Below are 126077 nucleotides of genomic sequence, written 5' to 3'. Positions count from 1 at the left end.
ACGAGGAAGCACCTGGACTAGGAGACATGACCTAGACGAGGAGGCAGAATCTCGGTGAGGAGGTAGAGCCTGGACGGAAGGTGGAGTCTGGACGGAAGGTGGAGTCTGGACGGGAGGTGGCTTGGACGAGGTGCCCAAGAGTTGGAGGCCAAGATGCTGAGAACGAGGCTGAAGGTGCGGATGCTGGCTGATCGGACGATAAGCTCAGAAGTGCTGGAGGAACTCGGAAGTTAGGAGGAGCTTGGAGAACGGCGCGGTTGACCTAGAAGACGATGGTGCAGCTGGCCAGGAGAAGCTCGACTAGGAGGAGTTCGGTAGCTGGAGCTCGATGCCAGGAGGAGCTTGGTGGACAAGAGAGCTCGGGTGGCAGATGGCGGTTTGAAGGTTATGTGATGAGGAGGAGTGTTGGAAAGCAGGTACATCACACAGCCTGCAGTGGAGATGTCGATGGATAAGAATTGTAGAGGTACCGTAAAATCGGGTTGTAATTGATCAGAAGGGTGAAATTGATCATCGTATCACACGATTTTATTTATTCGTAATGGAGCACAAATATCAATGTAAGCTGCAGTAAGTGAACGTTGTTTGGCGTAACTATTGTCGAATTGTGTGTTGTGAAGTTTTTTTGCGTTAGAGAATGTTTATTACTATGAAAATAAAGTAAAACTTCAAAATCATGCACGGTGAAGTATTGACAAACACCTATGAACTTCTATTTCTAAGCAAAGATTTGAACATGGTATTGCGGCGCTCATTTTAAATCCACATCCAGCGGCGGCGGTAACGCGCAGAAGATATGCGCGAAATTCAAACGCAACGTCAAAACTCAAGTAGGCTTGGATTTGTTCGTTCTTCAAGGACGCAAATGTTTCAAATTTGCAAAATCTGAAACATTTGGTGATTTTTATTATCACTGCGACGGTATATCGACATTTTCAGATAATCGCATTACGTGGATTTATCTTGCAGAGCACAATATAAACCTGAAAGTTTGTGAGGATGCTTGAGATATATCCCCAAACCAGATTTCATCACCAAAACTCGTACCAATTAGCTCAAATGGTTGAAATAATTGAATTTCTGTTAGATATCATTGAATTCCTAAGGAAATTGCATACATTTAGGCGTTTTCCGCGTAATTATTGAAATTTAACTATTCGTTATTTATATGAATATTGCATTGTTAAGAATTCGACAAGCATATTCGGATTCACGGATTTTATCATGTAGAGTTGTTTTGAAAACTAACACTAAAATGACGTTTGTTAGAAAATATCGGTACATGAGTCGATGAGGCTCACCTTCGTACTTGTTTTCCTGCATTTAGTTGTTTTGCTTTGTTAACATTATAGAAAACAGACTAGAAAAAACGTGAAAAATGATGAATTTCACCCGAAATTACGGTAGTATTTTAAGCGAATGAATTGTAGATATCTTTACCCAGACATGAAATAAATGAGAGGAGCTGGCTGGTAGCGATATCACTCAGTAGCCTGCGGTATGGAGGAATAGCCTTGTGTTTTGTAGTCGTTTTATTTTCAACATAATTGGGCTCCCGTTAGGTGGGCTACAGCCCACTTAAAACGAAGACAAACGTCACTTTTTGACATGAAGCTCGATTTATCAATGTTGGTAGCCCTGAATTTCTTTTGTATGCAATATTTTGACAGCTAAAAACTCAGCCCGATTAGTGAAAGTCTTTCACTAGGTGGGCTACAGGTTTAGTGCAACGAACGAAAGTTGACTGTAGATAGATGTTACGGAAGAAATTCTGTGAGGTGTCAAGGACGAATCTCTTATAGAAGCATCTGCAAATAATTCAAATATATTTTGACATTCCTTGAACGTATTTTTCAACCGAAGCTGTTTTTTAACTAGGAATTTCTTCATAAATTCTATGTAAAACTTCTACAGAGATTCGAGCCGAAGTGGTAAGCGCGTAGCTATTCACCAAGACCAAGCTGAGGGTCGTGGGTTCGAATCCAATCGGTCGAGGATCTTTTAAGTTGAAAATTTTCTTAAATCCCGGAGCATATAGTATCTTCGTATCTGCCACACGATATACAAAAGCAAAATGGGAAATCGGCAAAAATAAAGCTCTCAGTTAATGATTGTGGAAGTGCTCATAAGAACATTAAACTGAGAAGTAGGCTCTGTCCCAGTTGAGACACAACGTCAGAAAGAAGAAGAAGTAGAAGAAGAGAAGAAATTAATATCAACTAGATACCCTCAAAGGATTTCATCAATAATTTCTTCAAGGAATCCACCAGGATATTTTTCAGAGACTTTTTTTTGGGGAACACACCATGAACTACCTTAGGCATACCAACAGGAATTCCTGTAGGGATAGGCATTACCTTATGATCATGGATTCCAAAAAGATTTTCTCCAAGCATTCCATATCAAACAGAATCCCACCAGAAATCCTTCCTAGTATTCCAAGAGGAATTGTGTAAATGTGGAACTCCTACATAGATTCCATATATAACTCCTATAGAAATTTCATCACGATTTCTACCAGAATATACTCATAGAACTCTCCCGAGGATTTCTCTAGAATTTTGTTCAGTAATTCCTTCAAAAATTCTTACATGGACTTCTTCTGGAATTTTTCCAATGATTTTTGCGAAGTTTTGGTTTTATTTATCAGTTTTGGTTTGATTTATTTCTTTGGTGTGAACGCTAGACAAATTATTGGTGAAATCTCTAGGGACGCTTCTAATGGAATTCCTAGTTGAATCTCAGTAGGCTTCCTGGTGGATTCCATGAACAATTTTTGCTAGAATCCAAGGAGAAATTTCAGGTAGGCTTTTTGGAAAAGTCCTGGTGAAATCCTTGGGATACCTTTGGGGAAGTTCTTTACGAAATTCTTGGAAGAATTCCTAGAAGTATACCTGACGGAATTCTTGATAAAGCTTTAAAACAATGTTCACCATTTGCCGGTAATATCACAAGGGTAATTTTGAAGGGATTCTCGGAGCAATTTTTTGAAGTAATCCCTGGAAAATTGGTGGTATGTATGGATAAACTCCTGAAGAATCTCTGGAGGAAATCCTGGAAGAATGCCTGGAAGTAATCTTGGAAGCATCCATCGACGAATCTCTAAAAAGACTGCTGAAAGAATCTCTATAGCGTAATTAGCAAATTAGCGATGGAGTATCTGGAGAAATTCCTGTGGAAATTCTGGGATAAACTTATGGGAGAATTTCTGGAAAATTTCGTGGAAAAAATCCTGGTAAGAATTTCTAAAAAAAAAACATATGGATGAGTCACTAAAGAAATTGCTGATGAAAACTCTCAAGGATTACTGATGGAATACTCATGGAATGGAGGAATTCCCGAAAAAAAAAATCAACACAAATTTCTAGTTTGATCCCTAGAAAAAAAATCCTGGTTTAACCTCTGAAGTAGTTCCTGGAGGAATTTCAGAAGAATATTTTAGAGAACCCCTGAAGATTTTTTTGGTAATCCCTGTTGAAACTAAAATAATACTATCGATAGGAATTCATGTAGAATTCCTTGTAGAAATTTTTGTAAGGACTCCTGGAAGAACCTCTGAAAGTATTCTTGGTGAAATTCTTGGAGGAAACCTTGTAGAAATATCGTTGGAGAAATTCGGAAAGGAATTAAAGGTACCTGGCAGAATTTCATGAGAAATTTCGAGTATTCAAAGGATTTGTTGATGGAAGCTAGGAAATATTCCTAGTAAAATTCATGAAGGTATATCTGAAGAAATGTTTGAAGGCACTGAAGAATTACTGGAACCATTCCTTGAACAATTTGTAAAAAAATACCTGGAATAACACTTCACCATAATTTTTGGATTAATACCTGGATGAATTGCATGCAAAATCCCAACAGGAGGAATTTCCGTAAATTTCTTTGAAAGAATTATTGAAGGATTTCCTGGATGAATGCCGGGAAAATTCGGAATTCTGTTTAATCTTTGCTTATGATATATTGGCGATATTCAAAATCTATATGTATGTACAGAAAAAATTCCTGTACAAATTTATTATGAGAATACTGATAAAAAACTCCGTGAAATTTCAAGATTCTTTGCAGGATATTCTGCAGAAATCCCTACCCCTCTACCTGAAAATTCCCCATTTTTTATCCGGTAGATATCAGGCGCAATTTCTATCTTCAGTCAATTGAAATGTCAATGGTCGAAAATATTCTCCATCCCGGTCACATTAATGTTGCTGCAACAAGATTTGACAGTTCGTCAAGCGGTCGAACGAACATAAATTGGTTTGACTAACTTGGGGGGCGGAGCCAATGTTGGTCAAACAGATTGAGCGTCTGTGGGCTGCATTACGGTTGTAAAACGGCTAAAAATATTTACACTAATTTAGACAAATTGATCCAGTTGCAACATTGTTTGTTCAAGCACCTTTGATAAAAACTGTTTTTTTTTTGTGAAAAAACAATCGATCAAAGACAGTACCGTTTTTACTACCCGAACAAGCTGTCCCGTCGTATTATTTAAAATGCTTTAATTGTCCCGTATTTATGGAGATGGATAATAGGGACAGCATATTAAACAACAATTGAGAAAAAACAGAAATCTAGCAAACAGCGCTTAATTAATTTTGAAAATATTATATCTTAATGATTTGTTTTCTAGTAGTTATCAGTTTCTCATTCAGAATTAAACTTGATGCTTAGAAAGCATTTGCTTGTGATTATTTTTTTGGGTTTGTGCTCAAAATTATGAAAATTTTCGAATAATTTTCCAAAATTTGGGCCTTTTTTAAATATTTTTATAAGGATGGTGATTGAAATACGACGAGGACCTGGGATCGAATACCAAAACCGTTGATTCCAAGATAAACTAGCCCAGGGTTATGAATCTCGTTAGTAAAGATAGAAAAACATATCATATAAGACCAAAAAAAAAACTATTGACAAAAAATAAACTAACTATTGATTCTCAATACACATAAAAAAAATGGTTTTGAATAATGAAGATAATTAGCAACAAGCCGTTTTGACAGCTTGGAAATGTCAATAAAAGCTGTGGGAAAGATAGGGTTAAGTAGACCAATTTAGAAGATGAGGATAATAATCTAACCTATTTACAATCTTCTTTCAAATTTTCTTTGACTAAACTTAGAATGAAACTGAACAAACACTTTTTAAAGGCTCGTTAATATTATTGACCAAAATTGGAGGCCATCGATATCGTGTATTAGATATATATTTAAAATAATCCCATGAAAATTGTTATTGAGAAAAAAATTATCTACAATTTACTTTTGCTATAATTTGAATTCATTTTTCAAATCAATAATCTATCTTCTAAAACCTAAAGATCTTGTCATGGATACACTATCTAATAATCATTTTGAAGTATATTAAAGGACGATTTCACTATTGCTATTAATTAGATTGACTTTTGAAAGAGGGTATTTTTTCAGAAAAAAATAGAACAATTTACATATGGTTTGGTCGTTTTAATGAACACATTTCCATCTTAGTTACCTAAAAACCAAAAAACATCTCGCATTGAAAGTTATAAATAATTTTCTTGAAAATGAAATTTCTTAACCCGTATAGGCCTGAGTGAAAGAAACAATATTAAAAGCCTCACAGCTCAGCGAATTCTAAATGGATTCAAATAATTTTACTAGCACACATATCTTTTTTTTTTTTTTTTTTTTTTTTTTTTTTTTTTTTTTTTTTTTTTTTTTTTTTTTTTTTTATTAGTATCATTCCAAACATTACATTCATTTCTTATATCTAGGTGTTCTGTGTTATTAGACAACACTATCATCCTAATTTGGTAAAACAAATTTATGATTTTATTAACATTTTGTTAACAATATATTACATTTCATTTGCCGTAGCAGTTCAGATTTTTACAGGTGAGTTGATTTCACCTGCTTATAAGAGAATAAAACGCTTTGAATATACTTAACCTAACTTAATCTAAACATATAACGCATTAATCGTGGCAATAGAAGATTGTAACGATTTTTGCCTGAAATTATTTATTATTTTATTTGACATTTGTTCCAATGTTTCAACATTGGATATTCTATGTAACTCATTGGTACTATACCAGGGAGGAAGTCTCAGAATCATTTTCAAAATTTTATTTTGAATTCTCTGCAGAGCTTTCTTCCTGGTATTACAACAGCTAGTCCATATTGGTACAGCATACAACATGGCTGGCCTGAAAATTTGTTTGAATATCAAAAGCTTGTTCTTAAGACAAAGTTTTGATTTTCTATTAATAAGGGGATAGAGACATTTTACATATTTATTACATTTGGCTTGAATACCCTCAATGTGATTTTTGAAAGTTAAATTCTTATTTAGCATGAGTCCTAGATACTTAACTTCATCTGACCAATTTATTGGAACCCCTCTCATAGTGACAACATGTCTACTTGAAGGTTTCAAATAAAGAGCTTTTGGTTTATGTGGGAATATTATTAGTTGAGTTTTGGAAGCATTAGGAGAAATCTTCCATTTTTGCAAGTATGAAGAAAAAATATCCAAACTTTTTTGCAATCGACTACAGATGACACGCAGGCTTCGACCTTTGGCGGAGAGGCCTGTGTCATCCGCAAACAAAGATTTTTGACATCCCTGAGGTAACTCAGGTAAGTCAGATGTGAAAATATTGTATAATATTGGTCCCAAAATGCTGCCTTGAGGAACTCCAGCTCTTACAGGAAGTCTTTCAGATCTGGAGTTCTGATAATTAACCTGAAGTGTACGATTTGACAGATAACTTTGAATTATTCTAACAATGTATGTTGGAAAATTAAAGTTTTTTAATTTTACAATCAAACCTTCATGCCAAACACTGTCGAATGCTTTTTCTATGTCTAGAAGAGCAAGACCAGTAGAATAGCCTTCAGATTTGTTGGAACGGATCAAATTTGTTACACGTAAAAGTTGATGAGTGGTCGAATGTCCATGGCGGAATCCGAACTGTTCATTGGCAAAAATTGAATTTTCGTTGATGTGGGCCATCATTCTGTTCAAAATAACCTTTTCAAAAAGTTTACTGATGGAGGAAAGCAAACTGATTGGACGATAGCTAGAAGCTTCTGCAGGATTTTTGTCTGGTTTTAAAATTGGAACAACCTTAGCATTTTTCCATTTGTCAGGAAAATATGCTAATTGAAAACATTTGTTAAATATATCAACTAAAAATGATAAGCTACTTTCTGGAAGTTTCTTGATGAGGATGTAGAAAATTCCATCATCGCCAGGAGCTTTCATGTTTTTGAATTTTTAGCACACATATCTAGTTTCTAGAAGTGGACAGAGGAACGCGGAAATATTCCTGTGGTCGGAGTTATTCCGGTGGATCACTGGGTCAGGTCGGTGAGAAAGGTGCTGTGCGTTCGTGCCCCTGGAAGTAGGCAAATTTCAAGTCACAGGTTATTTCCGGAATCGATTATATTGTGGCCACTACATGACAGAATTTTAAGAAAATTGCATCAGTGTAAACTCTTTTAGAAACGATTGAATTGGATAACTTAGAGTTTTGCTTTTGATAAATCCTACAAATGATAATTTTCGGGTTCCGAGACGTCTCCAACTTACGATAAAGTGGTCAATTTGTATCTGCTTATGGAACGCATTTTAGGTTTCAATTATGTTTGATTTCTACTTTTCGAGATTTGAAGCGGTTTTGTATCCATCAAATCTATAGCCGGTTCTTCCTGGCATTACGACCGAATGGCCACATCCGGTATATTTTAAACGGTGCAAAACCCTTCATTTATAATATTGAATACTAGATCTTAATGATTTATGCAAATTAAAATGATTGTCATTGCAAATAAATAAAGGTAACTTGGCATGTCCCAAAAAATAACCCTTTTTAACCCGACCCGGCCACAGGAATATTTCCGAGTTCCTCTGGCCACTTCTAGAAACTAGATATGTGGGCCAGTGAACTGACAAAAAATCTTTTGAATCCGTTAAGAATTCTCTGAGCGGTGAGGGTTTCAGTATTTTTGCTTTCACTCAGGCCTATACGGGTTAAGAACGCTATTTCTCAGAAATCATCAAATGAATTTCTAGTATTCCGAAATATTTCTAAGTGAAACATAAAAAGATGAAGTCTTAATATTGTTTTTCCTTTTCATGGGCATTACGTCCCTAATGGCACAGAGCCTGAACAATTATTAACTGAGAGCTTGTTTACGTTTTTTAAGAATATTTATTTACGTTTTTTTTAAGGATGTCCCGTATTTGCTCCTCATTTGTACCGTTTTTATCTGGTTAGCTTTTTTTTTAAAGACACAACACGTTAATGCTTCCAGTGGGCTATTCGCCCTTTGAAGGAAGCACCACACTAGACAACGGACTAGCATGCAACGCCCAGTGGCACAGTCGGAAAACATTCCTCTCGATAAGTTTTTCGGTCTGAGGCGGGAATCGAACCCACACTCCTTAGCACGATGCGGCTAAATGCCTCGGTGACACTAACCGCACGGCTATGAAGCCCACAACGTTAGCTTATGGTCAGCCTATCCAAGGCACACCTAAGGGACCGTTCAAATATTACGTAGTGCAACAGGGGAAGGGAGGGGATCTTCAGTAGTGTTACGCTGAGACGAGACTCGCGGAGACGGTCTTCTTTTTCTGTGATTGCTGAGTTTTTTTCTTATTCCACTTTGTGTTTATACCAATTATGCGCATGCTGTTCAATTCCACACATGAATCTCTCAGCAAAAAATGATTGAGTTTGCATCACATCGAATCATAAATAGCCGTTTGTGTGAAGTTTCATGCCAGCAAACGTAGCAGACATTATAAATAATTGATCTTCTGCTAAGATTTATCAGCAACTTTGGAAGAAACTGCTCCGTCGACTGTGGTTTTTAATAACAGTTTACTTTGAACACAATACGTTTCACTTTTTCAGCCATAAAAACGGTGAGCTGCATTTGACGTTTCGTGAGAGGGGAATCTGGGCTGCATATGACGTTGATATTTTTCCTCTTCGCGAGTCTCTCTCAGGTGTTACGGTAAATATAAAACATTTAAATTTTCCATATGAAAGCTGTTATGTGGGAGTAGGGTTACCAGACGTACTCTTTCCAGAGTACAAGTACTCTTTTTTGAGTTGAAAATTTGTGTACTATTCTTTTTTGCTAACCAGGGTCAAATGTACTCTTTTCCAGGTATTACTGAAAATTTCTTACAAATCAGGTTTTGACCCGATTTTGTAGCCCTGTCACGGAAGACTTTTCGTTACCACCTTACCACCGTTTCACTATCATATTTTCTTTAAGTCTTAATTAATCTTGTTCAAGGTACTATGAATAGGCATTACATAGGGTAGAACGCCCAGATAGCCGTAGCGGTAAACGCGCAGCTATTCAGCATGACCATGCTGAGGGTCGTGGGTTCGAATCCCGCTGGTCGAGGATCTTTTCGTTAAGGAAGTTTTCTCGATTCCCAGGGCATAGAGTATCTTCGTACCTGCCACACGATATACACATGCAAAAATGGTCAATCGGCAAAGAAAGCTCTCAGTTAATAACTGTGGAAGTGCTCATAAGAACACTAATCTGGGAAGCAGGCTTTGTCCCAGTTGGGACGTAACGCCAGAAGGAAGGAAGGAAGGAAGGGTAGAACGAATTCTAGTAGATTTATTATATTTCAAAGTGAAGCCCAAAATAATTTTGAACATGGGGCTGACAAAATCGGGCCGTCTATGTAACCTATTGATGAAATCATATGAACCTTTTCCGCACGAATCCACAGATTTTTGAATACTGGCTGAATTGAATTGGTTTTATTAGCTATGATTAGAATAAATATATCCATCCGGATGTAAAACTATGTATCAACTGTCTACAATTATTTTAAGTTGAAATGATTTTGAATTGCCTGCTTGCAACACTTTTCGTTCAAGCGCTTTTCCTAGAGACGTCGTGTGTACTCTTTAGTACTCTTTTACAGAATTGATAAAATGTACTCTTCCCAGTGAGAGCAAATATGGTAACCCTATGTGGGAGAGGGAAGGGGTCTAAAATTGGTCAATTTTGCGTTATGTAATATTTGAATCATCCCTAAATGCTTCAAGAGCACAAATCTCGCATATCCCATGATCTCTCCCTAAAAACCAATAGTAACCGAGTATGTTGCTCGTTGTTTTTAAGCAAATGAGCGGACCAAAATAAAAATGATTACCAACGTAAGTTGGAGAAGAATCATCTCATCATCGTATAGGCCTATTCACATGACGTCTCAAGTCAGCTGATCGGGAAGCACTTTGACAGTTCTTCTATGAAAATGACAGACCCGTGTTAGCACCGTTCCTCCACCGATGTAAACAAATGCATAGACGGATCTGTCACATGAAAAGGCCTATATAGCATAATTGAATAACTTGTAAATCCTTTCGTCTGTTCATTGGCAACAAGCTAAACACTACCTAATGGTTACCAAAGATCGAGATCATAAATTAAGCGAGAAATTTAGTGATCGATAAAGGCTGAAAACCTAATCGATTGGTCATCACCTGGGAGGGAGAAACCGATACAAAATTTATGTACGTCATAGTGAGCCGAGATTTTGCTGTCACGAACTGTCACTGTGAGTCCAGATCTTAAAGAATGGACAAACATGAAAAAAGCGCGTAATTGATCAAAATATATTTCTCCATTTCAACAAAGTTGACAACAATCGGTTGAAAATTAATTCCTGCACAACCAAAATCAATGCCACGATAACACCTTCTGTTCCGTACGGAACGTACGGAAAAGGAGCAATCGACGATCTGTTCGCAAACCCAATCCAAATGTAATGAAACGCTCACCGAATAGAGCCCCCAGCGTAACCAAGCCTAGCTACGTCACTGAGATCGCGAGTTACCTCGATTGATGTGAGTTCCACCCGTGAGTGCCCGTGAGAGATTCCCGCCATCATTGTCATCGTCATCGAGGTACTCACTGGGCCGTATGAATAAAATGTAGTAAAGTTGAGTTTACTACATTCTCGGTAGTAAACGCTATATGTGGAACACGAGTGGAACATGTTTGTGTCATTTTCCTTTCTACACCTTTCGAACATACTACAAACAACGCATTGCTATGAATAAAGGTAGCATTTACTACAAAGCTACTGGTAGTTAGCTTCAGAGGTTGCTACACATGCTTTGAGATTGCGGAATTGAATGGAATAATTTACTTTTGAGTAAAAATCATGGGAAAACGATATGAGTTTTGATATTTCGGAAGGTATTTTGAGTTTTGCTTAGGAATTCTGAGTTTTGCTTAGGAATTTGAGTTTTGTTTAGGAATTCGCCCCGACAATGCTGAGATTCCGGTAATATTACCGGCAGTAGCAATTTGTAATATCCGTGTGAATTCTGGCATTACGATAATTATGTTATTTTCTAGGAATTTTAGGATGTCGGTAGGAATTGAGATATTTATAATGTAATTTGGAATTTTACTTGTAAACTCTGACATCTCAGATTTCCTTTTGAATTCCGGAATTCCTGTAGGAACTTTGGGATTCCGATAGGGATGTCGGATTTTTTATGATAATTCTGGAAGTTTAAATACCATTCTAGGAATATTGCGGAAATATTAGGAATCTGGTAAAAACTCTAGAATTGGGGTGGGAATGGGATTCCGAATATTAATCTCTTGGAATTCTGTGGGTATCTTTGAGACGGTATTTCTGTAAGAATCTATGAGATTGCGGTGGGATTCCTGCGAATTATTGTGTGAATATTTGTAATTCTGAAAATTAATCGTAATTATTGATAAACCCTTTAAGATTCCGTTGATCTCCAGTTCCGTTGGAATTTCAAAGCAAAGCTTTAATATAAACGATTTGAATGTCGGTAAATATTTTATAGATTTCAATGGGATTTTTTGTGAAATCGACAAGAATTTTGATAATTTCAAAGGGAACCCTGGTGTTTTAGGGGAGATCCTCATTGAATTCTAACGACTACCAATGGAATCACTACAATTCCCATAAAAATCTCGACATTTTAAGTTCTAGACATTACAAGGATACTATCAGAAACCCCACCAAAATAACGAGAACATCGCAGAAACACTTAGAACTTCCGGAATTCAACATGCTGTTAAGAAAACACACGGGGAGCATCAAAATTCTACCGCAATTTCACCAGAATCTCAGTACTGGTGCTAGAAAATATGTGGTTCCAAATTTGATAGCTGTAATCTCAAGATCTCTTCATAGATGTTAAGCTAGTATTTAAAAAATCATCAATCACTGGCGTTGGCGAAGGCCGAAAACCACCCAGAAAATTCTTTGATGTACCATCATCATAAAATCATAGACATAAAGAGAATACCAGACTAATCGCAAAATTACACTACAAATTTTGTCAAATAACAGCACCTTCATGATTTGTGCAAATTGTCGCGTAATCGATTAGATTCCATGCATTTTCTTCATATGCATGATTGTATTAATTTTAGGCGTCACTCTGAATAAGCCATTTTATGAGACGTTTCGAATCATATGGTTTCTGTTTGTTTACCAGCTTTGAAAGTTTCTGGCGGGCCTTTTTGTTTACGTTTCTTCTAGCGCTACATTTGGAAGGAGGTTATTCAATAATGGCGCTGGTGGCAATGCAACAAAGTTTTTTTTATTTTTGCCTGTAAAATTGAAATCAGCAGGCAGGGAAGATATTTTTCATCTAATGGTAACATAATACATGTAAACCGGGTAGTAATTTGCGCTAAAAGAGACGAGACGTAATCGCCAACAAAAATGTGATCAGCGCCATTCAGATATCATGCTAGTTTTTTGAACAACAACAATGAGCGGCCCGCCAGAAAACGTCATTCGAACGTCTCGTAAAATGGCTTATAGATTGCTCTTTACGTGCAGAATCACTCTGCACTCTGAATGGAAATTTCTTAACGTGCATCTTTAGTCACTGCTCATTAGACCTATTCATATTTTCAAGAATGTCGGGAAATCAACCAGTCAACCAATATTTAGATGTTTCATGTTAAAATGAACTTCTGGTCAAAATTTCAATCAATTTGGAGAAAAATTAGGTGTGCTTCAAATCAATTATGTATTTTTAGTATAATTTCAAGCTATAAAAAATCATAACTACCGAACGGAACACCAAAAATTATTGGAAATACCTCTACACAGTAGTTGATTCAATTCTACGAACTTTTGTCGAACATGATTTTAAGATTGGAGCAAGTTTTAACACAGTTTGGTTGAGGTTTGTGCTTCGAGGTTCTTGAAAATCACTATTTTTAGGAAGTGTTCTCTCTAGAAAACATACCTGTATGAAAATTTAGGATTATTATCTTCTAGAACATGATGACTACACATATCTATAACTCAATCCCGTTGAAAGTTACAAGTTATCTTACGAAAATAAATTGTAAAAAATAGTAACTTAGGAAGCACATATGTGAATCCGCTGTGGGGGAGAAAAGAGCACCACCGTGAGCTTTGTGGAATGTAAAAAATGAACACGTTAGCACTGCTTTTTCTTAGTCGATGATGATGATTGTTTTCAAATCGTTCTGAATCGTCAGTGAAATGCGATCAAAACAATCATCAATCGGAAAGAAAAAGCAATGCTAACTTGTTCAATTCATTCATTCGTCGGTACATGTGTCATGCGTGATTTAACTATCATCAGGTTGCGATGCAGTGCTCGATCTTTGGGCATTTTTTGTAATTTATTGCCTTAGGTAACATGTGAGCTGTTAATGGTTAATGAATTCATAGCTTTACAATGTTCTATTCCCGTTGACTATGGTCTGAAAAAATAATGTCAATGTGTGTTTTTTGTACCATATATATTCAAAAAACTGTGATTTCAGGGTACTGCGGAAAACAAATCTCGATCAAACAATGTTAAAACTCAATTTGATCTTATTAACGTGTTCGACAAACTTTAACAGAATAGAATTAGCTTTCAAGTAGTGGTAATAGCAAATGGTTTTGATTTTCCAAATGCTAGTTATGATTTTTCAAACCTTGATATAAGCTTAAAAACACATTTTCAACTTGAAGCATATTGAAATCTTTATCAAATGAGCTGAAAATTTGACCACACATTGTTCTTAGCATGATAATTCGGAATACTGCTTGACCGGTAGATTTCCAGACATTTTTTCAAATATGAACAGGTCTACTGCTCATGTTCGAAAGTAGTAAGTACTACATGTTCGAAAAGTTTTTTATTCATACCAAAGGTGTAGTAAACTTTGTGGATTTTGTTTTTGAGTAGATGCTACATGTAGTAAAGTTCAAAGTTTTTTATTCATATCACCCACTGGCTCTCACTACAACAGTAACGAAACGATGAGTGCAGACGCGTCGCGAATGTTCCACGCGCATGGAACACGTGCATGGTGAGAGCGCGAACATTCTGGAACGCGTGCGCGTGCATATAAATACGCGACCGTTCCGCCAGTGCAGTCAGTATTGTTTAACCTTCGCGCGCGTATAATCGAGTGTAACAAGTGAAAAGTGATTCTAGTGATAAGTAAGTGCAGAGTAGTGTAATAAAGTAGTGTAGTGATATCAGTAGTGGTGTTATCCTTTCATTCCGAAATCCCGACCCGAGTGATACAGTCCACCCGACCCGACCGGAGTTGGCCACGGTGAACAGCGCCAACACCTTCTAATTTGATCGAATATAAAGTATTCTTTTTACTCTTTTCCAATCGAAATTAAAATTAAATGCACATCAAACTATTGATTGTTTAACGATAAACTTGCGACGATCGACGCGCCACCATATTTCAAATAACGGAGGGTATTAGAACTAACTTGGAGGTGATGATTTGGAGGTTATTTGGCAAGTTGGAGGTTAAAATCACCTCCAAACACTTGCGATTTTGCGGTGGGATGTTGACGTTTGATCACGAATGGCCCTTTTTCCAAATTTGTCCAGAAAGAATCGAAGGTACACAACAAAAGAAAACTAGCGATTTTTCCCAAGCCTGCCTTGATTGTCGTTTGTGAGCTGGAGTTATCTTGCAATTTGGAAGTGTTTTTCAATATTTCGTGCGTAGTATCTGTGCCTCCCTCCCAGGTCACCACCAGCGATTTATCAATCAACTATTCAGTTTGAATGGTCAGCTGGTTCTCAAGATTAGGCTTTCGAAGATATTAGATGTGGTTTCGATTCACCTTCACCCTAATGAGGAATCCAGGTTTTTAAAAGCGTTAATGGCTGCCGCAAACAGGCTCGCTTTCTGGTAGGGACATGTCGATTTGACGTTTGGCTTGGGTCATTTTCTATTGAACGGACCCAAGCTAAACGTCAAATCGACATGTCCCTACCAAAAAGGGAGCCTGTTTGCGGCAGCCATTAGCGCTCGTAAAAAGCTGGATAGACTGATAGCCCCGGCGTGGAGAATGGCAATTTCCAAGCGTGCGTGCCGATCATATCTAGACAAGTTTGAAACAGACCACCTTGTTTGGAAGGAACAACCGATGCGCCTCGCAGCCTCGCATGACCCGCATGACATCAGCAGACAAAAAATCGCGTCTGTCAAAAGTTTCCGATTTTCCGCACGACGGCGAGAGAACCATCATCGGATTGCGGTCATCGCCATAGGAACTTCCCGAGTGTTTTTCATTTTTCGGTGCACCTAGAGTTCACATCCCCAAAAGCCCACAGACACAAAATGGACAAGGAAACGATTGTTCTGCAGCGCAAGTTGGAATCCGAGCTGAAGAACTACAAAGATGCCCAAAAAGGTAAGATTTTGAGAATCGTTCGCCTGACTAATTATGGATAACCAAGTTTTGGTCGATTTCCATTTGCAGAATTTAACAAGCTAGTTCAGCAACAGCAGCTTCTGGATGGCCAGTATAATGAAAACAAGAACGTTTTGGAGGAACTGCAGCTGCTGAAACCAACCAACACGGTAATCGATTGGTTATATCGGTATTTTAATCTTATGTTCTGACATGTGTGTTGTCTTACAATTTCCACTTCAGGTGTACAAATTGTATGGACCGGTTCTGGTTAAGCAAGAGCTGGAAGAAAGCAAGCAGAATGTGGCCAAGCGTATTGAGTATATCAATAAGGAGCTGAAAAAGTGTACGGAAAACATTGCCAGCCTTGAGCAGAAGCAGGACAAGTACAGGGCCAATCTGCAAAAGCTTCAGCGCCAGTACCAAAGCCAGATTGCGCTGACGAAGCCCTAGGGAACCGGATATCGTGGCCTTTGCATTTCTAAGTCCATCTACTAGAGCGCTTCGCACCGTCATCGTTTTACGCATAGCAACCTTCTTAATATACTACCAGTTAAGTTAAATACAATAACTCACATGTCACACTAAGGAAAGCTAATACATACAGCCGTTTATCATTTCGGAACAAAGCACCCGTTTTTTGAATGGGGTCAGTCAGGAATATCGATTAAACATTGGAGCGATTGAGCGTTACCGTTAGTTAACACTCAGGATGCTCGCCGATATGCCAGGCGTAAGAACAGCGATAAACAGATGAAGATTTCTCAAGGTTGGTCGATTGCCTATATTAATCAATCCAAGATCTTCTGATTCTTGGCATTACGTCCTCACTGGGACAGAGTCTGCTTCTCAGCTTAGTGTTCTTCTGAGCACTTCCACAGTTATGAACTGAGAGCTTTCTTTGCCAAAGTTGCCATTTTCGCATCGATGTCTCGTATGGCAGGTACGATGGTACTCTATGCCCAAGGAAGTCAAGAAAATTGTCAGTACGAAAAGCTCCTGGACCGACCGGGAATTGAGCCCAAACACCTTCATTGGATCTCATTTTGACGAATTACCTATCTAATGTTCTTCGTTTCAATCAGATTGATGCACCCACCTTTTCTAATCATGATACTACATTTGCGTCGTTGAATTTTTCTAAATGCCAGTCTACGGATACTGTCCAATATCGTAACTATAATCAAATAAACTCGTATAATTTAAATGAGGCGTTCCACACGATTGATTGGGATAATATTATCGTGTTGATGATCCTGATTTATTGATTGAGTATTTCAATGACACAATTATTAGTTTACATGATTCTTTTGTACCTTTAAAAACAGCTCGTTGTAAACGTAAGTTTAATCCTTGGTTCACCGATACGATAGCTAGAGCTATGGACCAATGCACGTGTTCACTAATTTGACGTTTGAGCGGTGCCGAATTCACTGGTTTCCATGGTCACATAAATAACACGGCACCGCTCAAACGTCAAATAGTGAACCCGTGCATAGGTCCATAGTAAACCGTGACGAAATCAACTAAAAATACTGAACACTAAAGCTAAGTATGCTGTTTCGCTCAAGAAAAGTAAAGAAATTCCTTGACTGAAAGGGTCAAGAAATTTCCTACAGAGAGCCCCCTTTGAAGTGACATTTCTTCTCAACTGCGTACTGCGATCAGAAAAAAGTGATTTTCTTGACCATTTCTTGGGAGAAATTTTCCACGCATCGAGATAGGCGATTCCTTTTCTTGTCAGTAGCAAACCGGCCTTAACTTATTGTTCGGGTGTACGCGATTGGATTTTCCAAATCCCAATGAGCAAACGCTGTTGTGTGGTGCTGTTAGCTTTAAGCTATAATAATTCAATTAGTTTATTATAAGTTTCAATATAAGGTAACTACACTTACAATTTTGGTAAACCGCTAGTGTTACGGCTGATGAGTCGACAGGTTTTTTAATGTACGTTGTATGTGTAAGCTAAATTTAGGTTAAGATATGATTAATTCATTCTTTTAAGCTAGTATTTAAGCAAACATCTTACTCTTACTATAGTAGCTAAGCCAATCCAATATAATTCATCAATCCAACTGAAACTATTTTTTTAAGTGCAAACGTAAAGAATTTTTATAACAATTTGATTTTAACTTTAGACGATTAACTTCCATTAGGTGTTGTTGTCTCAAAATGCAGGCGTCATCGTCGTTGACAGGTGCCATCATCAACGTTCTGCAGCGAAGCATTCTACACGCGCCGCCGCAACGAGGGGTCCGTCGCCACATACCCCCGCCCGTAAACCTTGGTTATCTTCAGGGCTTCCTGAAGGCCTCGAACTAAGTTTACTACCACTCGCGACGTCCAAGACAGCTAATTTAACAGCTGGTCTTCGAAGAACTCCCGTTGCTGTACGGACCAATGCTTGGCGTACTCTCCCGTCCTTGCCGGGGAATACTTGCTCTATTCGGCCCCGTAACCATTGGTTCCTCGCCGATCCGCTGACCACCATCACAAGATCACCTACAGCGATATCCTTGGTTTCATCGAACCATTTGCATCTACGTCTGATCACCGGCAGGTATTCTTTAATCCATCGACGCCAGAACTCCTCCGTGATGAATTGTGCCAATTTCCAACTATTTCGTAGTATTGTCCATCCGAGTAATCGCTGCAACGTCGCTCAACTGTCGCGTCGCTGGACTGTTGAGCGCTTTGCAGTTTAGTGCTCCAGCGACGCATTGAAATAGCCTGTTTCGCTCGAGCACTAACATGAAAAGGTCGCCAGCGACCAGCGACGTTCTGGTCGCGCGAAAAAGTTGAGCGAAGTTAGTGTTCGTTCTTGAATATGTCTGCACTAACAATACTGCTCTTCTATCTACCGGAGCAGTTGGTAGAATTTTTACTCCGGAGGAACTGCCCAGTAAAAAGTGATTCGGCGTCAATGCCTCTTGATCAGCCGATTCAAGTGGTATGAAGGTGAGCGGCCTGCAGTTGATCATCGCCTCTGCTTCTAGAAGAACAGTCTCCAAAGTCTCATCATCTGGTTTTCGAGCTGCATCCAGAACTGCATCAGTTGCTACTTTGACCGACCGGACAAGCCTCTCCCATACGCCACCCATATGTGGAGCAGCGGGCGGAATGAACTTCCAGCTAGTCTCCGCACTCGTGAAGGTCGAAGCTAAAATTTCGTTTCTCCGCTTGATTTCTTCTTTCAACTCCCGACTTGCACTTTGGAAACAGGTACCGTTGTCCGTGTAGAATTCCTTTGGAGGGCCACGACGGGCTACGAAACGACGCACGACCATGATGCAAGATTCTGTGTTTAGAGAGTGTACTACTTCCAAATGCACTGCCCTAATCGTAAGGCAAGTGAAAACGGCGACCCACCTCTTGGCGAGGCTTCTACCAATCCTTACAAAGACTGGTCCGAAGTAATCAAGACCGACGAAAGTGAATGCACGGACGAAGGGTGTGAGGCGTATTTCTGGTAGCGAGGCCATGGCTGGTGGTCGTGGAGCGGTTTTAATGATGCGACACCAGATGCATTGCTTAGTGACCTTCTCAACCAACGATCTCAGCTTTGGGATTTCGAATTTTTGCCTGATTTCATTGACGATAGTCTCTCTATTAGCGTGATTGTATCGACGGTGAAACCAATCTACAACTAGAAACGTTATTGAATGATTCCTTGGCAAAATAACTGGAAATCTTGCATCATTTGGTGCGTAAATAGCTGCACCAATTCTACCGCGCATTCTCAGAATCCCACTATCATCCATAAACGGCCATAATTTGTAGATGGGGCTTGATTTGTGAACGATACGGTGGCGATTGTCCGGCGATCCCTGTGTCTGTACTAGAATGGATATTTCTTCAGTAAAGGCTTCCTTCTGAGCGATTTTCCATAACAGTTCTTCTGCTTGCTTCAGTTCCTCTTGGGTGAGGACTCCCAGTTGTAGACTTTCCTTTTTCATTTTTTGGTGGCAGTTGCCCAGATAGCGGAACACGAATGCCAACGTTCGCTGGAGTTTCAACCACGAGCTGAATTGAGAAAGAACGATTGGGATATCCAACCGCGGCTTGAGATGGCACAGGATGACATTTGAACGAAGTTCCTCCTTCGTCGTTGTAATTGGGCACTGTACTGGCCAGGAAACTTCTGGTGCACGCAAAAAACTCGGTCCACGAAACCAAGGGTTATCCACCGAAAGTTGTGGCCCATTATTCCACTTTGTGGCTTGATCAGCGACGTTTGATTTAGTGGGCACCCATCTCCATTCCGCAGGATTGGTTATCGTCAGAATTTCACCAATGCGAAAGGCGACAAACTTATTGTATCGGCGATGGTCCGAACGAATCCAGGAGATAACGGTACTCGAATCGCTCCAAAGGACTCTTCGAGAAAGTGGTAGATTATGATAAGATTGAAGTGTTTCCAGCAGACGAGACCCAAGAACGGCAGCTTTTAGTTCGAGTCTAGGGATGGATATTGTCTTCAACGGGGCTACTTTCGTTTTTGAACCAATTAGAGCAACTTCTACTACTCCATTTATCTCCAGACGCAAGTAGGCTACACAGGAATATGCTGCTTCACTAGAGTCGCAGAAGACGTGGATTTGTAGGTAGTCGGGGTTTAGAGGGATAGCGGATCGGAAGTAACATCTTGGAATGCGAAGTTGATTTAGTTCCGGGAATAGACTCGTCCACTGCAACCATCGGTCGTACAAATCGTCAGGAATAACATCATCCCAATCTGTACCTCTGGCCCAGATGTCCTGAATCAGGATCTTGCCATGGACCAGGAAGAACGAGATTAGTCCTAGTGGATCAAATAATGACATGACGACCTTAACGACCTCACGCTTCGTTGGCGTATGATCGTGTTCCAGAAATTTCCGAACATCCTCTCTCAGCACTAAGGAATAAGTGAAAACGTCTTCCCTAGGCAGCCATTTCATCCCCAAGACCGATTCAAGCTTCTCTCCCCTTTCAAGTGATAGGTTTTTACTTTCCTCTTCTGCTATTTCTCCGATAGCGTTCAGGAACTCACGTGAGTTGGACAGGAACTGCCGCAACGTAAATCCACCTTTAGCATGTACCATTCTAACTTCATTCACGGTTTCTACCGCCTCGTCGATGGTTCTGAAGCTATCCAAGTAGTCATCCACGTAGTGCCTTTTGACGATAGCTTCGGCAGCACGGGGATACTCGGCTGAGAATTCGTGGGCGTTTCGATTTTTCACGTATTTGGCCGTTGCTGGAGAACATGTCGACCCAAACGTGGCCACGTCCATGACGTAGACTTGAGGGTAATCTGTGGGTTTTTCTCGGAACACGAACCGTTGCGATCGGCAGTCAGGGAACCGGATTTTTATCTGGTGAAACATTTCCATCAGATCACCACTGACAGCGATGGGGAACTGACGGAACTGACATAGGACTTTCGGCAGTGGAATAAGAAGATCTGGTCCCTTCAGTAGTTTCGAGTTGAACGAAGTCTCACCCACTTTGGCAGCCGCATCCCAGATAAGCCTGACTTTATTCGGTTTCTTTGGGCTGGTTACAGCTCCAAGGGGCAGATACCGAACGCGACTTGCTTCCACTGAAGTTAACTCGATAGGGGTGGCTTTGTGAGCGTAGCCTTTACGCTCGTAGTCCGCAATCTGATTTTTGACATTTTCAGCCAACACTGGATTCATCTGGAATCTCCGCTCTAGTGATTCGAGCCGTCGTACCGCCATGGGGTAGCTGTCAGGAAAGTTCGGGTTATCCATCTTCCACAGCAGCCCAGTTTCGAACCAGGGTCCGTCTTCAGTTCGCCGTGTCGTTTCTAGCAGAATTCGATTCGCACGCTTCTCCTCTTCAGACTCGAGGATCACGTTTAGAGAATTGACACCAGCGTTCTCCAACGCGAAATAGTCGCGCATTTGCTCGTTCATCTCGGTGTCATGGTTCGATGCCGCCGCAACGTGAAAATTTACTACAGATTTGATAACTGTAGAATCTGGAACACATCCGTAAATAGTCCACCCTAAGCGGCATTTGGCGCCAATCGGGTCGTTTTGACCTCCTTCCCGAAGCTTCAGTGGAACGGTTAGTCTGAGATTATCCAGCCCAATCAGCAACTTCGACTGAACAAGTTCATATTCTTCTACAGGGAGGCCGCGCAGATGGGGGAACTTTCTGGCGAGTTCTCGGTACCTCAGCGTTTGCGAAGGAAGCACCAAGCTACTAACGGTCCGGGCGTGAACCAGTTTGTACTTGGTGGAATCGGTTTTCGCACTAATTTCGGCTTGAACTATTCTCGATTTTTGTTCGGTTCGCGTTACGTTACTCGTCCACTGAAGTGTGAGCGCTTCCGTAGGTCCCGAAACACCAATTTTGTCGGCAATGGAGTCCTCCAGAAGCGTGTATGATGAGCCTTCATCAACGAATGCGAACACCAACTGTGAACTTTGATTTCCAAAAAGAACCACAGGCAAAATTCGGAAGAGTGGTGCGGGAAACTCGTCAAGCGATACATGATTTGCTACAATGCTTATGTTTTCAGAGCTTCCAGACGTGTGAAGGAGCGTGTGATAGGCACCTGTCAACGACGATGACGCCTGCATTTTGAGACAACAACACCTAATGGAAGTTAATCGTCTAAAGTTAAAATCAAATTGTTATAAAAATTCTTTACGTTTGCACTTAAAAAAATAGTTTCAGTTGGATTGATGAATTATTTTGGATTGGCTTAGCTACTATAGTAAGAGTAAGATGTTTGCTTAAATACTAGCTTAAAAGAATGAATTAATCATATCTTAACCTAAATTTAGCCTACACATACAACGTACATTAAAAAACCTGTCGACTCATCAGCCGTAACACTAGCGGTTCTCAAGAGGAGCATCTTGAGGCAGCGTTGCCGGATGAGGGCGAGCATGATAGGGCTCCTCTTGAGGACTGCTGGAGGACAGTCAAAACAGCCAGTAACGACGCTTTCGAAAGCATTGTCGGATATGTGGAACGAAGATCAAGAAACGACTGGTTCGACGAGGAGGTTTTGGAGGAGAAGAATGCAGCGCGGGCTGTAATCCTGCAGCATGGTACGTGGCAAAACATGGAACGATACAGACTGAAGCGGAAACAACAAACCCGCCTATTTCCGGGACAAAAAGCGCCGCCTGGAAGAGTACCGTTCTCAAGAAACGTCAAGTTCCATCAGAAGCTCAACCCATCCCGCAAAGGCTTCGTGCCGCGAGCTGAAATGTGCCCGGATAAGGATGCATCTTGAAGGACGGACGCGAGATGATCGAAAGGTGGAAGCAGCACTACAATGAACACCTGAATGGCGAAAGAGAACACAGACACGTCATCTATTACCCAAAGCTAACGAGTTCGTGGGAAGTTATCAAGCAGGTTTCATCGACAGCCGATCGACAACACAAGATTGATTAGAGCAACGGTGGACGATGTGCAAAACTGCGTGAAGATCTCGTCAAGAGAGCATTGATTCATAGGATAACATTTAAACAATGTTTCTTACTTACCACAGGTACCGCGACTGGAGTCGGAGAGGATTTCTCTATATCAAATCAAGCACTCCCGGGATTTGGAGAGACCTGTTTTATTACAGCTATATACCACATGATCTACTGTGGTACGGTATACAAGCTGGCAATGGCGGGATCTTCCGTTTCGTAGATAATGAGAACGTCCCGGAACTTGTCCACCAGCTGAAGCAACTGTGATCGCCGGAGATTCTCGAAGTACATTATTTCTTCGAGGTGATGTTCACCCTTGAAGTACCCGGCCTGCCAGAGCCGCGCCATCAGTGCCAGGTCCTCTGGATTGGTGGCGGCCGGAATCTTCGATATCGCCTTGCGGTCACACTCGGGAAAAGCGCCAAGCAGCCGCTTGATCTTGTCGTCGTCATCCATCGATGCGATGCTTTCGTCATTATCCGTGCTGGACGCGGTCTGGCCAACGCTCGAGTGACTGATGTTCGAGCGGTGACTGGCCGAGGAAGGCCGCGTGTGGGAGGTGGCCAACGTTAGACTATCCGGGAACAGATCTTCCGAGAGGGAATGTTTGCGATGTGCTGGAACGGCCAGCGGTTGACTAGTAGTGGCCGGGAGCGAGCAGCCCCCAGAACTGGAATTGAAAGATAAGAGAAGGATTTCACTTCTAGTAGATTTTGAGTTCCAATGAAACTATATCGCTGTAAAAGAGAACATAACAGATACTAACAGAACTTGATTCTCGAAAAAGTAACTCACGTACTTCAACAACAACTAGAAAGTACAGAACAAGTTCGAGTCGAACTATTTCTCTACTGTATGGAAAAACGTCATTCGATTGAAGCAAGTTAAATGAACTTTTTGAGAACGGAAGTTCGGTTAATTGCATCGTGACTAAAGTTATGATCATACCCATGATTGGTGATTGGTTGTCTTTCATCATGATCGTTCTTCATGTAATCGTGGTTTCCGTTCTGCATCGGAACGCAATCTTCTTCGTCGTACGAAGCGATGAATTGAACGTAAGTGTGCAGCTGCATCAGGAGATGATGCTGCAGCATCCACAGAACCATTTGGGCCAGCCTTCCCTGGCGAGCTGGATGCTGCAATGGCGTTGTAAGATGTCCGATCGAGGTCGGTAGGGAAAAGTCACTGATGACCTCAAATAGGGACATGCCCGGAAACTTGGTGGAGAACTTTTCCGAAAGATTCGAGTGTATGTTCAACTGAGCATCTGGTGCTATTACATATACGTTGGTCTCACAAAGCGGGTAGATAATGGTGGCCTTGGCCCAGTAAACCAAATGTCCTACTAGTTGATAGACGTGATCAATCATCAGATCTGCATCGGATGCCATATTCTGAAGGCTTTTCAGTGGATTGTAAGCTTCGATCAGCTGCAAAAGCATACGAGCACCAGAAGGAGGTACGCAATCCAACAGTTCCGAAGGATCGACCAACAGCAACATACCATGATAAGGCTTCAAAGCATGCAAGCACCGATCGATGGTTTCTGGCTCGATCACCACTCCCTTCTTGTGAAACTGGTGCGCTTTCTGTGGCAAGCAGAAACTCAACGTAACTGACTGGTTCAACGTTACATTCAGCAGCCCGGTTGTGCTCAGATCCTGATAGATAGTTTTGATAAACTGTGCCAAGGTACAGTCCCTCAGAATGGTATCGAAAACGTTTCCACATGGACCGCTAGTGGTGCCGTGATCATGTTCTTGTGCTGCGGCCGCTACCTCATCCATGCACGATACCATCATTTTCATTTCGTTCGAAAGATATCCCGCTCGCTTTTCCTCGTACAGCAAGGCCACTCCTATCCTCTTGCTCAACTCGTAGTAGCACTTCACCACAGAGTAGCTGGCCTGGGCATGCAATGCGAAAACCACATTGATTCGAAAGTAGGATGAGCTTTTCTGGTCATCTCCGTCCAGCTTGACGAGCGTCGGATGGGACACGAACCGGACATCGTTGACCTTCAATTCGAATTTCTGATTGCACAGTTCGGACTTGACGGCAAACAGTGTGGCGAGGACTTCATCCGAAATTCCGTACAGCTGATCTGGAATTATAGAAATATGAAATTTGCGGAGAATAAGAATAGTTTCAAATCTACTTGTACTAAACTGCCCATAAAAGCATAACTGTCCCATATTGACTTTCGAGCTAACACCTTTTTACGTTGCAATACCCATGTTTTAATGTATATTTTACTATGCATCTAAAAATTAACACACTTTGTTTGAAAATGTTGTGGAAAAACATGAAGTTGATGCAGTGCCATATTGAAAAATAAAGGCATAACAGTCTCTATATGAACTATCAACCCAAATAACAACTGCAAGATGGGAATTGATTTCAAGTTTATATTTTTCGCTGATCAATAGAAGCAATATGAGTTATCTGAACGATTGTGTGCAATAAATATGGTATGAAGAAATGTACTAGAAAGTTATAAATATTTGTATGAGAAGGCAAACTTCAAACTTTGAGTGCCATTTTCTCAATGCCTACTAATTCCATATGGGACAGTTATGCCTTTATGGGCAGTAAATCTGTTGAGATTTTGGCTGGAGTTCTTCTAAATTCGTCTTCACAAATTACATTTTTCAATGTTTCGCAAATCAATGTTCAATGTTTCAGAAATCAACATCACCTAATAGAATTTTTTAGAGATTTACACAGAATTAATCCTTCTACTGGAATGTTGAATTAATTTAATCATCGTTCTACAGAGCTTGTACAGCGACTAAGTTCTGCTAATCTGCTAATCTGCTAATATCAACGCACCCCATAGCCATGGCCAATCTGCGTTGTTTACACAAACATCCCTATAAACCCCCACGCTGGGAAATACGTTTACCGAAAAAGGCGTTATGAGGTTCTGCACTGCATTCTTGTATTGGATTTACTTTAATGGCATTGTTGTTAGCAAATTCACAAAAAAGTGAAACATGATTTGTGCAGGCAGAGCCCCATAGGCCATGCTATACCAGTTAGCACGCCTGACGCCCACCGATGACAGAGTGGGTAGGCTCGCACCATCGTCCCGCCTTTCTAGGGGAATGTGGGGCAAGATGAGCACCCGGGGCAAGATGGGCACCCCTAGTTTGTGTCGTTTCTACCGATTTTTTTCAAAAAATTATTTGGGGTTCTGATGAATATCATTAAATTGATATGATGGCCATAAATTTCAGCTAAAAAATCAACAGCGCAACGTAAATATTGTCAAAAATACATAGAAGTCCAAAAATTTACCTTTTCATATAAGGTTTGTTCATTTAAAAGTGATATTTTTGTTGCGTAAACAAATTAATTCATGCGTTTTTGGCCGTATAGTTATAGAATAATCTTCTGTAGATAATCAGGAGCAAAACTTTTATCAAATTTAAAAAATATTTCATTTGTTTTGATTATATTAATAAATTTGCACTCTTGGGGCAAGATGAGCACCATGTTCAAAATTAAGTAAAAGTGTGAAATTATAGAACCACATTTTGCTGTGGGCTTGACTTACGGTATCTTCTTTGCACAAAACATTTTTTTCTAAAAAATATATAAAAAACAACAAATTAAATCGTTTTTTAAGTAAAATCTTAACAATTTATGAAAAGTTATTTATTTTCCGATAAAAGTTTTAAAAACTAAGCTAGTTGAAGATAAATATTATCAGATATTAAAGATAATATCTTGGGATATTGCAAGCATTGAAAAATAATAGTTTTCTCTAGTAAATTGCATCTTTTTATGGGGGTGCCCATCTTGCCCCGCAGTTTTTTTGACCGATGATAAAAAAGCTATTTTTTAACGTGTTATTTGGAAAACTATTTATAACTTTTTAAAACTTTTAATGGTTGTAGGTCAAAGTAATAATGTAAAAGCTAAGGATGGTTACCAATTTTGCCCAAATAAGAACGTTTAAGTAGGCTTAAATCGCGCTTATCCTTAGGGTGCTCATCATGCCCCGCCTGACCCTACCTATTTTTGAGATAGGCAGTTCTGTCAGGGTGTAAATAGTTATTATTATCCATGTAATTAAAATGTAATGCACCGATTTACGACCTTCTACGTGTTAACGACCTTAAGGTGGGAATATTTGCGTGCCAGGTATGCTCATCTTCCTGTTGTGACATCACTTCTCCACAATGGCTTGGAGGTTTTCTTCTTCATTTCGGTTGTTCTGGAAAAATAAGAAAACAAGGAAAGGAAGGGGCCACACCACTCCACAGAATGGCGGCCCATCTGATATTAGTTTTGTGTTAAATAATTATTATTGTGAGTAGAGATCCTGAAAGGGAGAAATGCGAGTAGGCGGTAAGCCGCCAATCGAACCGTCAAAATCCCTATTAGCTTTCAATATTATTTAATGTGGTTCTCATTTGCCTTCAAATACCTAAGTAACATGTGAACTCTGCCTTTATCAGAAAATTCTAATAAATCATAATTTATTCTCCTACACTTTCCCTAACACAAAGTATTCCTATTAATAAGACAAGTGCAAAAGCACAAATAAAAGTGTGGGACCGCATCGAATCATGTTGATGCCCTCAGAGCACTAATTTTTCGATTTACGAAATATGGGTCCGCTGAAAACACCAACCCGACTCGACGCAATCGCGCACCTCTACCGGCACCTCCGCACATGTAAAAACTTCTGCGATAATCCTGTGGTGTGAAAGAAATGCACAATATTATTTGATGTCAATCCTAATTTCATGACTAATTTCATGTCTATCAATTCCGAACTCTATTGCATACTACAATACCAATCAGACCCTATTCCTGACAAGACACAGAGTCACAACCCCAATGTGATGGATTTACCCACAACCTTGTCGTAACTCCTTTTACGTTTCGCTATCCTCGGAAGTCACCCATATTGATGCTTGGCAAAAAAATATCAGTATTCAATCCACAAATCCCAGATTACACCACATTACGTTGGTCCGTTTGGCGTCGCCGGTGGATACCTGTTCTGACATTCTTTTCTTTCAAACCTCATTTCAAGCCTGTCCCCCCACTTTATCAATAAGAATGTTGCAAATCACGATAATCTGAAGATCGTGACCAGAACGGAGGTAGGATTTATCACCAAGCATGGGAAAATTCACTCACTCACCCGAACGCTATCGATAAGATATAGGCCAGGGGAAGTGGTTCACCCAGAGTGAATTTATGTCAAAGAAAAAGTAGATTTTGTATGAAAATTGACAGCAAAATGAATGACAAGTTCATCCACTTCTCCTGGCCTATTGAAACACTCAGCTTGGTCGGAGAAACAGCAATCTCGCTCTTGACCGCTTGTGGATGTGAGCGAGAGAAATGCAATATTCGAGTGAATGTTTCCCATGCTTGTTTATCACTAGGGACCAACCACCACCACAGAGCTTGTACAGCGACTAAGTGTCATAAAAATAGGGAGAGCTCGTACGTAACAAGGAGACCAAACAGGAACGCATAGAAATATTTCTTCATGAATAACTCCAGAGATTGAGTTCTTTTCAGCCTTTCAAATCTGCCGGGAAAGATAATATTTTCCCAGGCTTACTGCAACAAGGAAAAGAGACGCTTTGTCCGCTCTTAACCGAAATATTCAAAGCAAGTGTAGCGCTTTCATATATTCCAAAAGCGTGACAAAAGGTTCGAGTTGTTTTCATTCCAAAAGCTGGAAGAAAGGACAACTCCCAAAGCCTTTAGACCTATAAGCCTTTCCTCTGTTCTTTTAAAGACAATGGAAAAAATAATTGATGACTTCATCAAGTCAACAAGTTTAATAGAAATGCCTCTTTGTAAATACCAATTTGCGTATCAATCAGGTAAATCTACCATTACGGCGCTGCATTCGCTGAAATCGAGAAATCTCTTGAAGCCAAAGAAATAGCCGTGGTTGCTTTTCTCGATATTGAAGGAGTATTCGATAATGCATCCTATAGCTCTATGAGTTCAGCCATGGAAGCAAGGGGCTTGGATAAATGTGTTATCGAATAAGTTATGACTATGCTCAAGGATCGCACAATTTCTGCTGATCTAGGAGGTGCGCAAATATCTATAAGATCTACGAAGGGATGTCCTCAAGGAGGAGTGTTATCGCCCTTACTGTGGTCTCTTGTAGTAGACGAACTCCTTAGAAATTTAATAGATCATGGTTTTGAGGTAATTGGATATGCCGATGATGTGGCCATCTTGGTCCGTGGAAAGTTTGATAACACGATTTCCGATCGGTTGCAAACTGCGTTAAACATTACTCTCAAATGGTGTAGGAAAGAGGGGTTAAACGTTAACCCTTCAAAAACTATTATCGTGCCTTTTACCAGAAGGAAAAAGGTAAAGCTTATACAGCCTTCTTTGATGGGAGTTCAAATTCAATTTTCGAAAGAATTTAAACACCTTGGAATTACTTTGGATAAGAAATTGAACTGGAACTCTCATCTGAGCAAGGTCATAAGTAATGCCCTATGGGTCTGCAATGAAGCCCTAGGAAAAACTTGGGGACTGCGACCTAATATGGTAAATTGGATTTATTCAGTCCGACCAAAAATTAGTTATGCTCTACTGGTATGGTGGCCCAAGACAAATGAGGTAACCGCTCAGAAGAAGCTGGCTAAGTTGCAAAGACTTGCTTGTATATATCAATGACAGGGGCAATGAAAAGTACACCATCGGTTGCCTTGGATGCCCTTCTTAATATACTGCCTTTGCATCAATTCATTAAACTGCAAGCTGCAAAAAATGCCTTGCAATTTATTCGTTTTAATAAAATGCTAGATGGTGATTTCATTGGTCACATGAAGATCAAGGAATTCAATTTAAATTCAGATATGAAAACAATAGAAGATTGGATGACAACGAAGACCAATTATGATGTTCCCTTTAAAGTGGTTAAACCAAGCCGCTATACTTGGGATTCTGGTGGGCCAAGTACGTCCAGGGTCTATTGTATTTTATACCGACGGGTCAAAGTTGGGCGACAATACTGGAGCTGGAGTTTTCGGCCCTGGTGTCAGCAAAATAATCGCTATGGGGTGTAGTCCCACTGTGTTCCAAGCTGAAATACAAGCCATCATTGACTGTACAAATGTTTGTCTCAAAAGAAACTATAGATTTGCAAAGATCTGTATTTTCTCGGACAGTCAAGCAGCTATGAATGCTCACACTTAATTCAGAATGCCGAATCTCGGCTAATTTTAACCGAGATCCGCACAGCCGAGTAGTCGGCAAACAAATTTCCTGGGATCTCAGCCAATAAACGCTGAGTATCAGTAAATCTTGCTTCGTTGCTAAGCAACCGGACAATTTGTTAGCTGAGTCTCGGTTAAAATCGGGAAACCGAGATTCACACAGCCGAGCTCGTGAAATAAATCTAAGTGTGCTCTAAAGGTATTCACATGTAGATCAAAGTTAGTGTGGGAATGCATTCTTTCTCTGAAGCAATTGGCCAGTAGGAACGAAGTAACATTGTACTGGGTGCCCGGCCATTGTGGAATTGAGGGGAATGAAATCGCCGACAATCTAGCAAGACAGGGTGCAGCTTCGAGCTTTGTCGGCCCTGAACCGTTCTGTGGTGTTCCTGAGTGCACTCTCAGGATGAAACTGAAAAATTGGGAAATGTCCATGGTAGAATCCAATTGGAACGCCACGGATACATCCAAGCAAGCAAAAAGATTCTTAAAACCCAGTCTAGCTAAGGCCCGGGCTATACTGAATCTTAATAAAGGAAATCTTAAATAGGAAAAATTCAATCCTCTGAGTGTCGTTTTTGCAAAGCTGAAAACGAAACTGCTGAGCATTTACTCTGCAACTGCGGAACATTGCTTGATCAAAGAATGTTAGCATTTGGAAAAGGGTTATTAGAGCCCTTGGAAATTTGGCAAGGTAGTCCTAATAGGGTAATAGACTTTATAAAACGAGTTGTGCCCAGTTGGGACAGTGTGACACATCAACCAATATCTATCACATCTCAATTGTGAAAGGATATTTGATGAGCACCAAATAAAATATGGGTCATACCACAATATTCCTAAATAATGGAAGCAGTGGTTAAAAGGCTCTACAGATGAGGAAAAAAAACTCCAGAGAGTGCTCTTAAAATTCATGCAGGAACTACTAAGGAAATTCTTCAAGCAATTTTCCAAGGAGGTCCTCTAATATGCACGTTTTATTCCATAGTCCAATCTACTGGTACATTACAACCATTGGCACCGGCTCCCTAATACATATTCAGAGATCTATCGACTGATTTATACAAAATATTTTCTCTTTGGGTGACGAATAATGGTACAGCTACCCTTCAATGTTTCCAAAAAAAATGTTAAAGAAGTTTCGTGACTTTTCGCGAAATGATTTCAAAAGGAAATTCCCTCTTTCAACATTTTTCCATCAATAAATAAGTGAATAAGAATGATTTCAGAATTCAATCTTACCGAAACAGATGTTCGACACGGTCGGTGGCGCATTCTGCAGGATATCATCGGCGCTATTCACGATCGAGTAGGGAGTTTTCCGCGCCGGAAGCACACTGGCCTGAAACTGCTGCGGGACATTGTACGGATAGCGGAACAGCAGCCGGTCGCCTTTGCTGTCCGATTTCACCAGGATGATGCTGAGTGGATTGACCTCCATAGGGGTGAGTGGTTCATCGGAGAATTTGCTGTTATCAGGAACCGAATTTGTAAATCTGCGACCGTTTGTTTTCGTGACTGCGCGGCCAAAACTGTTATCATCAGCTGATGTGTTGACAAGCAAAGGTCAACAAGACTGGGCGCATGGGTGAAGAATCAGTTGTTGTCTTCTTCAGTACAGTAACTTTTCGATTTTATGGAACACTGTACTGGAAGCACTGGCTTTTATAGACTGTTTAACGATAAACTTGCGACGATCGGCGCGCCACCATATTTCATATAACGGAGGTTATTAGAACTCTTGAAGGAGATGGTAGGGAAACTCCAAATAATAGGCACAGTTTAACAGAAACGAAAAGCTTAGGTTTATTAGGTGTTGACTGAACGGAGTTTGATTATGGAATAAACCAGTTCATTAATTTTCACCAACAGGTAACTGGTTGTTGCTAGGGGATCCTAACAACTCAATTTAGGGAGGCGACGTCCGATTGCCAACTACGCCAACACCCCCTCTCAATCGGCCAATCCTAGGCCCTGGCACAGCTTCTCCAAGTACCACGTCCACCGGTTTAGTGAACAAATCCGCCAATTAGTTTCCGGTACTTATATACTTCACTGCTACTCGTCCGTTTGCAATGTGGTCTCTGATGAAATGGCGCTTGATATCTATATCACAGACAAACAGACGTAACACTTAGAACATATCCCGATCAAAATCATAGTCACGATGACATGTACGCCCAATGCTAAAATCGTTGTGTTTGGCCGATGGACCAACAGATGGCGGTAGTGTGTAAACGTCAAACGCGAACAAAAACGATGCGAGCGCTGCGGGTGGTGGATTGGCCACCTACCATATATTCGAATCGGCCGTTAAAAAGGTGGTCGATGGACATCGGGGAGAGTGTGACGTCTGTTTGTCTGTGTCTATATGCTTTGATCTCTTGCTTTCACAATTTTTCGCCATACCTATAGCGCCTTGGTTATCTTCAAAGATCACGACCGGATCCGATGGACGCTTCAGCTGAAGATCTGCCATTACTCCTGACAACCAGATGGCTTCCGAAACAGCAGAACTCAAGGACACGTACTCCGCTTCGCTTGAAGATGTAGCAACAGTTACCTGTTTTTTTTTACTCGACCACGATACAGCATTTCCGAATACAGTGAACACGTGGCCACTGTGGTGTATAGAGTCTGCGTTACGAGATTTGGATAAAACGTATCTTGCCGTACATTTCTGAAAAGGTAAAAATGATTGTTTCAGTGTTTTTCGAATTCTAATAGCTCATGATGAGCTTTACATCTGGCAAAAGCTTTTCGGTTTGAATCGACGTAGCCTTCGTTTGTATTGGTAAAAACGAGAATGAGCTGCGCGTTCAGTCAAACGCTGTACCTGTATAGGCCTTTTCACATGACGTTTCAAATCAGCTGATCCGGAAGTTCTTTGACAGTTCTTCTATGAAAATGACAGGCCCGTGTTAGCACCGGTCCTCCACCGATGTAAACAAATGCATAGACGGACCTGTCACATGAAAAGGCCTATGCATCGCCGTGAATGATAAAGTGAGAAAAAATGAAAGATGTTCGGCAGATGGGTGCGAATGAAACAGCGCTGATGGTTGGTGCGGGATGAATATGTATGAGTGTCTTTTTCGAAGCTGATGTGAGGATGAATAATGTTCGGCTGGAGGTTCAGTTTGTTAACGGATTTTGCGACGAACGCACGCGAAAAAAATAAATCTCCCGAAATTGAGCCGGCGAGTATCGGTTACCACAGCCACTAACTGATTTCCTATCTTCTGCATCCGACGCCCAATCTGCATCAGCATATCCGACCAACGGGTCCGCTGATTCGTTGCGTACGAACTTCAAGTGCTTTGCTTTTGTTCCTTTTAAATATCGTACCACACGTTTGAGGCACTGCCAATGGTTGGTTGTTGGCTTCTGTTGATAACGGCCGAGGAATCCGACGGGAAAGCACAGGTCAGGCCTAGTACACAGCATCAAATACACTGAGAAAAATCTACACGTCAAGGTCGTGTGTTTTACTTATAGATTTGCGCAATGAGGAAAACCACATGATTTGAGTGTGGTAGCCATATGGATTTCATCATTGATTTCACTGTATAATATCATGTGTATCAACATTAGGTTGTCATGTGAAACAAACATGAATTTCCAAATATTAAATCATGAAAACCAACTGATTTGCTTATTGAATTCGAAATGTAATAGCTTTAGATAGCCATGTGTGGTAGAACATAAATGTCATGAGACTGAAAGAAGAAATTTGGTAGAATAACTTTTGCTCCCCAAAATATGGATCCGAGGCTCCTCTGCTTGTCGCAAGCTCTCTTGATTTTTTTTTTCAAATCCGTGAGCCAGCAACAAGCGGGGCGCCGCAAATCCATAATTTGGGAAGCCAGGGATAAGCATATTCCATTTTTTCGAAACTGAAAGCCAGGAAAATCTGTTAGTGGAATCCGATTTTTCTACTAAACTATACAATATAATCAATGTTTTCTTATAGAAAGGTAGAATTCTCGTACATCGGTCAACTTCACTAATAAAAGAAAAATCGAATTCACAAATTTTCATCTAACACTTTCAGCTTCAAAATTTGCTTCTTCTCTTTGGAAGCATGATGATGACTGTCGTTCGACACGAGGTCCAACCTCAATTCAATTCACTATGCATCCCATGGGCTGATCACAAACAATTTAGAAACTTTGAACATGGAAATCGATAGCATAGCTCATGGATTTCATCATAACAATCTCATTGCGCATATCAATGAATCGACCAACTTGAACATGATGATTATGACACAAGATAACCATAAGCAAAACACACTGAATCCGTGTTGGAGTGATGATCTATGCGTCCATAGGTTGACACATACGAATCTGAAGAGAAAGCTTCGGGAACTTATGTGGAAAAAATATGGAATACTTGTTGTCGGTTGATGAATCAATCCATGAAGCAAAACAAAGGAATTTAATGTGTAACATACACGAAGTTTGCAAGAAAATCATAGCAAATCGATATGGACGTTCATGAATCGATCCATAATTTTAAACACACAGATCGAGCGTGTGGATTTTTATCAGTGTACATAATTTTCCCCAGAAGCTCACGATACGGTTCCTGAGTCGCCTCACCTTCGCGGGAAACAGTCAGATTTTTCTCCATAGGTGTCTTGTTAGGGTTACAATCCGTCATCTTGAAGCGTGTCAATAATTTGTCGATATTCATTTCTTGAGAAAGCTTCATAGAACAGTTTTCACGATCGTACTCTAGCTTCATACCTAGGAAACGACTGATTTTTCCGCAGTCCGTCATCTTGAAACTTGAACTTAAAGCTTTCTTCAAGTTTTCGATTGTTTCAATCTTCCTTCCAGCGATGAGTAAATCGTCCACATACAGAATTATGTAAATTTCGTCTCCTGGTACTACCCGGACATAGAGGCAGTAGTCATGTAGCGATCGTCGGAAGCCCAAGCTCAGCAACCGATCGTTGAATTTTTCGTTCCAGCACCTTGGGGATTGCTTGAGTCCATACAGTGACTTGAGCAAACGGCACACTGTATTGGGAGGTGCTGTTACGCCATCAGGAATCGCCATATATAATTCTTTCTTCAGGTCGCCGTGCAAGAACGCCGTCTTGACGTCCATTTGATGGAAGTGGAATCCTTGTTGGACACCCGCAGCGAGAACCGTTCTGATAGTGGCAAGTCTTGCTACTGGAGCGAATGTCTCCTCGTAATCGACCACAGCCTTCTGCAGGAATCCTTTCACCACCAGTCTCGCCTTATGTTTGAACGCGTTGCCAGCCGCATCATCTTTCAACCGAAACACCCACTTCGATTTCAGGGGCCTAACTCCTTGTAGGCAGCTTGACAAACGCCAGACCTTGTTCTCTTCCATGGAACGTAGTTCGTCTCTCACAGCAGCCATCCACATGGCTCGATCAGCATGCTCTGTCAGCTCATCAAACGACTCTGGAATATCTGCGGAAATCGATTCGCCAGAAAGAGCTCTATAACCGGTAAAATAGTCGAATAACTTACCGGGGAGCCTGCGCTTCCGTCCGCTAGACCTCGACGACAATTCTCTCGGAATTTCGCGTCTTTCTGTGGGCGAAGGGAGCGCGTTTTCCGGTGCTTCAATCGAGTCTTCATCATTTACATCCTTTTCTTCATTTGCTTGATCGATTTCATCTATGGTGGCCAAATGGTTATTTTCCCCCTCTTGCTCGAGCGGGAAGTGGACGACCAACGGAACATCATCTTCTTGATTCATTACAGCGTACGGAAAACACGACTCATCAAACTTGACGTCTCGAGCAATTGTTACATGTCGTGCCACCGGGTCCCACATGCGGTAACCGTTGGGTGCGTACCCAACCATGACCATTTCTCGCATACTCTGAGATAACGCCCTAAAAGCCATTGGTAGCCACCTGTGTAGCTTGTTGTTTCTGAGCAAAAGAAGGAATAAGCATCCAAACCACCCGGATAAAAACGTATCATTCAGTGAATGGAATAAACCATTAATGTACAATATAACGTATTGGATACAATACAGCGTATTGTAATTGAATGTCGAAGCAATATTATTCTTGTTTGGATAAACAATTCAAAAACAATATAATATATTGTAACAGAACATTGTATTGTTTTTAATTGGTTTTATACCTTACAATTTTGGTCAAATTCCTATTTTCGAGTAAAACAACTGTTGCTTTTTTCTATGTAGCTTTGCTGAAAGAAATAAACAAAACAAGTTCAGAAAGCAAGAAATGTTGGGTGAAAAATATTCAAAAAGTAAAAATAAGTAGTTTTTTAGAAGTCACTTGACATTAGCTGTAACGACGAATGCAATCATGATACAGTTCGTTGAATTGTTTTTGTATTGTACAACAATACACGAATTGCTAATCAAGACAATACATGAACAATATATCGTATTGTATTTTCAAAATGTTTGTATGAGAAAATATCTATATTTGTATTGTTACGATACTTAACCACCCATACATTATATTGCCAAAATCTCATATACAATACAGTGAACTGTTCAAAACAATATATTGTACTGTAATTGTATTGTCATTGTACAATATACTGTATTGTATTTCCAATATATTGAATGGTACTGTTGCAATACGCTATATTGTTTTTGTATTGTATTTTTTATCCGGGCAACATCACGGGCAGGTAGATAATGATCCTTTCTTCCCCATAACGTTGTTAAATAGCAATAAAATCCATTCAAATGCTCAGAAACAACGAGCTACACACATGGTTACCAATGGCTTTTAGGGCGAGATCAGAAGTTATGCGAGATTTCTTTACTTTTGGCATCTAACTTACGTCTTTGCTGCTTCGGAATCCAAACGAAACTCTTGCATCCGAAAACTCGAAATTTTTCCAAATCCGGTCTGACACCGAACCACAGTTCTGCAGGTACACCAGAGGGAAGTGCGCTTGTTGGACTTCGATTCATCAAGTAAACGCACGCAAGGGCAGCTTCGGACCATTAACGCTTCGGAACTTTAGATTGAATGAGCACGGAACGAATTTTCTCTACCAAGGTCCGGTTGAACCTCTCCGCTACACCATTCTGCTGAGGAGTGTACGCAACCGTTGTCTCTAGTTGGATTCCTTTCGTTCTGTAATACTGCAACTGATTCGTCGAACAGTATTCCCTGCCTTGATCACTCGTAATTCTTGAAATGGATTTTCCCATCATGGCCGTTACTTTTGCTTCGTAGTCTTGAAACTTCTCAAATACACCAGATTTGCGCTTCAGCATGTAAATCATTGAGAAATGGGTATGGTCATCGATGAAGCTCACTATGTATCGTGAACCATCCCATGCCGGCGGATCGATCGGCCCACAAACATCAGAATGTATCCGCTCCAAAGGCCGGCTGGTCCTAACACACGTTCCTTTAAACGGTTCTCGGCATTGCTTTGCTTGTACACATGCATCACAAAAATCAATTTGACTTGCCTTTTCATCCATACCTTTCAGCATTCCTTTCCGGGCCATGGTCTCCAATCCGCGTTGGCCGATATGTCCGAGTCGACGATGCCAAAGGTTTCCGATAGCTACCTCGCAATGATTGACTTTCACTTCTTCTAGCAACAGCTCGAGCTCGTACAGGTTGCCTCGAAGATGTCCAGTTGCCAACAACTTGCCGTTCTTCTTCAAGACAGCTACGCTTCCAGAGAACAAAACGCCGATCCCAGCACTGGCCATTTTTCTGACGGACATCAGATTTTCACGTAGCTCCGGGACATACAGCACTTTCTTCAAGTTTAAGTGCACTCCTTTGTTGCTTGTCGCGTTGATTTCGCCTATCTGTTCAGCAAGCATAGCTTCACCTTCCTTAGCGACCTTTATCTCCACACTATTGGTCATCTTCTCCAGCACGGCAAAAACGTTCTTCTCGCCAACCAGGTGGTCACTGTACCCGGAATCAAGCTTGAACATTACTCGTCCAGGCCTTTTCTCCGCAACGTTTGCATCGGCCATGAAACTTACAGCATCCTTCTTCGCTGAATTTGCTTCCCGCTGGCGACAATCCTTCTTCATGTGGCCACGGCGTCCACATTTGTGGCATTTACCCTGCAATTTCTGGAACTTCTTCTTCGAATCGCTTGTGGACGCTGCCGACTTGTCTTCAACTGAATCACCTGTCCGTCGAATTCCAATAAATGCGTCCGCATATCGACTCCTTCCTTCATCCGCAAACGGGCCAACTGCTTCCTGACGATCGTTTGACTCGCCACGGACTTCTTCGCATAAGCCGATTCCAGACTAGTCCACATCTCCTTCGTGGTCGTCTTCTATCGAACGATTTCAAGGCATTCGTCCGATAGACAACTCACCAGCAATGCCTTGGAGATCCGGTCCATTTCTTCAAACTTCGCCTTTTCTGCTTCTCCTGTCGGTGCCGTTCTGATCAACACATCCGCAACGCCTTTTGCTTCGAGAAACAGGCGTACACGGTAGCTCCAGTTTTGAAAGTCTGCTTCACTCCCACGCAGCAACGGGATGTTGCACGTAACGTCCTTAGCGGTGGTGCCCATAACCTCTTGAAGGGAATGGTAGGGAAACTCCAAATAATAGGCACAGTTTAACAGAAACGAAAAACTTAGGTTTATTAGGTGTTGACTGAACGGAGTTTGATTATGGAATAAACCAGTTTAGCGAAGTATGCACTTCAACAGAAAAGTAATCGCCTATCTCGATGCGTGGGAAATTTCTTGCGAGAAATGCTCAAGAAAAGCTGTTTTCTTTGATCGCAGTACGCAGTTCAAAAGAAATGTCAATTCATATGTAGCTCACTGTAGAAAATTCCTTGACCATTTCTTGCGCAGAATTTTTTACTTTTCTTGAGCGGAACAGCATACTTAGCTTTTGTTAATTTTCACCAACAGGTAACTGGTTGTTGCTAGGGGATCCTAACAACTCAATTTAGGGAGGCGACGTCCGATTGCCTACTACGCCAACAAGAACTAACTTGGAGGTGATGATTTGGAGGTTATTTGCCTATTTGGAGGTTAAAATCACCTCCAAACACTAGCGATTATGCGGTGGGTTGTTGACGTTTGATCACGAATATCGTCAAGATTATCGACTGAAAAAAAAAACTGTGCAGTTTTAGTTGAGCTGTCGCGTCCTGTCCTAGGTTCTAACGGGAGTCACTGTAGAAGATTTCTGCATGGAATTGGCGAGAATTTTCTTTAGCGGTTCCTGTTTAGCAGCAAATCAGGCGTTATCCAGTAACGAGATATGTTTACCTTATCGACCAAGGTTTATTGATGCAAGGTATCACAGAGCATTATTGTAATTTTTCAAAACATCGAATAATTATTTTTATTTATTTTATCTTTATTATGGAGACTTTCAGCCAGTGTCTGGTTCGTCTCCGTCGTCGACTCGAATAAAATTAACCAACATATGTTCGATCAAAACCATTTAGTAACCATAGAACATATCAGTTCTGAATGTATCGTATAAGTATGATCAGAAAAATATTTCTCCCATAATTTATGTTCTCACCCTAAAAACTATTAGTAACCGAGTGTGTAGCTCGATGTTACTGAACAAACAAATGGATTTACACGTTATTCAACAATGTTACGATGAAGAGAAGATCCTCCTCTATCTTCCAGCAGTAATACCTAGTTTTTATCTTGGTCCATTCATTTACTTTAAGCTTCACACTTGCTTACCAATGGCTTTTAAAGCGATATCATAAGTTATGCGAGATTAAGAATAATCTAACTTCTAAGATTGCACTAAAACTTCAAAGGCAACAAACTCGCGAAGGTGAACAACAATGCACTTTTTATGTTGGCCTTGTGCACTAACAGAAAGCCTAAAATAAAAAAAAATAGGAACGTTTAGCTACTATTTCTCCAATTTAGTGCCTTTGAAAACGCGAGTAGGGTCATTAGTCGGCCATCTTTGGATTCCTAGATTTTTCACCTTAGAGTCGTATCTACGGTGTATTTACAACCTTTTCTAATTATTTAATTTCAAAATAAAGTTAACTCTTCCTTACTCGATATTTGATATTTCGATATCAAGTTAGAGAACCATATTAAAAGTTGGTTTCCTTGGCTTACTCTATGGTCCCTTGAATCGCAGTTGTACTGGTTTTGTATTCTGTAACTCGATACCTCCCTAACTCGATGGTCCCTTCAATATCAAGTTATGGAGAGTTGACTGTAATATACTATCAGATTCGTACAAATTTTGTATATTCTACTAATAAGGTCATCGAACAATAAATAAGCTTGAATTGACAACAATAAAATATTTATTCGAAATTTTAAGCAGCTGTGGTACACCGGACTAGAGAAAATCCTCTAAAACGTAAAAAATGGGGGAAGGTTTTGTTTCTTCTAGCACTTATTCACAATGTGATATCACCCTTAAGGTCACCAAGTGCCGGGCGTCGGTTCTATGCCTCGAAATCGGGCACCCCCTCGAAGGTACAACCAGATCTTTGGATGATTTTACGTGCGGCCCAAATGCCACACTCGATACACGTGTCAAAGTTTCGCTTCTGGACCAGCTGGGCCAGAAAACCCCCTACGAAGGCATCTCCTGCGCCGTTGGTGTCCACAATTTGATCCGCAGCGAGTTTCTCGACGGGGAACTCCGTAATGGTGCCGTCCCGGATCAGCAGCACTGGATCGCTGCCCTGGGTAATGATTGCGACTCGTTTGCGCGATTCGTTCTGCTTTGGTAACGCGGAAATCTTCAGACCGATTTCCTTCAGATCTTCGGTGCCAAACTTTTGTGCCTCGGCAAAGGCGAGAGCTTCCTAAAATTGCAGATTGTTGCATTAGTTTGAACTATGATAAGAAATGTATTTGGCATGTCTGGTAGCGATCTTCTTCTTCTTCTTGGCATTACGTCCAGCTTGGTGTTCAATAAGCACTTCCACAGTTATTAAAGCTAAGTATGCTGTTTCGCTCAAGAAAAGTAAAGAAATTCCTTGATTGAATTTTCCACGCATCTAGATAGGCGATTCCTTTTCTTGTCAGTAGCAAACCAGGCTTAACTGAGAACTTTCTTTGCCAAAGTTGCCATTATTGCATTCGTGTATCGTGTGGCAGGTACGACGATACTCTATGCCCAGTCAAGGAAATTGCCATTACGAAAAGATCGTGGACCGACCAGGAATCGAACTCAGAAACCTTCAGCATGGCTTTGCTTTGTAGTTGCGGACTCTAACCACTCGGCTAAGGAAGGCCCCTGTTCTTGGCTACAATTCTCTTCAAAAAACATGACGCAATTCCTTGTTTTTAAAAGAAATTTCTGAAGGTGTATTGAAAAAAAAGTGTTGTTAAATGTTTGTGCCCAGATTAAAAAAAAATCTTGATTGAATTTATGGATGAACTTCTAAAGAGAATATTAGAAGCATTCCCAAAAATATCTTGAGATACTGCTGAAAAATTCGAAATATTCCCAGGATTGATTTGTGGAATAACCCTGAAGTGATCATTGAAAAAAAAGTGTTGTTAAATGTTTGTGCCCAGATTAAAAAAAAATCTTGATTGAATTTATGGATGAACTTCTAAAGAGAATATTAGAAGCATTCCCAAAAATATCTTGAGATACTGCTGAAAACTTCGAAATATTCCCAGGATTGATTTGTGGAATAACCCTGAAGTGATCATTGAAAATAATCCTTGAAAAATCTAACAAAATTCCTTGACAAAATCTACAATGAATTCATTTTAAGAAAACTTGGCATGACCTTTTGTAAATTCAAAAAGTTCTTTAAGAAATCTATCGAGACGAAGCAATTTTATATATGTAAATGCTAAAAACATTTTAGAGTAAAAACAAACAAAATATTAATTGGGGACGGCCCTGGTGTAGTGATTAGAACACAGCCCTTTGTTGCCGAGGATCTGGGGTCGAATCCCATCCCAGAGTCCCAGATAGTCACGGAGATTAATCCCTGGGAGAATTGGTTGTAAATCTATAAAGGAATTTCTGAAGGAATGCCTGGAATAGTACCTAAAAGTATTCCAGAAGAAATCTCTGAAGAAATCAGTACAAGTTTCTCCTCGAGGATTCTGGGAAGAAATTCCTGAAGAACCAGTGGAAAACCCGCGTAAGAGTCTCTCAAGTCTACAGAATATTGCATCAGAATTCACTGCAAGGAGAAAAAGAAGTAGAGATCATTTTGGTGAAAGAACAAAGTCTCTTCTTTTGGTGAAAGAACAAAGTCCTTCCATTTAGAATAGAGATTTTGAAGCATGGAAATAGAGATCATCTCTCTTAAACGAGTCCTGCTACCAGCCTCAGTATGATAAATACTTACAGTTTCATTGCCAAACAAAATATCAATATATGGCATCACTTGGTCCAAATTATCTTTGAAAAACTGTGGAATGAATGGTGCACTCAGGTTCATCATGAATAACCGATCCTTAGAGAGAGCATGCTTGGCCACGGTCAGAATACTCTCCAAGCTAACCGTCAGGAAGAACCCAGAGATGTAGAAGTACTCCGCGTTCTGAAGGTACTTTTCATTTTCCGCACTTTTCAGGTGGTCAACTGTGAAGCTGTTGGCCGCGGCCAAGTTGGCACACAAGCTCCGTTGCGTTCCTGTGATCAGCACAGCACACGTCCCCGTGGGTGTGTCCTTGCAGAACTGATACTGCACATTGACGCCATCCTGGGTGGCCTTCTCCAGAAGAATGTCCGAATACTTGTCCTCTCCGACACATCCGAAGAAAACCGCCACGTTCGGCCTTTGGAGCACCCACTGGGCCACGCGAAACGAATTCTGGACGCTTCCGCCTGCAATGTATTCAGCGTTGCATTCCTCAACCAGTTCCTTATAGCTGCATTAAAAATTTCGTTAATTGAGGGGAATACCATTAAATGTGATTTATCTACAACTACTTACATTGGCATGTGCTTCTCTTCGGCGAGAATGGCGTTATTTGGCAGCATTTCATACTTGGCAAGGAATTGCTCATCCACAGCCGCTGAGATGTCCAGCAGTGGGTTGCCACATCCTAGCAAGAGTCCGTCCCTGAAATTGAACATCCGGAAGAATAATCACCCAAGGCCACGAACACTATTGCTAAGCTAATCCTAATTCAGCTGACGATTTTCGATTCAAATGGATGATCTTTTGACCCACTCGTCCACTTATCAGCTTCCCCACAATCAAGCCCCAGTGATATTCTCTTCGCAAACAGCGACTATCTTTGACTCGCAGACAATACCCATTAGGGTGTCCCAGGGAAAAAATCTATTCATAAATAAATAGTCATGGTGTTTAATCCTAGAATGAGAGATGTGCTCGTTTATAGTATTTTAGAACAATTCAACATTCTTTAACATCGTTTAGAGATTTCCATCACATAGATTCAATGAAAAATAATATTTTACTAATGAAATAGCTATATTTTGATGTTTTTAAAACTTGCTATTTTTTGTAAGTATTTTGGAGGACTCATGCGGTATGCGTTTTTGAAAATATTTATTTTTCTTGTCTACATAAATTATTAAAAATTCTAAAGAACGATATTTTAGGTATTTTTTGGTAAATGTTTGAACAAAAATGTCTATACAACTTTTTTTCAAAATTTAGAAATCCAACCCGATAGCATTATTTACAGTGGTGTACAGAATAATTGCAGTGGAAGCCGATCTTCGTACAAAATGCTTTACTTTGACAGGGTGTCTTTTCAATTACAGATATACTTACTTACTTATTTGGCTTTACATCAATTATCTTGATAAAGCCGCGCCAACAATATTTCGCCAATTCCCTCGGTTCATGGCCGCTTCTCTCCATCCACGACTGCGACCCACGCTCTCCAGGTCCTGGTGTACCTGGTCAATCCACCTAGCTCGCTGCCCCCACGCCTTCTTGTTCCGACCGGATTCGTGGCGAACACCATCTTTACAGGGTTGTTGTCCGGCATTCTTGCAACATGCCCTGCCCAGCGTATCCTTCCAGCTTTAGCTACCTTCACGATACTGGCTTCGTCGTAGAGTTGAGCGAGCTCGTGGTTCATCCTTCGCCGCCACACGCCGTTCTCCTGCACGCCGCCGAAGATCGTCCTTAGCACTCGGCGTTCGAAAACACCAAGAGCTTGCAAGTCCTCCTCGAGCATAGTCCACGCCTCATGCCCATAGAGGACTACCGGTCTTATGAGCGTTTTGTACATCGTGCATTTGGTGCGGGGGTGAATCTTTCTTGACCGCAGTTTCTTCTGGAGCCCATAGTAGGCACGACTTCCGCTGATGATGCGCCTTCGTATTTCCCGACTAACATTGTTGTCAGCCGTCAACAAGGATCCGAGGTAGACGAACTCGTCCACCACCTCGAAGGTATCCCCGTCTATCGTAACACTGCTTCCTAGGCGGGCCCTGTCGCGCTCAGTTCCGCCAACCAGCATGTACTTTGTTTTCGACGCATTCACCATTAGCCCGACTCTTGTTGCTTCGCGTTTCAGGCGGGTGAACAAATCTGCCACCGTTTCAAATTTTCTCCCAATAATATCCATGTCGTCCGCGAAGCAAACAAATTGTCCGGATCTCGTGAAAATCGTGCCTCAACTGTTAAGTCCGGCTCTCCGCATGACACCTTCAAGCGCAATATTGAACAACTATTGGGATATGCCGTAGATCGGATTATTAATTAAGAACAACTGTTCTGTTCAAAGGTTGGGAACGATCTAATTCATAAATTTATTTAACGTCAAATTACAACTATTTCATGGCTTGCTGGTTCATCAAGCGCCTACTCTTCAACACTCCTTCTCGATTGGTGAACTCCTACTGCGTCACGAAATCTTGCCAGCTTCTGTGGTGCCAGCGGCTTGGTCAGCATATCCGCTACCATTTGATTAGTGGGGCAGTAGCGGACGTCGATGAGATTGTCTTCGTGCAGCTTGCGGACAAAGTGGTATTTTGTGTCCACATGCTTCGAACGGTTGTTGACCTTCGTTGACTCCAACTGTTTGATACAGGACTGGTTATCTTCGTGTACCAGCACCGGGGTTGGGACATCAACGGAGAAATCTTGGAGCATCCGGACGATCCACGTGAGCTCCTGACAGCACTCGGCGAGCGCCACGAATTCGGCTTCCGTACTGCTGAGCACCACGCACGTCTGCTTGCGCGAACCCCAGTATATTGATCCGCCGCCGAACAGGAACACGTATCCGGAGTTTGATTTGCGACTGGCTGCATCGCTTGCCCAGTCTGCGTCCACATAGACCTCCAAACCGGAATCCTCGGCCTTCAGCGTGAGCTTGTGGTCCATCGTCGACTTCAGATAGCGTAGGACACGCTTGGCCTCCGTCCAATCGACTTGAGATGGTGCACTTACTGAACGTCCCAGAATAGCTACGGGTGCAGCGATGTCCGGTCGAGTGTTTACCGCCACGTACAACAGACTTCCTACCAAACTTGCGTATTGGTCGTTGTTCGGTAACATCTTCTTCTCCTCCTTCTGTTTTAGGTGGCCAGGATCCAGGGGATACTTCGATGGCTTCGCTTCATCCATTCCGAACCTCTGCAGCACCTTTTGGATGTAGGCCTTCTGGTTGAGTGTGAAAGCCTTACCATCACGTTGCACTTGGATTCCGAGAAAATGCCGGATGTTGCCCAACGAAGAAACGGTGAAGTGCTTGTTCAGGTCCCGCATCAAGTCCTCGTACTCCTCCTCGCTGTGGCACGCGATAACGATGTCGTCCACGTAGATCACGAGGTACGTGTTGCCTTGACTACCGCTCCGAACGTAGAGACACGGGTCGTGGGCGGACTGCCGGAAACCCATCTGCTTCAACACACCGTCGATCTTCTTGTTCCAGATACATCCGGCTTGCCTGAGTCCGTACAGGCCTTTCTTGATCAAGCAAACTGCATCCCTGTCTTGCGCTTCATATCCGGTCGGTTGCTTCATGTAAACTGCCTCCTCTAGTTCTCCATGAAGATAGGCAGTTTTGACGTCGGCGTGTTTCACCAGCATGCCCCGCTGGCCGGCAACTGTCAGCAACGTCCTGAAGGTGACTTGGCGGACTACGGGCGCGAATACTTCAACGAAGTCCGTCCCGTACTTCTGAGAAAATCCTTGGGCTACTAATCGGGCTTTGTAGCGCACGATGTTTCCGTCCTCGTCCAGTTTTCGCTTGAAAATCCATTTCGACCCGACGACTTTGCGATTGGTGGGCAAAGTGGTCAGCGTCCAGGTGCGGTTCTCGGCGTGTGACTTGATCTCGTCGTCCATTGCTGCAATCCACTGTTCCGCTTCAGGACCCTCGATTGCTTGCTTGATTTGCCGCACGGAAAAGATCTGGTCCGTTGTCGAGCGGCCGTCGATGAAACCTGCTTGATAACTTCCTACGAACTCGTTTGCTATAGGTGATAGACGACGGAAGAGAATCTGGGATAGCACTTTATAGGCGGCGTTTAGGATGGTGATTGCACGACAATTTTCACACTCCAGTTTGTCGCCCTTTTTGTAGATAGGGCATATAACGCCTTGCTTCCATTCCTCCGGTAGCTGTTCCGTTTCCCAGATTCTGACTATCAGCCGATGCAGACAAGCGGCCAACCTGTCCGGGCCCATCTTGATGAGTTCGGCTCCGATACCATCCTTGCCAGCGGCTTTGTTGTTCTTGAGCTGTTGAATGGCATCCTTAACTTCCCCCATCGTGGGAGCTGGTTGATTTCCGCTGTCCGCTGTGCTGACGTAGCCATCGCCTTCGCTGTCCTGACCTTCTGTGCCTGTGTTCTCTGCGCCATTCAGGTGTTCATCGTAGTGCTGCTTCCACCTTTCGATCACCTCGCGTCCGTCCGTCAAGATGCTCCCATCCTTATCCCGGCACATCTCAGCTCGCGGCACGAAGCCTTTGCGGGATGTGTTGAGCTTCTGATAGAACTTCCGCGTTTCTTGAGAACGGTACAGCAACTCCATCTCTTGGCATTCTACCTCTTCCAGGCGGCGCTTTTTGTCCCTGAATAGGCGGGTTTGCTGTTTCCGCTTCAGTCTGTATCGTTCCACGTTTTGCCGCGTACCATGCTGCAGCATTGCAGCCCGCGCTGCATTCTTCTCCTCTAAAACCTCCTGGCACTCCTCGTCGAACCAATCGTTTCTTGAGCTCCGTTCCACATATCCGACAACGCTTTCGGCAGCGTCGTTAATGGCTGCTTTGACTGTCCTCCAGCAGTCCTCAAGAGGGGCCCTATCGAGCTCGCCCTCATCCGGCAACGCTGCCTCAAGATGCTACGCGTACGCATTGGCGACATCCGATTGTTTCAGCCGCTCGAGATTGTACCGGGGCGGGCATCGGTACCGTACATTGTTGATGACGGATAGTTTTGGGCGCAGTTTCACCATCACCAGGTAGTGGTCGGAGTCAATGTTGGCGCCACGATAGGTTCTGACGTCGGTTATGTCGGAGAAGTGCCGTCCATCGATCAAAACGTGGTCGATTTGCGATTCTGTCTGCTGAGGTGATCTCCAGGTGTACCGATACGGGAGGCTGTGCTGGAAATAGGTGCTACGAATGGCCATGTTCTTGGAGGCGGCAAAATCTATCAGTCGTAGGCCGTTCTCGTTCGTCAGCCGGTGGGCGCTGAACTTTCCAATCGTCGGTCTGAACCGAGGAGGAGGACCTCCTGGCCAACCTGAGCGTTCAAATCTCCTATGATGATCTTGACGTCGTGGCTTGGGCAGCGGTCGTACTCGCGTTCGAGCTGCGCGTAAAATGCGTCCTTGTCATCATCAGTGCTTCCGGAGTGTGGGCTATGCACGTTGATTATGCTGAAGTTAAAGAATCGGCCTTTGATTCTTAACTTGCACATTCGTTCATTGATCGGCCACCACCCGATCACGCGCCTTTGCATATCACCCATCACTATGAAAGCTGTTCCCAGCTCGCGTGTGTTGCCGCAGCTCTGGTAGATGGTATGATTACCTCTAAACGTTCGCACCAATGCTCCTGTCCAGCACACCTCCTGCAGCGCTACGATGTCGAAACCGCGGGTCTTCAGTACATCGGAGAGTATGCGAGTACTTCCAATGAAGTTGAGAGATTTGCAGTTCCACGTACCGAGTTTCCAATCGCTAGTCCATTTTCGTCGCTGTGGTCTTTGCCGATTGTTCCGGTCCGTATTCTCTCGTTGACACTCCTGTGCTGATGTGTTTTTACGGTTGGCTTGCAGGGCCTGACACCAACCCCCTAGATTTCCGGAGGACCATTCCCCCTAAATGTTCGGAGGGCCATAGTGCGCAGTTTAGCTTAGAGTCCTTCTCTGGCACTCGGACGATGATCGACCGCCCCTGACATGGGGAACAGACGCTGTTGTGAGCCGCTCCTAACGTGGAGTACAGACGCAAAGCAAACCCCCCCCTTCCCTGTCAGCATACGACCAAAGTTCCCACCGGGGGTTGGTTACCCGATCTTCCCCCAAGGTTACTCGTACCCCGGCCAGCACCACGAGGAGGTAGGGATAGGAGTTGCTGGGCAAGAGGCTAAGGACCGCACAAAGGGGTCTATTTTATTCTTGCAGGTATGCGAGGTAGCAATGGTACGCCATGCCCAGCCATTTACCGCGCCAATTACAGATATGAAATTCCTTTTTTCCAGGTCTTGAAAAATAATTCCAGGTTTAAAAATTTCTCCAAAATTCATAAATGATTAATTAAAAAAATAAATTTGGAAAATATATTTTCAAAGATTGGTAGGGAGCCGGATCCTATTCTTGGCAGTTTTGATTCACTTCGGCAGTGGGTTTTTTTGAAAGCTACAGAGCTCAGATTTGGCCTCAACATGCATCGTAGTGATGTGCTTCTTATTACAAAGTTTCAGACAGTTCGGCCAAGAAAAACCCCCCATGCCAAAGTGAATCAATTTAAAATCAATTTGAAAAAAAGAATTGTAACGATAAATTTCAAAGTGTTTTTCCCTTCTAAAAACTATCTGTTTTATTCTAAACATCTAAGCAACATAGGAAAAAGCATGAAAATATTGATGATTTTTACTTAATTTCCACGAAAGGTTTATATCAAACGATCTGAAAATGCCGTTAATCATCAAAGTCAGATAAAAAACTCTTGCTTGGAAAAAGAAACAATTATCAGCCAAAACGAGGTATCACATGAATTATTAATACAAAAAAAACCTTTTTTTTTGTAATTCCTCGTGATATTACAAGTATTACTGCGCGTTGAACTGGTTTCCTTCATATTTTATTTCGAAGACTCTTCAGGAGCTTGTTTTGAGATTTTTCACGAACTTTCTAAGTTATTCTTGCAAAAAAAAATCGTTTTAAATACCTTCGAAAATTTAATCTGGAATTTTACACAGAAAATACTTCTGAGATTCCATACAAAGATTGTTTCAGACATTTTTCAATAAAGCATCAAATTCGCCAAAAAATATTCCATTGATTTCCCTAGGACTTCCTCCAACATTTCCGATTATAGCACCTTCAATAATTCGAAACTCTTTCAGGAAAACCTTTCATTTTTTTAAAAATACTAAATCAATCATTCATATAGGAATATCTCCAGAGAAATGTTAAGAATTTTTTTCAGATGGTTTTGGAGAAAACTGTTAAGATTATTCACGAGGAATTTCGAAAGAAGATCCTAGAGCAACCTCTGTTGAAACTCTCATACAAGTTTCAACAGAGGTTACTAAGGTTCTAAATGTGAATTTCTACAAGCATCTCTGAAAGAACTCCTATATTTTTGATAAAATTATTCTTAGATTTTTTTTTTTTTTTTTTTTGATTAATTGCTAAGATAACTAAAATTACAATTTCTGAGTAATGTCCTACAAGACGTTTTGAAGAAATTCTTTGATGCAAATCGGACTGAATCCCTGAAAAAACTATCTATGAATGATCGGAGCAATAACTGTAATAATTTCTGTAGTATTAAGGTGATTATAAAACGAAGCCAAACTTTGGATTTTCAAGTGCACAAGACTGGAGAATCTGACAACAGTTCGCGTTGAATATCTATCAAATTGCTTGCTTGCTGGTGGTGACCAATGGGACAAATTTTCAACGCGGAACGCTTTTTGGTTCTCAAAACTTGTGCTTTTGAAAATTTGAGGTTTAGTTTCGTTCTATAATCACCTTAACTGGTGTGGAATCTTGAAAAGAGTTTTAAGCCATGGAGATTTGGAAATTTGAAGAGAAGTTTATAATAGATTTCATCGATCAATGCCTGAAAGATTTTTGGATCAATTCCTGAGAGTAATCGTGGATGAATTTAAGGAAAAGAATCCAAATGAAAATGCCTAAAATAAATGAAAAAAAAGCGTAGGAATTATTGTAGAGTTTCTTCTGAAAACGTCAACACGATTTTTTTTTCAAAACATCTGGAATAAAAAAGAGAACCTGAAGGATCTGTGGGAAATCTTCTAGAAGTAACAAAAAGAGATATCGGTGAAAATATCAGTGGAAAATCATCTTGAGAAAATCTTGCAACAATCACTAGGATTTTTTTCATAATTATCTCTGTGGAAATTACTACAGGTTTTTTTTAACTCTGGAATAAATGTTTGTGGAAGCGTTGGACTGCTCCAGGAATTTCTGAAGAAATTCTTCTAGGCATCATTGAAAAATCGCTGGTAGCATACACGCAGAAGAATTTCTGTATGTTAAGATTACAATACTGTCAATTACTTTTACTTACGCACAAATAGTTGTTTCGAAATAAGATTAACTTACGCCAACACAAAATTAACGTCAAATCAAATACACACACTTTTTTGATTGAGCTATCCACTTGTACTTATAACAATTATAATTTTGATAATTATCACTATTCGGAAACATTCACTTCCCTAGACTTCAAGTCATGTTCACAAATCTACTTACTTCTAACTTGCAAGGAATAGTGTAGGTGCTAAGATGACCACCTCTCATGCAGGAGACCACATATCAAGTTTGTCGACTCGCACTTTGTTTTCATTTTTGCAATGTTTTTTTAGATCGATAAAGAAGCACCGAATCTTTTCAGGTATATTGATAAAGCAGAACAAAATGCTGAGTAAACATTGCAAAATATTGTAAACTCAATAAAATTCACTTTGAGTCAACTAAAATATAGTTAAATTTTGACGTTTGACGTTTGTAAATTCAATCAAAAATATAGTTGTCAACAACTATATGGTATAGTTATGTTTAACAATATATTGTCAATTCAACTATATTTTTAGTTATCTCCAAATTAACCTTAAAATATAGTTAAATTGACCGGAAAAATGATTACGAACACTATATTTTGTTCTCCGTGTAGCAATGGATCATTGAAGGTAGTTTTTGCAAGTGCTCACCGCATCAAAACAAAGGCGCCACTGTATATGGGATTTAACATTGTGACAGAATTGCTGTTCTGTCAAACACACAAGGCTATGGTGGCGCTATATATGCTTTCTATAGCGGCCGTTTTGGTTATTTTAATGGTCCATTTGAAAGAAAATTTGGAATGCTTACACTTATGTTTCATATGCTCATGACAACTTTCATGCGACACCCAACTGGAACTTTACTTGCCTTTACCAACAATCTTAAGTTCTGCTTCCTTGTCTAAACATTTTTTTTTATCTTTATTCAGGAGACTTTCAGCCAGTGGCTGGTTGGTCTCCGTCGTGTCTAAACATGTTTTATGCTGAATAAATAAATATCGTTTAAAGGATCAAACATGTAGTTTTTTGATTGAAAATATTTTGTGCCACAAAAACGACATATCCTACCATATTCTACCATGCACTACTACTTCAAAACAATTTCCCTGAGTATAGCCGAAATTCCCTGAGAATTCCAGGTTGAATAAAATTCCCTGATAATTCCAGGTTTTTCCAGGTAGGAGACACCCTGTTTGAGATGCTGCAACCTTGTTTCCCTATGAACAATACGCATAAAATTTTGACAGAGAACTTCAAATGTGCCCAATTTGATTATCACAAAACGAAACACCTGTTGAAAAATTAAGCACAAGGTGAAATTGGTGAAAATAGAAGTAGTTTTAAATAAATCAAAACATCAAAACCTTCCTACCACACTCGCAAGGAAGATCTAGAAATTATGAAATGTCACCACCGTCTAGTTGGCCATTTAGCCAATCCCTTTGCCAACCGCGAAGAGAACTTTGACGTACTACTACATGAAAAAAAATCATAGTGTAAAATTAATCTATCATAAATCTCACCTTCCTCAGCGCCATTTGCGAGAGAGTCCGCCTTCTCATTGCTATATATTAGGTAATGTGAGGGAACCCATACAAAAGTAATCTTATAGATCTTTAGACCAGCGGACAGTGGTTTTTAGTTAAAATTTGACATTTCGGAGGTTTTTTCCCCTTAAATGGTTGAAATAAACTTCACGGTCGACCCATTTAAGTAGTGACAGTCGAGTAGTATTTCAGAACAAAGGTGACAGACGGTTAGTTGTTCTCAAATTATCTAGAGCGGAAAATAACTTTTGAACTGTCAAGTTTAACCATGCTCCAGAGCAGAGCAGAGTTAAAAATAACTAAAAGTTAAACGAATTGGTGAAGCTGTTCACAACCTAAGAAAGTAAGATGCATGCTCGTCTACAGGTTTTATTGACCGGAGTGCCTCAATAGAACTGAGACTATCCGAGTAGCTTAGCTTAGACTGACTACACATTTTCTATAGGAATTGCTTTGAAAATCGTCAAAAGATTCAGCAATCTTTTGATAGATTATATCAAGAATGATTGCACGTTCATATATCGCTAGCACCTTCACACTCGTGTTGTGGATAACACGATGCGAGTAGTATTAGATTAATCCATTACTTCATAAAGACATTCTTCAATAATTTTCGGATAATTCTCTATGGATATTCCAAAAACTTCTTAGGAATTAACTTCAAGAATGCTCACGGCAATTTATCCCAGAACATGTAAAAGGTCGGTCATATATATTTTTAAGAGATCATCCATTCATCCAGAAATGCCATAGAGGATTGATCCATTTGTTTTTCTAGCGGTTGAAGAAGTTTTTTTTAGCAGTTAATACAGATAGTTTCCCAGGATTTTCACTATAGATATGTTTAATAATTATTCTCATAACCCAAAACTTTTAAGGGTCATGCACAAACTGTACAAGGCATGAGAATGGTATGAGAAACCTTGCCATGTCTTCCATCCTCCATAAGAATAAGATCGGTTTTCTGCTGATTAAGTTGAAAAGCCATGTATTGCTGTTGCCTTGGTCTCTGTTGAGTAGCATCGTAGGCCTAACTGTTTGCAAATTACCAGACTCTCATCCACATCCAATTTCCAAGGTGAAGAAGCATTTCGTAAAATTTTGATATCCGCCGTCATTATTGTATGATCCTCTGTAAATACATGTTCTGATACCTTAGATTTGAAATTGTGAGTCATCCCCTTGTCTATCGATTTCTGAGATTTTTCCTATTTCCGCTAAGCGTTCCTTGAATCTAACCTCGAGAGACCGCTTTGTTTGACCAACGTAGACTTTGCTGCAGTGAGGACAACTGATTTTGTAAACGCTAGCCTTGTTCAGTGTGTTAACCGGATCCTTGGTAGAGCCTGACGAAGTCTTAAGTTGGTTTTCTGCGGGAAACAAACTAAATCGATTCCGGAATTCCATTACTTTGGGCGGAGCTGATTGCTGATGTTTCTTTTGTATGAGATGGAGACTTTCTTCATGGGTTCTGTGATAGGGATGAGTGTCGTCGAAGCATTCTGAGTATGCTGTCTTTCCTTTTTGTCAATGATGGCTTTTATCGTGCTTTATTTGTATCCGTTGATCCTTGCCGTCTGTGGATGGGTGTTTGTAGGCTAAACGGTAGTTTTCCCTCCTCCTCCTCGTGGGTGAACTTGATATTCTTGTGTACGCTGTTGATTGTATACAAAATCGTACGTAGATCCTTCCACTCGATAACACAGAAAATGTTAGTTGGACAAACTGAGTGAAGAACTAGCCATATGTATTGAAATTCACGTTAAGAAAAAAAATCAGAGGGGGTTGTGTACAAGACACGACCCCATGACGTTAACTACGCCAAGTGGTTTTCTGCATTTGAATTTTAGTCGATTGTCATAGTTGCCTTCCTTTAGTTCAAACTCGAACATAATATCGTAACGGTCGCAACATTATAAATTTTCAATTGACACCCAGTATATTGCCGTAAGACGTAGTTAACGTCAAAAGACGAATGAGCAAAGAAGCAGAAATCGGTCTGCTTTTATAGTGCACTTGCCAACCCAGAAGAATCGTGGGTTTGGTTGCGTAAGAAAGGGGTCGACATTTTCCCAATTTTCGACAGTCTATCGTCGAAAATCAAAAGTTTTCTCCATTTCAGTAGAATGTTGTATAAATTTCCGACCAATTGGTGGGAAATTATCGAAAACTTACCAATAAATGGCTGAGTTAAGAGTATTCAAAATCTCACATAATTTCGTGACGGTCGCAATATTTTAGATTTTCAATTGATACCCAGTATATTGCCGTAAGACGTAGTTAATAGTTTTCATACATGATAATAGATATCATACAGTTGGAGTTATTTATCGTGGTAAACGATAAGAGACATATTTCAGGCGAATTGCTCTAATTACATTTAACGATTTATACGTTATCAGTCTCACGAAACGCCTCTTATATTATTTAAAGGATCTTTGGAAAAAGTCTAATTAAAATTTGAAAAATTTCTAGAGAAATCCCCGAAGGATTTCCATCCAGATGATTGCTTGAAGATATTGAAATATCTCATACTCAAGCAATCTTTAAAAAAATAGAAATTCCTAAAACAAATTTTGGAAAAATTCCTGAAGAGATCCTTAGGAATTGTATTGCCTTAAAAAATAATGCAAGGCATTTGAGAAAATATCTTTTTTATACTTATTTCATGATTTTTATTAATTCTCACAAGATTTTTAAAATAATTCCAGAAATAGTGAAAGGCTTGTTTTCTTGAGGGATGTTTTGGGAAAATTCATTATAGAAATTCTAAATGTTTTTTTTTTTCATAACTGAACCGCACGCATACTCATAGAAACGCAAGAAAATAGTAGGCTATGAAAACATCTGCACAAGACGTCGCAATATGATAAATTTCATCAAAAATGATATTTTTTTATAAATCGAACAATGTTTAAGAAAGTTGAAACTGGTTCTACAAGAATGCTATAAGTAAGCATATCTTCTATTCTAGGGTTGAGCATCATGACTTTTCTAACATTGGTTTATTGGGACACCCTAACGCCCATGTAAGGTAAGCGGTAGAAAACTGCTTCTCAAAAGATACACATTCACAGCAACAATCGGGGGGTTATGAAATAAGAAGCAGAGAAGTAACTTACCGCAAATTTGTCATATTGTATCCGGAAAATCCGCCTCCGAAGCACAAACACGTCCAGAATTCGACTTAGCGCGCAAAGTGTGCGTAGTGATTGCTTCCTCTAAAGCAAGATTACTAGGCTTTGTTATCACTAATCGGAAAGGACCACGACCGTGACCGACGGAGAACCACTACACCACTAATCTGCCGCGCGGGAGCTACCCGGAGAACCTAACCGAACCGAACGCGAGGAATTCGCGAATGAAAAAGCACCACACTGTAAGGTCAAAGTACCCTTTAAAGGGTAAAAAAGTACCCTCTTTGAGAGAAACTAGTTTAACTCATAAAAAGAGTAGAGCTCGAGTACTCTTTAATGGGTAAACGGCTTGTACGTCACATCAACGAGTGAATTTTACCCATTATTGTCGACAGATTTTCGATGAAAATGGGTGAAATTCACTCTGTTTTTTCCAATCAGATTATTATCTATAGAATTAGCAATTTTCGTTTATTGGATTGTTAAAACAAGTTACTAAATAAGTTCACACAACAATGAATATTTATTTTATTATTTCATATTCACACACATATTCACACAGATAACGTACTATTAAATGTAGAGCAAATTCATTCATGTTTGGGGATGTTAGGCGGACGTGATGACTCCTCCGAGTTTTTATTAAAAACTTCATCTTCTAACCTGAAAATAATAAACAAGATAAGCTTATAGTAATAAAAGCAACATTGAACAAATTACCTTTGCTGAGAAGTGTTGGAGGACCTTTTTGTCTTCAAGTACAGCGATTATTTCAATCAGGTCCGACCTAACACGTATCAAGAAGTAAATAACTGCTTATCACTTTTTTCACCCATTAACGGGTACACGGCTGATATTTGAAAAAGGGCATAATTCACCCACTATTCGAAAATGACAAGTACCCACTATTTTGACAGCTCCATATATTTGCAAAAAGTGGGTACTTTTTGCACATTAAAGGGTAATTGAGAGTTTACAGTGCACACGAGAGGCGATGTTATTCGCGGATTGACAGCTGAGGCTGAGACGCAAAACACGAACCATTGAGAGACCCCTCGCGACGTGAGGCTCACTTTATTTTTCGACCTTTCATCTTATTCGACCGAATTCGCGCGATCCACTTCATGACTTATCAAAACACTAACGAATACGCAAAACATAATCAATAATCACTTGAGTTATTTGCACTTATCGGCAATAAATCAATGCCACATAATTAGTTTTACAATTTACTTTGATAAATCATCATTTTCTACATTTTTAATTGGCTTTGTAGCCAGCAAAATATTCCGTATTTTTGTTTGGCAAATCGCCATTTTTCAATCGGGCGTCGAGCGAGAAATCGAAAGCAAATTCGACATATCGTTTTGCACGTTTCGTTTTCAAGACAGCGATGGGGAGGATTGCACCGATTTTACCGCCCACCCTATGATAATGCACGGAAAGAAATGAAAATCATGAGTTCATAAACTTTGGTTAGAGCACGTTGAAAAGCGACGTCCATTATTTGAGGGAGCACGGTTAAAAAAATAAATGCTAAATAGCGTAAAAGTCATACTAAAACCATATTTGGTCTATTCACCCCTTGCAATGATTTTTCATGAAATATGCCTTGCTAGTATAAACGGGTATAAAAATTGCGTAAAATTACTAGCTGTTTTTACTTGTTTTTAAGGGCCCATTCACAAATTTCATAACGCTTTAGGGGGTGGGTGGGTGTCCGAACGTTGTTACGGCCCATACAAAAATAGTAGACTATCAATACAAGATGCGTCACGAGGGGGTGGGTGGGTGTCCAAAATGGCCAATTTAAGCGTAATGAAATATATGAACAAGCCCTAATTATGAATCGTGGTTTACGGCTAACCAGCCGAGTGGAAGTTTAACAACTACCGAAAAGCTAAACATTACATATAATTTGCAATTGGATTAGATGGACAAATTGATGTGAAGATTTACGAAAAAGTTACACGTCTTCTCAGTGAGAATCGAACTCACGACTCCCCGATCTCTAGTTGGGGCGCGTTACCACTACGCCATGTGAGGACTCATGAACGCAGAAGTTAACCTGAATTCGATTTCAGCTCAATAATCACGTGGTCCTTTTTCGCAAAGAGCACCTCTTTCGGAAGAATTAGATGCCCATCCAAACACAACGCTTTCTATATATATCCAATGCCTAGCCCGAGAGCGCTTTATTTTTTATGTATGGAAATAGCACACTACACTAGCCAGCAACTGCGCTGGCTGAGGTTTCTATTGTGTGGGCTTCCAATGGGTCCAATTCTTCCGAAAGAGGTGCATTTTGCGAAAAAGGACCACGTGATTATTGAGCTTAAATCGAATTCAGGTTAACTTCTGCGTTCATGAGTCCTCTCATGGCGTAGTAATAACGCGCCCTAACTAGAGATCGGGGAGTCCCCGCATAAACAAAAACTATATCAGTACAATTTCCCGAAAGGTCCACAACCATTTGCAACAATATCTGAATGATTTTGGTTACAATGAAAAATAACAATATATCCACCATACCCGAAACGTTTTTAACAATTCGACATACGGTAAATAGGAAAATCACAATGTGGGGAATAGGCGGTTAAGTTATGTAACAATTTGAAAACGTCGATTTTCTCGAACAAAATTTCTCATCAACAGTTTTCCAAAAGATAGATATACTGTCCATACTGTATCAATGAAAGCCAAACAGTGTTGATACATTTGAACAAGGGTGGGTGGGTGTCTTCAAGATGTTACAGGCCATACAAAATTAGAAAAATATTCTTACAAAATGCGTCATGAAGAGGTGGGTGGCTGTTGAAAATGGTCATTTTTTGCTTAATGAAATTGGTGAATAAACCCAAAGCAGAATGAAAATGAGGCAGATAGAAAATAAACAAAGGCGAATAAACTTTGATAACTATTGAGGATTTTGCCCTCTAATAGACTCACACCTAAATAATTTTGTCACACCAAAATATTCTCCCACCTTGTTCGCCATATATTGAATGGCGTCGTAGCTAACAAAACCAACAAATAACGCACATGTAACACATTATGTATGATTGTACATTGAATGCAAGGTGCGTGCTTCTATGAAAGTGCCAAATAAGGCTTCATTCACATATTTCATAACGCTGAAAATGGCCATTTTTGATACCCACCCACCCCCTCGTATCTCTTTTTGTATGAATATACTACAAAATTTTGTATGAGCCGTAACACCAGCAGGACACCCACACACCCCTTTCAGCGTTATGAAATTTGTGAATAAGCCCTAAACTGGCGTGTGAGTACCGGGTACCCCCGTTGGTTTGACCACATTTAATATGAACAATTTTTAATCTGTACCCCGCTAATTTGCACATCGTTCAGATTAAAAATGGTTCAAACGTCATTTAGCTCATGGAACGTAGTGAAGTGAGATGGAACACTGTGGAACGGAACGCAGAATCAAAACAAAACAGTGAAAAAGGGTAACCAGAAACACCTTTCTGGGGTGACTAGATGTTCAAATTAAAAATGGTTTCCATGAGGTACCGTTCAAATTAGCGGGGGTGCGCGGTATTTATTTTTCCACGTTGAATATGTGCACGGCAATCTATTCCTCAACTAAAGCGAAGTATGCACTTCAACAGAAAAGTAATCGCCTATCTCGATGCGTGGGAAATTTCTTGCAAGAATTGCTCAAGAAAAGCATTTTTCTTTGATCGCAGTACGCAGTTGAAAAGAAATGTCAATTCAAATGGAGCTCACTGTAGGAAATTTCTTGACCATTTCTTGGGCAGAAATTTTTACTTTTGGTCAAGAAATTTCCTACAGTGAGCTCCATTTGTTTGACATTTCTTTTCAACTGTGTACTGCGATCAAAGTAAAAAGGCTTTTCTTGAGCATTTCTCGCGTAACTTTTCAAAACGGCCTATCTAACAATTCACACATTTCGAGTAAATCGAGCTTGAAGGTTGTGAAAATATATTTGAAACTGTATCAAAATGAAACAATTTTTCCCCACTGTGTTGCTTGTAGAGGGAAGCAGTGTAATAGAGTTCAACGCAAGGGGTGGATCACTTTTTCAGTGCACATCTAATGTGCATCAACTTGCATCAAATGCATTTTTCCTTCATTGACATCAACTTAGCCCTGATATCTGCATCACTGTATCATCATAGCAACACGTCATTGTTTGTTGTGAAAAAATTAAAAGTTTCTGATGTTTCGTGGCTTGAAATGTTGGTCAGCTTCAAAGTTTATTAATCGATCAATTATTCATAATTACACACGTTATTTAACCTTATCGTTATTCTTTGCAGGTCATCAATTAAATTTGTGGCATATTTGCTTTAATGCAGCATTTTGAGGCATGTGAAGCATGAATGTTTTTAACCCGGCTAGTGGTTTATATTTTCTAATGATTGTGATAGTTGAATAAACAATTCTTAAGATAATGGTTCTGCTAAACCATATACAGATCCTTTTTGCACGGCATATACCAGTTAACATTACTGTCATATTTGATGAAAAGTATTCCGAAAGACCCTAGAGAGTGCGGATCCCTCATTCCAAGGATCGCTTCGCCGTAGTATGTGAATTCCATTTGTGACGGACTAATTCTAAGGATACTTTTGTTGTATTCAAAAATATATGGTCGTGATACGCCTTTCACATAAGGATTATTTGAATCAAGTCTTGTATTTTAGATTTACATTAGTTAAACATTATAAGGAACAGAACTAAAGGCCCGAACGCAATGATATACTTACTTACTTATTTGGCTTTACATCAATTATCTTGATAAAGCCTCGCCAACAATATTTCGCCAATTCCCTCGGTTCATGGCCGCTTCTCTCCATCCTCGACTGTGACCCACGCTCTCCAGGTCCTGGTGTACCTGGTCCATCCACCTAGCTCGCTGCGCCCCACGCCTTCTTGTTCCGACCGGATTCGTGGCGAACACCATCTTTACAGGGTTGTTGTCCGGCATTCTTGCAACATGCCCTACCCAGCGTATCCTTCCAGCTTTAGCTACCTTCACGATACTGGGTTCGCCGTAGAGTTGAGCGAGCTCGTGGTTCATCCTTCGCCGCCACACGCCGTTCTCCTGCACGCCGCCGAAGATCGTCCTTAGCACTCGGCGTTCGAAAACCCCAACGCTGATGTGTAGAATTCATAAGTGTGACCCAATACATAACTGATAAGCTAATTAATTTGTTGATTTTTATGATGTGACGGGACGTCATGTTTGTCACTATATAAGAGCTCCAAGAGAATCATAACATCGACCCTTTTATACAGGACGAAGTTGTGAACTCCACACTTCACGTTAAGACTCTGAGGTGATGATCGATTCGCCACTGGATTACCAATGGTGTAATAATGTTTCAAGTGTTTTTAATGATTTCATCAGAAATTTTTCCTTCTTTTAAAAATAGGCTATTCTTTATAGTTATACTGGTTCCATTACTATCGGAAATGCTGGACCTTATATTTTAATTGGGAATTTTTCCTTCTTTAAATCATCGGCAATTCTTTGTTGTTGTACTGGTGAAATAAATTATTATATGCATTGCACTTGTTTTAATTTTCATAAGAGATTTATCCTTCTTTTGTGCATAGGCTGTTCTTTCAAGAGGGAAATATTTTTCATAATTAATTTAATTAAAGCTTAAAATACGTTCTTTTCAAAACATATTATTTTAGCTCAAAGGTTAACTTACATACTCCAAAAAATCATGCGATTTTACGTGCACATAAAAGAAGCGAGCCAAATGACGTGAATTTATGTCTCATTTTAAATACGATGGTGTCTGATTCGGGAAATTTCAATCATAGCGGCATCGTTTTCATGTCCTTCATCAGGTAAAATTACATTTTTCTTTCAATACATCTCTTTCAGAACCCATTTTTACGTCATTTCATCACTTACATAATGTGCCATTCAGTCATAATGTGAATTACGTCCGGAGTGATTTTCATTATTTTTAAGAGTATAGATGAGGTGCCATTCTCCTCCAAGATTAAAATTTCAACTTGGGAACTGAACACTGCACCATTTCTTGAATAAAGCAATAAACGACTCGGTGAACACTAACGTCAAAGAAGTACACTGTTTCTCCGTTGTGAAAAGAAAAAGCCAAGACTTGTTGATGTCAGAACTATGACATATATTACTTAGTACGATTCGAGGGATCGAAGCAAGCCGATCCAGCAGAAGGACGAATAAGTTTTAAACTGTTTCAGTTACTGTCAAAAGTTAACTACAAACGCGATGCCAAAACATCTGATGGTGGCTATTACCATTAGCATAGCATTGAACAACTGCTTACATTTAGGATGTTCTTCTTTCAGCTCTGACTGTTTCTTCAACTAACACTATAACCCGAGTAACACACATGTTATAATTGAGGCAGAATAACTCTTATACGACCAGATCTGGTCATATACGAGTTATTTTGCCTCAATTATAACATGTGTGCTGCTAGGGAAAGCTTATGTATATCAATGATAATATTTCCTATTTTTATGAATAAGTTCTTTGAATTTCAAAATAAATCCATGCTAACTGTAGTTCACTTTTGTTTTCAATTTCGGCCAAACGGCATTCGGCCAAACGGCGTTCGGCCAAATGACCCTTTCGGCCAAATGTCGTTCGGCCAAACGGCATTCGGCCAAATGGCATTCGGCCAAATGACCCGGAACCGTTGCTGCTGATCCAATCCAGCGAAACGGTAAAACATGGTTTGGCAAAAAGACCAAAATACAGTTTTGTGTAACTCAATCTATTTTTGTCACTTGAGCGTTTTCAATTTTGCGAGGCAGTGCGACTCTGAAAATATCGACTGAAATGATTGAGAAGCAGTTATTATGGCATTCTATACATCTAAGTAGAGTCTCAGACACGGTTCTACAAATCATTCTACCTTTTAAACTCCATTCCAAAGCTTTATTCAGGAATGTCCAATGTAACATTAGAATCGTGTTTATACATAAATGTTACATAGGACATGTGGTTGGTTCTCTGATCAAAGGTCCAATGTAACAATTCTGGCCACTTTCTTCAAATGGGCGCAATTGACATTCTGGTGAAACCGAGAAATCGACCATTGAAAATTCTCAACCTAAAATCTATTAGCTATTTCCTATGAACATATTTTTTGACCTGTATTTCTATCTAACACATTCCATATGAGTTACTTCACAATTTCACCAAATCCTATAATTTCTATTCAAATTCTACATCTTTTATTTAACAAAAACATCGCTGCGTCCTTTTTGGAACATCGCATTGATTACGCCCTTTATGATTACCGCCTTTTGACAAACCATGATTCCTATTAAGCCCGCTAGTCGATTCCAATTGGAATATCAGCTGTCAATGTCGCCCCTTTGTTTTGCCTTCATGCTATCAACAATGTTAAGTGCGCCCTTCTGCGCAAAGTTAGTTTTTCGCGTTTTTGGTGGTTATTAGCCTAGGAAAAGTTCCGAAAAAGAAATCCGTGCTCATTTCCTGCGAAGGTCAAACCGTGGAGCAATTAAGGAGAAGGAAAAAAACGTCTGCACCTCCAAGAGCAACGATTGAACGTCTGTATCTTGGTGGTACACTAGAAAAGTCCGCTCTGATAGTTCTGCTGCTGTTGAGGATAAGCTTTGGGTTCCGGCTGATGACCAAGAGAATAGCATTCCAGACTCCTACATTATATAGTAGGTTGGATGATATAGGTATGTTGTTATATGAAAACCAAAATGCAGTGCAGTGTCCGTAAAACCCTCCCAATCACTCCCACACCATCCAGCACATTCTCATCGAACAGTCGATTATTTATGTCGATGCACCAAAATTTTGGTATTGATAATCATTCCTCATTTATCGGATAAATCCGTATTCTTGCTGTGTGGCATTCTGGGACGATTGATCAATACATAATTACTATGTTACGTACGGTGAGGTGTGGGAGGTAATAACAAGTGCAGCACAGACGTACCTCATGATGTTATTCACAAAAACGAAATTATGGGGGGGGGGCAGTTACCAATCCAATTGAAACAGTGGTCTTTACTATCATTAATACAGTTTATGGATCAATTATTGAATATGTTTGGTGCAAATAGACACACAAAAAGCCAAGTGCCCAAAAATGAACTGGTTTCCCAGATTAGCCCTTTTGCTGCTGTTGGTTTGGTATGCAAAACAAAGGGCGAAACATCACTTTAAGACATTTTCACTCAAAGTTCAATTGCGCCCATCTGTTTTTTTATGTTTTATTAATGAAACATTATATAGATTTGAAATTGCGTGGTATTTTCAAAAACTATGTAACAAGCAGATTGCATTTCTGCTGCTAACTCATTTTGTTTATTTTTGTCAGTTACGCCCCTTTGAAAAAAGAGCACAGAATTGATTAAAAGCGATGCAGTTTTGAACATTGGTCATTTTGTTAAGCTTTTAATAGATTAATTTGTTGTTAATATATCAGAACGAGTGTTCTAGTGTGCTGCTAAGTGGTGCAACGCATATGATTTGCAATGATAATCTCAATTTGTTTACATTTGTTACTTAGGACGTTTTGAAAAGTTACGCGAGATTTCTTGCAAGAAATTTCCCACGCATCGAGATAGCCCGGTCAACCATTTCTTCAATTTTCTTCACATTTCTTTATGTCGAGCTTTAAAGACGCTCATATAACAAATCGATAGCGATCGTCATCGATTCATAAAGGAATTCAACGCTCATTAAGTAGTATCGTGAAAAATTGATACAGATTTTTATCAAAATTTCGAGACCAAAATCTCCTACTTTATCGACTTGCAAAAAAATCGATCGTGAACCAAAACATTTGTGGGGTTCTATACGCACCTTGTCAATTTGTTTATGTTTATCATGAACTCTTTTGTCACTTTTTTAAATTGGGATTTGAACTCTAATGATATGGGAAATCGGAGGATACTTACCAAATAAGCCATGCTTCCTTATATAATTAAGGGTGGCAAAAAGTATTCATAAACTATTGTGATTCATTTTTAGTTCAATACAGGGGAAGAGTTGGCCTCAAGAATAGCCAGAACTCTAGCTGCAGGCATGGTTACTGCCGAAAAATATTTGTAATAATACCTACTGGTTAAATAGCATCCTTCTTGTCCTGCGAAAGGCGATAATCCGTAATGCTTTGGATCTGAAGAGAATGATTCAAAAGAGTCGACGAGAATCATTATTGGTCTCAAATAGTTTGATCTTTGCAAAATCAAAACATCGAAACCTGTCATACGATGTACTAGAATATCTTTACGCTGCTTTATGAAATGATATTGAAAAGAGTGATAAAGGTGCCTCGATACCAAGCTTCATTTTTTGTTGTCAATATATAACGTTATTTTGGCATCATTCGTGACACATTTTCTGATGAATATTAATAAAGGTAACTAAATTTCTACCGATAAAAGATGATTGAACGAAATTTAGTACCATTTCGTTGAAGATTTATATCGTATGCTTGATAAATGAAGTTATTTATGAAGTTTTATGGATCGATGAAGATACATAAATATACGTAACAGAATTAACAGTAAAGTACAAACGACAGAAATCTATATTATTGGATAAAGATATTTAAAGTAGCGCATAGGATGGTTGACCGGGAGGCGATTACTTTTCTGTTGAAGTGCATACTTCGCTTAAACGAACAATATATTTTTTTAATTTTCAGTGCTGAATGTTTTTCGAAGCCCCTCGTCAAATTAACCGATTTTACCGCACGAAACTGGCTTGAAAGCCGATTCCTGACCGGACATGACGAAAACGATCACAACCCAAGATCGCTAGACAACGCAGTAGACGAAGCAAGATTGATAGAGAAAGAGTAAAAAAAAGACTAACTCGAAGAAGCTCAATCGGGAAAAACTCCAAACTCGGAACCGCGGATCAGAGAAGTTTTTCAGAGCGTTTTTTCGGCGTGAATTGAACGTGAAAATGTCCTCCTAGTGGTGGCAAAGTGTCGGGAATTCGATTAGCGGTGCGCGAACGTTGAAAATCAGGCTTTTTCCCCCCGAGAGGAAACGCATCAGCGCTCTGGACAAAGTAGAGGAGGAAAAACGTAAGTAGCCAAAGGATTTTGTGTTTTTTTCTGGCCCTCAGTTTTATTGGTTTTTTATCTGGCAGTGTTAGGAATCTCGAGTTGAACAATAGGCTCTAGAATGGAGTGTTACGTTGATAGGCTAGTAAACAGGGAATTGATTAGTTTGGAGCAATATTTGGGCGAAAAATAGGTTCTTTTCCAGTATTTTGGGTGTACTCCGCCGCGGTTTTCTACGCGTATTAGTACTGGTGAAAAAAGCCATCATTGACTTCTTTTTTTTTCTCCATTCCTTTTCTGTGTGCGAGTATGAGTGTTTGTGTTATTTTTTCATGGAGGAATAATGAAGCAAAAATTCAAAGATTTTCCGCTGAAAAATGGTAATTTGTTGAGTGTTTAGTGTTATTCTAGAGAATTCCGAACTGCTAGAGCTCTTTTTCAGTATTTCAGATAGGAAATTTAAGTCCTCAGTCCGAAATCCGAAGAATGCAAAGTGGAACGGGAATGTCTCGGAGCGAAGGAAGAAAAAGATGAAGAAAACGGAAGAAGAGCAGTGCAAGTAAGGGAAGGACGAAGAAGAAAAAGACGAAAAAAAGTGTTCGAAGATTGTGTCATGAAAACGATGGATTTTTTTTCCATGCTATGGACGCGGTTCAGAAAAAAATAACATCCGTTGCAGCAAGAGAACTGGTTAGTGACCGTGAACCCTTGGCCGCAGTGATACACCGATGACGAAATCATCAATTTATTACGCAACAAAAACAAGACCCAAACGGATTGACGGATTCTGAGAGTCAATAATAGTTTCATTCGTGGCCTACTGTGTGATGATCGCAGTTCGCACTGTTTTCGTGGCAGGCCGTGATTTTATTTGTGATGGCCCACAAAATCCAAGCAATCTGGGCAGTGAAGGAAGAGCCTACTAGATGAAGCATTCCTCGTCATCGCCTCCCAAGATGGACCAGTATGGAATGCATGAAAATTTCAGAAAGGCAGACATTTTCTTTCGCCATTAATCAATCGTGCAGGAGCAAAAGGCGAAGACGAAAGACGGGAAAAAAATCGCGAATCCAATTGCCGTTATCGGATTCTCGTCTCTCGAGCAGCTCCTCTTCCTACTAGCTGGCTCGCTATTGCAAGTAGAAGCCTACTACACTGTACATATTCCCGTCCGCCGTCGAATCGAACACCTTCTTATTGAGGTCGCACGACAGTGTGCGTGTCGCTTTTCATTAAGCGCAAATAAAAAAAAAAAACGCGAGTACAGGGACTCTATATCATTTTTGTACAGGGCACTGTTTTCATATCAAGTTAGTAAAAAACTACGAAAAATGATGAAGCCAACTCTCCCTTACTCGATTTTCGGTATCTCGATAAACGTTGGTTTTCATGGCTATCTCGATGGTCCCTTGGATCGCATTTGCACTGGTCTTGTGTTCTTTAACTCGACTCGAGTTATGGACAATTAACTGTAACTCGAATTCAAATTTATTTTATCAATACTGTAGGCCAGACCATAAGGGTCATTTCTTATTATGTTTCCATTTATTTTCATATTTGGTTCTTATGAGCACTTCCACAGTGATTAACTGAGAGCTTTCTTTGCCAAAGTTGCCATTTTCGCATTCGTATATCGTTTGGCATGTACAATGATACTCTATGCCCAGGGAAGTTAAGGAAATTTCCTTCACGAAAAGATCCTGGACAGACCGGCATTTGAACCCAGACACCTTCAGCATGGCTTTGCTTTGTAGCCGCGGACTCTGAACACTCGGCTAAGGAAGGCCCCACCTATCAGCATTCAAAATTCATTTTAAACTAAATTTTAATGCTCTACTCGATTGCTCAATGGTTGATAGCAGATCTCTTTTCAAATACTCGATCTCTATCTTAATGCAAGTCTCTAAAAAATCTACTGGAAGATCTTAAGTGTTTTTTTTAAACGATTTTTAACTTCCGAACGAAAACAGTATCGTATTAACATTTACGCCAACAAAATCAAGTGTGCCATGAATTCGATCGTAAGTTGGATCCACCGAAAACATGTATAAAGGTGTATGTATCCTTTTCCTCCTTCTGAATGTTGTGCTGATGCAAAATTATAACAATCAAACAAAGGTTAAGGATAAGTTTCTTTTGGACATTTCTGCTCAGGAATCTCGTCAGTAATTAGCTCAGAATTTTTAACTATTTTTCCCTTGCTCTGTGAGAATGATTTTATATATTATTTTTATGTAAAGTCATATTTTTATCAGAAATCTGCAGAATTCCACTTACAATTATTTATCTACCTTAATCAGGTTTCTGTGAGAAATGTGCAATCGATTTTGCCAGATTTATGCCCTTGCCTAACTTGTTGCCGGAGAAACGTATGACCTTTTTTTCACGAAATCTCAAAAACTTCAAGAATTAGTTACGTGCCTCCACATTAGGAAGAAACTTACATATGACTCTAGCGATCAACTTTAGGCGTACACTCACCGAAACAAGGTGGGGAGCACCCGGAAGATCTGATCTCTCGGTCCTCGAATACGGTAGCTCTTGTTTCCTATCCGCCGCGAAAACTCACATTTTGAAGCTCCATCCAGTCTTCGGATAGCTACAGGTACAGACAGGAGGTTAATCCTTTATAGAAAACATCCCACGGTAATTGCTTCTCAGTATTCTCCAGTTCTACTGTATGTTTTGATGAAAAAATCCATGGAATACCAGATCCACACCATTCAAAGTATATACCACTAATTTTTGCAGACTAATTCGGCCTATTGAGCAGTTACAGAACATTTTACTTAGACGGGTCAAAAACAAATGATTCCACTGGATTTAATGAACTTCATAGAGCCGCGTTCAAACTTCAGAGTCCTTGTTTCGTATATGTTGCAGAATTAGCAGCGATACATTACGCATTAGAGCGAATTACCTCTCTTCCCTCTAGAGGCTATTCATTCAATGCGGCCGGTAATGTACTCGTTGTATTTCTTATGTCGTTTTCATTTTTAGGAACTGGGTCGGTGGTCAACAACGGTGACCAACTTCGCCGCGTTGCGAGTCACTTTCTATGCCCTCCGCCGTGTGTATTATGTGCACTATTAAGAATCGAATTGCGACGCGGCGACGCTGGTCAAAAATCAAACTTCGCACGTTGGTTAACCCGAAGCAGTATAACATACAAAGTCAAGCAAATTGTGGTTCGGTCGAATCTGAATCGGGTTGGGATTGACAATGTGATTCGGAACTGGTTGCGCCAGTTCGAAACTAGGTTCAAAAACGAATTCGGCATTTGGGAAATACGATCCAAATTGAGCGCTCTATCGAATCCTACTATCACCTTGGTTTGGGTCTCTTCTCATTGCTCGATTCCGGGCAATGAGATGGCGAACTCGTTCGCCAAGGTGGGCGCTATCAAGAACGGCGTATCACCTTTAATATCACATTGTGTGATTTGTGCTAACGTAAGAACTACATGACATTCACGAAACGCGACGCGAAACAAGACATAACACTTATAGTTCTTACAAACGTCAAGAAAGCTTAAAAATTACCTTTCTGTCGACCGGTTTCGGGCACGATGTAGCCCATCTACGGGACAATGTCCGACTGATTGCTTCTCGTACGTTGTTCGTACGCGTCCGAAGAGAAATGTTACTGGATCGTCGTATCTACCAAATTGAACAGACATGACGATATGGGAGGATCGTTGTTGATGAACATAGACTCCCATGCGTTCAAGTGCGAAGTTTTTCGTACGCTTTTTATAAGATTCGCACTTTACCAGTCTATTGCATGATTGGAAATTATCGCATGGGACTCGACACTCGATTCACTGATTTTATTAGCCGATACTGCCAGCCTGTACGGCCACGTGGATTTGGTGTTCTTCTTTGTTAAATTCGTCTTGTTCCATAGGTATGTTGTAGAGACGATGTGCCATGGAGTGAAATGCGGCTTGCTTTTGCGCAACGAAGTGGTTGGAGTCGGAGGTAATATAGCGATCAGTGAAAGTGGGTTTGCGATAAATGCCAAATTTCAATGTGCTATCTTCTTTTCCGCTGTTCATCAGATCGAGAAAGGTAGATTTCCCTCGACTTATTTTTCTACTGTAAAATTTATTGTGTTGTGTTTGGAATTTAACAGGGCCTGTGTCTGTTCTAAATATCGCTCTTTCACAGGAGCAAAAATCTCGTCTACATAGCGCCACCAGACTCTTGGAAACACATTTTCCTTCTGGGCGTCGACCTCGAAGTCACTCATGAAGACGTCTGTTAGCAAAGGCGATAGCTTGCTGTCCATGCTCAACCCAAACGTTTGCCTATAAATCTTCCCTCTAAATGTGAAATAGTTCTGGTTCATACACACCTGAGCAATCGTGAGATACGCGTCAATGTGGTTCGGTAGAGCTCGACTGCGTTCCAAATGACGACGGAGGCTTTCGAAGGCTTCGGTGACAGGTACGCTTGGAAATAGCGCTGCAACATCAAACGAAACCAGAATCTCACCTTTTCTTATCTATAACTTTTCTGATTTCTCCACTAAATCGATTGAATTTTTTACGCCTTTTCCATGCTTTACAGGCTCGTGAAGGAAATGCAGAAATACAGCCCTGGTGTACACACTCAATCACGATTTGCTTGTTCGGTAATTTTTTATACTGGGTACGAATTGCAAATCATAAAAAATACCGAACTTTCAGCTTTTTGATTGAAAACTTCTGAGGTTCAGTAATAATTTTTACTTTTTACTGAACTACGGTAGCTGTCAGACCCAATTTTGCAACATTACCGAACAGACCGAAAAGTCAGTAAAAACAATTACCGACTATTCAGTACCTAGTTGATGTTTTTACTGACTTGTCGTCAAAATCAAATCAAAACAAACTGATGCACATGCGGGAATGTGCCAAACGAGAATCTTTTTTCTTTCCACGAGAAAGTCGAAATTTAGTGACAAACTCAACTATTTTAAGCAACCAAATAGGCTCAGCACGATTTTAACTGCTTATGTTGGTAAATTCGGTTGGTTTCCATACAAGAGGTAAATTATTTGCATCATTTAGTTTGCCTCTTGTGTGCAAACCAACCAAATAATAATGGTTTTGTCACACGTTTTTCGATTAACTTCCATTGAGATATGAGCATACCGTAGATGCACAGACATTGTCTGTGGTAGATCACGTAGATGTTTATTCTCACGAAAAATTCTTAATAAGGGACATTTCTGAAAAAAACAGAACCAGGAGAAGTAAAGCGTGAAGCATGGGAAACTGGAAAGCCAGTAAAAACGCTCTACAATTTTACTGGCTAAGTCAGTAATTTCCATCAATCAAAACATATTTTGGTATACTGGGGTTTTTCCGTAGTTCCAAAACCCAGTAAAATTTTACTGGGGTCGGTAATCTGAATTGGCTGTGTAGTTCCAACTTTTCTCCGATTATGAAAGGTTCCAACTCTAAATATAATAATTATTATTATTATCTTTATTATCGAGACTTTCAGCCGGAGGCTGGTTCGTTTCCAGGTCTAAATATAAGCTAGAACTTGGAATAAAACTCAATATTATTAGGCTTGATACGTTCTATCTTCCTGTTGATAGAACAGTAAACAGGCAAAATGTAAGAAAATTCTTCAAACTCTTCGCAAGCCGCACAAAATGAAGCCTGTTTTAGAAACTTCAGAGAGTCTTGAACGACTATTTCACAGCTTCCACAGAAATTACTTCACGGATTCGTGAAAATGCTTTAAATTTTCTCTTGTGAGCTAAAAAGTCTCTCCAGGTACCGTAAAACGGGGTAACTTTGATAGTTTTTTCGAAGAAAACTTGAATATATATACATGCTGTTTTAAACAATAATAATTTATATTTTTAAAACAAGTACTGGCATCCTAGCTATCGATTGCAGTCGATAGATTTCCAAAAGATTTATTATGAATGGATATATAATTTTTCATATAATCGAAAGTCGGTTTTCTGTTTTGGGGTAACTTTGATAATGGAGTATGAATCGAATTGAATGAATAACGAACATTTGTAGGGCATTGCATACCTCTAGGCGTTTAACGTTATATGGAAATTTCTGACTTAGATTACAAAAATGATCCCAGTTTGTGAAAAAGCTATTCGCTAAGAGATTTGAGACCGTATTCAAGTTCTATGATAACTAGGCTGTCAAAGATAAGTGGCCAACTATTCAAAACGACATCATATAGTGATCGTAGAACAGATTGTTTGTAAGCGTTTCGAAAATGCTAAAATTGTGTCAATTTTTAATATTCGTATAAAGAGCCTCAAATGCACTTGATTCCAATGAAAATAGCTTTGACATGAAGTGTCATACAAGACTCTTTACTTTTGCATTTGTTTTGCTTAACTGATCAACAGAAACTTCGTTATTTGGTTTAATATGTTGTGGGTTTCGCACTATCGAAGTTACCCGTATTATCAAAGTTATCCCGTTTTACGGTATCTCCTAGCGATTTCTACACCGATTCTTCCAAGAATTCGTTCAGAAATTCTTACAGAATTTTCTACAAGAAATTCATTAGCAGTCTAAATGTACTACATTCCCAGGATTCCCTCAAATTTGCAAGAACTATTCCAGTACCGTCGTGCGGGGTGACATTGGTCCATAAGGGTGACTTTGGGCCAACATTTTTACAGCAAGCTAACAACCAAATAATGAAAACAGTGTGTCAAGCTTCTAGAATACGTTACAAATAGCCAATAGATGGTCATAGATTAGTTTTTTGGCGCTCCTACTAGCCATGACATGCATCGAAAGAGGCGGTCAAAGTCACCCCCTAGGCCCAATGTCACCCCGCACGGCGGTAATCATTTCAAACATTTTTCGAGTAATTGCACTATAGTTAAGTCTGTATTAGGGTTTCACACAAGCAAACAATACAAAAAGTATTCCTTATACCATTCCTACACTAGTTTATTCAAGGAAGTCAGATGTTTTTCAAATTCCAGCAGGATATTATCCAGTAATTTGGTTAATAACTTTTCCAATAACTAGCAATTTATCAAGAACAAACATTACATTACACTAGGCTGTCCATACCGTAACATATTTGTTTTTGTCTCAGTATTTAATTTCCTTTGGATTTTATATTCAAATAATGCACATTAGGATGTTTTTTATTGGAACATTAACAATGGAAGTGAACATTTTTGGTATAGGAATTTGTTAAAATTGTTAATCATACCAAGATTCCATATAGTATAAGATGTAGATATACACTCGTAGCAACGTAGAACGATTGGTTATGCGTTTTTGAAACTTATTCAGTATTCGCAGTTTTCGTTCTTAAGGAAATGACATTCAAAGAATAAATGTTAGGTTTTATATATGATCGCTTATAAATTGTCCAAATGTACTGTACTTAGTATATCTGAACAACGGAAAGAAGAACTTGAGCAATCATATAGTGCATTAAAATTTAGTTTAACATGTTGTATGTTTCAAAGTTTTTTAGATGTACGAATATGGAATTGGGTCAATTATAGACACATACTCAATACTTTTCCATTATTCCATAAGTGAAAGTAAATGAAAACAGTTTATGATTGCTGGAAAATATGTGTCACCTTTATATTGATGAATATTACGAAGTCGATATATCATTTAATTGTCAAATGATATATTCATCAATAATGAAGGTCATAGGTTTTTTCCCAAATTGATGTGAAAACCAGTGCCCTGTACGAACATGAATTTGAGTCTCTGTACTTCTACACAATCTCGCGACGGACCCGTGGACAGAACGAAGACAACCGAATCCAAATGCCTCCCCTACACCATACACGTCGATCGGATGTGATGAAAGGAAAGAAAATAACAGGCTAAATAGCTCAAGCTCGCTTGTATGAGTGTTATTTTTATATTAAAACACTGAATTGAATTCATTTTTATCTTGTTACAATTTTTTCGCCTGCTCCGTCGTCGTCTTCGTGGTTTAAAAATAACATCTAATTTGTGCGAGATTCTGATGAGGAAAGTACTGCTGCTGCACGGCGATTAAGCCTGCCTCGAAAGTGCTAAAGGATGTGGCCGCGCTGCTGCTTCCGGAAAAGTCATGTTCAATCAAAGCAAAGCTTGACGCGCAGTACCCGCAATTTGCTGGTTTTCGCTGCCATCGTGAATACTTACCGAGAGCGCAGTGCGAGTCGCATCCATTTTCTATTTTCGCTGATTTGTTGGCATATACTGGTGCAGCAACACTATAGAAGAATGACAACAACTACTCCATCGAGAAGAGTGCAAAGAAGATGGATAAAATTGATTCCCCCCGTCGTGAATGGCATAGTGGGCGGAAAGGGTAACAAAGAGCCCTGGGAACAACGACGACGACGACGACTACTGCAAAGCTGAGCCATGAAGCAAAAGGGCTCTCGTCGAGGCATAGGCGGAGGAAGAGACGAGCAGATACACGGGGAGAGTTCGAAAGGTTGTCAAACGAGAACAAAATATGTGTACTATACACAATTATTGCAAGTTTTGAGGCTCCCTTTGGCGGAACGGTGGTAGTTGTGCAATCGACGGTCGAAGAAGCGTATATATGCGATAGGCAGTGAACTTCACGTTTCCTTTCTTGCACAACTACCAACATGCCGTTATTTGGTCTCGCACTGTGGGTTCAAGGGTTGCGCATATTTTGAATGATTATCATAGGTTCAAGAAAATAATGCTTATAAGCAAAGCTTCATAGTCTTCTGCTCTAATAGCTTTGCCGCAATAATAAACTGATGTTTCAAAGCGGGAACAATGCATGCTAACTCTTTAGTTAGTCGATTCGTAGTACTCCCTCAGCAGGTTATCGAGGTTCTGTCGTGGTTAAGTGTAGTTTTCGGGCTACGTGTCAGATGATTGTCAGTAATTCAGGAGAGCGTTTGTGTTGTGTGTTTCTACTTTTTGTTTGGTAACCATGCAGTCAGCTAAATCCCTACCATCATTGACAACCAGATGGCGTGTGCCGATTGGTAGCGAATGAGGCCAAGGATTGTAAGTGGATCCTCAACAATCCAAAGACTAAAATCAATTATTCACCCAAGTAATCCCACTAAAGAAAGGTGGCCGAGTGAGTGTGGTGTTCAAGGGAAACAGGTAAAACTTGGAGCCATAACTTCCATACCGGAATGTATACCTTCTCCAGTAGAGAAGCTAGGTAGAATATGGGACGCTTAGATGCTTACCGACTTTAAAATGGTTTGCTCAATTTTCACCACCTAATAAAATTTCAATCTTGTCCCTCCCTTGCGACGCCTATCCACCAATTCATTTCAATCAGTTGTAAAATCTTTAATAGACCCCCTTTACCTTTGAGTCGCATGACCGCTATAGCCATAACAAAAAAGGAATTAATACCTGTAAGCCCCCCTCCACTCCTACAAAATCCCGTGGTTCCGACCAATCGGCACCAAGCCGAAGACCAGGAGACAAGCTGGTGGTCATCTTAGGCCCATTCGTCAATGTGCTCATCGCGAGCTCCAGAAAAGGCGGCAAACGTCTTAGGACATCAATGGATCGAGCAGAAGCAGCGAAGACGTCGGGTGAGGGGGCCCATGAGCCGCAAGATGTGAAACAATGAAGGTCAGAGAATAGTCTTCAGAAAGTGGGTAAAGTAGAGTAAAGCCATATAGCAAGGATAGATAAAAGAAGAGAGAGAAAGAGGAAGAATAAACAGGAGTGTGAAAAAGCTCCTGAATTCCGCGGAACAGCAAAGACAAACGTACCGACCCTAGAGATGAGGGTTCAACACGAGTCAGAGTAGCCGCTAGGAAGGGTCATCGGTGAACTGGGTGAACCCTCTTTAAGCCTGCTGTAGCTGCCGGTGATCAGCCGCCTGGATCTAATGCATACCATGAGGCGATCAGACTGCTTGATGATCAGTATCATCAACGATCCGTTTGTGTTCTGTGTAGCATCAAGCAAAAATAAGGACCAGTCTATGCTATACTATGCTACGTAGCATCAAGCAAAATACGGACAAAACTGTTAATAATAATTTTTCGTCAATTGCTTAAGAGAGCAAGAAGAATATTGTGTGATTACGATTCCTCCCTTGACATGAGGATTACGTAGTAAGTCTTTCGGAAGAACTTCGTTCAGAGTGATCCTGAAGAAGATGAAGCTTATGATGGAGAATGAAATCGTTGAAGAGGTGATCGTAGTCGTCTTCACGAACAAACAGCTGATCGAAAAAGATTTGAAGAACTTCGTTCTCCCAACAGACCGCCAGTCGCTAGTAATTATTTTAGGAGCATCCATAGCCAATCAACACGATTTGGTATTGCGCAGACAATCGTATCGATACACAATACGCCACGTTCTAGGAGAGCTGAACATGGTTGATCTTTATCCAGATTACCCGTAGCACTGAATCCAAACAATTCAACGAGTTCGTTCATTGATCTCAAGAAGATATTGAAATACAGCAAATGTAAGCTATTAAAATGTATACACTTTCAAGGCGGAGATGTTGTGAATTGCGAACGAGGTGCTGCTAACAAAATAGGCTTGTGGTACAAAAACTACATCGCAATACGGTACACCCAGACAAGGAATATGAAGTCTCCGAGCACCAGTATGATGATCGGCAAGAAATGGCGAGGTACAGAAGTCCTTTAAGGAATGGTGGGCTGCTAAAGTATCGCACCGTTTGAAAAACATGAATCGTTACGAATTTTAGATTATATATGTGCCCCCCTGGGGACTTTTTTGGACAGCCTCCCAATGACGACTAATTGTTTGTACTGATTGATTTAACTAGCACATCAAACCACAGCAAGCAAAAGTCATTCGTATCCTGAAAGAAACATTCGCCAGAATGGGACCTCCGCAAGTTGTAATAACGGAATAATGCCAAGAGCTTCTCAAGTCAACTTTTAAAAACTTCTACGTCAATCTTGGAATCAAGCAGAACGACAAAATCAGTTGCTTTTCAAGATTGTAAAAATTAGCTAGAAGGGGAAGGGAGGCCCTACTATAGCATGTCTACATGCACTCGATTACACTCCATTCAACAACTGGCATTGCTTCAGCTGAACTGATGTGCTTCTTCGAGATACATCATCTGCAAAACCGTGAATTGGACAAAAAACAGCAAATAGGAGACAACTAGACTGCTAAAGACGAGCGAGCACAATATAAGCTTTAATATTAACCATGAAATGATTATCATCGATTTTTACAACATTAGAACCCACTGTTCCAAGAGTGCTGTAAAAGTACGATTTCCTTCGTCTTCTCGAGTCTATGTTGGTGTGTGGGTGTACTTCGATTCGAGCCCAGCGAATGAAACCAAGATATACGACGAATGGACACGCAGAGCATTGCTCATTCTTTTTTTTTCGCAAAACTGCGCTCTTCCTTCAATATGGGCACGAATATTACGGCCTATAATAGTCACACATATTCAGAAGAAAAGAGAATGGCGACGTGTGCGATTGATGATGACTGTTTGTGAATAAGTAGGTATATCTACTCGTTCCGTAAAAGTGGATTGGATTGCTGGTTGCTGCTACTAATATGCCACTTTGATTGCCCCTTTCGAGTGCAGCAGCAGCGATTGATGTTCCAAACTGAAACTGTTGGTTGTGTTGTGGAAGTAGAAGTATACGCGCTCTGTAATGTAATGTAATGTAATATCGATAGGCTCGTACATCTTCCATTCGCGACTTGCAAGTGAGCGTTTTCCAACGCCAGACGAGGAGATGGAATATGTTTTTTAAGGAATGCCAGAATGCGCATGTTTATTGTTCACTTTTTTCTTGTCGTTGTTTATTCTGTGGCCTCAGTTTTTTTTTCTCTTGCTAACTCGCGCGCACTCTGGAGGTGCAAGTTTGAAAAATGCTCCTCAGCCGAGCAAAATATGAACACTGTGTATTTGCCTATATGAGGCTAATTCGATTCCTTGGTTTTGTTGGTTTACTTGCCATTATCATCAAATTCACTCACACGTCTGATTGCAGCAGTCACGTCAAAAGGTAGAAAAAGATCGATATTTTCCCCCTTGAGCGGGTGGTTTTATGGACTCGTGTGTTTACGACTCTCTTTATCTAGCGAACAATGTAGTTTGCCTTGAAAATTTGAATCTTCCGAAAAGTTTAGTATTAAATGCTATCTTGGGATTTTATCTTTCAGCGCTGGCATAAAGAAAGGTCACCATTTTCTTTCGAAAGTATTTACAGAGATTCAAAAACTGTAGAGCACTATCAACCAATTGATAACAGTTCCATGAAATCGATTGAGTTAGTAGGATTGGAGTCAAAAATATATGTAATAAACACCCATTTCTCTCCTTAGATGGATTATTCGATTTTAGCCTTGCATCAGTAGTTGTGTAAAATGTACTTAATTTTTCGTACTCTTCCTCTCACATTGTTAGTTTTGTTCATGTTTGTTTTTTTTTCGTGGATTTTTTTAGATTGTGCCTCGTTCACATGCATTGCACACTACAGCAAGGTATGCGCGCTGGAGTCGATGGGCTACGTGCCGAAAGCAGCGCAGCACTAACAAAATAACCTGCAGAAAATGATTCTGAGCCCTTTTTGTGCTGCCTTTCCATGTTTCGGATTTGTTTTCCACCTTTTCGTGCAACTATTGCCAGCTCTTGCTCTAACTCGGTGTGCTTATTACACACACCCATAATTAACTTTCCATCTTTTGTTGCATCCCCGTCTCATCCATGTTGGAATGAGCACTGTTAGGCTCAGCATCCAACTCGATATTTAGTCGAACTGCCTATAATACCAGATGCTGACCTCGAGTTGACGAGTAGCCAAAGAGCAAGGGAGATGTAAGAGAGTACAAACAAGTGTAGATGTTATTACTGTGGATTGAAAAGATCACTTCAAAGACAATAAACAACCACAGCAGCAACATCGACGAATAAGACACTCACTGGCCTGCAAACTCGGTGTATGCTCTGTTGGTACATGCCAAGGAGAAAGAAACTTCGAAAGGGAAAAAATGGTCGACCAAAGTATTAAATTGCAGTTATGTTTGCTCGTTTTCCATCTCTCTCCCCTTTGCACATTCTCTTTGGTTTCTCACTTGTCCGGCTGTCCGTTCACCAGGCTCGCTCGCTTTATGGCAGCTTGTGAACCGACAAATGCAACATATTTGTTTGGTTGGCTTTCTTTCAGCCCAACCAACCAACACTAATCATGAAATTGGTGCGAGTATAGCTTCATAACGTTTGGGCAACGAAAACTGTAGTCAGAGCTGTGGTATGGCGACACCGTTTGGCCATGATTTTGTACAGGTGCCCCCTTTATTTTGTAAAGAATATACGGAATCAAGAACACTGTCGGGTTTGAAGATTAACATGGTTTTGTTAGTTAGGATTCCATTGTTAGTAATTAAAATCACTCAATTACCTCTAATCCTGTATTGATTTTTCCATTGTTGTAACGTTTCTATTTCTCTCAGACTTTCAGGTCCACCTGATATGAACTACCTTGTCATGGCCGTCCTGCCGATCCCAGCTTGGAATATTGAAGGCCATCCCAACTTTCATAGCATAGGTGATCCCCCTTCTTCTTCTTCAAGCACAACAGCAGAGCAAAATCCAGTGTCAGTTTCGATGTTATTAGACTTTGCGCTTGGTAGCGCCGTGTAGATCAACCGTGAAGTAGAAACAGCAGTAGCAGCATCCGCTCAGCGTAGCCACACGCGAGGGCGGTAGTACAGGAGCAATTAGTAGTCCAAGCAGAGCAAGAAGACCCAGAGAGTTATAGAGGAAATTTTATGCAAGGTAAGTTTTGTATGACTGTAAGCCGTTATGGAAGAACTGTTTTCCTACTCAGATTTGTCAGGAATTTTTTGAAGACTACCATTGTAAAGATGTTGGTTAGTGGGTAAACCCTTTATTCTCTAGACATTTTTTTAGTATTGTCTCTAGAGTGGGGCTACGTTGATTACACTCCAGGTTTTGGCCCCATCTAACGTCATTACTTGCTGTGCCATTCAAATGTTCGTCGTAATACTACTTCCACAATTCGATCACCACACGTCCGCACTTCCTTAGCCGAGTGGTTAGAGTCCGCGGCTACAAAGCAAAGCCATGCTGAAGGTGTCTGGGTTTCGAATCCCGGTCGGTCTAGAATCTGTTCGTAATGGAAATTTCCTTGACTTCCCTGGGCATAGAGTATCATCGTACCTGCCACACGATATACGAATGTGAAAATGGCAACTTTGGCAAAGAAAGCTCTCAGTTAATATCTGTGGAAGTGCTCATGAGAACACTAAGCTGAGAAGCAAGCTCTGCCCCAGTGAGGACGTTAATGCCAAGACGAAGAAGACGTCTGCACTTCAAGATACTCCTCTCCTTATCCATGCATATTCCGGTTTGTGGCTCAAATCCTTCGCGAGTGTCTTGGACATCTGGTAGAACTTCTGTTTTCTGTAGGATAGGATACAGCAGATACTACTCACAAGGGAAGGACACGATGGTGTTACACGGGGTTTTCAACAGGACTATTTTTGTTAGATTCTACATGTCGAAATATGAAAAACCCCAAAGCCTTTCGGGTGATGGACCAGTGGTATAGCCAGGAGGGGCTCAGAAAGGGTCGATTTTGTACGAATATAATATTATTGAGTCAATTGAAAATTTGTCAAAAAGATTTTTCTCAGTATTTATTACGATAGTAATGTACAGAATTGACGTCAATGTATGTTTGTAATGTATGTTTATGCCATTGGCGTAACTAACATGGAATATGGTCACCAAAACAAATTTGGTTTTATTGAAATAGTATACCAACAAGAAACCCATCCCGATTGCGCCTATGGCATGGAAAAAATACATTTTAAACATACATCAATGTCAATTCTGTTCTCTACCATCACAATAATTACTAAAAAAATATTTTTGTCAAATTTCCAATTAGCCTGATAATATAATATACGTACAAAATCGCCCCTTTTAGAACCCCTCCTGGCTACCCACGTGTCCATCACCCGAAAGGCTTTGGGCTTTTTCATATTTCGACATGTAGAATCTAACAAAAATAATCCGGTTGAAAACTTCGTGTAACACCATCGTGATCTTCCCTTGTCAGCATAATCCCGGTGACCAGGGTGTCCATCCATCCGGGAAATCCGGGAAAAGCGGGAAAAACCCGGGAATTCCAATTGACTGGGAAAAATACGGGAAATATCCGGGAAATTGTAGAACACACCGGGAAAAATATGTATTCCTAATATAAGAATGATTTGCCACAATATACACGACTACCTGAAACTCAAACTTCGCATTACATATAACTATTTTTTGGAGAGATGCTAGAGAGAAGGTTAGCGATTTCTTTTTTTTTAATAAACTAAATTTGTCGGTTTCTCATAGAGAATTTTGCAATTTATACTGGTTTCTTGTTCGATGAATTAAAAATTTCTGATAGCTAAATATAGAGCCGATTCAAAAGAGATCATATGAAACGTCATTGAGATCCTTGAAAAACTCTAGGAGGGCATTTTTTATTCCCTACAATTTTCTTGGTGAAATCCTTGATAGAGTTTCATTGAGATTTATGGCGAATTCTTAGTGAGATCAGTGCGGTAGTTCTTAGTGAGATCATGTAGATTTTATAACAGATCCTTGGCTGATTTTCATTAAAATTCTTAGCAGATTCCAAGTGGTCACCGGGAAGCTAATATAAAACAATTGTTGGTACATTTTCTTGGGGGAACTTGATGTTTCCCTACTGAAAGCCTATGTTAAAATAAGTTAAGATTTTTCAAGAGTTCCTGTTTGGCGGATTCTTGGATATACTCATTCTTAGTTAGAATTTGGATTACTAGCCTGACTAATACTTGATCTATGACAAAGGCCTTATAAGATCCTGAAGAGTCTTTGAACAGATAACTACATATTTGCAGCGAATTCTGACAGCCATTTTCTCTTAGGAGATTTCTAATGAATTCATGGTGAGATACTTTAGGTACCCTTGGGCAATGAGTTCTAAGGCGTTTAAACTTTGCTCTTATGTAGGACTATGGTTAATATTTAGATTTTTACCTAACAGAAAATAAATACCTAGTGGAAGATTATTATACCATGCAATTTTTTTTTTCTTTTCACCAGATCCACAAATTTTAAGTAATTGTTTTTAGCAAACATTTGAATTGATCTACAAAAATATCGAAGACCTGCCTGTGAATTCCGGCGAACAACGACTTTGAAGAGAAGAAATTTTCTTTCATTACTCACCATCAGGAAAATTTTCTTTTCTTCGAAGAAAATACGTGCCGGAATTCGCCTACTGGTCTGAAAGTCATTTTTAATTCTGACAATTTTTGAAGTTTGCTATAAAGATCTTTAGTGTTGATCTTTTAGACTTTCCAATAAATCTTCCATATCTGTTTGTCCAAAACTCTTTTGAAATTCAAATCGATATTGTTTGGAACCCAAAGTATTTTAAAAATATCATTTAAAACAATCATAAATGACTTAAAGTGACTTGTATTTTTGACAGATATGTTCTCTTCTTCATGAGTGGTTTTTTAACTACTATTGGGCTTAAAATTAGTATCAAAACTTTTATAATTTGAGCGCATCTTACTGCAGACTTCCAGAAGAAGGACGAAGGAAACAAATGGCCAAAAATTTGTAAATTTGCTTAGATCAAGTCCGGAATTCGAACATATGGTATGAAAAATAAACAATAAAGCTGCGAATGCTTTGCTTAATTCTGTAACATTCTAGAGCAAGGAGTTGCGGAATTTATCCCATTATTAGATTCTAATACCTGTTAAATTCTCTACTTCATATATATATGTAACTAAAAATGGTATTGCTTATAAATTGTCAATTTTATACATAAAAAATGAAATGATATTCTAATGTGAAAAACAACAAATTTAAACACTTTTAAATTTATCGTTTACGGCTAATCAGCTGAGTGGTCAGTCGTGTTACCCCTACACCATAAGGTAATGCGCTCTCGGCTAGGCATTGCATTTACAATAGAAAGCGTATTGTTTGGATGGACGTCTTTCTTCCGATAGAGGTGCGCTTTGCGAAAAAGGGCCACGTGATTATTGAGTTGACATCGAATTCAAATTGACTTCTGCGCCCATGAGTCCTTTCCTGGTGTAGGGGTAACGCGCCATATCTAGTGAACAGAGAGTCGTGAGTTCGATTCTCACACAGAAGACGTGTAACTTTTTTTTGCAAATTTCACATCAATTGCGAATTATATGTAATGTTTAGTTTAACGGTAGCTGTTCAACAATTTTTAAGTTAAATAAAATACGTAAGTGCTGGTATATACTTTACTAACAAAGTTCTGGAAAATGTCATGCCGAAGGATCAAGTAACCCGGTTTGAAAGTTTTAGGCACCCGGGAAAAATCCGGGAATTGGAAAAATTATTTTGAATGGACACCCTGCGGTGACAGATGTATGCCTGCAGTCCTCAACGGGGGCCTCATCGAGGTCACCATTAGATTATAAAGCGTTACGAATTCATCATGGTGAACAACATACAGTTCGGATGGATAGAACTGATGATGAACGGACAGAGTTGGCCTTGTCTGAATATATCCTTGATCATAGCTTTGAGTAGCATCGTCACCGCTTATAAAATAGGAAACAAACGCTGCTATGAACCGATTCTATTATGGAGAATAAACGCAGTTAGAGGCATCCGCTACTTCCTTGTCCTTCTGACTTGATTTTCCGGTTATTTCTAAGCTTACTCGTTTCCCGCCTAGTGACTAAAACCCCTGAAGCCTTATGATCACGGGTTCAGTTTGATTGCATTAGGTGCAAGGATCAGCGAATTGTACACCAGTCTACTACCGAGTTTAACCTTCCTAATGTATTGTGTATTTCTTTCACTACTGGATTGCGAAGTGCGGCCTCAAGTGCGAAAGTGTGGATAAAAGTCCGGATTTGCTTTGAATCCTGTTGGTGTCTGCAGAGCACTTAATCTTTGATTTACGAAGAGTTAGTCCCTCGAAGACACCCACCCGATTTGATGCAATTGCGCTTTTTTTAGCGTTTTCGCACTTGTAAAAACTTCTGCGATAGTCCAGTGGTGAAAGAAATGCGCAATATTAAGAAAATACTGCATATGATACCCCAAGTGGAATTGGGCAAAAATATCTTAAAGATACGCATCCTGCCATTTTATTGTTCTGCCTCCACGCTATTCAGGTGTTCATCATAGTGTTGTTTCTACCTTTCAATCATCTCACGCTTATGCGTCAAGATACCTCCTTCCTTAACCAGACCCATTTCGGCTCGCTTCATTACGTTATTGAGGGCCTTTCTTCAGACGGGCTGAATTCACATATGATCCTCTCCGTACCTAAATCTCTACAGCCAGTGAGATAAATTAACACCTCATAAAGAGCACAATCCATTCTGGAGCGTTATTACCTAATAAAAGAAATTTGTTCATAAAGGTAAAAAATCGCACTTCCCGAAAGGGATAACTCGATATTGAGTTAGGGATAGAGCTATAGAACATGAAATCAGTGCAACTATCGTTTCAGGGATCATCGATGTAGCCATGAAAACCAACTTTGTCTATAGTTCTATAACTCACTATCGAGATACGTAAAATGTTACCGTATTATCAATTACAGTAAGACCCAAAAAAAAACAGTAGAAAGAGGCTTCGAAGTTATAGGATTTGCTGATGATATAGCCATAATAGTACGTGGAAAGTTCGATAATATCATCACAGATAGAATGCAATCTGCACTAAACTGCACTGTTGAGTGGTGCCAAAACGAAGTGCTAAATATAAACCCATCAAAAACAGTTTTAGTTCCATTTACTCGTAAAAGAAAAATTAAATTAATGGATCCATTTTACAATATTCATCCAGTGTAAAGTATCTAGGGGTCATTCAACTTAACTGGAGCTTACACTTAGAGCAGGTCATAAGTAAAGCCACGAATGCTCTCTGGGTGAGTAAGAAAACATTTGGTAAAAAATGGGGACTCAAACCTAAAATGATTCATTGGATTTACACAGTTATTGTAAGACCCAGAATTGTTTATGCCTCATTTGTTTGGTGGCCTAAAACAAATCAAATTACATCCCAACAAAAGTTAGCGAAATTTCAACGTTTGGTCTGTATGGCTATAACAGGAGCAATGCACAGTACACCATCAAAAGCCTTAGAGGCAGTTCTTTATAAGCTTCCATTACATCAATACGTGCAAATGGAAGCTGAAAGGAGTGCGCTAAGGCTGCGAAGAACTACCATTTCTCTAGAAGGCAATCTTTCTGGGCATCTTAGTATACTGAAAGATTTTCGTATTGATAAATCAGTACAGATGATCGAAGATTGGACGGAAAAAATCCTGAACCTAGATAAACCATATGAAGTGATTAATACGAATCGCCAAATATGGGAATCAGGAGGGCCTATTATTTCCAAATGGTTCCAAAATGAATGAATAGTGCCGGAGCTGGTATTATAGGCCCGGGGATTCATGGTTCAATACCTATGGGAAGATGGATCACCGTTTTCTTTGCAGAAGTATACGCCATCTTAGAATGTGCATATATATGTTTGAAAAGGAACTACAGACATGCAAGGATTTGCATATTTTCAGATAGTCAGGCGGCTCTGAATGCATCAAAATGTTTCACATGCCGATCAAAATTGGTTTGGGAATGTATAACAATTCTGAAGCAATTGGCTATGAAAAACCAGGTCCATCTGTACTGGGTGCCAGGCCATTGTGGGATTGAAGGAAACGAGGACGCCGATTTACTTGCCAGACAAGGCGCAAGTTCTCAGTATTTAGGACCAGAACCTTTCTGTGGAATATCTAAATGTGTAACACAATTGGAATTAAAGCAATGAAAGGACAATATGATTCAGCTGAATTGGAAAGCTATAAACAAATTAAGGCAATCTAAACTCTTCATAACTCCAAACAAACAAATAACGGAAAAAATCTTGAATTTGAAAAACAAATCACTAAGAATATTTATTGGGCTGCTTACGGGACACTGTCCGGCAAGATATCATTTGAAAAAGATTAGTCGGAGTTAAATTGATGTCTGTCGGTTTTGTGGCTGTGAAAAAGAGGGGTCTACCACAAAAAGCCGAATCACAAAAGGCCGAATCACATAAGGCCGAATCACAAAAGGCCGAAAGCACAAAAGGCCGAATCATACAAAAGGCCGAATCACAGAAGGCCGAATCACAGAAGGCCGAATCACAAAAGGCCGAATCACAAAAGGCCGAAATATTAAAATAAATTTTACGGAAAGCCTTTTTTTTCTACAATTTTAAGGACATTTTTACAGTAGGGTAAGCGGGACAAGATGCACAAGTAACATTACTAGCTGAATCAGAGTGTATGGTTAGTGGTTTTTGGGTGTGTCAGCTGGTCTATTCTTAGCTGACACACCCAAAAAAAAGTTCTATGATGGAGCTTAAGTAGTGGTACTGTTGTATTTTGTACAACATAATTGTAAAAACCTGGCGAAAACTGGAAGGGCACTGTTCGATTTTGGCAACATGCAAAAATTTTCATGTTACCTAAATTTAATGGTTGTTTTTATTAAAACTTGTATCGACGTATAAAATTTACCTATTTTGGATATGGTAAGCCTTAAGAAGGCCCACAGAATCATTGAGATTGACAGGATTTGTGACTGATTATGATCCATTTTTGTGTACATGGATTTCCGTGTTGCCAAATTCAAACCGAGTCAAAATCGAACAGGCACTGTACGATGAAAAGTATTCTTAGTAAACGTAGTATTCTTATGATCACTTAAGGTGATTATAAAACGAAGCCAAACTTTGAATTTTCAAGTGCACAAGACTGGAGAATCTGACAAGAGTTCGCGTTGAAAATCAATCAAATTGCTTGCTTGCTGGTAGTGACAAATGGGATAAAATTTGCGGAGCGCTATTTGATTCACAAGTCTTGTGCTCTTGAAAATTTAAGGTGTGGCTTCGTTCTATAATCACCTTAAACACTTGTTATACCCTATCGCAGCAATCATTCTCCTGCTTGTTGCGTAAAAGACTATGTTGGCATTATACCGGGCAAACGCTTGCTGTCCGAACTCGCTGTCGCTCGTCGGACCTAAAAATGGAAAAACATCCTCTGCTTGCATTATACCGGGCAATCGGATTTGCTATTTGCATGACACCAAATAGATGCTATACACAACCTTCGGATATCGGAGACTTCGGCGGCCTTCTGCCGCCTCAGTTCCTCCGCTGCATGGAGGATAGCGCACTGGTTACTGACATGACTGCATTTAACAAAGCATGGACTTGTTCTTTTCATATCCAAGCTTTATTCTTTAGGATTGTAACTCTAATTTGGCCTTCTGTGATTCGGCCTTTTGTGATTCGGCCTTTTTTGATTCGGCCTTTTGTGATTCGGCCTTTTGTGATTCGGCCTTTTGTGAATCGGCCTTTTGTGATTCGGCCTTTTGTGATTCGGCCTTATGTGATTCGGCCTTCTGTGATTCGGCCTTCTGTGATTCGGCCTTCTGTGATTCGGCCTTCTGTGATTCGGCCTTCTGTGCATTCGGCCTTTTGTGGTAGGCTAGAATGTATTCGGCCTTTTGTGATTCGGCCTTCTGTGATTCGGCCTTTTGTGATTCGGCCTTTTGTGATAATCCCGAAAAAGAGACCTCTCAACATCTGCTTTGTGACTGTCAGCATTATTAGCAAGTAGGAAAAAATATTTCAACAAGGGCATTCTAAATCCTTCTGAAATTTGGTTACAGAACCCTAACCTAGTAGTTAATAGTAGTTTATGGAACATGTTGCAGAAAGATGATTTTTACAGCACGAGTTGTAAATTTATCCTACGAGGCTTGCCGAGGAGGATAATTACGACGAGTGCTGTAAAAATCGAGTTTTGCAACGAGTTTCGTACAACATTTTTTGCAATCTCGTAGAACACCAGTTGAGGGTATCAGAAAATATATCGGAGTGCATTCACCATTATTTTACAATTTCTGAGAAATTGTTGTGTTATAATTCATTACGCCACTCAAAACAGTTGCGTAATGAGAAAGCGTTGCGTAATGAATCATTACAGCACTGGTTTCAGTTAAGTAATGACTATTCCCGCACTGCTTACTTCAGTGCAGGAAAGTAGGCCGTTTCATGACAGATTGGCGTGATGAAAAACAGCCTATTACGATGAGAAATTGCAAAAAATTATTTTAAAGGTCATTCCGGATTGGGATACCTCGCATCATCAGATAACGGCAGTTATCCTGAATAGTAACTCTCCATACTGAGCACGTTGCGATAGTAAACAGGGGTATACCACAATAGATCAATTTATGGTCGCAGTGGTTCAAATCCCAAAAAAAAGACCCAAAAACGGAATCGTTCAGTATCATATTCGTTCCTTCACCACTGTAGAACATTCTTTCACATCTGTTAACCAGAGCGATACTGTGCAAACAACCTTTCCGTCGACATCTATGAAATCCGCACAAACGCGTCCAATAGCAGTGGGATGCAGTCTGCATTAGCTGGACCAAATGTAGCATCGTTTATGTCCATACCGCTTTTGAAGTGATAGAGGACATCTAAAATTCCGGAGGAGAAAATTTTCCGAACCATAGATGCTGTTCGAGGTTTCGGTTTCCGTGTGTGCTGTGGTGTTTCGGATACATGTTCCAGGAGATTGTGGCGAGCGTTTGGATGTGATCCGTTTTCTAGATTTGGAGTTCGTGACGAGCCTTTGGAAGTGATCCGTTTTCCAGATTAATCCGTTCTGGAGAAGAACTTTTGGATCTGTTGGATGCAAAATATTCAAAAGGTCGTTCAATATCAGAAGCATTCTATTTTTTGATGTTCATTTCATGTTTCAAACTGGTTGACTTTCAAGCTTGAAATACTTTACCGGACGTTTATTTTTTGAGTTTATTTGGATTAAGCTGAGTATAATTTTTAATTTCTTTATTTTTATAATTTTTCGGTAAGATACTTTAATAACAATATGTATGATATATTACTATATATTGGGTATTGGGGAGGGGTAGCCTAAGGGAGTTAATTGAACTGTTGACTGGATGAAAGTGCGTGGGGTCGCCAGCCTTTTGTCATGAGAAAACAGCCTTAGTGTTGTCTTCCAAAGGTATTCAAAGATATTAACTAGCCCTGCTACAACAAACCATCAGGTAGATCATACCATCCCGGTATGATTCTGAAGCCATAGGTTATCCTTGCGCTGATGGTGGCTAAATAATCATCATCATCATCATCATCATCATACCGCTTTTGAAGTGATAGATCGAGATCAAATAATCTGGAAAAAAAATCCTAAAATCATCCTGCCCGCTATGCTGGGCTTGTTCTATCGTTCACAAATCTAAAGATTTTTTCTTTCTCTTCTCCCTTCCAGGTGTTATCGTTTTATCTGAACATTTGATGTGAAAGTGATTTATATAAATATATCGTAAAGGAAGATGTCCGCTACGTCGTCTATTAGTTCGACACAATCGTCCAGCAATAGCGGCAACAGCGGTAACAATGCCAACAGCAATTCCCGAAACGTCCTTTCGTCGTCATCGAACATCGTCATCCTGGACAATCAGATCCTGGATAGTAACGATGTGGTGGCGGCTGCAGGTCTCCAGCAACTGTCCGGCGCAGGAACCGGCGGCCTGAAATTGACGAGGGACTGTGCCGTGCAGTATTCGAACTTGATCAGCAGCTACACAGCGAGTAGCAACAACAACCACGGCAATGCAACGATCGTAGGAAGCAACAGTAGTTCCCAAATGAATACCGTGAACATCATCCCGGGAGATTCCTCCCAGACGAACTCGCGAGTGCAAGTGTTGAGTAATGTACAGTTAGTGTCGTCGAAGGGTGCTTCCCAACCGTCTACATTTAGCTACGTAGACGCAAGTGGTAAGAATTTTAACGTTCTTACATCAAGTGGCAAGATCAGCACAAACAAGCTGATTGGAGTACCAATAACGAAAGTGAAAACATTCAACCATGTCGGGCAACAGCCCCAACAACATCAGCTATCGTCGCAACAAACGCCATTTGTGTCATCTCAGATGCCGCAACAACAACAGCAGCAGCAACTGCAGACACAAATTGGCAATGTACAGAAGGTCACTGTCCCCCGAAACATCCAGCTGGTGACCAGGATACCAAATTCCACCATTTCGGTGAGCAATGGCCGAATGTCGCAGATCACGCCGTCATCTCCCCAACAGCAGCAGCAATCAGCTCCGCAGTTCACCATTCAACAGTATGCGGATTCCAGCGGAAGCATGCCTTCTGGATTGGAGATTCGGTCTTCGGTGTCAGGTCCGATCATCAATTCCACCAACACTGGCAATGTGGGTAAAGCTACAGCCACCAAAAGCAAAAACATGGCATCACTGAAAATGATGCAAAACTCTCAGATTACCCAATCGAATACAGGTGCACCGGCGAAACCGGTTGGCAAGAGCATGAGTGTGAATCTGAAGAGCGTACGCAACAATTCTAAATCCAGTGCAACAGGAGTCAATTCGCAATATTACATCAAGAGCTCATCGAACGGAACCCTCCAACAGCAACAACAACCGGGAACTACGACATCGATTTACACAACGTCTCCCGCTCAAGCGGTGTACCACAATCCAACACCTCTTCCGCCGCAGCAGTCAATACAGATCCCAGTCAGTACAACCACGACTTCCGGCAAGGGCAGAGGTGTGTACAAAACCTCCAAAAACCAGCTGATTCAAATCCAGCAGCAGCAGCAGCAACAACAACAGCCGCAATCGTCTCCCCAGAGATCGATAACACCATCCAGTCCCATCGGCGGGGCCATGCCGCAAAATGTGACCTACGGTGGTGGTTTTGGCTCCACGACGACGATGGGTCCAGGTAACGTTAACAACCGTTATCAGAGCTACAACTCGTACCCAATTCCAGCCTCTCAGTCCCAGTCCAGTAGTACAACGTCAGTCAGCAACAACTATAAACCGTTTAATCATCTTTACGCAGGTGCTACATCGTCGTCTGGAGTGACGTTTGAATCATCTGGACCGCCGTCAGTAACGATGGCGGGATCTGGAAGCAGTGGCCATCATGAACATCCTATACCCTCAGTCACAGTCACCGGTTACAGCAGTTCCACTGGCAAGAACAAAAAGTATGCCTCCACAGTGCAAAACGAAAGCAACAGTCCCGGATTTGTACTGTCGCCGGTTAAAATGAAAGGCACAGGACGCGGTCGCAACAACAGCATATCCCACTACCAACCGTCAGAAGCAACTCCATACCAACGGTATTCGACTTCTCCGTCGAGGCCACTTCAACAACAGCAGCATCAACCGTTCCAGTCGGCATCGCCTCTTGGAAATTCCGGTTTCGGACAACACCAACATCCCTCGACCAGTGCCCGAGAAGACCAAATCTTCCTCAATGGCCAACAAATGACGGACGAATCTTCTGCACGTATTTTACAAAGCTTATCTCAGCGGTCAACGGAGACCGGCAAATATGGCGCCTACAAACAGCAGCAGTTCACATTCTACGGATCGGAAAATGTACCTCAACTGCCTGTTCAGAACATGCCGGCCCCGGGTGTTAACAATGCATCTGCAAAGGATGCTCCTTACGATCCAATTGATGCTAGGTTTCCCGAAGACAAATCCGACTGCAGGAGATCAAGGTAAGTTTCATCGTCAAAATGCAAAGCTGCGCTGAAGCGCTTTCAAATGCTCATCAAGACTTGTCTGGGAATGCATTCTCTCATTGCGAAAAGTGTGCGCCAAGAAAAGTATTGGAATCCGGGACACAATGGTATTGAAGGAAATGAAAAGTCAGACGAGCTTGCTAAACAAGGTTCAAATACACGACTCATTGGTCCAAAGCCATTTCGTGGCATATCGTATCGTGCACTAAATATGGAACTGAAAAACTGGGAACAATAATGGGTGATGATTGACCAATTGGATGGTCACCACAATACAACATATTTTTAGTTCCAAATGTAATTATCACGAAAAGACTCTTGGAGTTCAACATCAACCAGAAACTTCTCTGTACATACAGTGGCCTAATGACTGGACCCTGTCCGAGTAGATATCATTGAAGGCATATTGATTAGGTTTAGAATGCTATCTGTCGTTTCTGTAACATGGAACGCGAAACATTGGATCATCTGCTTTGCAATTGTAGTGCTTTATACAAACGCAGTTCTATATTTGTTAACAGGTGTTATTTATAACCAAGCGATATTTGGACTGCAAATCCCTGTTTGCTATTTTGCCTGACGGGAAAATACATGTTAAAGTGCTCAAGCTGTTCACTTGATTCAGGGTAGGACAGTTTTTTGTTCCTTGGAATGATGCGAATAGTAAAAAGCATGGAACATGCCATACAATTTTAATTCAATAGACGCTGTGGCACAAACTCTCCCACAAAAAAAAACGCGTATTCCTCCGAATTATTTTATTTTCAAATTACTTAAGGAAAACCTTCAGGAATTCTTCAATGATCTATTCTAGAATACTTTAAGGTACTCCTTCATGGATGCATCCAGGAGTTCTTTTAGAAATTCTACAAACTCTCCCAGAACTTCTTTCTGTGATTTTTCGAGGGATGGTTAGAGGAATTTCTCCAGAATTTGTTTCAGGATCTTTAAGCGTTCCAACGCCACTATATCCAGTAATTTCCGCAGGGATTACTCTGAAAACTTCTCCAGATACTATCCTAGAATTTCCTCCGGATATTTATCAACTAATTCTTCTACCACTTTCTCCAGTTGTTACTCTTAGTAGACTTCCAAACATTTGTGCAAGAGTACTACTTCCAAGAAAATCTAAGAAAGGTTTATTTCAACGTTTTAAACAAATTCGTTAAGTGATTTTACAAATAAAAAACTATGACGAAATTCGTACGTTGAATATTTTAACAATTGTTTCAGGCATTTTCATGCGGATTTCTTCAAGAATTTACTCACAATTATTCTCAGGTAGATCTTCCAGGAATCTATCGAGAACTCGGCAGAAATTTCTCTATGAATTCTATAAAAAAAATTCTCATGAATTTCCTTTTTCTATACTGCAGTGAATCGCAAGTTAGTCCCATCTGCATTTCGTCGAAATTGAGTTGAGTTCAGTTTTCAACATATTTTTCAATTCTCTTTCAGCTCCACTCATAAGATAATATGATTTGTTCGCAAGTCAAATTGTCCCACAAAGAAAAGTAACCGCATATCAGTCCCACTACAAATTTCCACCCCGTGTAACACAAAAAAGAAACGTGTTTTGATAATCTCTATATTTTTCTCAAAAAGATCGAAGTGAAAAGCAAATTGTGAAAGTTTCATTAAGATCTGATCATGTTTCAATCCTCTGGGATTGTTTGAATGTTCGTATGGAAAACGAGTTTTAGAAACTTCACAGCCCATTTTCTCAATGCCTACTTTTTACAGATGGGACTGACTTGCGATTCACGGCAGTATAGAAATTTCTCCAGCATTTCACAAAAAATAAACTTGTAGTTCTTCCCAAATAATTTCTCATTTAAAATCCTCAGGGATTCTTGAAAAAATTATTTAAGGTTTCATTCCAGTTCATACTACAGTAATTATTTCAGTAGTTCGTCCGATCATTCCTACAATTTTTTCAGGGGTTTCGTATGATGTTTTCGAGGAATTCCTTGAGAAAATCCTGTAGATATTATCAAGAAAATCGATTGAGCATTTTTGTTTCAATTGTGTAAACAATGTAGGGTAGAAAATTCTCTAAGACTTCTCAAGATTCTAGAAGTACCTTCAGAGATTCTTGTAGGAATGCCTTCCAGATTTTTCTATATTTCCTCTATAAATTTATCAAGAATTTTCTTAACAATTCCATTTCAGAATGCTTTGTAGACTATCTATACTATATTTGAAGACATTCTTGGAAAACTTCCTGAAAGCATTTTCGGATGAATCTATGGGGTAATTCCTGAAGGTATGCTTAGAGAAATTCCTGATTTTAAACTCAAAGAAATCCTGAATGACAATTTTTTATAAAATCCTGGGGATCCAGTCCTAGGAAATCGAAGGAATAATCATGGAAAATTTCCTTCAGGCCTGAGAATTTCTTGATAAATTTCTGAGAGAATTTTTGGTGAAATTCCTAATGGAATCTGAGTTATTCTTAGAAAAATAATCCAGCTTGAAATCTTGAAGGTATCTTACACGAAATCGTTAGAGGAATTCCTTTGGAAGTTTGAAAAGAAAAAAAAACACCAGTCGAACTCCTGAAGAAATCTTCGGATCATCTGAGAGATTTTAAGAAAACTTTGGGCAAGGATCTGAATTAGTTTCTGATAAAACTCCAGGATAATATCATGAATAAAAATACATACATTTTTACGAGCAGTAATATTAGTACTTGTCGTTGAATTCCCAAATAAGTGAAAAAGGTAAAAGATCTCCAAAGTTCTTATTTTCAAAACACTCAGTTGCTACTAGCCCTGCAAATGGCTCCACGGTTCTTCTTCTTCTTTCTGGCGTTACGTCCCCACTGGGACAAAGCCTGCTTCTCAGCTTAGTGTTCTTATGAGCACTTCCACAGTTATTGACTGAGAGCTTACTATGCCAATGACCATTTTTGCATGCGTATATCGTGTGGCAGGTACGAAGATACTCTATGCCCTGGGAAGTCGAGAAAATTTCCAACCCGAAAAGATCCTCGACTGGTGGGATTCGAACCCACGACCCTCAGCTTGGTCTTGCTGAATAGCTGCGCGTTTACCGCTACGGCTATCTGGGTCCCTCCACGGTTATCATATTCTAATCTTCGTTTATCTTACTTACAGCTCGTCGGAAATCATTACCTACGCGGACAACATTCCACTTATGGAAGGATATCCCGCCAAATACGACGATTACAACCATCCCGATGACAACATTATCGAAGAAGTGAGGCCAGCTCCGGTGGACGTGTCCAACGGAAGGTTTCACATTCTGCAGGCGGTTCTCCAGGATCACACATACTTTGCTCCGTCACCAGAGCTAAAGCTACCGGATCCACAGCCGCCCCAAGCGTCAATACCTTCGCAGCAAACCCAACCGTCTCAGATGGTTCCAACCTCCGTGCAGCATCACCCTCCGCCTCTTCATCATCATCTTCAGCACCAGCAGCAACATCTACATCCTTCTTCTCAGCAACAGCACCATTACTTGCAGCAATCTCAGTCATCACAGTCGCTCCAGCAGCAGCAGCCACACTACAAGCACCATTCCGGCTTGTCCACTGCTGTATCTTCGACTGCTTCTGCTGTGATGACATCCACTTCAATCTCGGTTAACTCGTCAATTCCATCGGGAGTGTCCGCTCCGTTGACTCAGATGAGTTTGAGCACGCTGGCTGCCGTCACCGGTAGTTCCGCCAGTTCACCGGTTTGTGCATCGACGGTAACTACGACCACTCCGACGACTGTTCAACAACAGCTGCCACAGCAGTCAATCATCCCGGGCAGTGCCCTGGATTACATCTACCAGCGGCAGTCGATTCCCCCGCAAGACGACGATGCCAACTCGGTCATCAGTACGGGTTCGCGGAACTACAACAACTTGGACATTGATTTGGGCGAGGAGACGGAAACGGCTCCGGAGGGCGAAGGCGAGGACGATTCCGTCACGCGCTGCATCTGTGATCTCACACATGACGATGGCTACATGATATGCTGTGATAAGTGCTCGTAAGTAGAATCCTTCATGGCTGGTAGCAGGTCTCTTTTTGGGAGATTTGGACTCAAGTATCTTTTTTTTATCAAAATGACCTCTAAATTCTCTATTTTCCGCTGTCTTCTTGTGATGCATCCTGAGGCATAATTTCAAAGGCATCAGAGAAATCTTTAGACTCTTACGCGATTATTCCCCAGGAATTCCTTTTTAGATTTTTCGAGGAAAACCTTCAATTGATTTCTCGAATGAATTCTTCTGGACCACTTTCAGGAGCTCTTCCCTTGCATCCCTCCAGAAAATCCGTTACAGATTTACCACAAACTCTTATAGGAATTCATCCAGACGTTTAAGAAATAATTTAACCCTCTAATACTCAACCCCGCCTTTAGACGGGGTACACTTTGGAATTTTGTGTATTTTTTCGTAGCTCGGAAATCAAAATGATTTTATTTTTGGCTTATACCTTGACTCATAACACGCATAAAGGAAAAGTTTTTTATGACTTTTGAAACTTTTTTGTATTTTTAGAAATTGTTTGAAAAATTGCATTCTTATATAACCTACAAATGCCTGGGCTTCATTTAACGTGTAATATAAAAAATTGTACCTTTTATATTTTTCTACGATTAACCTATCACAAACGAAGAGCCTGGTGGTGTTCAAATCATTTAAAACCTGTTTTTCCGTTAGTTACACGGAAAATAGAATACGCTCCGAAAAAAATATTAAAAATTTAATATTTTTCAAAATACCGTAACAATTAAAATTTGTATTATTGCCAAAAATCAACAACTAGAAAAGACTTCAAGAAAAAATGAAAAAAGCTAGGGATGTTCAAAAACAAAAATTATAAAAAACAAAAACCAAAATTTAAAAATTTGCGAATAAAAATAAATAAATGCCCAGAACGTGTTTAGAACGATTTTAGATAACGAAAAACAATACTTAAATCGAAAATAAAAATTTGGGTATTAGAGGGTTAAGAAAGTTATCCAGAATATTTTCCAGGTAATTTCACGAAACTACCTCCAATTATTTTCAGTGGAAGTACATACTCTGAAAATGTTCTATTCCCATATACTTTTCCAGGATTTTCTCAGTAGATTTTTCCACAGATTTCTTTAGTAGCTATTCCAATATTACTAGAAAATCCTTAATGGTGATTCATTTCAGAGTTTTTGATGGAAATTTTAGATTTTTTCAGGGACTTCATTAAATTTTCTCAAGAAGCTTCTCTGCTGATTTTTCCAGGACATCACATATTCATCAATAGTTCGTTTGAGGAATTGCTAAAAAAAAACTCGCAGGGATTATTCGAGGGAATTTATTAACAGCTCTTCTAGGAATTTCTCCAAAATTTTGTCTACGAATTGCTCTTACAGTTCTTTCAAACTCGAGTAATGTTTCAAATGAAATCCATGAATTCTTCCAAATGTTATTTAAGTTTTCAGACCGGCAGAGCATTTATTTCGTTCTTTCATATACAAATTTTATGCGAGATTGCGATCAATGTTTTTTCCGGAATATTTCTACAGGATATAATCCAGAGATTTGATTACATATTATTTCAAATAATATCTTAGTAATTCATTTGGAAAATCCTTGACTTCCTCAGGAATTGGGAAGTTCTTTCCGAGATTCATTCCAGAGTTTATTTTTGGAATTTCTGATTTCGGATATTACTATAGGATTTTTTTTTAAATATGTCCCGGATTTTAAAGGAATTTCTCCAGAAAACAATCGAAGAATAATCCTTAACAATTCCTTGGAAACTTTCCTGAACAAATTTGAATACTTTCTCAGGAAGATCTTCTGGACTGGAGCACTTCCTGCAAAAAATGAGAGGGGTCTCTAAAGGCATTCTTTGAGAAATTTCTGATTGAAATCTGCAGAAAAAATAACTAAAATTTCGGAGGAAATCTGGAAGTATCATTGGTTGAAATTATGAAGATGTCCTCCTTGCAGTCACAGAAAATTTTATGGCACATAAGCTAATAGAGCAAAATCAAGAATCCCGTGAAAAGTGTTCTGCAATCTGCCAAACTTGGGTACCCCTGGCTGTATTATGGGACCAAATGCAGTACTAGAAGTGCTACCCATTCTAAACCCGACTACTATGTCTCTAGTAAGACTTTCTTGAGAAATTAGTGAAAGAAGCTTTGGATGAATTTCTAGAAAAGTTTATGGTGAAATCTCTGAAGTAGTAAAATCTGGGGTTTAATCCTCTCTTTCCTGTCATAGCTTCTTCTTTCTTGTTTTACATCCCAACTGGGACAGAACTTGCTTCTCAGCTTAGTGCACTTCCACTGTTATAACCTGAGAGCTTGCTTTGCCAATTGGCCATTTTTGCGTGTGTATATTGTGTGGAAGGTACGAAGATACGGGGGACGTCATTTGGCATAAAGCCGTTTGGCATAACGGTCGTTTGGCATAATAGTCATTTGGCATAATGGACATTTGGCATAATAATTGAAAACTGAGTTGCTATGTTTTTGGCATTACCATTGCTAACATTATCATATGTGATTTTCCCTTCTTTTGTTCATAGGCTGTTCTTTCTCATTTCTATTCTCATTGTTAAACTAGTGCTTTGCATTGTAACTACTAACATTTTCATTGACAATTTTGCCTTCTTTTCTACGTTGGCATTATAACCACTAACACTTTCATCGACGATTTTCCCTTTTTTTGATCACCAGATCTTCTTTTAAGTAGCACTATTTAAATTTCTAATTTCTTTTCTTCTATGAAAAACGTCCATTATGCCAAATGACCATTATGCCAAACGGGGTAGCCCCTGAATCAATTGATTTCACCTGTGATCAATTATACACTTCCTTATATAAATTTCTCCAGCATTTCATTTAACGATTACGCCTTTAAAGGTTTATTTAAGCTTCACATCATTTAAAAATACACTAATTTTAAGTAAATGAAAAACCGAATTTAGTACTATACCATTTAATTCCACTAGAGTGTGTATCCTTTGACAGATACGCGTATTTCGACCTCAACTGTAAGGCCGTCTTCAGTGTCGTGTACTAGACTCGGCTTCATCAACGGTAATTTTACCAGTAATTCCTCCGATCATTTCTACGCAAATTTTATTAGGGAGTTTGTACGAATTTAGGAATTTTCTCAGAAAATCCTACCACATGTTATACAGAGACTCGATTTTTTTCCATTATCTTAGCAATTTATCTCTTATTTATCCTTGTAAACTACATGTCATCAAGTGTAACTTTGGAACTTACACAAGAAGTTATTGAATGTGGTGTTTTGATTCCGTTGCATGATCCTGTGGGGTGAGGCGACGGAATCAAGATCAATCGAGTTCGTTTCGCGGTCGCGTTGTGCGAGTGCCGAAAATTATTCGTGTTCAGTCGAGGTTGCAATCCTACCTGGTGAGCTCGTTTCATTATTATGATAACACATTTCGTGGCAATGTTACGTTTATGTAATTTTCTATCAAACTGTGCATGGTTCGCCTTGCAAGTGTCGACATAGACTCTTATTTCTTTTTTATGTACCGTAAAGTGCCCTAATTCAGCGCATTGCCTAATTCCGCGCATTTCATACAAAACGATTTATATATGGAAATACACATCAATATTGCAACAACTTTCAATGCCATTTGATGCTACTACTATTTAGAATAAGTTGGAATCATCAATAAAAGCAAATAAGGCAGTTTTTCGCGGAGTAAAAAAATAATCAGTGGAGGCCCGTCGAAGTTGACGCCATTTTTCTAATTTCCTTAGCGTCCGTGCTAAGACTGTAGGACAGAAACAAAAGCGATTTTTTTTATTGAAAATGTTTTATTTTTTATGCAATTTTCTATGGAACTACTTGCTACAGATATGTTTCATGATGCTTCTATGAAATCCTATCAAATATTAGCATAATTATTGAGTCACATCCCAAAAAGTAATGCGCGGAATTAGGTCACGTTTTTTTTATAATGCCCTAATTCCGCGCACTGTTCTTCGCTGAACAATAAACAAGTTAAACATACTATATTCGTCTTCACATCTAACTATTTCAATGAAAAGTGTCGTCATGCATAAATACGTTTCGCTACGTAGCCACAATTCGCTGTACAGTCCCAACTACTCAACAATTCGCATGGATCGTCAGCATGCTGATGCAGAACGCGGCGGAGGAGTCGCCATCTTCATCAAGAGGGGTATCTCTTTTACCCAGCTTGACCTATCCACGTCGATTATCGAGGCTATTGGAGTTTCAATCAACACCGGTACAACGCCAGTAAACATCGTAGCAGCATATTATGCCGGTTCGAATAGGAAAGCCCATCTTCAGCAGTTGAGGCGTGACATTCGAACGCTGACCAGCTTTGAAGTACCGTTCTTTGTTGTGGGAGACTTCAACTCTCGACACACAATGTGGAATTGCGCCACCACAAACAAAGCAGGAAAAATTCTCGTTCAAGAGTATGAATCATCTAACTTTTACATCCACCACCCGGATGAGCCAACGCGTCACCCGCCTGGGAGAGGAAGGCCTTCGACCTTAGACCTTATTTTATCAAATAATGTGATACAAATGTCGATCCCGGTAGTCCACACTGCGCTCTCGTCTGACCACCTTCCTGTAACATTTGAAATCAACAATATTACTCCAGCCACAGTCCCAGGTCATAGCATGCGATGTTACAATCGAGCAAATTGGACTCTCTTCGTTAGATCAATCAATGCCCAGATCGACCTGAATTCCGAACTTGTCAACCATCTAACCAACCGAGAGAACATTGAAGAAGCCATTTCTTTATTCTCTTCCAGAATCCACAAAGCTGCTAATTCGCCTAAGAAACGTACGGAGGCGTCAGTATCTGCGTACTCGTGACCCAATGCTGGGCACAATAGTGTCACAACTTAATGACACCATTCGAGAACAATGCTCTGAACACCGTTTCCAAAACTTCGAAAATATGATTAAAAACCTTGATAACGGAAGCAACAAATTTTGGAAGTTGAGTAAAAGTCTTCGCAATCACGTGAAGCATAGCCCACCTTTGAAGGTAAATGGTACACTAGTTGTGACATCCACACAGAAAGCTGAAACATTTGCAGCGACATTTGCACAACAATCCACTCGTCGGTGACGACGCTACGTCAAAAGCAGTGGATGAAACCGTTCAAAGAATAGCCGCAGCCGATTGCGTTATTGAGCCATCTTCTCTGGTTAAGCCTAAGGAAGTAAAATTTATCATCAGCGCAATGAAATCCAAAAAGTCTCCTGGACTGGATGGCATCAGAAATATTATCCTGAAACATCTTCCTAGAAAAGGACACGTCTTCTTAACTAAGATTTTTAACGCCTGTCTGAGACTGTCCTACTTCCCTGCGAAGTGGAAGCACGCTTCCGTGATTGCCATTCCGAAGGCCAACAAAAATATCACTTGTCCCGATAATTATCGACCGATCAGCCTGCTGAGCAGTATTAGTAAAATTTTTGAAAGAATTATTCTATCAAGGTTGAATCGCCATCTAGAAACCGATGTTATTGTCCCACACGAACAATTTGGGTTCAAACAAGGACACTCAACTGTTCATCAGCTTGTCCGGATCAAAAAAGAGATCAAGCGCAATTTTGCTGTGGGTAAGTCCACCGGTATGGTCCTGCTAGACGTTCAAAAGGCCTACGATTCGGTATGGCAGGAAGCTGTGGTTTTCAAACTGCAACAATCAAACTGTCCACTCTACATAGTTAAAGTTGTTCAATCGTTTCTATCCGCTCGAACATTTGAAGTTCAGGTCAACGGCTCGAGGTCTACTACCTACCAAATCCCCTTCGGAGTACCCCAAGGTTCGGTCCTAAGCCCTACGTTGTATAATGTTTTCACTGCCGACATTCTTATGGTTGACGGAGTTGTTTATGCTTTCTTCGCGGATGATACGGCCTTCCTAGCATCAGACAAGGATCCTGAAATCGTGGTGACCAAACTTCAACAAGCCCAAAATTGCCTGGAGGAATTTCAGCGAAAATGGAGAATTAAAATCAACGCAAACAAAACCCAAACTATCTTTTTCACGAGAAAAAGAGCAGAGCGCAATCTGCCAAGGTCTGTCGTTACAACCAATGGAGTGCCATCCGCTTGGGTAAACGATGCCAATTACCTAGGAGTAATATTCGATTCCAAACTTACTTTTGGTAAACACGTTAATAATGCAATCTGCAAAGTGGATAAAGCAGTTCGTTCCATGTACGCGCTCCTCAAACGTCGTTCAAAACTACATCTAAAAAACAAAATGCTGGTCTTCAAATGCATACTTCGCCCTATTATGCTCTATGGATCTCCAGTATGGGGCGACTGTGCCAAGTCCCATCGTAAGCGCATGCAGGTGAAACAAAATAAACTGCTGAAAATGATTCACAACCTCGACCCTTGGTACTCAACAGAACAGCTACATCGAGTCACAAAAATGGATACTATCGAAGAGTTTATTAGTCGAGCTACCAGGAGCTTTTCTAACTCTTGTCAACTATCAGCAAATCCTTTGATAGAAGAACTTTTAGCTTAGCCACTGTGATATTAGAATAGGAAACACTTAGATCTAGGGTTTTTTTTTGTGAACAGATTTTTCCCTATACTGCTTGACTTCAGAACCAAAACATTAAATTTCTATTATAAATAACATTGTCATTACGCAGCTGAAAGGTGATCCAAATCTCTGCAATTGTAACCGTTATAATTAATCAACACTGAAACTGATAAAATCGAATAAATAAAATGAATTGAAAAAAAATAAATACGTTTCACGGGCAAGCAGAATCTCGGGAAAGCTCACTTACAGGGAAACTAAAAGCGACCGTCCAGAAACCACGTGGTCATTCATGGTTAGAGGAAAAGTTTATCCAAAGACCAAAGCCCATACAAATTTTAAAATTGTTGTCTGAACAATATACCACAAGAGGAGAGAATCTATACATCTGTGCACACAAAATTTACTTAACATTGTGACCTACAAATAACAAAAAGTATGATATACGGGGAAGAGAGATTGCAAATGGCCATATTTTGTGAGACGTAATGGATAAACTTTATGGATCTTCTGAGGTTTCTAGTTTGGTTAACAGATTTAAGTTTCAGGTACCCGTGGCATTAGCGGATACAATTGATTTATTTTTTACGACATATCGATTCCAAGCAATAATGCGAACTGGTTCTTGTGTTGTATGAACAATGCAGAATACAAATACCTATAGGGGTAGTCGGGGCGGTTTCGCCAATGGATTGGAATGAGCACCTCTTGAAAACTGCATAAATTTTTGAAATTTCAACTGAAGTAAAATGCAACTCTAAAGCTGGCAAGGAAATTAAGCAAAATGTATGTTATAAGTCAGTTTTCTAAAGTAATAGAAAAATGAATAAATTATACTCGAAATACCATCAACGTATTTACCAGTATCCGCTCATGTTCCAGTAGTCCGCTCACGAGTTCAATGGTAGAATGTTGATGATTGATTGTTACAATGTTCTTTAAACTTTAATATTTTTGCAAAGAGTGTTTTTAAACACTAATTACTTTCCAGTTGAGTGAACAAAATAATTAAATTACATGATTCTATGAGATAATTTCACAATCTAAAATAGGGTAATAAATCTTCGAGCTGTTTAGTAGAATACCTATAAGTAGATGAAAAACCCGAATTTAGTACTATACCATTTAAAATGGGGTGCTCATATCATCCCATCAATAAAAAATTTGTGAACTTTATAGGACAACGGAAATCGTGCAGATCTAAAAATTGTTGGAAATAGTACAAAGAACTGATAATTCTATAATATTTTCTGCACTTCTATCGAATTTCCTTAAGGTCTCCAAACTGCCCCACATTCCCCTAAATGAAATTCACAAGTATCAATGCCACGTTAATTTAAAACCCATAACAAATGTTTATCTTTGTTTCATGTGATAGTCATAAAAATATAATAAAACTAAACGGCTCATACAAAAATTTACTTTTTTTCATACAAAAAGCATTATGGAGGGTGGAGATGGTTGTAAATTTTCTATTTCATCGTTACGTAATGAATGAATTCTGCCTTACATTGAAATTAATGTTAATTTGATTGCTTCGCGAGTGCGCGGAATTAGGCGTTCTTCTGCGCGGAATATGGAAAAGCGTTTCAAAAGTGCGCGGAATTAGGCAATTTCTGCATGTGAACTATTTCAAAAAAATCTCAATTTTAAATTATGAATACAGTCTAGTTTATATTTTTCCCATAATCTAAAATGGATTTGCTAGCGATCCACTCATAAAGCTTTTTTATTGATGCAATACTTTTTTTTAGTTAACCATTTGAATCGTTTTATTCCTTAACTGCGCTGAATTACGGCACTTTACGGTAATTTAAATTTACACATACATTTATTTTTCGCTTTACTAAAAAAATCTTTGAATAGTTTGAAATTATTAATGCCGATGTACTTTTCTAATCTTCTGCTAAGGAGTCGTCCACAAACCACGTGGACATTTATGGGGAGAGGGGGAATTATTAAAAACTGTTCCAGTGGTGATTCTGGATATGCATATGAATTCTCGGTCTCAAGAAGCAACAATCATTACACAGTAACATTCCTTCCCTATCCCAACTGACTGTAAGGACTTTTCTGGTGCGGTATATATAATATGATGCTTTTTTTGCAAGTTTTAGGAATTCAAAGTTTTGGAGAGATTCTTAATGGAATCTTTGAGATAATTTTTCTGTGGCTATCATTGGAAAAATCCAGGTTGAACTTTTAAGATATCTAAAACGAAATTGTTGAAGAAATTCTTCAGAAAATAATCAGTAAATGAGCGCCTGGAGATATCTTCGAAGTAACATCTGAAAATATCTGAATTAATTTCTGATGAAATTCCTAGAGAAAATCATGAGAAATAAATACAGTGATACAAACAGTAATACTTCTGGTGTGTCACGAGGAGTTTCCAAAACTGAGCCTTAGGAATATGCTTAGGGAAATGTCTGGTCTGACCCTAAAAGGAATCAGTCTCTCTCTCCTGGTTCTTGTTAGGTTCATTCTTGTTTTCTTGGTTGCCTATCTCTTTTTAATGCAAGAGGTCTCTAAATGTTCTTATATTTAAAACACTCACTCGCTATTAGCCTTGACCTTTTCACCAATTTTTCTAATTTGAATTTTCTGTGTTCTTAACAGCGCATGGCAGCACGTGGACTGTATGGGCATCGATCGGGCAAACATCCCAGACGAGTACAACTGTGAAATGTGCCAACCAAGGCCCGTTGACCGGATCCGTGCCCGTACATTGCAGATGGAGAAGCGAAAGGAGCAATCGCTCCTATTGGCGAACAATAATCTCCAGATACCGGTGGGCGATGCAGCCGTAACAAGCACGAATCTAGTGGGTGTGGTCGGAACGGGCCCTCCAACGACAACAGTTGGAACCACTGCGAAAGGTGCCAATCAGTACACCACCGGCAAAGCTCTGGCCGGTACGAAGAAAGGAAAAACCACCGGAAGCTCCAAGAAGAAATCCAGTGAAAATGCCGCGGCAAAGAAAGCAGCCAAGAAGGCTTTGGACGCATTGAACCGAGTGAACGGAAAAAGGAAAGAGCTGAAAAAGCCATCCAAGAAGAAAATCAAAACCACGGAGCAAAACGCAGAGAAGATGTCCAACATGATCCGAACCTGGATCGACAACTACGAGCGTGCCATCACAAATCACTATTCCCCAGAGCTGAGGGCTCGATTGACGGCATTCGGCAAGATGCAATCCCAGAATCCGTTGCTGAATTCCGACCGCCTAATTGCACCGGGCTCAGTGATAAATCTAGCGCAAAAATGTACCACAGTTCCTCACGCTGGCGGCAAGATACTGATCAGTATCGAGGAAATACCACCAAAGACTCCTATTATCGAAATACGAGGGAAGTATATGCTCTCTTCTCAGCACAAACAACTCCAGTCGTTGTTTAATATGGCAGCCAATGGCAAGCTGAGCAATAACAAAAATGCTGGTCCGTTTTTGTTCCTCTATCAAGTGACCCAAGGTGGAATGGAGCTTTGTGTTGACACCCGAACCTACGGAAACGATGCGCGATTTGTACGGAGATCCTGCCGACCGAATGCGGAAATTTTGCACAACGTAGAGAAAGGAGTGGTCCATTTGTACGTCGTCTCAACGGCAAACATCAAGGCCAATACAGAAATCACCATCAAGCATGACGAGCAGCTGATTCAGAGGGTAGGTGGAGTGGTCATATTGACTCATACGACCGTAACGAAGCTGTGCGCCTGCGGTTTGATCAAAGATTGTCAATACTCGGCCCAGCTGAGCGATGGGTTGCTTCCCGCAATCAATCCCACGGGACCCAATGTACCTGCGATCATGCCGAATGCCCAGGGAGGTGTAAGCAGTTCAACGCCACCGGTTCCCAAAGCTCCCAAGAGCAAGAAAAACAACGGAGCCCTTGGCGATGGCGAAAAGAAGTTGACCAAGAAGCGGAACAGTAGATCTACAAGCTCAAATGCTGAAGCCCGGCTGCGATCCATTTCGTCCAGTGGAGACAGCACTAGTGAACTGATGATGTATGCCCAACAGCAACCTCCTTTGTCGCCATTGCAACCGAACCCCCAATTCCAGCCAACACCGTCGCAACTTGTCCACCAACAGTTGCAACAAACTGCAATGCATTTTATGCAGCAACAACAGCAATCCCAACCAGGGTTGATGCAGCCATCACAGCCGGTTTATATGTACAGTCCATCTCCTACGCATCAATCGCAACCTCCTGCATTGGCACCAACGTCTTCGGTGCAACTACAGCCACCGGTAATACATCCGCAGACTCCTCCACCCCATCCTCCCATGAGTCCAGTTATGAACATTGCGCATCGAACTACTGGGTTCTACACGGAGATTAAGTCTCCCATGAACTCACCGCCACCGCTCAACTTAACTGGACCGCCTCCACTGGTCATCCCATCGATGCCATCACCGATAAAAACCCAGTCTCAGCATCCGCCTCCGTTGCAACCCATGTCGGATGTTGTTGCTCCTCCTCCTCCTCCGGTGGCAATTCCGATGGACGTTCCGGCGTTGACAATTCCCAACAACTCACACTCGTCGTTGCAAGACCACACCCGCATGGACTTGATCCAGCAACAGCAGCAAATCATGGAAGACATCATAAAGATTAAAATCAAGTCCCCCAAGGCTAGTCCCTACAAGCACGAATATTCCCCGATTCCATCTTCGACCACGACGGCAACAACTAGCATGCTATCTCCGCCTCCTCCACCACCGATTCCCGTTGCCCAGAGGCCGCGTTGTGCCGAGACGCTTAAACAGGAACTATTCCAATCTCACTACCAACCGCAAGTTCGGTCACCATCGCCGGCTCCTCCGGCTATTTCCTCCCCAGTCAAAGTGGAATACACGCCTCCCATGGAAATGAAGCAGGAACCCCAGCCTATCCCAGAACCGCAACCACTGGTGATAGACGAAAAGCCACCGATGGCGACGGAAGAAGACATCAAACCTGAGCCCTTGCCGGAACCAGAACTTAAAGTGGAAGAAGAGAAACCAGTTCCTGTAGTTAAAACCGAACCAGAGCCAGTGATCGAAATGGAAGCTGTGGTCAAAGAGGAACCAGCTGCAGTTGTCGTACCTCCCCATGAGGGGGACAGCAAAGATGGAATCGACACTGGTGCAAGTCTTTGCGACAGTGCCACAAATTCCCCAACTAAATCGTCCCAGTTGCATCAACAACAAACGCCCGGTGCCAATCCCGGCAATAGTGCGCATAGTTCTCCGCATTCCACCTCGTCGCAGCATCATCCCCATGGGGGAAGCAGCAAGAAGAAGAACAACCCCTTCAAAGAGACCGAAACGGAAAAGAAGGAAAAGCCACCGTCGCGGAAGCTGACGCGTGAAGAACGTAAAATGGAGGCCATCGTGAAGGCGTTTGAAAAGATGGAACAATCCCAGCAGCGGAAGCAGGAACTCAAAGAGCAACGTAAGGAAGGGAAACGGAGAAGCGTCTCGTCCTCCACTCCGGATGAGAGCATCCCTTCTGGAAGCAGCTCAACCAAAAAGAAGAGTCTCAGCTCGCAAAAGCGCAAGAAGAAGAAAAGTAAATCGTTGAGTCAGCACTTTGGGTCCCCCAATCAGAGTCGTAAGAAGAAAGTGTCCAAGTCATCGAAGAAGAGCAAAAACGCCAGGGTGTTAGCTTTGGACGAGGAAACTCCCGCTCGGCCATACGAGAACAAAGCTGCCGAGTTGTTGCTGACCTTCTCGCAATCCGTGAAACCTGTATCGAAAACCTTCTTCGGAGATGACGTGAAACCACTGGCCGACGTTGGATCTTCAAACGACAATAGCGTTGAACCAGTGTCGTCTGCGTCGTCCAATTTGCCGTTGCTCAGTTCCGCTTGTATGCTGGTGGAAGCTGCAGTAGGGCCTTTGGAGCAAGCCTCCAACAATTCAACGGTGGAGCAGGACTTCAAGTTCCCTCAGAAAGCCAAGACGAAGAAAAGCATGAGCCGTGAGTGGTTGAGTGGCCAGGCAGTGGACGCGTATCGTCGAAACACTCCGGATCAGGATTCTGGTTACATGAGTGAAGACAAATCCCACGAATACCGGAGGACACCGTTTGAAGAGAGTAGTCTGACGACGCCTTTGGGTGTAGATGTAAGCGATCCCAATATCTGTATCGTGGCGAAAAAGGTTGAAGAGTTTATCGCCCAGAACTCACCTCAGCCGGAAGATGTCGCAGCCGCTGGTTACAAGTGGGAAGACAAGGTCAGCACCAGTTCCACTTCGGTCAACAACTCCCAGGAACAAACCCATACGCCGACGAGTGGTGGAAACGTGTCGGAAAGTGCTGCCGCTAAGAAACGGTGGCTACGGCAGGCCATTTCCGAAGAGACGGACGAGTTAACCCAAGCGTCGTCGTCGCCACCACCGCCAAATGGTTTTACAACTCCGCTGAAGAAACGACGAGTCATACGTCAATCTGACGAAGTTACAGTTCAGCCTCAACCTCAGCAGCAGCAACCAACCTTGCTTTCTGCACAGAAGATCGACTTTGCGGACAGTCTTGCTCCGCAACACCAACAGCAGCCCCTTGTGATAAATTCTCAGCAACAGTTTGCGGAAAGTAGTCTACAGTGGTCTAACTCTGGCCCCCCTCCGTTGACGTATCCTTTCGGCATGTCGGAAGATAAGCAAGCCATAGATCTCTCGAGGACAGGAGTTCCTCCGGTGCGGTTGACAACACAACAGCAACGAATACAACCCTACAAAATTGTCCCCATCGCGCAAGCCCTAACTCCATTGCATTTTGCTGATCCTGGTCCGCTACCAACGCCGACAACGATTCCCATATCAATTCCACCAGTACAAGCTCATCATCACCTGATCCCAATGGAACCGCGGGAAATCGTGAGGCAAACTCCTCTACCGCCACTTGCAGTACAACACCAAGAGTCGGTCAACCACTACGAAAGACTCCCGTCTCCCCCACCATCAGCAGTGGCCGCAATGGTTCCGGCTTCACTCCTTCCGCCGGAAGTAACTTTCGTGGTCCCGGCAGAGCAGCAGCAACCGCAACAAGCTAGAATTGACGTCAGTTATCCAAGCTCAGCCCCGGTTCCGGGAATCACACGGAGTAAGGGAAGCCAAAAGTACATCGGAAGTCCGGCGAAATTCGAACCTCCTTCGCCGTCGGAGTCACTCAGTTCAAGCGTGGCGGAAACGCCGGAAAAGAACTCGGTAGCAAGTAGCAATAGCAGTGGCAGTCTGGGAAACTCCGACGTCGATGAGGATGCCCATGAAGAGCAACCTTCTAAGCCGGAAGTGAAAGAAGCTGTCCAGGAAGAGAAAGTGGAGTGTCCGCAGGCGGAAATGACCATGTATACTGAACAAGAAAGTGTGACAGCGACCGAAAGCTCAACAACAATTACGAGCAGTGGAAGTGTTTCGGATGTAAATTCTCTTGAACCGTCCTCACAGAGTGAAACAGCAATTGTACAAGAAGAACAAGTGATAACTAGTGAAGTTGTTCAGGAAGAGCAGGAAAGCAGTCAAATGGACGAAAGTGACACAGTGATGAATAGTACAGAAGAAATCAACGTATCGCAGGTCGAAGACGTATCAGAAGAACAGACGGCGCCGTCATCTGCCTCTATGGAAGTTGATAGTGAAGATCCTAGTGCGAAGCAGCCGAAAGCTATCATTAAAACCATGAATGGACGTGAAAAAGGTGTGCCGGGCGCGCCTGAAGAAGATCACGATAAGAATGAACTGGAAGATTTGCAGAAAGCAATTGCGTCGTTCCATTCGGAAAACATCATGAATCTCATCTCAAGGAACAAGAAGTCGAAGAAGGTCGTCACTCGAGAGAACAGTTCGGACGATAAACCTCGATATGCGAAGAAATCAGCCAAGAACCGTTCGAATGCATCAAGCAAGGAAGGAAGTGTCACTCCACCTGCGCCACCATCGCCTCCACCCGAGGAGCAGGAAGTGTCGGATCCAGTGGTCGAACCAGTGATAGTCGACGCTTCTTCGGAAGTACCAGTTACTTGCGAACCAGAACCAGAACCAGTACCTGCACCAGTCCCACCTCCAGTAGAGGAACCGTCACTTTCTACGCTGGGTCGATCCTATTCGCACCCATCCTGGCATGCGACGGACACGTTCCGAGATTCCACTGAAGTTCGAAGTTATTCAACGCTTCGGCCGGATATTCCGCAGATCAATTACAACTCGCCCAGTACCTATCAATCGAAAGCTGCTCGTGAGCTTTTGTCATCACTATCGGCCGGATCCGAACCACTTTCAAGCTTTACGAGTTTTCGCACCAGCACATCATCGTTCTTGGATTATCCAAAATCCTCGATATGTGGAAGCGCAACGGTGACCAGTAATAGCACCACCAGCAATGCTTTCCAGTATAAAGCATCGAGTGAAATCAGCTCCCTCCTGGACAAAGGATTCTCCAGCACGCGACCTTCCAGTTTCTCCACCCTTGGTCCAGATCGAAGTACGGAACGAGTAGGTAGCTCCTACCTGCTCTCATCGACCAAAGTCACGGATAATCTGTCCACGCTTGGATCAACCAGCACTGCATACCCAAAAATATTCACCAAAACGGCCAGCTCAGATCCACGATTGAACCCAGCATTGACCACTCCCGAACCACCAGCATCCGCGACACCGAAGCGGAAACTGTCCATCAACGAGTACCGTCAGCGGAAAATGCAATCGTGTAGCAATACAACGCCCTCGCCATCGGCTACGTCTTCGGTGGCCACAAGTACCTCCGCAACCACAGCAGAAGCGGCCAGTAGTAGTAGTAGCAGCAGCAGTAGCGATTCCGGTGGTAGCAATCAGATAAGCAGTAGCCTCGGTAGCAACGACGTGAGTAGCTCTATATGCAAAGAGCTGGAGCTGGAACTGGAACTCGGAGAGGAAAAACCGTCGGGAGATGATGCCGAAGCAAAGGCGGCTTCCTCGACTGAAACGTCCGGTTCGAAAGCGGGGACGACGGCGAAGCCTGAGATTAGCGCAAACGAGGCTACAGGTAAGACTATTGTTGATTGATTGAAGGATAAATTGATGCCTAACTCTGAACTTTTATTTTTACAGTGTGAATCGATACGTTGGCCAGTGAGAGAAGGATCAAACATTTTAGTTGAATGTCATGAATTCGGGTTCAATGGGCGCAATTCAACGAAAACTTTCTGGGGTTGATCTGCGAGGTAAGTTGAGAGCTTTATAATCTTAAAATTAGTTACCAATCTTATATGAAATGTCTGGAATTTCAAACCTAGCACCTTTAAATCGTTGTCTGTTGAAACGCATGCTTTGTTTCAATTGTATTGTAATCAGGCATTGCAGAATTCGCTCTCATTTGAGTATGAAGCACGATCAAAGCAAGCAAAGAAAAACATCCCATCTGTTGCGGTCCACGATCGTCATTGTATCGCAAGATGTAACAAGTCTGATAAATGGAAGCAGCGAGCGAGAGCCCCAAAGAGAGAGCGATGATGAAATCCATTTTTCTCGCTTGTTTACCGTTGAGGATAGGTGTTTTTATTTAATGGCACGATAAACAATCCACGAACTTCCAATAGCATAAGTGTCCCCCAGGCTTGTAGCATGTTTAGAGGGGTTTTATCATGCACTACTATCCCCCCAATCTGATCAAAGTTGTAGCAGTATACGATAAACAGTCTCTCAATGTGCAGCATATTATGATAGTTACAGAGAGTGATACGTAAGAGATTCTCTCAATTTTCTCTGGATTCAATCCCTGATTGTAATGTTAAGCATAAGAGTAAAACAGCGATTCTCGCCATTAGTGATAGAGCCATCTGAAAGTTAGCTCACCTAGCTGAAAAACGCTGGAACCCACGTTACATTCTGCGGTAGCATCTTTGTCCGCTGAAGGTTGTACAGAAAAGGGTAAATTGAACGATTTGCGTTGGCAAACTGCTACTTTAGAAATTTAAATCTGACTTATTGAAAAAATAAAACGATTTGCGTTGGCAAATTGCTACTTTAGAAAATTGAAATCTGACTTATTGAATTAGAAAATTTCCTATGTGGCTGGTGGCGAACTTCAGGAAACGGTTTAGAAAAAAAAAATCGACTGCTGATAATGGTTCTGAAAGTTTTGACTACCGATTTACGTATGTGCCTAAGATTTAATTAGTAATTTCTATATGATGAAGTCAGCGTAGCAATAACAAGAACAGATTTTCTAGCGACAAATGGATTTTTAATGCACAGGCAATTGATCGACAGACTTACGAAATTGTCTTCAATTGGCGGTTTCAGCCTTCCTTTTCAAGAAACACGGAAGTTTTATCAGAAGCTCAACGCATCCCGCAAAGGCTTCGTGTTGCGAGCTGAAATGTGCAGGCATGAGGATGGCAGCATCTTGAAGGACGGACGCGAGGTGATCGAAAGGTGGAAACAGCACTACGATGGACACGTAAATGGCGCAGAGAACATAGACACATAAAGTGATGGCTACAGCGAACAGTGGAAACCAACCAGCTCTCACGATGGGGAAAGTTAAGGATGCCATTCAAGCGTAAGACCAAAAAGGCTGCTGGCAAAGATGGTATCGGAGCCGAACTCATCAATATGAGCCCGGAGAGGTCGGCTGATATTCATAATCTGGGAGACGGAACAACTACCGGAGGAGTAGAAGCAAGGTGTTATATGCCCCATCTACAGGAAGAGTGACAAACCAAAAAAAAAAAAAATAAAATGAAAAATGTTGTTCAATCACTATCCTAAACGCTGCCTCCAAAGTACTATCCCAGATTATCTTCCGTCGTCTGTCACCTATAACACGTCCGTGAGAATTTATCAATCAGGTTTCATTGACGGCCGCTCGGCAACGGACCTTTTATTCGTACCGTAAAACGGGGTAACTTTGATAGTGCGAGACCCACAATATAGTAAACGAAATTAAAAAGTTTCTGTTAATCAGTTAAGCAAAACGAATGGAATAGTAAAGAGTATTAGTATGACACTTCATGTCAAAGCTATTTTTGTTGGAATCAAGTTCATTGAAGTATTTATGTGCAAATATAAAAAATTTATAAGATTTTAGGATTTTTGAACGCTCACAAACAATCTGTTCTACGATCACAATTTCATGAAGTCATAATGAGTTCGTCACTTATCCTTGACAGCCTAGTTGTAGCAGAACATGAATTCGGTCTCAAATCTCTTAGTGAAAACCATTTTTACAAACTGGGACCATTTTTTGTAATCGAAGTCAGAAATTTCCATATAGCGTCAATCGCCTAGAGGTATGCAACGCCCTTAATGCATTCAATTTTGTTCGATTCATACTCCATTATCAAAGTTACCCCAAGACAGAAAACCGGCTTTCGAATATTTGAAAAATGATGTATCCATTTAGAATAAATCTTTTGGCAATCGTATTAACTACAATCGATAGCTAGGATGCCAGTACTTGTTTTAAAAATATAAATTGTAACTCTTTGAAATAGCATGCATAAATATTCAAGTTTTCTTCGAACAAACTATCAAAGTTACCCCGTTTTACGGTACGGTAAATCTTCCATAAATGCCGTATCAGACCTCCTACACACCATCTATTCATCAATTTCAAGGCGGCATACAACAAACTTATGGAAGATCATGGACGAGAACAGCTTTCCCGGGAAACTCACAAGTTCGTTCGAATCCTGCCGGGGACTACGACTGGGCGATGGATTTTCGTGCCTGCTGTTCAATAGTGTGCTTGAAGGTGCCATGTGGAGAGCAAGACTTATCAGTCGAGGTGCGATTTTCACGAGATCCGGACAATTTGTTTGCTTCGCGGAAACATGGATGTTATTGGAAACAATTTGAAACGGAGATTTGTTCACCCGCCGCCTGAAACGCAAAGCAACAAAAGTCGGGTGGTGAATGCGGAGATAGACGGAGATACCTTCGAGGTGGTAGACAAGTTAGTCTAACATTCATTTTCTTACTGACGGCTGACATCAACGTTAGTCGAGAAATATGAAGGTGCATTTTCAATTGACAGTCACCACTTGTAGATTACGGACGTGTGTGATATTTTCACCTACGATTTCAACGAACTTTCCATAAGCGCACTGCGGCCGGAGTTTGCCAACATCGAGAATTGTTTGTACTTGAATGTTAAACTTGAAGCTGATGCCGGTTTCAGCGCCCTGCATCTGGCGCAGGAGGATTACCATCTGAACTAGCGATGGGCGATTTTGAGTCGATATTCCGAACATCGATTTTTTCGTTTCGATTAATCGATTTTTTGAATCGATGTTAGGATCACTCAAAATCGAGTGAATCAATTTTCTTCATTCATTTTTTTGTTTCGATTCAAAAGTGTGAAATTGCTTAGAATTTTTGAATTAGTTGATGAATCTTAAACCTAGTTATGAAGCATTGAATTTATAATCTCTAATTTCAAACGAAGGAATTAAATAATTAAATACAATAGCATTTGTTCTTATTTTGGGAGCTTTTTTGTAAATTTACACATGAGCTTGAAAATTCAATCGATTTAAAAACATCGATTAAAATGATTCGATTTAATCGGCGAATTGATTCGCCATTTGGAATTTGAATCGATTCAGTAACATCGATGTTCTGGTTAAATTTGCGCAACGCTAATCTGAACTGCGACATCAAAACCGTCGATGAGATGATCGCGTCGTACGACGGCCTACGACTGATAGATTTTGCCGCCTCCAAGAATATGGCCATTCGTAGCACCTATTTCCAGCACAGCCTCCCGTATCGGTACACCTGGAGATCACCTCAGCAGACAGAATCGCAAATTGACCACGTTTTGATCGATGGACGGCACTTCTCCGACATAACCGACGTCAAAACCTATCGTGGCGCTAACATTGACTCCGACCACTACCTGGTGATGGTGAAACTGCGCCCAAAACTATCCGTCATCAATGATGTACGGTACCGACGCCCGCCCCGGTACAATCTCGAGCGACTGAAACAACCGGATGTCGCAAATGCGTACGCGCAGCATCTTGAGGCAGCGTTGCCGGATGAGGGCGAGCTCGATAGGGCCCCTCTTGAGGACTGCTGGAGGACAGTCAAAGCAGCCATTAACGACGCTGCCGAAAGCATTGTCGGATATGTGGAACGGAGCTCAAGAAACGATTGGTTCGACGAGGAGTGCCAGGAGGTTTTAGAAGAGAAGAATGCAGCGTGGGCTGCAATGCTGCAGCATGGTACGCGGCGAAACGTGGAACGATACAAACTGAAGCGGAAACAGCAAACCCGCCTATTCCGGGACAAAAAGCGCCGCCTGGAAGAGGTGGAATGCCAAGAGATGGAGTTGCTGTACCGTTCTCAAGAAACGCGGAAGTTCTATCAGAAGCTCAACACATCCCGCAAAGGCTTCGTGCCGCGAGCCGAGATGTGCCGGGATAAGGATGGGAGCATCTTGACGGACGGACGCGAGGTGATCGAAAGGTGGAAGCAGCACTACGATGAACACCTGAATGGCTCAGAGAACACAGGCACAGAAGGTCAGGATAACGCAGGCGATGGCTACGTCAGCACAGCGGATAGCGGAGACCAACCAGCACCCACGATGGGGGAAATTAAGGATGCCATTCAACAGCTCAAGAACAACAAGGCCGCTGGCAAGGATGGTATCGGAGCCGAACTCATCAAGATGGGCCCGGAAAGGTTGGCCGCTTGTCTGCATCGGCTGATAGTCAGAATCTGGGAAACGGAACAGCTACCGGAGGAGTGGAAGCAAGGCGTTATATGCCCTATCTACAGAAAGGGCGACAAACTGGAGTGTGAAAATTATCGTGCAATCACCATCCTAAACGCCGCCTATAAAGTGCTATCCCAGATTCTCTTCCGTCGTCTATCACCTACAGCAAACGAGTTCGTGGGAAGTTATCAAGCAGGTTTCATCGACGGCCGCTCGACAACGGATCAGATCTTTTCCGTGCGGCAAATCCTCCAGAAATGCCGCGAGTACCAGGTCCCTACGCACCATTTGTTCATCGATTTCAAGGCGGCATACGATAGTATCGACCGCGTAGAGCTATGGAAAATCATGGACGAGAACAGCTTTCCCGGGAAGCTCACAAGATTGATCAGAGCAACGATGGACGGTGTGCAAAACTGCGTGAAGATCTCGGGCGAACACCCCAGTTCGTTCGATTCTTGGCGGGGACTACGACAGGGCGATGGACTTTCGTGCCTGTTGTTCAATATTGCGCTTGAAGGTTGTTTGAGAAAAATCTTGTACTCGACGCACCGCAGGATAGCAGGGTTTAATGTGAGAGCTTTTCGTGTGTAGACTGCTTGCGCGCCTAGACTGAAAGCTTGCTAGCGTGTGTGAAGAGGTGAAAGGTACAGTCGATTCAAGAGAAAATGCAGCTGGATGGAAGACATGAATGAACAAGCAACAGTCCACTAACAGGCTTCGTGAAGTTATGTTCTCACGGAGAAGTCAAAGTGAATAAAGTAAAAGTTATATTGAAATTCAACCCACGCGTTCACAGTGCAATTTAATTCCAATCCGGTGAAAACCCAAATTCCCTGAGCTACCGTCGGAACATTTTGGTCCATCCGAACCGGATGTTGTGAGGGTTTTCCGGAAGTGTTTGCTGTTTCGTGTGTGGAAGAAGAGCACCAAGTGCACAAGTGCGGTCCGTGACCGAATGATACAAGACGATTATGTCCGTGGCATAGTGCGTTTTCGGAAACATTTACTGGATCGTGTGCAGAAGCGTGACCCGTGGCCAAATCGGAATTCACGTCGATCCGTGATCGATGATTGGTTGTGATCGTGTCCGTGGCATGATCCGACGTACCGTGTGCGTAGTACCAATGGCTGAAGGCAGTTTGAATTTCCGGATGTTAATTGCACCGTGTGCAGTGGAATAGCCCGTGGCGATTAGCGAACATTGTATAGAGTGGCCCGTGGCCAAAGACAATCAGTGAGCGTGTACGTGGCGTGATGTTGCCCGGTGAGTGCTTCGTGCAGCCCGTGCCAGAGTTTTAGGAATTGATTGTGCCCGTGGCACAGGAGTAAGTAAACATTCGTACGCACCGGGTGCGTATTTCGGCTGAGGTCAAAGACGAAACATTTTGAAAGCGTTTATCGTGCTCGCGACACGAGTGGTGATTTGTGGGAATGTGTCCGTGACGCATTGCGAACTCGATTGAACAGGAGTGAACAAATTCGAACATGAGCGATAATGAAACACCGCGTGGAGTGTTAAAAGGCGTATCGAAAAAGAACCTTTTAGAAGCGCTTACGGAATCACGTAGTGAAAACGTGCCTCCCGTTCCGTCGGTTGCAGATCAAAAGATTGCGAAGCAAGTGTTCGAGCAAAAGAAGATGATGGAGTCGAAGTTGAAAGTGCTGACAGATCGGCGAGATCTGATAATGGAGAAGCTGATGCGAATGAAGGAGAGTTTGAGAGGGGAAGGTGTAACTTGCTCAACCTTCACTTTGAAACACTGCGACGATGTGCGGATGAATTCGACAGGATTTATAGCGAAATCTCGGCATTGCTGCCGAAAGAACAGCGAACCGTAGTACGTCAGGAGTACGCGGTATTCGAGGATATCCACAACGAACTTTACGTAGACTTGCAGACAAGAATTGCACGAACGCAAGAAGCATGTCGCGTAACTTCAGGTACGTCAAGTAGTTTAAGCATTCCAGGTTTCCAGCAACCGATAGTAGTGCAAGCAGCTGCCCCGCAACTACACGCTCCGTTCCCAAAATTCGATGGGACACCGGAGAATTGGTACAGCTTTAAGAGCCTCTTCAAGAGCATTATGGCGAAGTACCCAAACGAGACTTCAGCGATGAAGATTTTGCACTTGCGCAATTCTCTCGAAGGCGATGCAAAGTGCAAGATCGACCAAGACGTCGTGAACAACAACGATTACGAGAGGGCCTGGAAGATTCTCGAGGACGCGTACGAGGATAAGCGGCTGATAATGGACACGCATATTGACGCTATTCTGGATTGCGCCGTCATCAGCAGTGACAATCGTGGGAAATCGATTTCACAATTGGTTGAAACTTGTTCGAAGCATGTTGATGCTTTGGACGGTCACAGCTATCCTGTCGAAGGTTTAGGAGAGTTGATCCTGCTTAACATCCTCCACAAGAAGCTCGACAAGGACACGCAAGAGCAATGGGAAACGAAGGTACCCAGAGGAGAGTTACCGGAATACGAAACGTTTATGGAGTTCCTTCGTGAACGAGGACGCGTTCTGCAGCGTACAAATCGCTCCCAGCAGCAGCAGGTACAGCAGTCAACGGTCCAAGCGAAACAGCATGTTGCAGTAACTGGTCACAAAACAGCAACACAAGTATTGAAATCGTTTATGCAAACGGGTAGCGAAACGTGTCCATGCTGTCCGGAAGAGCACGCCATCTACAGGTGTATGAAATTCAAGGACATGAATTTCACAGAGCGCAAGTCCGTTGCCACAAGGATGGGTTTGTGTTACAACTGTTTGAAACTGTATCATCGAGTTATTGACTGCAAATCCGATCAACGGTGCAAGGTGCAAGGTTGCGGTCGTAAGCATCATAGCCTTTTGCATCCCGAGGATGAGATTTGGCAGAAAAGTGGAGAGAGGTCTCCGATGCCAGAAGTTGTTGAAGATAACGAGCCAAAACAACAGGAACCAGATGGTCGGCGTGCGACAACGATGTGCGCGCTGATTGATACAGCAAAGCGGCAAGTGCTGCTATCAACCGCAGAGGTCTTGGTGGTCGGACATGGAGGGTCCACCATCAAGTGCCGTGCCTTGTTGGATTCTGGATCCGACAGCCATATTATCACAGAGAGACTTGCCAACAGACTGAAGCTTAAGATGAAACGCGTCAACTTTCCGATTAGCGGTCTCAACGACATCCAGACCAGAGTGAAGTATCTGGTATCGACGAAAATTCGCTCCCGAATCAATACGTATGCGACGAGTGATTTGAATTTCTTGGTCGTACCAAGAATCTCAGCAAGGCTTCCACAGGTGGAAATCAGAGCCGGTTCTTGTAGGGTACCGACAGGTTTGCAGTTAGCAGATCCATCGTTCCATGTACCAGGAGAAGTAGATATGATTATCGGCAACGAGATATTCTTCGACTTGGTGAAGACTGGACGCCTGAAAATAGAGAACACTGCGATAACGTTGGCTGAAACGGAGTTTGGATGGATTGCTGGAGGATCAGCGCAGTTGAAGAAGGATGCACCACGTGCAGTACAGTGCCAACTAAATTATTGCACACAAGTTGGCAAGATCATGGAAAAGTTTTCCAAAATCGAGAACGATTCTCTCGGTATTAAATCAGCAGCGGTCGATTCAGCTGTTAAAAAGCGTGCGAGAAATGGACGAAGACGTGGTGTACAACAACTCTCATTCAACGGTAAAAAGTATCAGCTTGGTGATTCTTTCGTTATGACGAGGAACCGTTGCGAACCATCAATCTCTTCATCATCTGGAAAACGAATATGGTGTAACGAATTCAAGGCTAATCCGTATGATGCAGCAAAATCGAAAACGCTGTTAGTTGAAGATGGAGTGACGCGAAGGGATTTACAAGAGCAACAATTAGTGAACGAAATGGTTCGAGAGAAGCGAGATGTGTTGGTAGAAGATAGTCCGTTTCCAGCATCGGCAGGTACTGTAACGAAGATGAGTGAGCGACTTCAGCCTGGACGATCGATCAAGAGTGAAGTAGTTACTGTTTTTGTTGAGCCAAAGGTCTCAACGGGGGGTGTATGTTTGAGAAAAATCTTGTACTCGACGCACCGCAGGATAGCAGGGTTTAATGTGAGAGCTTTTCGTGTGTAGACTGCTTGCGCGCCTAGACTGAAAGCTTGCTAGCGTGTGTGAAGAGGTGAAAGGTACAGTCGATTCAAGAGAAAATGCAGCTGGATGGAAGACATGAATGAACAAGCAACAGTCCACTAACAGGCTTCGTGAAGTTATGTTCTCACGGAGAAGTCAAAGTGAATAAAGTAAAAGTTATATTGAAATTCAACCCACGCGTTCACAGTGCAATTTAATTCCAATCCGGTGAAATCCCAAATCCTCTGAGCTACCGTCGGAACAAAGGTGTTATGCGGAGAGCCGGACTTAACAGTCGAGGCACGATTTTCACGAGATCCGGACAATTTGTTTGCTTCGCGGACGACATGGATATTATTGGGAGAAAATTTGAAACGGTGGCAGACCTGTTCACCCGCCTAAAACGCGAAGCAACAAGAGTCGGGCTAATGGTGAATGCGTCGAAAACAAAGTACATGCTGGTTGGCGGAACTGAGCGCGACAGGACCCGCCTAGGAAGCAGTGTTACGATAGACGGGGATACCTTCGAGGTGGTGGACGAGTTCGTCTACCTCGGATCCTTGTTGACGGCTGACAACAATGTTAGTCGGGAAATACGAAGGCGCATCATCAGCGGAAGTCGTGCCTACTATGGGCTCAAGAAGAAACTGCGGTCAAGAAAGATTCATCCCCGCACCAAATGCACGATGTACAAAACGCTCATAAGACCGGTAGTCCTCTATGGGCATGAGGCGTGGACTATGCTCGAGGAGGACTTGCAAGGTCCTGGGGTTTTCGAACGCCGAGTGCTAAGGACGATCTTCGGCGGCGTGCAGGAGAACGGCGTGTGGCGGCGAAGGATGAACCACGAGCTCGCTCAACTCTACGGCGAACCCAGTATCGTGAAGGTAGCTAAAGCTGGAAGGATACGCTGGGCAGGGCATGTTGCAAGAATGCCGAACAACAACCCTGTAAAGATGGTGTTTGCTACGAATCCGGTCGGAACAAGAAGGCGTGGAGCGCAGCGAGCTAGGTGGATTGACCAGGTGCACCAGGACCTGGAGAGCGTGGGTCACAGTCGAGGATGGAGAGAAGCGGCCATGAACCGAGGGAATTGGCGAAATATTGTTGGCGAGGCTTTATCAAGATAATTGATGTAAAGCCAAATAAGTAAGTAAGCATGATCGCGTCGTGGAAACAGAAGGAGTTGCATGGAACGCACCCTCATCAACTGGAGCTCGAACACATCGATTAAGGTGGCGTCAAACACGTGGCTGGTGCGGGGGGACCTCTTCTCAGAAACAAAAGGTTTCATGGTAGCCATCCAGGAACGGGTAATTGCGACGAAAAACTATCGGCACTACATATTACATGAAGACGTAGAGGACCGCTTTAGGAAGTGCAATGCCGTAGGGGAGACTATCGAGCATGTCGTTGCTGGCTGTTCAGTACTAGCTGGATCAGCCTACCTCGATCGTCACAACGAAGTTGCCAAGATTGTGCACCAACAGCTTGCTCTTAAGGCTAAGTAGCCCGTCATTCGTTTCGGCAGCAATGATTGACTTGAAAAAGTATCACTGTACGCGCTGACATGCATAAAGTATGCTGATACTTTTTGAGCTGTGTCAGTGCAAAACCAACTGATTTTCTTTGATTCGAAATCGTAAGATAAATTAGCAACAATCATCAACGACTCGTACAAATTTCAATGATGGCCTACTTCGCCTTAAGCACAACTTGGTGGACCGATTTGTACCCTACTACAAGTACCTGATTGATCCGGTTCTGGAAAATAGTTGCATAAAGCTGTAATGGGATCGCGTGATCATAACGGACGTCCTCATCCGTGCTAACCGCCCCGACATTGTAGTCTACGACAAAAAGAAGTTACACTCATCGACATCGCTGTACCGCTGGACCTCAATGTTCAATCAACGTTTTCTAACAAGATAGCGAAGTACCACGACCTGGCAGAGGAGTTGAAGCAGATGTGGCACCTAGAGGACGTCCGTATAGTTCCGGTAGTTCTCTCAGCAACCGGAATTGTCCCGAAATCTCTCCTAAGGTCCCTAAACGAGCTGACATTGAAGAAGAACCTACACAGCATCTTAATAGCGGTGATTCTTGGAAACTGCAGCACGGTTCCTGAATCACCACAACTGAGAAGCTCATCCAGCAGACTCATTAGGATAAGTAAACCGATAAATGAAATCCACAGAGCCTAATCCCCTTTCGTCCGGGGTAGGTGAAAGTATCCAGCATGTTTTGCTGAGAAGTGTCTCTATAAGAACTCAATAATAATAAAAATAAGATACATCATCTGTGGAAGTCGTGCCTACTATGGGCTCCAGAAGAAACAGCGGTCAAAAAAGATTCGCCCCCGCACCAAATGCACGATGTCAAAAACGCTCATAATAGCGGTAGTCCTCTACGGGCATGAAACGTGGACGATGCTCGAGGAGGACCTGCAAGCACTTGGAGTTTTCGAACGCCGGGTGCTTAGGACGATCTTCGGCGGTGTACAGGAGAACGATGTTTGGTGATGAAGAGTGAACCGTGAGCTCGCCCAACTCTACGGCGAACCCAGTATTCTGAAGCTGACTAAAGCTGGAAGGATACAATGGGTAAGGCATGTTGCTAGAATGTCGGCAACATCCTTGAAAATCCGGTCAGAACAAAAAGGCGTGAGGCACAGCGAGCGAAAATTGAATATCTTACCGTTTTGTAAATCCTAAAATTGAACGTTCTAAAAGTGAAAAATCGAGTTGGTTTAAAGCGGAACGTGTAGAATTTCGTCTGTGAGACACGTAGAATTGAAAAAGCAAGATTGTTTGCTTGAGTCTGTTTCAATAAGTTTTCGAGAATTGGAATTTTCAGTGTCTGGTTTCAGACACCCAAACTATCATTGAAAGGTGCATGGTTACAATTCCTTACTTTCATGCATTTCTGACAAGTCTAATATAACCATCGTTTTGAACTTGTTGTTAATTATAAGCACTATTGTTTGTCCTATTCCAGAGCACCACAGATGGTCGCAGCTCAGTTTAAATGTAAAAGAACGAAACCGTGACCTACCGCTGATCACCACCAGCAGCAGCATCACCAATGGAGATGACAAAGCAAACACAAATTACAAGCAATCAAACAAATACACAGTCTTGGACGGCACGCTGGTCACAAAGTGAACCAGCCCGGGAACGTAGCCAGCAGTTACGGAGTGATATATACACATGTGAGTGTGAAAGAGGGGGTAGGGATACGCCAGGAGGCGCACGAGTGAGCAGGAGAGAGATCTTTTGTATTGTTTTTGCCAGGAACAGTTTGAAAGGAATTATATACTTCTTGTGGAAGTACAAACGATTCATAGGATATATTGTAATGTTCTGATGAAGCTCTTAGGATTATTATTGTACATGTAATATTGTAATTTAGGATCAAGAGTAGTAATCAAATAGCATTAGGTGGAGATCGCGCACCAGTTTGAAGCCATTTTCTTTCCTATGATAATGATGAAATCCCATTAAATTGCGCGTGCAGCATCCATGTAGAATAAAATGCATTGTATAAACTATAACATTCGAACATAGCGACCTTCTCTGTTTTCCGTTAAATATTTTTATTGACGATTTGAAAAATAAATGCAAAATACAAACTACTAACGTGGTTATGAGGCAGTCAAGATCCCGTCATATACATTCTTATAGATGATCATGAGTCAAAATTTAGCAGCGATGACGCTCGAATCGGATCCTGGTTAAGCAAATCGTGTACATAGATAAACCACAGAATCGCGAAGACTGATTTCAGAAGTTGTGAATTGTACATTTTGTAAATGACTAAGATAGAAGAGACGCTGATCTCTGATCGTTCAATGTAGTAACAGCAATTTGAATCTTGTGCAAGTACGGTAGCCACGCATCAATTCTACTCGCAGGGAGCAAGTGATCCGTTCGAGCGTCGTCAACCCCTATGTCAGATCTACTTCAACCAGTGAATTTAGTGTAAATAGCAATCAATGATATCCCCTCCTTCTATAACCCACCTACTTGTAAAAAGTGATGCATGAAATATACCCCAGAAAAAACAGTGTAAATACATGTATATAGGAACGAAGAAAGTGTATCTCAAAACCGGTTTGCTAGTAAAAAGGATGCAGCATCGACAGGATTCTACTCTTAATCAAAATTATCAACTTACACGCAGTTCAGCGGAATGCTGGTCCAATTAGGACACGATTCGACAAGCAAAACTACAAAACGACTACAAACATGGTGTAAAATAGTACAAATAGCATGTATAAACGTAAAACTAAATTTAGAAAGTACCATTGCAACAAACAAAACGAATAACATGTCACTTAAAGTGGAGGATAAGCAAATTTCTAGCCAATAAAAAGAACAGGTAAAACAATTAACAAACACCCCGTAGCTAAATTAGCTCTCGTAAAGTTTCATTTGAGGAGGCAGACACAAACTCGTAGGTGAAAGAGAGGTTAAACGTAAGTGAGAAGCAAAATGACACTAAACTGCAACTAATGACGAAGGGTGCGAAATGGGATTAAAAACATCAAAACCTAATCACTAAAAATTGGTGGTTCTCCATCTGAATGGCTGGATTTTCTTTGCGTTCAATATAATATGTTGGGAAATTATACTTGATTCTTTCGTTCTACGATGTTGTATCTTATCATTTAACGTAATATCTTACCAATTTTCAAAGGGCCTTCACGGAGTTGGAAATAGCTGTTGAATGTATCAAAGAATCTAATAAACCTTATCCTACGATCTCAAACAAATACCCACTAAAAACTAATTGGCAAATGCAATGTCATCATTTTTGTACACAAAACTCTTGTATTCAGTTGTACGAAAAGTAAGAAAACTAGAATTCAGATGCAGAACCACTACGTCAACTAGTATTAGACTAAAAATAAAAGGTTAAATCTTACCAAGTTAAGCAGAAATTAAGGCATTAAATTATTGACGCTAAGGTGTAAGCTATAACTAAAAAAAAAACTAAAAAAAAATCATTGCTCACCGTATGTGAAAGCAAATAGCAAAATCCTTAAACCATAATTCCCAACGCCAAAACTGTTGGAAGTTGATAACATCTTTTTCGTTGTTGCTTTGTATCGATTTTATTCATCCCACGCATACACACTAGGATCACCTCCTCCTTCCCGCCCTCATCGTATATGTGACGCTTGCAAGAACGCTGATTACAACAAAACAGAGAGCCTACTTTTTAAGCTTGAGATTTTAACAAAACACTAAGAACCCTAATATCCAATAACACGAATGTTTTTTTCGCCCCAAGAAATCGAGGAGACGCAGTGCGTTTTCGGAGGACTCATACATCCTCCACGGGTGCGAATTGTAAATATATGCGCTCCATTCACACCCATCTATTTAACTTTTACCTATATTCATCAAAAAGAGGATACTGACAACATTTGTTCTGTTAGGCGTAAGAGTGCATATGATGAATGATTAACACTAAAATGCTGTGGATAAAACAGTCATTGGTTGGAAAGCACTGTGCAGATGCAAACGATACCCATAGTGTATATTATGTTTAAATGTTCTTTTTGTATATTTATATATTTTTTAAAATGATCTAAGTTTATTGAAAAAATCGAAAAAATGCAGAAAAAGTGAACTACACATGTAATATATATACCGACGGAAATCATTGTCATGATTGAACTCAAATAATATAAAATCAATCGAAAAATTAATAAGCTGTTTAGTTTACAGTTTTTTTTTTTGTGATGACACTTCCATGAAATATGCCGCTCTTTTAGTACACTACATATTGAGAAAGCATGTTGGCTCTACACATCAGTACCATAGTGATGTGGAAATGAGCACCTGCACGAACCTCTTCGTCTCATTTAGGTATTTCGTTAACACCTAAAAAGATAACACCGAGTCACATTGCTCGGTTTGTTCCCACATCCCACATCTCCATCCACGAATCTGCCCCACGTTCGCCAAATCGTTGGTGAAAACCAGTGCTGTTAAATGTCAACATTTTAGAAAAAAAATAAATGCTTACCTATATCACCCTACCATGTGAAATATACCATCAGCAAATATTACCAACCGAAAAGCCTGGAAAAACATTTACGATTACTTTTTCTTCGGGGAAGGATGATATTAGCAATATTCATCAATTATCAAAGTCACGTGATATCCATGACATTTAACAGCTCTGGTGAAAAGAAGCCTCCACCACGTCCAAGGTCAAGAAGACCATGAAAAGGGAGAAACGGGATAGCC

At 41.0% G+C, this 126077-nt stretch overlaps 4 protein-coding genes and 2 long non-coding RNA genes across 9 annotated transcripts; 2 read left to right on the top strand and 4 right to left on the bottom strand.

The window, feature by feature from the left end:
* Positions 1-15497: 15497 nt before the first annotated feature.
* On the top strand, positions 15498-16346 carry LOC5568602 (probable prefoldin subunit 6). The gene is made up of 3 exons (XM_001652384.2): positions 15498-15717; positions 15787-15887; positions 15961-16346. The coding sequence occupies exons 1-3, from the start codon at positions 15645-15647 to the stop codon at positions 16168-16170; spliced, it is 384 nt and encodes a 127-aa protein (XP_001652434.1). The 5' UTR covers positions 15498-15644; the 3' UTR covers positions 16171-16346.
* Positions 16347-23292: 6946 nt separating this feature from the next.
* LOC5568601 (GATOR complex protein NPRL3) lies at positions 23293-31978 on the bottom strand. The gene is made up of 3 exons (XM_001652383.2): positions 31631-31978; positions 24114-25272; positions 23293-23835 (listed from the first exon to the last, which is right to left on the bottom strand). Exons 1-3 carry the CDS (start codon positions 31827-31829, stop codon positions 23334-23336), a joined length of 1860 nt encoding a protein of 619 aa, XP_001652433.2. The 5' UTR covers positions 31830-31978; the 3' UTR covers positions 23293-23333.
* Positions 31979-40760: 8782 nt separating this feature from the next.
* Positions 40761-55969, bottom strand: LOC5568600 (adenosine kinase). Its single transcript, XM_001652382.2, has 4 exons — positions 55715-55969; positions 43284-43412; positions 42693-43218; positions 40761-41180 (listed from the first exon to the last, which is right to left on the bottom strand). The coding sequence occupies exons 1-4, from the start codon at positions 55726-55728 to the stop codon at positions 40815-40817; spliced, it is 1035 nt and encodes a 344-aa protein (XP_001652432.2). The 5' UTR covers positions 55729-55969; the 3' UTR covers positions 40761-40814.
* A 259-nt stretch (positions 55970-56228) lies between these two features.
* Positions 56229-56630, bottom strand: LOC110679881. Its single transcript, XR_002502775.1, has 2 exons — positions 56450-56630; positions 56229-56392 (listed from the first exon to the last, which is right to left on the bottom strand). It is a non-coding gene; the product is annotated as an uncharacterized LOC110679881 (long non-coding RNA).
* An 8914-nt stretch (positions 56631-65544) lies between these two features.
* On the top strand, positions 65545-125439 carry LOC5568599. Of its 4 annotated transcripts, none has more exons than XM_021855952.1 (8): positions 65545-65811; positions 79220-79544; positions 89152-90641; positions 90762-91431; positions 94575-95459; positions 104628-111019; positions 111085-111197; positions 122815-125439. In XM_021855952.1, the coding sequence occupies exons 3-7, from the start codon at positions 89216-89218 to the stop codon at positions 111087-111089; spliced, it is 9378 nt and encodes a 3125-aa protein (XP_021711644.1). In that variant the 5' UTR covers positions 65545-65811; positions 79220-79544; positions 89152-89215; the 3' UTR covers positions 111090-111197; positions 122815-125439. The 4 variants fall into 4 exon arrangements, with proteins under 4 accessions (XP_021711644.1, XP_021711641.1, XP_021711642.1 ...); XM_021855950.1 differs by lacking the exon at positions 65545-65811 and adding exons at positions 65919-66170; positions 66233-66480 and having other exon boundaries at positions 89152-91431; XM_021855949.1 differs by having other exon boundaries at positions 89152-91431.
* Positions 73635-74231, bottom strand: LOC110679880. The gene is made up of 2 exons (XR_002502774.1): positions 73937-74231; positions 73635-73845 (listed from the first exon to the last, which is right to left on the bottom strand). It is a non-coding gene; the product is annotated as an uncharacterized LOC110679880 (long non-coding RNA).
* Positions 125440-126077: the final 638 nt, after the last annotated feature.

Source organism: Aedes aegypti, chromosome 3 (genome assembly GCF_002204515.2).
Source record: "Aedes aegypti strain LVP_AGWG chromosome 3, AaegL5.0 Primary Assembly, whole genome shotgun sequence".
NCBI lineage: Eukaryota > Metazoa > Arthropoda > Insecta > Diptera > Culicidae > Aedes > Aedes aegypti.
Note: the sequence above shows the minus strand (reverse complement) of the source record. Positions and strands in the feature narration are given on the sequence as shown.

Bases quoted from the DNA above. Each gene is read 5' to 3' on its own strand.
- LOC5568602 (XM_001652384.2), top strand. From the start codon at position 15,645: ATGGACAAGGAAACGATTGTTCTGCAGCGCAAGTTGGAATCCGAGCTG. The intron at 15,718-15,786 runs GTAAGATTTTGA...TTCCATTTGCAG, and splicing joins CTACAAAGATGCCCAAAAAG to AATTTAACAAGCTAGTTCAG. The intron at 15,888-15,960 runs GTAATCGATTGG...TTTCCACTTCAG, and splicing joins TGCTGAAACCAACCAACACG to GTGTACAAATTGTATGGACC.
- LOC5568601 (XM_001652383.2), bottom strand. From the start codon at position 31,829: ATGGAGGTCAATCCACTCAGCATCATCCTGGTGAAATCGGACAGCAAA. The intron at 25,273-31,630 runs GTAAGATTGAAT...CTATAATTCCAG, and splicing joins CGTGTCGAACATCTGTTTCG to ATCAGCTGTACGGAATTTCG. The intron at 23,836-24,113 runs GTATGATCATAA...TTTCAATTCCAG, and splicing joins CAACCAATCACCAATCATGG to TTCTGGGGGCTGCTCGCTCC.
- LOC5568600 (XM_001652382.2), bottom strand. The intron at 43,219-43,283 runs GTAAGTAGTTGT...TTTTTAATGCAG, and splicing joins GAAGAGAAGCACATGCCAAT to CTATAAGGAACTGGTTGAGG. The intron at 41,181-42,692 runs GTAAGTATTTAT...CTGCAATTTTAG, and splicing joins TTTTGTTTGGCAATGAAACT to GAAGCTCTCGCCTTTGCCGA.
- LOC5568599 (XM_021855949.1), top strand. From the start codon at position 89,216: ATGTCCGCTACGTCGTCTATTAGTTCGACACAATCGTCCAGCAATAGC. The intron at 91,432-94,574 runs GTAAGTTTCATC...TCTTACTTACAG, and splicing joins TCCGACTGCAGGAGATCAAG to CTCGTCGGAAATCATTACCT. The intron at 95,460-104,627 runs GTAAGTAGAATC...TGTTCTTAACAG, and splicing joins ATATGCTGTGATAAGTGCTC to CGCATGGCAGCACGTGGACT.